The sequence below is a fragment of the Emydura macquarii genome, unplaced genomic scaffold, assembly GCF_026122565.2.
Source record: "Emydura macquarii macquarii isolate MOO-44397 ecotype Brisbane River unplaced genomic scaffold, CSIRO-AGI_Emac_v2 contig_2372, whole genome shotgun sequence".
Classification (NCBI taxonomy): Eukaryota; Metazoa; Chordata; order Testudines; family Chelidae; genus Emydura; species Emydura macquarii.
This window is the reverse complement of record NW_027132509.1, coordinates 1,596,164-1,740,342: the sequence shown is the minus strand read 5'-3', so window position 1 is coordinate 1,740,342 and position 144,179 is coordinate 1,596,164. Positions and strand designations below refer to the sequence as shown.

Here is a 144,179-nt window from a genome sequence, read left to right as displayed (position 1 = left end):
CGACTTTTCCCTCCAGCTATGCAGGAGCTAGTACCTTAGATATTATTAAAAAATTTATCTGGAATAGGAGGCATGAACTGTGGAGAAAAGTGTGTAGTCACATTCATAGGCTGCTTCTCCAAATATCCACTAGTTCAATATCCTTCACTAGGGATAATGGATGATTTGCAAAAGCCTGAGATTTTCTCCTAGAATACTGAGAATTGTCTATGATATCAACCATGGCAGTGTTCCAATCTTCTCCTGTGTACCACTGGCACATCAGCTTGGTTGGAAATAATGTAAAGTATTTCTGTGATAAAGGATGCGTTGCCACCACTAGGATTATATACACTCCCCAAAATTAATTTCTTGGGACCCCTTAATTGATGAGGTTTAGTGGGAGGGTGGTGGGGGAGTCAGGAAGCCATCTTCTCTACATCTTCTCTTAAACCACCGTACACCCCACAAAACAGTTTAAACAGCCAGATCTAGATTGTAATATAAGCTGATGCTTAAATTGGGATAGATATATCTGATTTATTAAACACTGCGGTTTTTCCTTACCAAGAAAGGGCTCGTCATAGTATTTTCAGCCAACTGAGGCCCCCAATCCTGCAACTGTCAGCAGTGCATCTACATGGAGCCTTGTTGGGTTCAGTGGCCTCTTTGTGGATGTAGCAGTTTGCCTGTCAGTTACAGAATGGTGGCCTCAGAGAGAGAATGAATGGTGCATATGTAGGGATAGCTTAATAAGGCAAGTTATATTTAAAAGGAAATGTGGTGGTATAGATGAGTGCTGAAACATTTATGAACAACTGAGTAAAACGTATTTCTAGTGTCCTGTAGAGTGAAATTCACACCTATGTAGAGGTCCAACAGAAGGCCTATGTATCACTTTACACCTGTATGAAGAATTTAAGCCCAGAAACTGCAATCAGCTTTGCATGGATGGAGCCCTACTGAAGTCATGAGACTCTACCTGGGACTTTGGAGAGCTCTTTGCAGGATCAGGGCCTTATATAGGACTGAAGTGGTGCCTTGGCCTTTTGCTGGTCCCCTGCATAAGGGTAATTTGTGTAATATAGTCAAGTTATTATGACTTGCACACTACAATGATCTTTCCAATGCAGTATTGAAATGTTATCCGTGACAAAAGGAAATCAAAATGGCTAAAAAGAAAAGAAGAAATGTATTTGTGGAATAAATACTTGAAAGAAAAAGCAATATGGCAGGTGCCTTTGCTGTAACTGCAGCTGATGTATCCGTGAAAGGTGAGCTCATTTACTTACGGGGGAGCTAAAATGTACCGTTGTACTTAGCCTGAAGATGTATCAAAGGCCCTGATCCTGCACTAAACTCCACACAAGTTCAAGGTTCTGCCTGCGTGGAATTCAGTGGAAGATTGTGGTCCAAGTTAGGGCCTGTTCCAAAACTCATACAATTCAGTGGAAAGACTCCCATTGACTTAATGGATTCTGGATAAGGCTCTTATTGGGTTTTAGAGTAGCGTAGTTTACTTTTGATGTACTTTGAACTGAGTGTAGTAAAACATAGTGAATCACCCTAGACGTGCCATGCTTCTGTGACATTCACTGGAAATCCCAGTAACAAATAACAAGACGGTACTTCATTAGGAGTCTGATCCAGAATAATTTTACATCATCTGGGTCAGGGCAGCAAGCTTTGATCAATAGAGATGAAAGACTGGTAAAAACTCCACTGGGCCACAAAGTCCCCTGCTGTATTTTGCTGTCTACATGCCATCCAACTGCAGTTAAAGAAGAGAAGATCAAAGCCTACAAATCTTCCTGATCTATATCAGTGCAGCAAATTAAAGGTAAAAATCTTGGGATCTTTAACACACACACAAATACAAAGTGAATGGTGAACTCTATGCCATTCACCAGGAAATACACCTTGCTGCTTATGGATTTGTAAAGTCACTAACTTTTGATCAGGGTGTTACATTGTTGTAGTTTCTTTTTTTCTACTGTATTGATTTTTATTTTTGTGTTTTCCTTTGTCTTAAAGCATGCCAGGGACTGAATCATAGCTAATGAATCAAAAGTAAAACAAAGGCATATAGTTGCTCAAATGATAAATAATGAATCACTCACTCCCTCCTCCATATTGCATGGCAATTTTCCCTTCTACCTCCCCAACGTACATGTGTGGTGTAGGGTGTGGACTGTTCTGATGACAATTTTTCAAACCGAACTGGCTGGGAAAAGAAGATAATATAATAACATGGATTCACTGTCTGTTTATGATCTATTTTTATTTGAGGGGTTTCTAATTATGATGGAAAAGCTTATTTCCCTTGTTAGCTACCTTGAGGCCAACCTTGGAAATGTGTCACATCTGGCTGCTTGATTACATCTTAAGACTAATGCTAGATCCAGGCTGCACAAGGAGCAAAAAATAGAAACAGGGCATCTTGCTACCTTGCACAGAAATGGGAAAGCAATGTGGAAAGAATCTGACAGACACGTATAAAGAAATGGAAATGGTACAAGGCCAAATGTAGGGAACCAATATAGAGGTATTAACAGCTATGATGTTATAGGCAAAACTGTGATTTGCAGATTTGCACTGGGCCATCTTAATATTATGTTTTTTTGTTTATTTAAAAAAGCTCTATCATTGCAAATCACAATTTTCCTTGTTTACCCTTGGGGCTTGCCTCAGTGTAGTCAATGGGTGGCTATAGATGGCTGAAATTGAGACAAATCTTCAGTTTAAACGGGACCTTATTTCCTGGGGCCAAAATTAAGGAGGAGATGGCGGGTAAAATGATTTAGAAGGCAAGGGAGGAGGCTGTTTTAATTGTATTTAGAGCTATAAATGAGATGGCTATAAATGACACTAGAGAAAAATGGAAATTGTTCTATTGTAGTGAAATTTGATTGGAGTGGTTAAAGGGCAAGAGAAAGAAGTGCCATTAACAAACCTGTCAAAGTGGAAAGTCATTAGTTAGTTAGCTTCTGGTTTTTGTTGTTTGAGAAGGTAGCAATAAATAACAGCCCTGAGATCAAGAATGCCAGATCTCCAAATCATACTAAACTGGGGAGAATAACATAAACACATAGATACAGAACGTAGAATGTTCAGCAGATTGGGTGGATGAGGATTAGTGAAATTAAATCCAGAATAATAATCCCTGAAACAAAGAATTAAAAAAAGTAAAAATACCTGCTGAACAGAAGGATGCTACAGCACAGAGACAAGAATGGCAACTGGGGTCACAAGGAAATATCCCATTCCTTAATGTTCACTGAAAATGCAAAGCTAGATTGTATTGCTCCAAGAATGAGAGATGTTGTTGTATAAAGCAGTGTCTTGGCTTCCTGTCATGTACTGTTTTTAGTGTTGCTGGATGCTACTCCCTCAAACTATTGGGATAAAAAGGAAATAAAATGCTGCTAAATTCTCTGAGATTTAATATAGCAAAAGGAATTAAAAGGCAAACAGAATTAAGCCCATTTCTAACTAGCAAGAAGAGACTTTGTAGGACAAGGTTGTCACTGGCATTTAAATTGGGCTCCCTTTCAAAATATTGTAACATAATTCACACAACACTATTTCAGGGCTTCTCTGTGAGGTGCTGAGTTTTCACATATCCGAGTAATGTCCCTGGGAGTTGTGGGCACCCACCACCTCTCAGAGGGAGCTGGGCACATGGCAAGACTAGCGTCTCAGTCCTTTCACTGTGTTATAGGGTCTCTCCACTTGAAGATCTTTGTGAGAGACAGGTTCCCATTACCATGTTCAGTTTTGCTGTGCTTAAAATCTGCACTGAAGAGAAAAATCCCATCTAAGATCTGCCCTATGGAATCTCAGCAGGAAGGCTGTGACTTGTAACATACCAGCAGTGTTTTTTAATGAACTTTAATAAAGGAGGTTATTATTTTTCTTTAAGTGGAAAATCGATAGAACACTATGGATGTCTATAAATTCAGTTTGGAAAAGACAGGGGTAGACACCTTTTTATTTTTAAACACCTCTCTGCAAGTTCCCCTCCACTTTCTAATAGGAAAGAGGATTGTATTGATTTATGTTTCATGAAAATGTAAAATTCTTGATTAAAACATGTTATAGATAAAAATCAGCCAGTGCTGCTGGAAATATCCCTGAGTCACACAGCTGGAAATCCACCTCCATGCAGCGGGCCAATGCAAAGCCAATGCACGATGCACCACTTAAACCCCACTTAAATCTTATTTTGAGATCATAAATTGTGCATAGGCTTTTTGGTGGCTATTTCCACAGGGATGAATTTTACCCCAAGAGTTCAGTTTTGGGCTCAGATGTATTAGGATAAACTTTGAGCATGCCGAGGCCTTTGCTACATGCTAGGGTGTTAGAATTTGAGTGCAAGCAGCCTATGGCCCAGGATGCATTCCTGAGTCTCTGGTACCACACCAGACTAGGGCCTACCTGAAACTTGACCCTCTTTCTCCAGTTCCACTCATTATGCTACAGACATCAGCAGTAGTAGAAGGCAAGCTGGGCCCAGAAAGAGATTCAGGCATCTTTTTACCTTTAATGTAAAAAAGCTGAAGTAAATACTTCGGCCCTAACTGTGGGATTTTCAAAAGCACTTGGCACTGGCCCAATTTGAGGAGCAGATGAGGTCAAAGCTAACCTTTTCTGGAAAACCCCACTCTCAGTATTTGAGGGGTGATTGTGAGAATTAATCTACATGTTGCTTTCTTTAATTATTTATAAATATTACCTTAACCACATGAACAAGTTGGGGCAAAACACTCCCGGCTGGTATATACCCATAATAAATGTTAATGTCCCCTCCAAAGTGCTGGCTGTTTGTTCTGACATGGACTACTTGTCATTTTTTAGCGAATAGGTGCCGAAAAAGGAACAATGAACTAATGGCTCCAAATGGCTGTCAGTAAATTTATTTTATAGTTAACAGCCTTTGTAATGCACAGACTAACTTTATCTCATTTCACTGTGGGTGTGCTGGGATAATTGTTCAAGTAAAAAGAAAAGCTCTCTGTATTTCCATTAACTCACTGCATGGTGTCTGTTTCACTTGACTGCACTAGGTACCATTTACAGTTCAATTTCACAATCATGATGGACTGAAACATATAAACCTGCTTTGTCTCCACTCCACTAATCACATGCATTAATAAACAGGGAGATTCATAAGGTCTTTTATTCTCTTTTCCTTTTAGTCTATTTTTATGACTCAAACCATGAGCCTGTTTCTTACGAAATCCAAATTGCCACAGGAATAAATAAAGTATCTTCTTATTCAGCAGACTGTAATAGGTTACTATTTTCTGGATGCAAACCAGGCATATAGAAGTTGTAGAAAATTAAAAATATAATAACAAAGAGTAGCATTATATGATGTCAATCTACAGAATGCATGTGTTTATATAATCACATTGGAATTTACTTTGAACTTTAGCCTGGAAAAGTCACTTTGTGGGGGAGTGAAAAAAATTCAAGTATCTAAACAATGAAGTAGCTAAGGCAAAATAATAAAACGGTGTGGTTGGTTTTATAACAAAAGCCACACAAAAATGCAAAGAATCCCCTTTTGTAATGGATAGGGACTAGCAAGCCACTCAACCGTTACAGTCTGAGATGAGTATACATGCGACAGGAAATGCTAATATTACTTGCATTCCTCTCATTGCTTTTCTTAGGATGGCTATTTTTTTGCCTTTTTAAGGAATTGTTTTTGAACATGACTTTCTCTTGCTCTTTTTTAGATGAACAGCTGAGTTGATTAAAAAGCGAGAACACAACCCCGATTACCATGACGTGAATTAAAGCATGGCTGGAAGATCAGAACACAGGGCTGTCTTCGCTCCATGGTTTCTTTTGTCAAACAAGGAGAAAAAAATGTTTGGCCCACAGGGGCAGGTTCGTACTGAATAGGTCTTTCTTGTGTCGTCCAAAGTCCAATGGTACTTCTCACGTGAGTAAATACTACTCAGTGGAAAGGTTGCAGAGTCTGGCCCTTTGTAAATGGGGATTACTAATATTTTCCCTAACTTGCAGGCATGTCGTGAGGTGTCTGTAAATGCATGTGAGTAAAGCACACTGGTCTCTTTGGGTCAGATTTTCACAAGTGCTCAGCACCCAACATCTCCTAGTGAGACATTTATGGTAAGATATGAAGAGCCTGCTCAGTATACTGGATATTGAGCTTTTCTGAAAACCTGCCTACTTATTTTGGTGCCTAAATGGGAGCTGAGTCCGTCTGAAAATCTGGCCCATAAAGTGCAAAGCATCTCATAGAGTGAAACAGTAGATTTTGTGGCAATGCCATAATTCTGCATAAGGAATGCATGCCACAGCATATTCTGTGACCACCAAATGGCAAGAGGCTCTGCTTATTTAGGGCCCACCCTTCAGCCTTTACTCAAGCAAAAATCCCACTACAGTCAGTGGAAGTTTTGCATGAGTAAGGACTGCAGTATTGGGCCTTCTGATTTTTCATTTCTTTCTATCGAGAAAATAATCCTCTGATTCTTATTATTAAATCACCAATATTTTAACACTAGCCTCTCACAGTCCTCATATTTTTTAAAAATTGCCTTTTCAGCATATTCTTTTGAGAGAAAAATATCAGGGAATTAAGATGGCTGGGATTGTATCTTGTGCATGAACAAACATTAGAAAGTATGCCTCATTCTAAATAAATGCCACCTGTCCTAAAAGCCAATTGGGTTGCTTCTGTGATAAACCACCTGCAGTGTACAACGGCAATGTGATTCATCTTCAGATTTAGCTATTGCTACAATAAGGTTCTTTTCAGACTATAGCTAAGGTAATTTAATGACAATATTGGAACTAGAAGACATAAGCATATTGTAACTTCTTTTCTAAGTGACTCACATAGTGTTTGGAAATTATCCATAGCAGGGAGCCTTGGCATTTAATCCACTCTAACTCCCCCGCTTTTTATCAGCCTAGGAAACAAGTGTTTCAAGCATCAGGCCCTGTATTCCCTAGTGAAAAGGGGCTCCAAGGAAAAGGTAGCAAAACATTGGTGTGGATGGAGTGTGTGTGTGTTGTGGATGGGTGGAGGGGTGATGGAGTCATACTTGGCTTGTCTAATGACTCCTCCCTCCATCTCAAACCTGTAGATTGCACTCTGCAGGAAGGGGATGTTGCTCAGAGGTGGATGCAAAAAAGGAAGCTGGCCTTTAAATAAAGGCCCCATAAGCTCCACAGACTCCAGAAGAGTTGTACTGAATTTTCTTGACTTTCTGCTATTAAAGGAACGGGCCATGTTTGTATTTAAGATGATCAAATGGAAGTTGGGGAGCTATGAAAGAGCATAGACAGACTGCATGGAAGCTGTTTTTTCATGCAATACCATGAATCCAGCTCTTTCAGTTGCTCCCTCATGAGGGCTTCAACTGTGGTGTTAAACAAACGCCTCCCACAGAAGGTGAAAAGTGGATCTTTGGTGCTCTTATCTGTATTCTGTGGTTGTGCATAGATCTGCAGATATAAACGGTGCATGTTCTTGTGCTTGAATATATTACACCCAATTCAGAATAGCCAGCTCAAACTGATGCTCTTCCCATGTATAGCAAATATTTGGCTCCGTGTGTTGAGTGGAGAATTGCATTTTTATGTTGTTGTTGTACACTGTCAGACAGTATTTATTGTAAAGGAACACTGTCAACTTCAAAATATTTTTTAAATCATATGTGTACTTAACGGGCTAAGTGAAATGTACTTTCAAATTTACTCTCTTCTGATTTACAGCCAGTTTTCATACGCTAATTCTATAGGAGACTGAGAGTTTGTTGCCATAACCTGGTATTTGCCCTTTGTGGGGCTGATTCAAAGCCTTTGATATCACTGGGAATCTTTGGATCAAGCTCACAAGTGCCAGTACAAATGTACCATCTTGCTTTACACCACATCCTAGAAGTCACTTCTCTTCTCTTGTCTTCCCTTCACTCTATAAGAACAGGACATAAGGTATAATACATCTAGGGCTGATGAGGGAGGTGGTAAAGAGGGGGGCAATTGTATCAGGGCCCCAAGTTCAGGGGAGCCCTCCCAAAACATCTGTAACTGTGGTGAAATGGGCAGGATAGGAGCGCAGCTCTAGGAAACGCAATGTACCAGGGCCCCAAATTTCTCTTAGTGGGCCTTAATATATTAAGTAAGGGTATTAACATGAACTATTTGTAGGGAGTTTGCCTTTCCCACCTAGACATGCAGTGTAGTGGAAGAGGTTTTTTCAGTCCTGCATGTTTCTTGTCCTCTTTAACTTTTCAATGCCAGTTCTTTTTCTCTTTCTGAGGAACCCTTGTAGGTTGCCGTAGTCCAGGCCAGTGAGATACAGTGGTCATTCCTATGCCATGAGCACAAGAGTTATGCTGATAGGGGTCACCAGAAGATGAGTCTGGGGTGGTGACTTGCCAATAATGCATTTCAGAGAAATTTTTAAAAGTCCATGTTTGTGGGAGAAGGGATTATGAATGCACATGATATAAAAAATAGTACCTTTAAAGTGACAGTGACTTTTTATATATCTTAGGAACATCATTGTTTTATCAGATTACACAGTCTTTCCTGACTTCTGCTTTCATGCTGCTAATGTTGGCTTTAAATGGGAAACAATATGGTATTAAAGTGACACCCTGCGTTTCTGTGCTAGATTCCTTGCCAAAATAACAACACTTAGCACTTGCACAATGCTTTTTCTTCCAAATCCCTTTACAAACAAATTCAGACCTGGTGAAAGCAGCAACAGCTCCATTGATTTTTGGTGGCAAAGAGCTTAATGGGTTTCATAAAAGAATTACACACTTTCAGGGGTAATAAGAATATCATCTGCTGCTATGCTAGGTAAACTAAAAATTTATAATGGATATCCGGTCTCATGCTTCAAGCCATAAAGCAATCAATCATCAGTTTCTGGGGATTAGTGAGAAATTCTCTTATGCACAATTTTGCAACAACATGCCTATTTATTGGGGCATTCTACTTTCCTCTGAAGCCTCTTGTACTGACACCTGTCAAAGATCAGATACTGAACCAGAGGGACCATTGGTCTGATACAGCAATTGCTCTGTTTCTAGGAGTTTTCTGTTTGCTCTGGATCTATATTTGGCCCATAAACTAATTAAAGGCTGGTGTACTCACCATCACCTGTCTTAATAGCACCTGACACCTTGCAGGGTCTGCTCTAAATACTCTAAATACCCATGTGAAATATGTAAGTCTTATATCTGCTTTGCAGTAGAGAAAACTGAGGCAATGAGATTAAATGACTTGCCCAAAGCCACAGAAGAAGTCAGTTGTCAGCTGGAACTACAATGTTGAAGTTCCTGACTCCCCTCCTCCTGTTCTCAGCCTAGTAGATCACAACCCTCTCCAGAAAGAAATCTGTTTAATTTGAGGCAATACAGCCTGTGTCTAGCAAGCAATACATAAACCGTAGAAACGGGCTAACATTCAAAAGTGAAATGTCCCGCTGTTTCTCTTCCTCCATCCGTTCCTGCGATAGCTGAATAATATTTCTCAGAAATCATTTGAAACTGGTAATATTTAGCAGCAATTCAGCATTGTGGTAGGCTCCTGCATGTGCTCCTCGAGCCGTATAAAATGCGCTGAATTATAAATTAAGAGCATTTTTGCACTTCAGGAATGCCTGAACAGGGCTCTGCACTAGCATTGTGGTAGGCTCCTGCATGTGCTCCTCGAGCCATATAAAATGCGCTGAATTATAAATTAAGAGCATTTTTGCACTTCAGGAATGCCTGAACGGGGCTCTGCACTATCATGCCTTTTATGTAACTTAGGTCCTAGCTGATGAAGACACTGATGTTGCACAAAGTGACTGAAACTGAGATAGAATCATAGAAGATGAGGATTGGAAGGGACCTCAGGAGGCCATCTAGTCCAACCTCCTGCTCAAAGCAGGACCAACCCTAACTAAGTCATCCCAGCCAGGGCTTTGTCAAGAACTGCGGCCTAAAGAGAATAAGTAACATGTTCAAGGTCATAGAGGAAGTATGAAACAAGGTCAGGCTTTGAACCCACAACTCCAGTGGCCCAGGCTAGTGCGTTCACCACCAGACTGTTCTCTCTCCGTTTGGAATCAGCTAACATGATTTTTTAAAGTGGTTTGTGAGCTCTAGAGTCTGCAATATGATGTATACAAATCAAATCCTGTTCTTTTTCATACAGTGAATCATCTACTTTCAATAGTAGCAACAAACAAAAAAAAATGTTTTTAATCATTGCCCCTTTAAAGGGAAATGACTCTAAACTGTGGGCAGAGATTAGGAGGCCTGGGGGATGTTACCCCCCCAAACTGTATACGCGATAGTAGGGGGGCACAATTTAAAGATTCAGCCCCCTGAACAGCTTGAGTCATGACTCAGGCTGGCCCCACGAGACAGGGCTCAGGCCAGCAAAGCCATATGGGGCTTAGGGAGGGAGGGCTTAGGCCACCCTGCCTGTCTGGGTTGTGGGGGTGGGGGATGCAGAATCAAAAATTATAACTCGAAGAGGGGGCTCTGGTCAAAAAGCCCCCCAACCCAGACAGGCTGGGTGGCCTGCTGAGGTGAGTCAGGGGGTGGAGGTGGTGCTCCCTGCTGCAGCCTTGCCGTATGGGGCTGGCCTGAGACCTGTCGGGCCCCACAGCCCCCTCCCAAATACGCCTGTGTTCTAAACTACTCCTTCAACTTCTGTACAATGCTGAGACTAGCACTCAGTGAGCTGCACCAGTGGGAGATTTCCTGGAAATTGCGTGTAGTCACAGCCTGCAAGTGCATGTCTTGTGAGCCATACGGTCTCCAGTTGGGATATCCACAACTACTCTAAAAGCTCTGATTTGGTTAAAAATTCAGAACTAATTCCTTTTTGTTCCCTGTTCAGTTACATTCTGAACTGTGCCTAGTTTTTGTGGTTTCATCTTGTTTCTCCCACACTAACTCGGGTATTTCTTTCCACTCGTCATTATCTACTGCTCTGAAATAGTTGGCAGTGGCTTCTTAGCGGCAATCCATCCACGAATCCCTTCTCCCTCGTGCTTTCTTCAACAAAATTACTTTTAAGGAGACCCTTCCATTGCGCTTTCCTTTTCTATTGTCCTGTGCTTCTCAGCCTCTTTATCCCATCACTTCTTAGATCCTTCATTTGCTGACTGTCATCCATTTCCCACGCAGACCTGTAGCTTTTACCTGATTCCTTTGACAGCTCAGGCCGTACGAATAGTTATTCTTTCCCCCACCTCCCTTTCAAATATATTTTGGTTCTAAATCCCACAAATAGTTCAAAACTGCTACAGAAACTATATCTTATTTCTCCATAATTCTGCCAAGAAAGTGTTTTCATATCACTGCTTTCATCATTCCTCGCTTCCTGTTTCACATCCTCTCTCTTATCCTGTTCAGCTAAAAGATAAACAGTGGCTGCAAATAACACCATTCCTTGTCACTGAGGATTTCTTGCCTGAAGTGAAATACCTTCTTTTCCCCCAACCTTCATTTTAACATGCTGTGATTGCTGCTTTGTTCCACTCCAATTTATTGTTAAAACCTTTATTACAGATAGTCAGATATTTTCTCTTAATTCTATACTTGGTTTTGCCCACACCAGTGTCATAGTCATCATTAGTCATGTCTTTAGTAGCGTCTCACCAGCTGCACCCTTAATTTTTTCCCTTCTCAGATGCCCAAGGCTATGCTACGTCTCTGGGGCCAGCAGGTTCAGTGGGTGGCTGTTTCAGGCTGTATATCATGTTGCCAAGCTCAGCATAATCATGCCCATCCTCTGTGATTGCCTTTTGTCTTTCCAGCTGTTAGAGACCTTTCCCTCAGTCGCCAGTGAATCTGTCCTAGCAACAGAGAAAGTAGCTTCAGTGAAAAGGCTAATCAGAGAGACAAGTCATAAAAATATGTTAATGATGATTCATCCTGCAGTACTTTTAGCTAAGACCAACCTGGTTCTACCGATTCTGAAAAAACTCTGCCTTTATACAATGGAAACCTAGTGAGAATCAATCCTGTAATCTGCAGTCAATGCTTATCTTTAAAATACAAATATGATAAAAATAACAGCCCTTCAGATTCTGTACTTGAGTGATCAAGAAATACTCTGTGGTATATTTAGGATTAAATGCTTGACTAGCAGTAATTCTTTAATTACAGCACGAAGCCTTTATTTTATGTTGGAATGTGGCCATAAAGACTGTTCAGCAGAATTGATTAAAGATTTGAATAATGGTTGAAATATTTAGAATATTGTCCAACACCCAGGAGTCAAACTTCTCGGATGATTAATGCAAGTGGCTAACTGTATGAAAATAATGCAATACTCCTTGAAACATTTCAAATGTTTTAAAAGGCCCATTATTTGGATGCAGATGCTCGTGCACAAGACAAGAACAAAATGAGTAATATTTGTGTGCCTTCCAGTAGTAATATCTTGGTATTGGGGGGAGGGGGAAAGAATATTATCTTTGTCTAGAACAGCATTATTTTGCAAATCTGTCACTGATAGTAATATGCTAGGAGAAAGAGTGAGCATAATAATTTCGTTATGAGACATTGAGTAAAACAAATGATCTTTATAAAGCAGGAGGTGTCCTTAATTTTCATTTTCTAAGGCCCATGTTGCCTACAATTTTCAGGTGCCTGGATAAATACCAGCTGCTGGGATCCTAGCAGCTATGCCTTTTCCTGAAGAGACTCTGGTATAATAGAAAAAGACTAGTGATGCTCCTTTAGAGAATAATCTGTTATAACCATGATTATAGAAAGCCATTTGAGGCCTAGGGAGAATGTGTTCATTTGCACACCCCCAGTACTGAAGAAAGGTCAAAGATCTTTGTTCAGTGTCCACTGAAACTGGCAGCCAGGTTCATCTCTTTTTGTGCATAAGGAGAAAAACTGCCCCTATATAGGAGATTTTAAATTATTCCCTCTATTCCCTTCATAATCATATGAATTTGCAATGTAAGGGGCAACCACTGGATGGAGTTTTAGGGGGTCAGGATACTTCATAAAAAGAGAAGGCGACATTTGCCAAAGAACCATTAAAGTACCTAATTATTGGAGCCTGCTGACTCAATGAACAGCAGGTTGTCTATAAGCGTAGCAATCAGCTGTGGTGTGACAGATTCCTATTATGCTGATCACAGAGGTAATTTCACTGGTTATGAAGGGGAAACTTGTCTTGTGTTTAAGCTGTTATACCAGGTTTTTACTAATTATACTGTTAAATTGGCATTGTTAGTCATGTTGAGATCTATGCTATATTGGGAAACCAACATGCTTATTACACTGGTAAATTTATATCTTGGTTACAGTGGGGGAAAGGTTTTACTATAAACTGGAATACTGGATTTACTTGTTATGATGGGGAAGGTGGTTTTGAATGATTTAATCTTGTATGGGACACTGGATATCAGTTTCCCAGAATAAGTAGTATGAAATAACTGAAGGTAATATAGATTCTAAGGCCACAGGGACTATTATGATCATCATTCTAGTCTGACCTCCTGTATAACACAGGCCATGGAACTTCCGCAAAATCATTCCTAGAACATCTCTTTTAGAAAAACATCCCATCTGGATTTAAAAGAATCCATCATGACCCTTGGTAAAGTGTTCCAGTGGTTAATTATTCTCACCAGTGGCGTACCTTGGGTCTCTGGCGCCCAGGGGCCAATACTGGTATTTGCGACCCCCTCCCCCCGTCAGTGGCAGCAGCAGCAGGGATTGGGGGGGGGTCTGTGAGTCCGTTTCCTGCTCTCCCCCACTCCTTCCACTGTGGGTGTGGCGGGTGCGGCGGCAGTGGCGTACCGAGGGGGCTATGCCCCCGTGTGCTGGCTCAGGGGGGCGCCGGCCGGGCCCTCGCAGGAGGAGCCACCCCCTGCCGACATCCCTGGCGGCTTCGCCGACCCAGCCCCTCCAGTGGGAACAGGAGTGACAGGGGCCGGGCAGATGCGCCTGGGCCACCTGGCGGCGGTGGTGGTGGGGCCATACCTGGCCCCACCTGGCCCATGTGTGACCGGGATCCCCACGGCTCCCTCTTTGCACCCAGTGTGGGGGCGGAGGGGCCAGGTCAGCGTGGCCTCCAGGGATGTCAGCAGGGGCAGGTCCTCTGGGGAGTGCCTGGCCGGTGCCCACACCAGGCTGGCGCCTGGGGTCATGACCCCCTCTGCCCCCTTCGTACACTACTGATTCTCACTGTTAAAAATATACGCCTTATTCCCAGTTTGAATTTGTCTAGCTACAATTTCCAGCCCTTGGGTGGTGGTACACCTCTCTCTCTGCTAGACTGCAGAACCTATTATTAAATATTTGTTCCCCATTTAGGTACTTATAGACCCCTTAACTTTCCATTTGTTAAATTCACTGGGGGCATCCTGACACCATTCAGTCATAATTTCAGTGTTAGTCTTCCATATTGGGAGTATCTGTATATCCCAAGAAGAAATGAGCATACAGCGATTCTGGCTGTATTTTCATATGTGGAATTAGAGCTGGGCAAAATTTTGTGGACAAATTATATTTGACAAAAAATTTGTTTTTGGTTGGCTCTGAATTTGACATGAATGATTTTGGCCAGTCATAAAAGGGACAGAGGAGGAAGAGGTGCTGTGACTGCCTCCCCCTCTTTTCCTACCTCTCCATAACCTTTAGCCCAGTGATTAGGGCAGTCATCTCAGGTGTGGGAGACTCAGGTTCAAATCCTTGCTCTGGAACAGACCCAAAACAGATTTCACTGATTCACCAAAATATTCAGATTAATTTTGACCCAAACAGATTTTTTTTTTTTAAGAACTGCCACTGAACCAAAACATCAGTTATTTGTCTAACTCTTTGCTCAAATCCTGTTCCATTCCACAATGTGATCCTCCCTTTCTGCACTGCTTTTGTATGGCTGCACAGATTGCTTCGGAGATTTGTGCCTGGCCGCTTCTCCCTTTCCAAAGTTTACCCGTCTCCAGAGTGTGCAAGAATCGACGGTGAAATGCACAGTGCGGTATGCTTTCCCCAAACGCCTTCCCTCATCCCCTGTGCTCATGATGAAGAACAAGCTATATTTTTGTTGAAGCAATCTTTTTGGGGAAGATTCCATGTAATTTGCTCCCTTTCTGTCAGCCACTCAACATGCACCAGATGTAGCTAGTCTCAGGAGCTCTGACAGTCAGAAGCTCTGCTCAGTTCTCTCTTCCAGTCTGTTTTATAATGAATACAGCATCTAGGAAGGGCTCCTTTTCTATTCTAAATAAAATGCTTTCAACCTCATGTTGACTATCTCTGTAGGGAAAAATACGTTTGCGAGAATATCATAATTCTCACTTCAACACAGCCTGCCCGAATGTCAGGAAAGCCATTTATAGAAACCATACAGTAATTGCATGTTTAATATTTCATCAACTGTATTAAGAGTAATGCCACTAAAATAGATATAGATTTAAAAGGATCATTTTAAAAAATATGGTTCTTGTGTATAATGATAGCTACAGTACATATTATTGTAGATGTGGCTATAGGCTTATTGCCATAGAGAGAAATTATATGAAGTTGAAGAAATGTAAACCATGTTTCTAGATATATTTGGATAGAGAATGACAAAATGGCTCAAAGAATGTCAGATTTCCATTTCTTCTAAAGCCCTCCTACTTTTCCCTCCCCTCTGGTATCCCTCTTTCTCTCCTTTCCCTATTCGTGTATATCTTCTTTTTTTATTTCTGTTACCCCGCCCTATATCTGTGTAGTATTGTCTGGTCTTGCAGCTTTGACAAGTTGTAAAATTGCGTATTTATTTTGGAGATCCCATGAAGCATGTGGTATTTGGAAACATTTTTGTACTTTTCAGTCTGTTTCCTTATGGAAATGAATAAAAAATTAATCACAAAAAGAGATGCTTCAGCCTTGCAGACAGTTGCTGCAAAAGCATGCCATGAGAAAACAGTTCATGCTATCCTTTAACATAAGGCAGAGATGTTTATTTTATAACAGTGCTTCAAACCATTTTAATTGTACTGTATTATGTTACTGACTACAAGCAAAATTCTGCTGAGTCTTAATAGAGCTAAATATATATCTGTAACCTATGAACTTATCTGCATATTGAACAAAAAGAACACTTCTATGGACAGCGCTGAAATGGCAAGCCCCTGTGGTTTATTCTTTGGTTAAAAATATAATATTAGTTATAACTCCCTTTTACTACTTGAACATGTGATAATGTTGAAAATATTTCCATTATTTCTCTGAATAACTGTGAGCACAATAGTTTCTTGACGCACCTGGAGCAGACAGGCAGGCTTGTAGGAAAAAGCTCTTTATTAAAGTATGTGGAGTGGCCAGTGTTACATGCTTTAGAGTTTGAGAGCGAGCAATCTGGCATCTTGCATTTCTAATCCTCCACTGGTGCCACATTGAATTAGGCCTCCCCTGAAACCTAACCCTCTTTTTCCAGTTCCACTCATCATTCAAGCTGTCAAAGTGTGTATTCTCCCAACTAGAGTGTGCACAAATTTTGATGCGTGCAACCCCAGATTTGCACATGCACTTAGAGAACCATACGCATGAGCAAAGCAGAGTGTTCATGAACACTGAAATTTGTGCACATCCAATGCAGACATGCACAAAAGGGTGGACCTGTGTTTAAAAAATATGGATCAGGATGTCAAACCTAAAAGAACACCCTTACCAGAACAATGACATTTTATCTGGCATTATTGTCAGACGTCATCCCCTGCTTGAAAAAATTAAAAAAATATTTGTATGATGGGAAATGGAGGCATTATTACAGGCCTCTGGTTGTGTAACACTTACATATTGCCATGGATGATAACGAAGCATGGTGTCCCTTTGTGGGACCAGCTACCAGCCATCAATTCCTATTATGATGAGACCATTAAATGTAACCTTCTACTGTAAGTCTTTTAGATGTAAAATTCACAGATTAAATACAATTAAACCAGTCTTAAGTGACTACTTATAGCACCAACTATAATTAGTTGCCCACGAGAGGTAGTTTTCACCTAAATGCTGTTTTAGGAATAGAATGCTATGTTTCTTATTCCAATTATATTTTAATAACACCTCAATTTTCTCTTTGTGTGTGTAGGAGGAGAGGAACAGCAAATTCTATGTTTTTAGTTTCCTTCCCCATTATTGTTTTTCCAATGCTGCATGTGATTATATTATGGAATAACTGCTACAATGTAACAATTTATATTGACTTTCCTGTAAATTGGCACTGTTCCTGATGGATATACAGCACTATCTCGTACCATTCTCCCTCTATTTGGAATCAAAAGCTTCCCCTCACTTATCTCTTTCTTGTTTTGTTAATTTAATTCAAACCGTGTAAGCTTTTATTTAATCTACCTGAAATAGCCTTCTATCCAGCTAGGAATAAAAATATCTGTAGCACAGTTATTCCATGAGTTATTTGCCTATTGCCTACTATTTATATTGGATATTATATTATATATTTACATTATTATAATATAACTTCCAGTTTCTTATATTATTCAGTGTAATAAATTCTCTATTATTAAAGCAGTTACTGTAGTAATTATATACCACTTTTTATTAAGCTTCTTTCTCAGTTATTTAAATGTTCTGGAGAAAAATGTTAAATTCAATAATTGGAGTAACTAGAATTACCTAATTTTTTAAAATCCATTTTCCTTTTTATTCAAGTCCATGAGCCTGATTTTCTAGCTTACCCTGATATAATTAGGAGTAACTGCATTGAAGCCAATGGATTCACTCCATTTTTACACTGATGTAATGTGCAAGAGAGTCAGAACCAATATTCTTAGTGGTGCCATAAGTAAGGAATGCTTTTAAAGTACATTTTCCTTATTCTCAGCCCATGGAAGAGCACAGTAAAATTTAGTATTCAGCTCCAGCTCCACTTGAGCATGTGTATCCACCTGTGCCGAACTCATCGCAGGGTCAGGCCCTCAAACTGGACAGTTTCTTCTTCCATCTGCATTCAAAGAGAATCCCATTTTCCATGATTCTAGCTGCAATCCTTCTGAAGGCAGTTGCCCAGTAATAGTGCTTAATGTTTGGAAACCAGCTGCCTCCTTGTTCTGAGGGTAACGGGGGAACTTTCTTCTTAAGCTGAGGGTGTCTAAAGGGCCACAACAATCTAGCAGCAGTTTATTTTCTAAGAAAAACTTGGGTATTTATATAGGGAGCATGCAGAAAAGGTCAAACCTGTGAGATAGCCAGTCTCACCAATTTACACAGGTGGTTTTATTTAGCTGTGGCTTCCTCCTGGAGTTCTTGTGGGAGATGTAGGAAGCTAGACTCACAAAGTGAATCAGTTTTGTCAGTTACATATTCACTGAAGTATTTTATTTTTGTGAGGCCCATGAGAAGTGACACTTGTATTCATCAGTATTGATGTAGTGTCTCGTTGAGTATCAGAGCCTCATTCTGCTAGTTATTAGACACACACATAATGAAAAGAGAACATTTTAGCGTCTCTGTAGTTTCTTGCTTTGTCAGAATAGTCCATAATTCTAGGTTTTGAATGTTCACTTTAAAACCTGAGACCTGGCTAAAGCTTGCTATCTTCTGGAAGATCTGGATGTGTTAAAGATAAGGGTTACATAAAGTGCAATGATGTATCATTTGGCTAGAAAATATTTTGTTTTGTGGTTTCTTCTTCTAGAACCAGTCATTTCATGTATTTAATGCTGTTGCATCTGTTCTACAGGGTTTGCATGTTGCTATGTGCATGCATTGGTGTAGGAATGCTGAAAGGCAGATTTAACAGATCTAGGATCACTGATTGTACCCCTTTCATTTCTTATATGATAAACTGCTTTCTCATGAGCTCTCCTTCTAAGGAGAAAGGCCAATATTTTATCTGCTTTGTTGTTGTTTTTTATAGAAGATTCTTTTAGCTAATTTTATTTGTCACTCTGCCTTTCTACTCAATAATATCTTAACTTCTCCCCTTACATTTATAGGGCCTTTACATTGATTTTGATTTTCCGTGCTCTTAAAATGAGCTTCCTCTCTCTGTACTTCTTTTTGAAAGAAAGTAATTCTTTTCACCTGTTTTTTTCCCTTTATTAGCCATGACAAGCCATCTCCCTTGATTTGCCTCTCTGGCCACTTCCCATTGGATACCATTACTAATATCCCCTGGATTCTCTAGTTTTATATATTTAAGACTATCCAGCCTATTAATTTTTCTGATGATCCTTAGATTCTATAACATCATTAAGGTTTTGATTCAGCAACACACTTAAATACATATTTAAGTCCCATTGGTGTCAACAGGGCCGATGGCCTTTTCTGAGTAGGGTTGGCCTTAATCGTGTGCTTAAAGTCCATCTAGATGTGGTATGAAGATCTGGTTTCCAGATGTTTTGGGAAACCAAGAAGAATCTAAACAACAATCTAAATCTTCCACTGAAAATAATTCTTTGACTGAAGCTCTAAATGAAAGAGAGAGAGTCTGTCTCTGCTTTCCACTCCCCATATCTCATATTTGATTTTCTTTCCCTGTCTCCTGGGCAAACCAATTTTCCCTGGATCCTAATTTATTTATTATTATTGTTATTATTACAGATTTGAATTTGGGCTGTAGCTTTTCTGGTTGAAATGGTCTGCCCCTCAAGGCGAGACAGCACCGAAGGATTAACCCAAGGGACAGATGGGGCAAAGGTGGCTTTAAGACCCTTTGCATCCTCTGCATTTGGAGCTGTTTTGGAGGCTGGTGTGGTCCCAACATAAATTAGAGCAGCCTTTCTTAGTCCAGAACCCCCTCTAGTGCTCTGTGCTCTTCTCTTCACATCCCCAACTCACATTCTGCCACGCTGGCATGCCCCCTTGCACTGAGGTTTGCGAGGGGGCCAGCTTACAACTGCTGTGCCTGAATCAGGGAAATCTTTCCCCAGCTTCTCAGGGTATTTTCTACACTGCAATAAAAACCCTACGGCACAGTGTCTTGGAGCCTGGGTCAATTGACTCAAATTCACAGAGCTTGGGCTAAAATTTGCAGTGTAGAAGTTTGGGCTAGGGCTGGAGCATGGGTTCAAAAAGTCTACTTCCTCGTGGAGTCTCAGAGCCTGGGCTCCAGCTCGACCCAAAGTCAACCATGCAATTTTTAGCCCTGTGAGCCTGAGATAGGTGACCCAGGCCAGCCACAGCCATGCCATGGGTCTTTTTTGCTGTGTAGACAGGTGTGGGGATGGGATCAGTCCCTCTGTCTTCATTGTCTCCAGTCTGGCACTTGCATCATTTTTACGCTATACACACATAAGTGATTTATGCAGAAGGAGACTTTTGCCTCTCTACATTTCTAGAAGAAATGTATGTTTTGTGCCATCAGGATTTTCCATATAGCCTTCTCTGCTCTCTCCCTTGGGCAGATGGGGGATAAGGGCCTTATTTTACTTCTGAGTAGCCTGCTGAATCTTGACACAAATCAATAATTTTAGTTTTGTTGCAAACTTCAAGCCTACTTCCCTGTGTTCTTTGAAATGGCCCTGTTTCTATTTTGGAGGACACAAGAGAGATTAACTCATTCCTGGTGATGAAATTCAGATCCCAATGAGCAATGAGAGCTAGACGTTCTCTGCAGTTGACCATCTAGGTAAATATTTGTATTTACAACAAATGTTAAGCAAACAAACATCTATTTCTAGAAGATATTAAAATGGGGAAGGTTAACAAGAACTGTAAAAGGGTGATGAGACTCAGCTGCACTTGTCCTATTCCAAAGTGATCATTGTAGAGAATATAAAAATGAGCATAGGGGCTTGTTATAGGTTAACATGATGTTCCTTTTTTCTTTTATGCTAATTGGTTTGAGAAGTAGGGCTGGTGGGAGAATGATTGGCTCAGGGTATTGATAATGAGGCCTTTCATTTTCAGCACCCTGGTTGGAAAACAGGCCATTTCAGTCTCGCCGTTAACATCTGGTGATTGCTTGGGAGTAGCTATGAAACGATTTGGTGCTCTCAGATCAGTTTCTTATGAACAGGCATCCTCGTCACAAAAACCTGTATTGCAATTGATACAAAATGGGATGTTGGCTGGTTGGGAGGCTGGTGAATAAATGAGCATCAGAACTGAAAACCCCTCTCCTGGTCAGATGGTGTCTCTCCACACTGGAACAGAACAACCATTGGTGATGTGGGGAAGCTTAAACAACTGCTGCTCAAATTGTACTTATTTCTATGGCTAGAGAGCAAGGTGGTGTGGTCTGTAGGAGAGGGAACTAGGCTGGGAGCCAGGATATCTGTGTGCTATTTTTGGGGTCTCTCCACTGAGTTGCTGTGTGACCTTGGGTGAGTCACTTTTCTCTGCCACTGTTTAGATTGTAAGGTCTGCTTGGCAGGGACTGTCTCTCACTATGGGCATCTTGTTTATGTAGCAACGGGAAGGGTGCTTCCCAGCATGGGTGGACGGATGCACTCAGCTGCAATGGCACGGGCAGTGGCTCAAGCTAGCCGCTCAAGAATATCCTGCTCAGTCCTCTGGGTACACACTTGGGAGGCTAGCCAGAGCCGCTGTGGCCACACTACTTTTTGAGGGTATGTCTTCATTGACGGTGGCAAATTTGCCGCCATCAGATCGATTTATCCGGATCGATTGAGTGGAAGTGAAGACCTGCTCAATCGATCCAGAAGTCGAGTCAATAAAACCACCTCCAAAAAAAGAGTAACAATGCATCGATGGGTATGCACTTCCTGTTGGCGCAGTGTAGTGGAGACAGTGTGCAGAGCAGACTTTAGGAAGTCGATGTAAATTATGTAAGCTACTCTACATAGCTTGCATAACTCACATTGACTGCCGCCAAATTTGCTGGTAAGTATAGACCAGGCCTGAGTGTGCCAGGTTAAGTAGAGCTACCACATCTGTATATCCACTCTGGGAAGCACCCTCCCAGCTGCTGTATAGACATACTCAAATGGTGTGTTTGTACAGTGCCTGGCACAATGGGGCTCCAACCTTGCTTTTAGCCTCTAGGTTCTAGTGTAATACATATAATTTAAGAGGCTTATGCTCAAAAGGGGTACCTTTAAATCACCACTAAATCCATCTGTAGAAGAAAAATGAATCATCATTATACTGCCTGTCAGCAAAATACCTGGGTTCTCTATGTTAGATACTAAACAGAGTTAGGTTCAAATGTTTTATTCATTAAAAAACCTGATACCACTAATGTCTTACTGTTTACTACTGATACCCCACTTTTCTTTAGCTTTTCTCTATCAAAGTGTCATTAATATTTTCAGCTGTCTGTATCCTTAATGATCTACTTGGCTGACCTGCATCATTTAAAATACTTTTTTCATTACAATGATTTTCTTGTTTAGATTCCTGTGAGATTCTGTATGTAATCAGTTTTCTCTAACAAATGACCCCCTTTAACTTCATTAATTCAGAATTAATTTGCTAGCATGTATCCAAGATATTCCAACATCTTTGATTAGTTAAACATAGTAAAAAGGATCTTCCCTCCTTTATGGTCAAGACAAACATTAATTAAACCCCAGATTTGTTTGCTAATTTTATTTCGTTGTTGGCAATCCCTCAATAGAGGAGGATGATCTCTTTCACAGGTGTTTATTTTATATCGTCCTTTGATGACTAAGGAGTCTGATTCTTGAGCCGCTGACTCATTGGCAGATGTTGTAGGTAGTGTTGGAAGGCAGGGTTGAGCCACGATTGCTGCATGACAGTTGTCTGTCCTTTCTTTTCTAGTGTTTTCTGCAGCCAAGATGAGGCAATTTTCCTCGCAAATTTTACTTATGATATGATTCCATGAAGGGGCAGTGAGTGGTGTGTACCATATTTCTAATTGAGATGGGGTGGAATGAATGGGTCGTATATTGAAACAACTCATAACTCGTATGTCGTATATTGAAATGATCGCATTTTGCATAAAATATTACTCTCTTTCTGCAACAGGTAGTGAGTTTTTAAATTAGCAAGCCCAGACATTAACATTCTATGTAATGTGCCACAGGGGAAGAGGGTAGTGAGGGCTTATGGCTGGATGTGCTTTCTGATGGCTGAAGTTTCTCAGTTATAGCCATTCACTTCTCCTCTTTGTGCACATCAGTGTTAGTTGTCTGGCTATTTTCTGTCATATATCAGTATGTCTCATAAGAGGTATGTCCTCATCTCAAGGCATGGAAATTGACAGAATTAGACACTCATCAAGATCATACCTTTAAGTCTTTGCAGCATTCCATTTTGCAAATCTGCTGCAGACAGATCTATCCTAATGGCACATTTTTCTTCCTCTCATTTGACAGTAAGTGTGCTTGCTCTTTGCACTAACATGCAGGATGCTTGATGAGGCTTTATGGAATGTGTGTAATGAATGATAGAGCGTTGATTATGAAATAGCCATTACTCCTGGAGAGATACAACAGTCCTAGGGTAGCCTACCTGAGAGGATTTGTGCCCTCTTATTCTTATGCATTTTGATTTTATAAAGACAAAGATTCTACTGGCTCAAATAATACTTCTAATAAACTTGCTTCCTCCTAATGTGGTTAGCCGATTTATTTTATTATTTAACCTAATCTCCATTGCACACCATAGAAATGTATTGACAGATACTTAGGAGGTGGAGGGCTTGGTTTCTTCTCTATTATCATTTGTAATCTGGTAACGTCTAGGAATCTCAGTCATGGACCAGTACCCTGTTGTGTGAGGCACTGTACAAACACAGAACAAAAAGCCGGTCCCTGACTCAAAGAGTTTACAATTTAAATCATCTCAGATACAATGACAGCTACAGAATCTGCTGTCATTTGCTCGTGATAGGGTTGCATTTTTTTTTTTAGATATAGATTTGGGATATCTTGTTCTCCTTCAAGATGTTGTAGCCAGAATAGACCCCAGGGTAGGTGTGCATGTGCCTCCTGCACCCAAGCTCAGAGTCTTTTGAATAGTAGCTTCCACCAGGGGTGTGCATATGTCCTGTGCCTCAATGAGCTCCCATGTTAGGGCATAAAGTGCAGAGCAACTTCAGCACTCGCACAATTCCCTAATACTGCCCATGACAGTGAGCGAGAACCCAGAAGCGTCAGCTGCTTGTACCAGCCTTACTCTGGGTTGATCATTCACTTGGATAACCTTCCAGCTTTCTGGTAGGAAATTGCAAATCAAAGAGGAGGAAGAGGAGGAGGTAGACGAGGAGGAGGAAGAAGAATTTAGATCCTCCTGTACAGGGGGGGCTGAGCCTTTGGCCCTCCTGCCTCATGGGGGACTCCAAGCCTTTGGGCTTAAGCCCTGCCCATCTCGATCCTGCTAACTGATGGCTACAGAAAACTTTTATTCTGCATGGACCTTTTCTAGCAGGACATGCTGATCACGTGACACTCCAGTCCAAGCTCCGCTTGCTGAAGTAGTCTATGAAGGTCACGTCAGACTCCAAAGAAGCAGATGCTGAAGAAGTCAAGATCTACGAGTGCCCCCTGCAGCAGGCATGACACCAAAATTCAGTATCAAGAAACACTAGACATCAAACAAAGAGCTGGCATTGGAGATACCCTGTTACCCAGAAAAGAGTTGGTGTTCTGAGGCCAGAAGCTGAGACTCCAGAAGTAGCTTGATATCGTTCCACAAGGAGAGACTGGGACATACTCCCAGGGATAAGACCACGAACTCCTAAACAAAAACAAGGGCTAGTGATGCAGAGGTGGCTATACTTGCAATACTGATGAAACATGCCCCTGTGATGAATGCACTGGCATTGGTGAGCATGCAGCCACCGACATCGACTACACCTACAATGGGATGCACACTGACGGCATCTCAAAGAACCACAGTTACTACAAGGAAAGTAACTGTTCTTTCTGAAAGTATGGCTGAAGGAGGTAGCCATGTAGTCAGTCAGTCTAAAACATGGTGCTACTACAACTGCATTGCTTACCATGCCCAGAGCTTACCTTAGGTCCATTAAATCCCGTCTTTACCTAGATGACTAGACATTTGCATGACTTCCGTTCTTCCATCCATCTCCATCATTGCCTTCTCCACAAAGGGGGTTGGCTGCTTTTGCTCAGTCCTGTGCAGCCATCTGGGAGCAGATGAACAGAAGTTGTATGGTGTGACAGTGTCCCTTCAGCGCTCATGACAAATCGCTGCCTGGACTCCTGTAGGGGGCAAGCCAAGAGAGGCTTTTTGAGAACAGTTGTTCTCTGCAGGGGGGCCATTGACTGCAATAGTCCTATGTAGACAAGAAGCAGGTCTCGAGTAGAACAGTGAACACAATACTCCAGGTCAAAAAGAGAACTCCGTTGTCCCGGTAACAAAGTAAACACAAGTCTCATGCCAAGTCTACTTTCCTTCAGGGAGGCTCTAGTAACTATATTTCTCCTTTAAACTGCCCCTCCCCCCCCCGAAGCCTGACAAGTCTTGTGGATGAAAGAAGGCAGAACTAACCGAGCCCACAACAGCTTATGCACCCTTCCCGTGCAAGTGTGGGGTTTATGCACCCCAACACATATGGACAGAAGACAGTGGGGTGAGACTGGCCTGCCAGCAGAACTTATATTTGTGTTGGGGCTCGCTGGGGCTGAACCTCTTTTGTCAGTGGCATGCAAGGCGTGACCTTGCATGTATGGTGCGTGCAAAGTCACGCTGTGCAGAGGATGCCATTTTGTAGAACAAAATGACGTGCAGTGTCACACTGTGTGGAAGATGCCATCATTATTACTTGAGTCTTGGCAACTCTTTCTTTTCAAATTAAGCGCTGCCGGCCAGTGAATGATCAGGATGGTTTCAGTGCTAATGTGGTTCCTTCCCTATCCTGCTCTCTCACATACACACTTAGAGTGGACTCCTAGGCATCCATCTTGGCCTAAGCCTGCACTTCCCCATACCATACAACCCTCGACACCCCTCCGCTCCTCCTCCCCTTCTAATTTAGCAAGCTACCTCTATGTCTATTTTGAAGTTGGTTTTGCCTCTTACCCAGCAGGAGGACTTGAAAAAACAGATCCATGTCGGATTTTAAATGAATATAAAAAATAAGGTTTCTTTTAAAGAGCTTTCTCTAACCCAAGAAGTGTTATTTTACAGACTCTTTCCAAGGGTGTCTCTGAGACTGGTCTTTTTTTATCCCTTTATTCCTCCGAGTGCAGTCTCTCTTATTTCCATGTCACTAGGCTGAGAGGTACAATATGCTGCTCACGTACCTGCCCCATCATCCAATCTACAGAGCAGCATTAACATTAGTTTTTGAAGGCTGCTGCTGTTCTGCTTCTCATTGGATGTGAAGTGTTGCAGTGGTGGCCTCTGAGCAGGGGAAGATGGGGTTGGAGGGAAATAAAATGGGGGGCAAATGGCCTGGTAAATTGATCCTACTGTATTCATAGAAATAAACTTTGCTATGAGATTTAGGCAACCAATTTAGATCTGAAGGAAAAGAGATTGAAAACACTAAAGCAATTTATTACCTTGTAAATCTGAGGGGAAATCATAAGTAGCACTTAAATTTAACTATCTGAAAAGGCAAATAAAGAAAACCATAATATTTTAAAAAGCCATAATCCACTACATTATGAATGCATTTTTCCCATTTTGATGTGATCAAAATAAGTTACTGTTTCACATCTTTCTTTTAACATGTCTGCTATAAAGCAGCATCCAGGAATACCAGGTGGGGGATTCAGTATTGCTTCTGATTTCATTCTTTCTGCTGTCCCATCATATACATAAAATAGTTAGGATTTTTTCCCTCTTTCATGTTGCTTCACTCTAAGTTTTCAGCACAATAAGTATTTTGCCCTCAAGGCCTATATCTAATGTTGGTTCATTTTGAATGTCTTTTTCCATTTACATGTTAGTCCAGAAAAACAAAGTGATTGTAATTGAATGAGCATGCTCAATGTATAGTTTATATGGCTACAGGGTGATTTTCTTGGTCTAATTCAAATACTCGTAGAAAACAGGAGATAGATGATTCAGGAACAGTTTTAAGAAGAGTCTTGCTCATGGCAATATATACTCAGAGGTGGATTAAAAAAATAAGAGGTGGCATCTGAGGAAATACTAAAAACACAATGGGCCAAAATCTGCTCTGTTACACCAGGGCAAATTCACTGAAGCCAGTGGTGTTGCACTGACATAGCTGAGACCTACATTTGGCCCATATGCTTTGAATAGTGTCTCAGAAAAGCTATCTTAAAGTCCAAGCAGTTCACTACATAAACAAAAAATTAGGGGGCAATCAACCCCAATAAGCTGATACCCAGCCAAACCAGTAGTTTGTGCCTCCCCTGTTCACACGTCCTTTCAGGCTTCATGAGCAGGGCAGTCTGTGTAACTTTTCTCTTCCAGATCAGGCAGAAATGCATATTCTTAAGGACACTATCCCTGATTCAAAAGGTGAAAAATGATTAAGGGCTTTTCTACACAGGGAAATTGGCAAGCATAGCTATTCCAGAATAATCATGCCACTATAAAAATTCCAGAACAATTCCCCTTGTGGACACCCTATTCTGACTTTATTCTGGAATAATTATGCTGCTTTGGAAGTGAAGTAATTAGCCTGGAATAAAATCACTTTTATTCTGGAATAGAGTATCCACATGGGGTAGTTATTCTGGAGTAGCCATGCTGGTCAATTTCTGTCACACAGACAAGACCTAACACATGACTAAGGGCTAGATGGGTCTAGATGGGGAAATGTAGTGGTATTAATGTACTGGTATAGTTAAACTGCTACAGTTATATTGGTATAGCAATACCAATGCAATTATATCAGTACACTAATGCTGATAAACTTCTTCTTATAGACAAGTCCTAACTTAAAGGGTCCTGCATTGAGAATGCTCTTGCACCTTCTCTACCATTGTACAAATTTAGAGATGATCAATTAAATTGCTTCAGCTGATCTCTGCCATCAAGTCAGAGTCTGAAGAGGTCCCCAACAGCACCCAAACCATAAGATGTGCCAGGTAAAGCTAAAATAATAATCTGCAGGGAGTACATTTATTCACCAATCTACCCCGCTCTTTTTCTGCTCACAAAATATCCATGAGAAGCTCACCATTTTCTCAGGTTTATTAGGTATTTATAAATATTTGAATAATTTCTGCAAACAATTCTTGGACTGTACATCTCTTAGGCTGCAGATATACTGGCTTTACAGTCACTTTATAGAGCTGGAGCTATTGGCTCTTAAGGCAATAGAAAATCTGGGCCACAACATTTTAATTTAAAAAGAACGGAGCTGCTTTTTATAATTTCAGAGGGGTAGCCATGTTAGTCTGTGTACAGCAAAAACAACGAGAGTTCTGTGGCACTTTAAAGACTAACATTTAATTTTAGCAGGCATAAGCTTTCGTGAGGCAGAGGTAGAAATGAGAAACAGGATCATCATATACATATACAAGTGCATAGAGAACAATGGGGAAGGTGGATGAAAGCCGGGTACTTGAGGTCTAATGACAGTCATTGAGTAGGAGGTGAGAATGGGTGAGCAAAGCAATTTACCTCTTGTAATGAGAGAGCCATTCCAAATCTCTGTTTAAACCCAGTTTGAATGTGTCAAGTTTGTAGATCATTTTTAACTCAGCAGTTTCTCTTTGAAGTCTGTTTTTGGAGTTTTTTTGGAGAAGTACAGCATCTTTCAGGTCAGTGACTTCTCCAAAAAAACTCCAAAAACAGACTTCAAAGAGAAACTGCTGAGTTAGAAATGATCTGCAAACTTGACACATTCAAACTGGGTTTAAACAGAGATTTGGAATGGCTCTCTCGTTACAAGAGGTAAATTGCTTTGCTCACCCATTCTCACCTCCTACTCAATGACTGTCATTAAACCTCAAGTACCCGGCTTTCATCCACCTCCCCCATTGTTCTCTATGCACTTGTATATGTATATGATGATCCTGTTTCTCATTTCTACCTCTGCATCTGACGAAGTGAGCTGAGCCTCACGAAAGCTTATGCCTGCTAAAATTAAATTTGTTAGTCTTTAAAGTGCCACAGAACTCTCGTTGTTTTTGCTGTACACAGACTAACACGGCTACCCCTCTGGAACTCTTCTACATGGAAAGCACTAAATTTAGCCTTTTTATAATTTATTATCCAAAATAGATAGGAAGTATCACACTAAGCATAGCCATGGCTAAAGAATTTCTGAATATGGGTATGAAGCAATTGTAGAAAGAGGGTTTTGTTTTGTTTTTTAGCTGTGGGGTTATGCAGTAATCGGGCTCAGGATAATCCAGAGAGGGTTAAATTCATCTTTGTGTTGAAATTCATTCCAACATACTCTAAAGCTGAAGTGGGCCTTAAATAGCATGTGTGACCTGTGAGAGCCCTCTGTATAGGGAATTTCACCTCACATTGACAGCATATGTATAATCTTGTCCATGTGATAAAGCTTCTGATCCCTCAGAGTTTGAACGTGCAATATGTTGCGAGTCTCTAGTGATGTGCTGAATGACCACAATCCAGCAACAATTAATAGTATTTTTTAGCACCTTGCAGGATCAGGCCTTCACTATTTAAGAGCCACTGTAATGCTACATACGCTAAATCTCAAAGAGCCAGATTTTCAACTGGTGTGATGTGATATAGCCCCATTGATGTCAACATTTCCTCTGGTCTGGATTGAAGCCTTGTAGATTTAGATGGAGCTGTGCTGCTTTACACCAACTGAGAATATGACTCTATATGTTCACAAATCAGCCACTCTCACGCACACATTTTTCTCTTGGAGAAAGCTTCCTAGTTAGGACTCAATTAAAAGTGGAACCAAACCAATGTTTATCCGAACTGCTACCCCGACCTTTAGCCATCACTTTAATTTGAATTTCAGATGCTTTGTTTTGCTATGAGGCACGTAGAGTGGTATGGCCAATAGGCACCATAAAAGCAAATTTATTATTATTAGCTACAAACTTCATGGCACAAGAGAAAAACAAAATAATAATTTGTGCCACTGCATCAAACACATGAACAAATAATTACAAGGAGCATATTTTATTACTTTATGCCATATTTAATAAGAAGATTATTGCACTTCCTGACCTAGCACTATAGACACTTGTACAATGGTTCCAGAGTCAGATGTATAATTTTGTATGACACTATTGCTTAGTATAAAATTATAAAACTTATCCCTTAAGACCCAGTCTATGCTAGCAAATGTTTGCCAGGAGAGCTAGATCAGCAAACCCTGCTAGTGTAGACTCAGTTTATCCCAGCAAAAGGGTATTTTTGCTGGTATAGCTTATACCAGATCCCCAAATGAAATAAGCTATGCCAGCAAAAGGACTCTTTCTGCCCATGTAACTGAGTCTACACTAGGGCTTTTGTTAGTATGTTAAAAAAATCCCATCCCCAGCCAACATTGAAACGCCGGCAAAAGTTTCTAGTGTTAATATGGCCTTAGAAGTTAGCCAGTTTTCTAGCTAGTCATCCGAGGCCGGGCTTCCTAAAGGAATAGGTGTCCTCTAGGCAGGATTTGGATCCAGCCAGCACACTGTGGTATGGCATACTGGCACCTCTCTTGTGTTGCTATCTTGTTCCCCAGAATGTCAGCTTTCTTGCTTGCTTGCATGCTTGCTTTCTTGCTTTCTTTCTAAATCTCTGGCCATTATGGTTGTTGAGGGTATGTCTACACTATGGGGACAAGGGCTATGCCAGCATAGCTATGGCACCGTAGCTATCCTGGCATGGTGCCATACCTATGCCAGCATGTTGCCCTAGTATAGACACAGCCTATGCTGCTGGAAGATGTTTTTCCATCAGTGTAGGAACCCCAGCTCCATGAGCTGTGGTAGCTAGATCAATAGAAACATTCTTCCATCAACCTAGCTGACTCAATATTGGGGGTTAGGTTGGCATAGGTACGTCACTCAGCAGTGTGGATTTTTCACACCCCTAAGTGATGTAGCTATGTCAGCCAGAGACCTGAGATACACTAAGAATTTATTTTGGTATAGCTACGTCTCTGTGGGTTTTTCACACCCTTGAGGGATGCAACTATACGTACCAAACCCCCAGTGTAGACCAGTGCTAGGTTGATGGAAGAATTCTTCTGTTGACTTAGCTACTATCTCTTGGGAAGGTGGCATACCTATGCCGATGGGAGAAACCCTCATTTGGCATAGGCCGTGTCTACACTGATGCGCTACAATGGTACAGCATGTTAAGTGTAGACAAACCCTGAATTTTAAGTGTAAACCAGGCCATAATAAACCTCAGAAAAGTGAATGGGGTTTAGATGTCTATGGAGAACTGGAACAATGATTCTGAGAATTGTGAACTGTCCAGTGGGGTGTTAACTCAGTTGCTAATAATCTAAATGTCAATATTAACTATAGTTTTTCTCATGTAATAAAGGAGAAGGGAGTGTCACAGGTCTGCACAATTTACTGTGAGTGAAGTCTCATTTTGGTGCCACAAGTAGGTGACATTTAGAAAATACCCCCACTTATTTTTCCCCCCAGTCAAGAAGGAACCAAGACCAAAGAATCCAGTATAGCTAATCGGCATATTTAAGCCTTCCTCTCCCCCTCCCCAGCCCCCAGAGGGGAGCCAATCTTAAGGAGCCCAATGAAGTTCATAAAGCTGCACAATTATATTTTAAACACCTGCACAATCTACTCTGAGCAGTATCTCATTTTGATGACTCGTGTGGGTTGAGCTTACTTGTTGGGCGGAATGTGGAAGAGGACCACTGCCTTCTCTCCCCCATCCATTTGAACTCTGCTCCTAGGATGCACTGTAGCAGGGAGAAAGGATGGTCAACATCATTGGAATATAGGGCACGATCAAGACTTGTGTCTCCCCCTGGGTGTATGAGGATTGCAGGCTTGCCACTATTAGGGACCATGCCCTCCCCAAATTGCCCCCTCACTATGCTCTAACTACTGCTGCTACTGTGACCAGCCTCAAACCATGAAGTATTAGGTGATAGCAGTACATACCAGCAGCAGAAGTTGGTGTGGCACCTACAGTAGCTTCACGCAGAGAACCAGAGCTTGAAAAGCTGTGAGACATAGATAAATGGCCAAAAGTATAATTGGGTTAAAAAATAATTAGATGGGTTCATGAAGGGTAGGTCCATCAATGGTATTAGCCAAGATGGCCAAGGATACAACCCCAGGCTCTAAGTGTCTCTAAACCTCTGACTGATAGATGCTGGGACTGGATGGCAGGGGATGGATCACTTGATATTTGCCCTGTTCTGTTCTTTTCCTCTGGAGCACCTGGCATTGGCCACTGCCAGAAACAGGATACTGGGCTAGATGGACCATTGGTCTGACCCAGTATAGCCATTCTTATGAAGTGACCTCTCCCTAGAGAGCCTCATACTGCAACTGCTCCTGGTTACAGCTGGTTGAACTTCTTTGCAAGGATATTTTCCCCCTATCTCTGATACATGCCCTTTGTTTTTCAAAACTGAAATTTTTGTGAAAAATTGTTGGTATTATTGAAATTTCCCATATTTTGGCTAAATTTTCCACAATTTTTACCAAAATTGTTACAGAAATTTTGCTTAAAGTTTCCTTTAAAAATATTATGAAAATTTTTGTGAAAAAGGTGAAATGGGTCCATTTCAAACTTTGTGCAATGGACCCAACTTCCCCTCCCCTCCCAAATTGTTTTCTGATTTTCATCCACTTCTAGTCATGATGGGTTGGTGTGACAGATTGGTCCATTGTAGATGGTGATTTTTGTTTGGCTGGAGTCTAATGATGGCAAAGCTCAGGAACTATAAAGCTTGCCCCAGCTTTGAAGAACAGTCTTTCCTGGGAACTTGGCTTAGGCAGAGGTTTGGTCCAGTTGTGGAAGACTTCATTAGGATGGGGACTGAAAGTGACTTGGAAGCCTGGTGTAGACAGGCCTGCACAACTTGAAAGATTTCCTGTAGCCCTGAAGGACTTTGTCTAGCCTATGGGCTTGGCTTAGATGCAGGCTTACTCCAGACATGAAAGCAGTCTGCCCTAGAAGTTTAATGTAGACAGAGGTTTGCTCTAGCCCAGAATGATTTAGTGTAGTCAGGGGAGCTTGGTTTCAGGCAGAGACCTGTATCAGCCCAAAAATATTGTGGTTAGCACAGACAAAAGCTAGTTCTAATTCTGGGTGGACTTTTAGCTGGAAAATATATTGTCATTAGGGTGTATGGAAACCTTTGGCACCTAAATTATTTCAGTTCCTATCAAACATCAATTTTTAAAAAGGATACGTTCCCTATTTTGTTGTCATGTCTCTTTCTGCCTCTTTCCCTTTCACAGGATCTATATCACACGTATTAGACTGGGGAATGTTTGGGGTTCGGGACAGGGTAAAGATATAGGGGGACAGCTCTTTTGGAGAAGAAAGAGAGGTGGAGGAAAGAGGCACAGGAAAAGGCAGGAGCTGTGTTGGGAGTGGGGAGGGACTTCAGGTTGAGTACATTCACCTTCTGGGCCATAAGGGTTAAAAATGTATTTCTTCTCCCTCTCTTCACCTTCCCTGTACCCATCCCCATTACTGTGATGTCTACATTTGAATGTAAGGATGATTAATAATTCACTAGACTCCAATCCAGAGGGAACACTGATGCACTTTAGAGTCCTAAAGCACAACATCACTAGAGATGATGATGCAGGAAGTTAAAAAATTAACAACATTAACCATCTTTATTACCAAAACATTATGCACCTATAGAGACATTAGGGCTCTCTTGCAATTCTGGGTTTCCAGTAGACGCATGAGAGCTACTGAATTGGTTCCTTATCCAGAGATCATGGCTTAAGTCCTTCAACCACAGATACCATGGTGATGAGTCTGGCACAATTGCCTAGAAAGATAGATCAAATTAGCACTTTGTTCCTGGATATAAATGCCTGCATTCCGTATGGGCAGTGTTGCTCTTGAGATAAGAAAAACTGGTCTATAAAATTCTCATTGACCTAACAAGTCAATTAAAGGTACAAAAGGAGCAGTTTGATGGCTCAGTGCAGCAGTGGAAATTATTTGCTGTTGATCAGCTTGGACCAACAGTTTCATTGCTTTCAGGGCTGAATAACTAAGTGGGCTTTTGGGGACAATGCAGTCATAGAAGAGAGAAACCAAATCAGGAAAATAAAATGGACTAAATTCATCCCTGGTGTAACTGCACAATGAACTCAGTGAAATTACACCAGATATTAAACGTGTCCCCAACATCATTTACATTCCTAAAGAGCTAGCATTACCAACTTTATTCATGAGCTTCTGATGAAATATAAAGGATCTGTTTCATTCAGAAAATACTTTGGAGGTCAGAAAGTGCTTTGTTTTCCTCTGGGGTTTTTAGTGGCAGTGGGGGAGTAGATTTAGTTTCTAAATACAAAGGGAAAATCTAATGACTTCCTGGTCTGGGCAGGGGGATGCTAATAACCAAGTGAAAATTTCCAGATTAAAATCAGACATGGATATGGGCAGATTAGCTGCACTTTCTGCTTGTAGAAGAATTAGTCCTGAGAAGGATAATTTACATCATCTTTATGTGAGAAAAAAGCAGAGAAGTTACTACTTCTTGCTGATCCACATCAGCAATATAATGGGTCTGTGGAAGGGAACTGGCAAAGGTTATCTCTGACCTACTTCTTCCTTTGTAATGTTAAAAACAACCCTGTATACAAGATACGATTGTAAAGCAAAGGGCTGAGTCGGATGAGGTACTGAGAGCTTTCTGCCAGGTGTTGTGTGCCATACTAGGTCAATAGGAGTTAGGGATATTCAGCACCTTGCTGGATAGGTCTCTAATTCACATACAGTCTCAGGCATGCAATCTGCCTACATATTCTTTTCACTGAATAGCTGAGAATAGTCAATGGGCTCATAACACCAATGTGCAGTAACTTAATTTTTACATGGCAACTGCACAGAGCCCTCAGCAATTCTCTCTTCTTTTTTTTTTTTAACTGAATGTGCATTAACATTTAAGTGCAGAAAGGGCATCCTTTCTGGAATGCCTTTGAACTTTTTGAGTTTGCACATTCCTTTCTAAAGAGCACTCCAATAGCTCTGCCCACAAGCACTGATATGGCTTAGAGCTGGACAAAAACCAACCATCAAAACGGGGTTTTTGACTAAATAATTTTTTTGCATGAAAAGTGCCTGTTTTCCATGGAAAACTTCAATTTTTTGTCTGTAGGCTGGGTTCCCCAGCAGGACTACATCTCCCATGATGGACCACAGCCAAGGACTCCCATGATACAACTGCCTCCCCTCATTAGGAGAGACGACCACGGCGCACATGGGAGACATAGTATAACCCTGGCACCCAGTGTACAGAGGAGAAAGGGAGCTTGAGGCACCCGAAGTGCAATTTCCATGAGGCACCATGGCAGCATTTCTAAATTCCAATATTTCAGTTTTCAATTTTTTTTCATGGAAAAGTTGCAAGTTTCCACGTGGTGGTGGTGGTGGGGATTTCCTACCAGCTCTAGCCTTTACTGTCTGCTATCCAGCATGAAGCACAGTAGTAGGAATATATTTGATGTAGAATTGAGATGATAAAAATGTACAAGACATATAAAATTTAAATAAAAACTTAGCTCAAAAAACAAGTGAAGGCATGGTTCTGCCACTCTTACCCACATTCAGAGGGATTTTACTTTGTGAACAGTTCCACTGACGTCAAAGGGGCTACTTGTGGATCAAGGCAGTACTTGCTGTGAGTAAGGGCTTAATTGTGCAATTGGCACTGACCTGCCCCTTACCTTTGCTGTGCCCCCGCAGGGGCAGGGGCAGGGACAGTCGAGGGGTAAGTTAGTGACTCTGGGCCATATTCTATTTTCACACCAGTGTAAATTCATTGTAATCTCTTATTTACATTGTGGCAAATGAAAGTAGAATTTTGCCCCTGAGCTACCAACAGGGAAGATTTCAGGCATCCATTTTATTCTCCCTCCCTTTTTTAAAACTCTTTTACCTTTCCTGCTCCTCTTCATCCTCCTCCATCTCCCCTCAGATCTGACTGCTTTCCTGCTAAGACTGAAGGGCAATGTGGAATAAATACATTCATATTGCACACTTTCATGAACATCAATTAAAACTTGAATCCCAGAAGATTCTTCATTCTTTCAGTAGATCTGAGGCCTAATTCCATAGTCTTTACTCAAATCCTTCCTCTGGGGTGTTTTTCTTTGACTCAAGTCTGCCATCTTTCCCTCTAGAGCATGAGGGTATTGGTGGAATTTTCTTGCTTTTTTCTTTTGTATCTATGAATATGAGGATTGTCAGGAATAGGAATTCCCCCTTCTGTCCTTGAAAGGCAATATTCATACAAGTGCTGAGATAGACTTTGGAACACAGGGAGGAGAATAAGCCTATGTAGTTCAATTACCCAAGAATGTAGCTTTTTCATGTGTTGTGACCAGATGTTGTATTTTTCCAGTAAGACTGAAGTTTAAAAGGAAAGAAAAATTCCTGGTGGTTGGAGGAGGATGGTGCCAACTGGTAGAGTTTACGTACAACTGGGAGACAGGACTTTTTCTGAGGCAATAAATGCTGCTCTGATTTTGTAGTCTCTGTTGTGTTAGTTTCAAATCTCCCTGGCAACAAAAAGGCCAAAACCATAACGCAAACTTGAACTCTGTTCTATTCTGCACATGAAATCCCCTTTTGCTTTCAAAGGACCCAATTTTACGCTTGGCAAAACTCTCATTCACTTCACTGAAAGAAGGAAGAGGCCCAAAGACATCTGGCAACTGGTCCAAGTTATTATTATTTATTTAGTTATTTATCTGTATTGCAGTACTGCTTAAGAGCGCCAGTCATGGACCAGGACCCCATTGTGCCAGGCGCTGCACAAACACAGAATCAAAAAGGAGACCCCGCCCCAAAGAGCTCACAGTCCAGGTAATGCATACAAATAATGAGCACAGCAGTTGCTGTGCTAGTCACAACTCTCTTCAGTTACATTCCTAGCCTTGTTTTTAAATGGAGAGTAGTGAGGATGAAAGCTGTGTGTAAAGTGATTAATTATTAGACCTGATCAGGAAGTTGGGCCTTAAAGATGGCTAAGTTGCTGGGGGAGGGGAGGGTGGAAATTTGTGAATAAAGCCCAAATGTGTATTTATCACTTCTAAGTCAAGATCTTGCAGTCTGGTGAAGTTTTGCAGCCAGAAATTGTAAGAGGAACACTGATCTTCAGTTATAGCACAGATAATGGGCAGTGCTATAATATAAAAATATCTGAAAATAAAGGCTTAAAAATGCCAGTTTAAATATACAAAGTATTTCTAAATGTGATCATATTTTCTGCTAATGGAACAATACTATGTGAGCCTAAGCACTGCTGAAGTATGTCTTACTTTTTCAGATACTAAGGGCATATTTACATGCAGAGTTGGACTGGTTTAAGTCAAGGTGTGATGTAAAACCAGTGCAAAAGGCTTTGTGGACACTCTTATTTAATTTAAACCAGGCATAGTTCGATTTAGCTTAAATTGATTGGGAGCAGATTTGAACTAAACCAAAAACAAACACCCCACCTCCTAAATAAATGTGTCCACATAGGGTGTTCCACGGGATTAGCCAAACTGGTTTAAATAAACCAATGCTAGTTTGTGTGTAGATGAAGTCTGTTTATCAAAGCATAGATTCCCTTATAGTGTTCCCATTTTCAGTTTTTACCGATTTTCACTGATAAATTACCAGTTTTTTTAAATTAAAGGAGTTCAGTTTTTACTGATTTTTCACCATTTATCATTCTACTGAGTAGTTTATTGGGTACTTATTTTTGTTAAACACTAAAGCTTTACGCGATTGTTGTATCCTGCAGCTCTGAGACAGAAGCAGTTCCACAGTGTAAAACACAGAACACACACACTGTGGAGGCTGGAAAATCAAACAAGGAGATGCTGCCTGCCTATTTCTTTGCATCTGTTTAGTGTGACGCTGAATTTAAACAATCAGTCCGCCACAGATAAAGATATGCAATGCCCCCTATCCACCCACTTACCTCCTTTCGTGCCAGTCTCCTGAGAGGATTGGATGGACAAGCCTGGGTTCTTCTGGATCCCTACACAACCAGACCTGCCCTTTCTGTGGCTGGCTCCAGACTACCCCAAAATGGTTTCTTGCCCCAGGGGAGGGCATCTCACTCCCTACTGTGCAGACTAGCTTTTCTTCCTGGACTTCCTCTTGTCAGTCATTTGACGCTGTCCTTTCCTCTGAGCAGGAATGCTTGCAATCCTTCCCCAAACCAACAGGGCCCTGTTGTTCTACATAGTGTCTCTCCTCTCTCCCTCGTGGTTGCCAAGCAGACTTTGAGTCTGTCCTTGGCTCCCTCTTCCGACCAGGGACGGCATGCCTCTCCCTGAGCTACCACCACACAGAGCCCCAGGAACCTAGGTAAGCTCCTTGCGGGTTACATAAATGAGGTAAAAAGGTAAACATGGGGCAAAGATACAAATCTATGCCTGAATACCAACAAGAAAATCAGTACTTAGAAATTTTCAAGAAAAGTGAAGACGGGAGTGAAGAGGATGCATTGCGCTACGAGTACTGCAGCATTGCACACGCTGACAGAATAAAGGAGCATGTTGAAAGCAAGCGACACAAGAAGCTTAAAGAAGAAAGTGAGCTTTGGGATAAACAGTCAATGTCAGGAGAAGACACAGCATGACCGTGGCAATGAATTTGTGCATGCTCTTTGTTTCACCAGACAACTGCTATTAATAGTAGTGGGGCCTATTGGTGACTTCGTGACTTCTTAATGCAGACACCCTTACTCGTAAGTATCTGAAAGAAAATGATGATGCTTTAGTATCTAAACTGATGGAACAAACTGATGAAAATGTGGTGTCTAGTAGATTTTTGACAAGTCTTCTGATGCTTTGGACCATGCAATTCTTGGTCTTTTGTCTTTCATTTTTTGATTTCAAAGAAAACAAATCCAGATTGTTTTGTGCCAATGTGACATTCATCCCCTCCGCTGACAGCTGTTTTGTCGATGCAGCAATAACTGACATATTTGAGATGTACTAACTAACTTGGGAAAATGTGGCCACAACTAATGCAGATTCTGCTTCCTACATGGCTAAGTTTGCACGGGAGATTAAACTCAATCAGAAACCGGAGCTGCTACATTTTACCTGGTCTGCATCTGTTTAACGTTACACTGTCAGCAGTTACTGCTACAGAAGAAATGAAAGACGTGAAATCTTTCATTATTGAATTTGGGGCCATTTTCAAGCATGCCAACAGGTTGAAGGCATTGTTTTACACAGTGCGAGACAAGTACAGAGCCAACTGCTGATTGCCTATCTATCCCTGTTGTGCCACATTGGTGGATGAGCTTGTATTTCACAGCCTGTCCTGTAAATAACATGTGGACTGTGCTAATGTGTCTCCTAGGTCATCCTCAGTTTGCTGGTTCTAAAGCAGAAACTCTGAAGAGACTGGCAAATAACCAGAATTATTGCCAGATTTTGCACACCGAAGTGTAATGTTCATTGCTGAAAACTTAGAATTACTGTGTGACACACAAAAAAAAAAACACTGAAGTTTTCTCTGACCACTGCCAACACGTTTGCCAATACAGACGTTTACCGGATCCTGACAACCAAAATCTCAGTTGAACTGAGCACAAAAGCTGCAAGAGAAACATAGGTTGCCAACAAGAGGAAGATTCGGGAAAGTGTAGGCCCCTTAAAGAAAGAGGGAGGCGACCTAGTGACGGAGGATGTGGAGAAAGCTGAGGTACTCAATGCCTTTTTTGCCTCTGTCTTCACAGACAAGATCAGCTCCCAGACTGCTGTACTGGGTGGCACAGAATGGGAAGGAGGCAAACATCCCGCAGTGCTGAAGGAACAGGTTCAAGACTATTTAGAAGGATTGGACATTCACAAGTCCATGGGGCCGGATGCAATGCACCCGAGGGTGCTGAGGGAGTTGGCTGAGGTGATTTCAGAGCCATTGGCTATTATCTTTGAAAGCTCGTGGCAACAGGGGGAGGTCCCTGAGGACTGGAAAAAGCAAATATAGTGCCCATCTTCAAAAAAGGGAGGAAAGAGGATCCGGGGAACTACAGACCGGTCAGCCTCACCTCAATCCCTGGAAAGATCATGGAGCAGGTCCTTAAGGAATCCATTTTAAGGCACTTGGAAGAGAGGAAGGTGATCAGGAACAGTCAACACGGATTCACCAAGGGAAAGTCATGCCTGACCAACCTGATTGCTTTCTATGATGAGGTGACTGGCTCTGTGGATGTGGGGAAGGCGGTGGATGTGATATACCTTGACTTTAGCAAAGCTTTTGATACGGTTTCTCACAGTATTCTTATCAGCAAGTTAAAGAAGTATGGGTTGGATGAATGGACTATAAAATGGATAGTGAACTGGCTAGAGCATAGGGCTCAACGAGTAGTGATCAATGGCTCCATGTCTAGCTGGCAACCGGTCACAAGCGGAGTTCCCCAGGGGTCGGTCCTGGGGCCGGTTTTGTTCAACATCTTTATTAATGATCTGGAGGATGGGGTAGATTGCACCCTCAGCAAGTTTGCGGACGACACTAAGCTGGGGGGAGTGGTAGATACCCTGCAAGGTAGGGATAGGATACAGAGTGACCTAAACAAACTGGAGGATTGGGCCAAAAGAAATCTAATGAGGTTCAACAAGGACAAGTGCAGAGTCCTCCACTTAGGAAGGAAGAATCCCATGCACAGCTATAGACTGGGGACCGACGAGCTGGGCAGCAGCTCTGCAGAAAAGGACCTGGGGGTAACGGTGGATAAAAAGCTGGATATGAGTCAGCAGTGTGCCCTGGTTGTCAAGAAGGCTAATGGAATATTGGGCTGCATTAGGAGGGGCATTGCCAGCAGGTCACGGGAAGTGATTATTCCCCTCTATTCGGCATTGGTGAGGCCGCATTTAGAATAATGTGTCCAGTTTTGGGCCCCCCACTACAAAAAAGATGTGGACAATTTGGAGAGAGTGCAGCGGAGGGCAACCAAAATGATTAGGGGGCTGGAGCACAGGACTTATGAGGAGAGGCTGAGGGAACTGGGCTTGTTTAGTCTGCAAAAGAGAAGAGTGAGGGGGGATTTGATAGCGGCTTTTAACTACCTGAAAGGGGGTTCTAGGGAGGATGGGGCTAGGCTGTTCTTGGTGGTGGCAGATGACAGAACAAGGAGCAACGGTCTCAAGTTGCAGGGGGAGGTCTAGGTTGGACATTAGGAAAAAGTTTTTTACTAGGAGGGTGGTGAAGCATTGGAATGGGTTACCTAGGGAGGTGGTGGAATCTCCATCCTTACAGGTTTTTAAGCTGAGGCTTGACAAAGCCCTGGTTGGGATGATATAGCTGAGGTTAGTCCTGCTTTGAGCAGGGGGTTGGACTAGATGACCTCCTGAGGTCCCTTCCAACTCTAATATTCTATGATTCTATGATTCTATAAAACCCAGCTGTTTCTGAAAATCCTTCCCCCTCTGGAACATGAGAAAACCAAAAAAGTGTTCAAAACCTTCAATACGACACTCTGAAAATGCGGAACACTGTTTATAGAGTACTCCACTTAGGGCCTGCTCCTATGAAGTGCTGAGTGTCTTAGTTCCCACATCAGCGGGCATTGAGGCCATGGGCATCTCTCAAATGGAGCCATTAAATACCTGGTGTTTTGATTAAACGGAGGCACCAAATGTTCTTTGTCTGTTTTGTGGCTTGAAAATACTTTGTTTTATTTTGAAACATGAAGTTTCCTAAAATTGTATGTGTGGTTTCCGATAATGCCATGAAGCTTAATTTGATCTTAATATAAAAGAAATGAAATTGGCATGTTGGAATGAGATCAGCACACCAAACAAGGGAAAGAGAGAACTGTTTATAGTTCTAAAGGCCTAGTAATAACTTGATGCATAAACTTAAGACCTGATTCTCAGCCTTGAAATTCATTCATCACTTTTAAGGAATTTTGGGAATCTGGGATTTTTTTTATTTTGTGGGGGGGGAGTGGGAAAGCAATTTCTAGGTTTTATTGACAAACTCATGCATATTAATCTCGTGATTTTTAAACTCATGCATTGTTTTAAAATGTACCAACAATTGTAAACTTTCAATAGCAGCTCTATTAATATGCTAGTCAGGGCTAACATTACGATACAAGTTACAGAGAGAGCCTCAAAAGTTTGAGGAACAAATGTCTGGACATTAAAAGCAATCAGACCGTACCCACGTGCATATTCTTACACAATAGAATCTTTTTCCTATTGCTGTTGACAAACTTGGACTAATGTTTTTGCTCACTAAATGTTTTCTGCCAATACAGCAGCATATTGCAAATAAAACCTAATGAGCTGAGTTTAACAAAAAAATGCCATGTGGCTTTCTTACAATGATGCCCATCTGTCGGTTTGGTGAAGCAGCAGTGTACTGCAGCTGTACTCCCTTTCTTTTTATCATATCAAAATAAAGCTGTGCACCCCAGAGTCAGGTATGATAAACAGGCTAGCAAATTGCCTTACATGGGTATCATACAGCTCCTTATCTGTCTCACTTTTCAGAGCAGCATAACCAGCTGGCTTCTAACGGTGGGTGCAAATCTCTCTGTTATGTTTTTGGCATTGAGTGAGAGGGAGGTGGTCCAGAAGTCCACCACCATAACAACAGATATTTAAATTGGACTGGGGCTGAGATTACAGCCTGCAAACAGAACTTTTGAAATTAAAGCAGATTCATTAATAGCAAAGGAAAGGCCTATTGAGAACAGGCTTGGTGTAACAAAAAGGGCACAAAACAAAAAAGAAGGGTTTTGTGCGCAGCCTTCCAGAACAACAGGGGTACTGGCTATGCTCCAACCACCATGCTGGCTAGTGTAGCATGACAGCTCTTTCCCCCGTCTTCTTCATGAGCAGGTTGTTGTTACTAGGCTCAGAGACTCCTCTGACCACTAGGAGGTGCCTGGCTGCCTGCTCCTTATCTGTTCCTCTCTGCTGTTCAGATGTGCAGAGGGGAATAATAATCATGCTGGTCTTTGGAAGAGTGGCCGTTATGGTGGTCTGGGGATATGGAGCAGCTACATGTGATCACAAATACTAGCTGAGAACAGGAATTCACAGAGTTAGGGTCAAGGTTTCTCCTGGATCCCCAGCCAGCCATATGGCAGTTATTTCTCTTGCTAATCTTCTCAATTTGTTAGAGCAGTGGCAAGGTATAAAATTTAATGTGAAATTCACTCTTCTTTCAATGGAGCACCACACAAATACCGTTTTCGGTAATCTATGGTCTTGGCTTCAGCCCCAGCCTGGCTTGGCCTACAGTCAAAAAAAGAATTAGACTCTTATTCAGTGAGAAGACAGTCCTTTAAGCTTGTCAGCATTTGGCATGAGAGTGTTATTAATACATGTTGTGTCCAGGTTGTGTAATTGTGTGAGGTTTGGATGTTGGGTTGGGATTAGGTAGGATTTCAGGCACCACTAGCTAGTTCACCGGTTTGCTGTACTGTACAACAACCCTTTCCTCACAGAAAAATCTGGAACAGATTTAAGCAAGTCAACAGCTCTTGTTCAAAACAAGGGGGGAAGTATTAAATCAAGCTGGTTGAAATTTTCCAAATTTTGAGATTGCCATGAAAATTTTCATCAGATTCAGCTTTTGACTGCTAAAGACCCAGTTGAAAACGTTGTTGAAAATGTCTGATTTTTTTTGACCGTCTGTAGTACCGACTTTGCCAAAAGGCAGTGGGTAATTTAGACCTTACAAAAAAGTTGCAACATCTTCAATTGAAGGCTAAGAACTAGTGTTTCACCGCTGTGATCAACTCTTTTGAAGATACAACAGGAAATGAGATGCAAGTTTGAAGAATTTGTTCAAGGTATTACCTGTCATATGTGGTCAGGATTTTCAAACCTGGGTGCCCAAAGTTAGCCTCCGTGCTCCATGGTTAGACATTGAAATAAAAATAGCCTGATTTTCCAAAGCATTGAAGTCCCACAAGCTTCCACTGATGTTAGTGGAGTTTGAGGGACCTCAATACTTTTGGAATATCAGGCCATTTTTATTTAGGTGCCTAACCACGGAGTTTGGAAACTAACTTTGGGCATCTGGTTTTGAAAATCGTGGCCTCTTTGTCCATAACACAAGTGCTACACTCTTCAGTAACATGTAATTCTGTGACAGTGTCTGCTGAAGAGGGCCAAAGACAGATCTGAAGGGTAGAGATATTGAAGGCCATGCTGAGGTAGCTTTGGTAGCGTCAATGGGTATAGAACCAGCATAGCTGGTTCTTATGCTACCCACCCCTTCAGTCCTTGGTGTACTGGGGCATGTCAAGGATTTGAGCACATTGAGGTTTGGCTATCCATGGATGATGGATGGCCCATTGGGGGCCATAGCCAGATGATATAGAGTAGAGCAGGGCTGTTCTACTCTGTATCAGAGGCAGGACCATCATATAATGAGTGTCAGAATCAGGGAGCCATAACTCATTTCTTTCTCTCTCCCTGCCCCAGTAGATGCATCCAGTGGAAGGGGAGAAAATGAGCATATTGACCTCCTCAAAAGGGTCTCAATTACCTCACCTTGCTTTTCTATAACTCGTATACAGCACTGTGAAATTTGTATGTCGGTCTACTCTATAGTATAGCCTGTGCATGAGCCCAAACCTGTGGCCACTATGGAAGTGATAGCAGATGTGACGTTAAACTGATTTTACATGAAGAAGATCACATCTTGGCATTCTCAGTGATGTAAGGGGAAATATACCATACAAATATATGCACTAAGAAACAAATTTGCTGTTTGTAGGGGTAGTTGCCTGATTTATATGCACAATCATAATAAATACAAACAACAATCAGATGGGAATTTTGTGCATGAAATTGAACTCCCCGTTTAAAAGAGCAGTCTGAGGATGTGCTGTTATAGGCGTGTCTACATGGCAAGTTAGCACGTGGCAAGCCAGGGTGTTTAATCTACAGCGCATCAGCTTGCCGCCCACTAACTCGCCGAGTAGACACTGCTACAATGGTGGCATTCCAGGTTACTGCTGTGCTATAGCAATGTCCACACGGCAGGGAAGTGGGCAGCAAGAGATGCCCTGTAGATTAACACCCTGGTTACCCCTGCTACAACTTGCTGAGTAGACGAACACTGAGTCTACATTGTTGGAACAATGCTATTGTTCAGAATTTTGTCACTTCCGAGTATTTGATGATCTTTCCTTAACATGGCGCTAATGCTGAATATTTTGCATTCAATTTCTAAACAGTAAACTGAATGAAAATTCCTCCTAAGTATTGAAGAACAATTTAGAAATCGGGCCTGTGCTGTGATGGTATAATTTGCCTTAAAGCAGGTTGGACGATTTGACTTTCTTCCTGGTGTTTTATTCATGACTGCAATTCCCTCCTTTTAGCCAAACTTGAGTTAAGAGGAAGGATGAACAAGATGGCTGAGTTAAATATAGCACCCACTGGGGTTGAAGAATAAAAGTCATAAAAGAAATTGCTTTAGTGAGGATTAAGCACTGTCTGTATAGAAGTTTTACATGAGTGTCAAAGAATGTAGCCTAGTGAACCACATACTCAAAAAAACCTAGTCCTTAGATCAGTGGTTCCCAACCTGTGGCTGGCTGCAGAAGGGAGCCATTGCCTAAAGACCTGGCGGAGTGCATTTCCCCAGGGCTAAAAGACCAGTTCTGGCTTCTTGCTGCAGTCAGGGGGACAGGAGATCTGCTCCCCTCCCCTTGGCTGTAGCAGTGAGCACGGCAAAGCGCTCCGCCTAGGTCCCTAGGTGCTGGGGTCTCTGTTGGAGCCAGAGGGAGGCGAGCACTGATCTTCCATCCCCCTGGCTGCAGAAGGGAGCCATTGCCTTGGGACCCAGGTGGAGTGCACAGGGCTACAGGACATGTGCAGTTTCCCCGCTGCAGCCAAGGAGACGGGAGACCAGCGAGGAGGCAGCCTACTTGCTGAACTCCTTCTGTCTGGCTGCAGTGAGGGTGTGGGGGGGGGGGGGGGACGGGCGGCTGTAGCCCTTCACGGTTGTAAAAATTATATCTGTGTTGATGGACACACTATGGAAACCTAGAGAGATGAGGTTTGTTATGGGTACATAATAGGAATACAACAGCTGCACGGAGAGTAGTGTTGGATCAGCAAGGGTTCACTACTCCTACTGCTGTCCTTTTTTCCACACTCCCCAAGTGTAAAATGTCCACCTCCACCCCCAACTGGTTTAGCAAGACAAGGCCTATCAAGTCATGCAAGCCGAGATTAGAATTTTTAAAATTGCACATTGAGAATGGGGACATTTATCTGCTGTCACTTTATTTCTTTATAAACAAAAAGTGGTGATTAGTGAAAAGGTTTCACTGAAATATGTACCATGTCTCTGAATACTCAGAGGCTGCCATAATAAATGGCCATTTGTACAGACTAGCAGAGCAAAATCATCATAAAACTTTCAGAGCAAATTAGCCCACAAAATAGACCAGCTCCCAGACAAATCTTTTCCCTTCAATACAGGAGCCTTTTGGATGTGAGGGAGAAGGATGTTGGATTTCACCTTGTGCCTCTCTCAGATCTATATTAAAGTCATCTGTGCACAGGGCAATCCTGTGGCCCATGTTTCTCTGTAAGTGTTATTTTACTTTAAAAGAATGTGTTTCACATTTTGCGAACCTAGGCGCCACACAAACAGTTCAAACTGCGCATGAAACATTTTTAATTAGGACCATTGGACCTCCAACTTTGCACTGTGAAGTTTTTGAGTTGCCTTGGGTATTAAATTATTAAGCCATCACCATGTACAAGCTTACCATGTTAAAGTCTTGAGGCAGTCCAGGGATTCTCTGTGTGCTTATTCATACTGATGTGAGCATCTAATGGCTCTGAGATCTCATTTTGTCTATGGCTACATCTATACTTGTGATGGCGTGTAAAGGACAGGCTCTGCACTCCCACCTAGCATGGGCATCATCACCATAGTATCCCAGTGCCCTCCCAATTGCATGTCTGACCTTAAAAATAAATACTCCAGCTATTTAGAAAATCCTTTTTATATATGGGACTGGACGGCAAGATATGGGATGGGATTAGAGCTGGGTGCATTTTTGGGGGCAAACGGTTTAACTTGGTGATTAAGGCACTCACCTGGGAGATAGGAGATGTGGATTGAAATCCCTCCTCTGATTCAGGCAGAGAGAACATTTAATCCACATCTCCTACCTCCCAGGTGAGTGCCTTAATCACTAGGCCATAGAGTCATTCTCACTCACTCTGTCTTTAGTACAATGAATAGCTAAGTATTTATACAAAGTGGAAGATTGAGAACAGCTCACCGCAGAATAGTCTATATAGCCTGCTGGCTAGACCATTTACCTAAGGCTACTTCGACACAACAGCATGTACAGCAGCGCCACTGTTAAGTGCTTGTGGTGGAGATGCTCTAAGACAGTAGTTCTCAGATGGGGGTACGTGTTGGGGTTCAAACGTAGGACTCCCACAGCCCAGGCAAGGGCCCTAGACCATAGGTTACAAAGGAGGAAAATGTGCACATGAGCACAGGTTGTGGGCCTGAAATACACTTTTCCAGTTTGCTAACGTATTTCAAACATTGTGGGGACTGAACTGAATATCTCCCCGATTTGCCTGTTTGCTGGCTGAACTGAAAATATAACATCCAGCTTTAGATGGGATATAAAGTCTTCCACCTGTACATCCCGTGTGGAAATCTAACGCAGGTTGGCAGTGATGAAAAGTCATTATTCTGAGACCATTTGGGGGGTCATGAGAAACAAGCTGGTCTTTTCACTGGCCAGTTCTTAGCAAGCAGGTAGCCGCACTTCAAGAACTACCACTATGATGAGGATTATTTAACAATATACTAATGATGTCCTGGAATGCAGACTGGCTTGGCACTTTGAAGAGAGAATAATAAGAATAATAATGCATCTAGGGTTGGATATGACAGGACATGGAGCAGGGAGAGGTAATCTCTACCAAGAGGGAGGGAAGAGAGCTGTACAATGGGCATTTATTGGTAGTGCCTGTGTTGGCTGTCGCGGCTAACAGGCCTAGGATGGACAAATAAGGAGATGGATCTCCTGGTTCATACTGGGTGGGGGTGGTCCCTCCCAGTCTGTTTGAAGCATGGGCGTGGGGCATTGTGTGCTGAGGAATCTTGCGCTGTGGGCAAGATGTCTCCAGCGATGTGCGACTAGAATTTTTGCCATGGAGGACTGAGTTCACTTACTTCAAAAGGGAAATAATTGAAGCAGTAATGAAAAATAGCCTGTGAATGGATCCCCTTTCCACTCCCCCAGAAAACATGCACCGTCAAAATACGCTCACAGAGATTTCAGCTTGGCCTAATTTCATAAAATATCAAATATTCATGTAGCAGTTTTTCTTCCTCCTCCTCCTGTGATGGCCGCTGACACTGATCACTGAAAGCCTTTGACAGAGATGATAATTGTCCTTGTTGAATCTTGTTTCTATTTCAACATCCCTTTTAATGGCAGATCTTCACACCTTTACAGATCTGCACATTGCGCCCATTATTCACGTTCAGCAGCCTTCAGCTTTTGAAGTTCCAACGTCTCACAATAAGCGCACATGTGTGTGTGTTTAAACACAGAGCGTATCCCAGTGGAGCCAGCTTGAAGCTCATATTCTTGACAATTTTGACATAATACGCATTAACATATCCTGGTGCCTTTTGTACTGCTGACAAGTGTGGTAATTTTTGTGTCATAAATAAATAAATAAAAAATCAGATGTCATATTAATGACCCTCTGCTCTCGTTAGTGTTGTTGCTCGTCTTTATACAGAATCATTGTGTGCCTGTAAAATTTGATAAACTCTAGCACTTAACACATCTGCAACTAACTTGATTACTGTAGTATAATTCTGCTTGATATCAATCAGCTCTGTACACAGCAAGATTAATTACTGCCCTCACTTTGTCAGTTATATAATAGGAAATGCACAGATTCTGAATGACAGATGCATATTTGTGGAAGGTGCTAGCCAAAGCATAAGTCTGCTTATGCTTCTCTCCAGGGAAAGAAGTTCTATAAAAGGTAAGCTGATCTGAGACTCAAATCCCATTCAAGATTCTCACCCACATCCATTCTTTGCTAAATTCCAGTGGACAGATTCTACTTGTTGGTATCTGTGATAATTCCCTTATTCTTTCAGCCACCACACAAAGATTAGATTTGTCCAGGCAAGTAAACTCCATGTGATAATAAATTATGCAATGATCAGCACTTGAAATAGCTGCCCTGATATTTTGTTTTCAAGAGACGGTCTGATCTCTAGAGTTGGGGTCTGATTTTCTGCTATCCTGCACTTTGTATTGTAATTTACATCAGTGCCGTAGGTGGTGGATATCAAAGGCCAGGGAAGGCTAAGCCTTACCTGTCGCAGCCGTGGCTGCCACCATGTCGCTGGATGCTCTGGGGTATGTGGCCCGCCCTTTCCCCTCCGTGCTGGGAGGGTGGAAGTTTTTATGTGCCATGCAGATTCCCCAGTGCCTGAGGAGGCGGTATCTGCTTCTCAGCTTCCTAGGTCTCTTGGACTCCCCCGGGAGATTACTGATGAACCCGGGAAGCCAGTAGTAGATACCGCCTCCTCAGCCCCTTGGGAACCTGCATGGTGCATATAAAAGCTCAGCACAGGCAGGCAGGCAGCGTTCTCCTCTGGTCTCTACCTGTGGCTTCCTGCCTAGCTGGGCGGCTGCTCTGCTCTTCTCCAGCACGCCGGAGCAGAATGGCAGTGCTGTACATCCACTTTGCACTAGTGTAAATAGCTACTTGAAATGAGGAACTTCCCACTGGTGACAAGACAATGGAGTTGACTCCTATGCTAGCTGTCCATCCCTCAATTCCGCCCTGGCATAGGAGGTTCCAGAGAAGTGCAGCCAGCTTTCCCATTGACACACTTTCTTCTGCAGGCTTCCCAACAGATTTTGTCTTCCTGGGCCTGATACTCCTTTGCCTTGCACCTTTAGTGTAGTAATTTACACCAGTGCAAAGGGGTGAAAGATGCCAGCAGCAGCAACAGCGTGAGTGGAGATTTCAGATTTGATTGGGGAGCATTTTACACCCACTTTGCCCTGATGTGACACACTGACTGCACAAGGTGCAGGGCAGTGGAGAATTAGGTCTTTGAGGGTGTTTTCTTAAGAGTGTGAACACATGCAGTTTTCTATAAACAAGAAAAGGAATAACTCTGTGCCTTTATCTGTGATTAAAATGCTATGTACATTTACATGGAAATTAGATGCGGATGCACAGTTCCTGCCAGGCTGCCAATGCACCTCCTCATTCTGCATATGTTGTAGACCACTGAGCTAGGTTAATTAGGGTGTTCTCTTGGAACTTGATTCAGATTCACTTTAAAAAAAAATGGCAAGCCTTCCAAGGAACCATGAGCTGAGTTTTTGGATGAATACCTGAAAATAGGCAGGTTTAAAGCTGTTTTATACTACAAGGTTTTCATTAGAGATGAACTTGAATGAGAACCCCGGAGTGATGCTGGAAGATCAGGTGCCACGAGCACTGACATTCATTGCTGGAACCACTCTGCTTCAACTATGTGTTAGTTTGGTTAAGAAAGGTATTGGATTTAAAATGTGTTTAGTGTTTAGACTTTATGAAACGCTTATAAGTTTGCTGCATGCTTTAATTTCACTTGTAATATCTTTATAGCATGTGATAAGGTAATATTTAAAGTTTTGCTTTGTAACAGTAAAAAATGTTTGCTCTGTGTCAGGAGTAAAGCCCTAGATGCCTGACAGACTGCCCTGCCTGATTGGCTGAGGAAGCCAGCAGGCTGGTTCTTAAACCCAGCAGCAGCCATAGCTCTCTGGATACTCAATGCACATGCCCATGGACTCTCTGCCTCCCTGTGCTTTTCTTCCCAAGCCCTGCTACTGCTTTGCTGCTCCACTGCTCCAACCCAGATCCTGCCCTGCACCCAGGCTTGTTCCCATTCTGTGCCAACCTTGATCCTGCCTCAAAACCAGCCCTGCTTCTGCCTTCCCTGACTCCTGGTAATCTGGTTCTGACCCTCGGCGCTGATTCCTGACTCTGTTTCGACCTTTGGCTCTGGCATTTGGACTCCGACCACAAGGCCTGACTGCCTATGACCTGGTCTGCTGACACTCTGAAACAGTGAACCCCATCATGAGGGATCGTCTCCTGCCCTTCACAAAGGCCTATCAAAATTAAATGAGCCATTGTGAGACATCACAATACAAAGATTTTGTTAATTACCCTGTTTACACCCACAAAGAGGTTACATGCAAAAGGGCTTGTCCCATCAGCTGGAATTGTGGCAAAAGGAAATAAAAGTAGCTGTCAAGACGGTTTTTGTATGTGGTGTTGTTGTAGCCATGTCAGTTCTCACTCACCTTGTGTCTTTGAGGCCTGGTCTACACTAAAGAGTTTTGTCGACTAAAGTCACCTTTTGTTGACAAAACAATCCTGGTGTACACACTGCAATGACCCTTTTGTTGACAAAATTGCCCTGTTTTGTTGACAATATAAAACCACCCACACAAACGGCGTAGAGTCTTTTTTGGCAAAGTTTTTGCAAAAAAGCTTGTGTGCAGATGCTACCCTTAGGTTATATCGCTAAAACTAGCTTCCTGATTATTCCGATTATTCGTGAGTGCCGCTCTGGTAAGTAGTTTGAGCTCCGCTGTCCTGTAGCCATCAGCCTCCGCCCCTCCCCTTTCAAAGCCCTTCAAAGTTTTCAAGTTAACTCACCGTGAAACTCACTGCACAGCACAGCAAACACAGTCCTGCCCGTCTGCTCTAAACTACAGGGGAGGGGTGCAACTCCTGATGTGCTGTGCAGAGCCAGGGAGGGAGGTAGGGGCTATGTCTCTTTCCCTGCCCTTGCCCCTATGGTGTACCAGATCCATCTCTGCTGAGGGGGGTAGGGGAATGGGGGATGCCAGCTATGAGCTGTCTGTGTAGCAGGTTCTGCCTTGGGATTGGTTGCTTCCAGCTGTTGTTGTCTGAACTTAAAGAGACAGTGAGTGCAGACACACTCACTGTCCCCCAACACGTGCTGTCTGTCTGTCTCTCTCCGTGTGTGTTTGTGTCTCTCTCTCACACTCACTCACTCACTCTCTCTCCTCCCCCGCTTCTGTGGGCTTCTTGTGTTCGTGTTCAGCAGTGTCAGCTTGACTGACAGGGCAGTTTAAAAGCAGCTGTCAAACTAGTAGGATGCCCATGGAATGATGGGATTCAGAAACTTTCATCATGTGACACTGGGCCTGTCCCATGAGGCATTGCAAACCCTTCCTAAAGCACCCTGCGTGGAGTTGCACAGTGGGATAGCTACCCACAGTGCACTGCTTACTTTGTTAACAAAAGAGCTGATTGTGTGAGTGCACTCCACTGACAGAAGGAGACAGTGAAGACACACAACAGCGATTTAATTACAGCGGTGGCTGTATGCCAGCAAAACTTTTGTTGACAAAACTTTCTAGTGTAGACATGACCTAAGAAAACGTTTAATCTTTTGCTGTGTGGACTCTAACAGAGCTGGAACTACAAAACAGAAGCGGGGATTCCCAGAGTCAACCTGGACTAGCCCTAAAAGACATTCAGACCTGACACATTACTACAACTCTGTCATCTTTTGAAAACATAGACTGTAACTCATTTGTGTGTATCTATGTTTGCCTGCTTTAACCTTGTAATAACTCTCATTTCTTTTCTTAGCTGGTAAATCCAGATAGTTTACTATAGGCGTGGCTACAAGTATTGTCTTTGGTATGAGATCTAAGGTATGAATTGAATTGAGGTAAGTGACTGGTCTCTTGGGAGAGGGAGCAACCTGAATATTTTATAATCTTTGGTATATAGCAACCATCTATCACTAAGTCCAACATGCCTGGGTGGCAAGATAGACTGGAATGCTGTGACGCCCTGGTAAGACTGTTGTAATGATTAGATTTCAGCAACCCAGTAACAAGTGTGAGCTCCTAACTATAGAGCATACAAGCAGTTTGGGGTCTCTGCCCTGCTTCTTGACTGTCTGCCCAGATATTGGCACTCATGCTTGTGAGGCACTTCAGACAGCGTGACACCCGGATTTGACACTTCTGCATGGATTTTGGATAAGTTTTAGATCCAGATCTGAACACTGCGGCTCAGATTCATCTCTAGATTTTGAGTTATAGGATTAATGCTGAGCACAGCTAGAACTTTGAGCTTCAATCATTGGAACAGTCATGTCTTGATGATTGGACAGTACTGTCCATAAACTAGCCCCGAATCCTGAAGTCCTTATTCATTATTAATTATTTAGAATGCAGTGGTGCCCAAAATTGGGTAGTCAAGAATCTACACTCTCAGGCCCCAATCCTGCAAGCCACTCCATTGGGTGAACTCTTCTGCTCACTTGGACATCCATTGAAATCACAGGTGCACAGGTCTTTCTACATGGAGCAGCTTGTAGGATTGTGTCTTTCCTCTTTGCTCAGGCAAAACTCTTATTGAAGTCAATGGGAGTTTTGCCTCAGTAAGGATGTTAGGGGTTGGTCCATTTTTATATAATTTAATGAAACACTTAAAATCCCTGGGCTGGATTCTGATAGTGTGAGTGAAGCTGAGTAACACTTTGCTGCTATTGAAGTCAGCGGGACAAGTTGTAGAGTAGGATGCTATTCAGTGTGTGTAAGGATACCAGAATCTGACCCTCTGGATAATCAATCTACATTCTTTTGGATAATCAGCTGCTGTAGTAGGTGTCTCTGCTGGATTGAGCAAGCCAATGGTTTAACTCAAATGTTACTTTTTTGTTGTTGTTGTTGCTTTGCTTGCCAGAATCTGAGCCTTTGCACCAACATGCCAAAGGAATTGTATGCCTTTCATTGCACCTACTAATGTACTTTGCTATATTGTCTCATTGACCTGAAGACTGTAAATAGGAAAAAAAAATGTCCTGGAAAGAAAGAAGGTTTAAACACTTCTGGATGATGTTGCTCTTTGCTCATATACAAATATAAGAAGTACTTTCTAAAGTTATTCAATAGAGTCCTTTCAGATAAGGAGTTTTTAACATTCATAATTCTAATTATTTGGGTCACTTTTAGTTGCAGAAGAATCCACATACATAAACTGAAATGTGATATAAAATATGTACTGAATCATCATTGGTGCATAGCCTGAACTAGGAGTCAGGGCAGCTGGTTTCTGTTCCTGTCTCTTTTACTGACTCGTATGACATTGGTATTGGATATACATTTTCTGTGCCTCCATTTCCAACCTGTAAAATATGCTTAATAATGTATTAATGCACTAAAATATGCTTAATAATGTCTACACACAATGCTTGGAAATCCACAGATAAAAAGCACTATGTACTATAAAGACTTTATTCATTTGTTCCCATAAAAAACAGGGTGTTGCAAAACCACCAGTAAAATACATGATATATCATGCACAACTCCTGTTCCATTCTCTTAATATTCAGTGCATTCATCATTATCATGGCAGGTGTGCTATTACTGACTAGCAGAGCACTGCCTCCAATATATCACATACACATGAGAGCTTGATATTATGAAGTCATTAATATAACATGATGATCCCTGGCATTGTTTAGCACATTTGTTTTAGAATTGCTTTGATGGCATAGCCTATTGTTGATAGTTCTTATATCTGTGTAGCAGGTTCACGCAGGCCCCCCTGCTGGTCAGGTCTTCTGCACCCACAAATCACGCCCAGACGTCAGCTTTGTGCTCCCACCAGTGCTCTTTATTTATAAACTTAACCCACCACCATCTACTAAGACACACTCCAGCCTAACAGCCCCAGGGGCCTCACTGCTCCAGATGCAGGTCAGGAAAGCTTACCCCTCTGCTGCAGCTTCTCCCTCTGCTGGCTCGTTGTCCCTCTCCCCCTCCCCTGCCCTTCCTTCCTGGGAGCCTTTATGGAGCCTGGCCTAACAAGCCCAGTAGCTGTTCCTCGTTAACCCATCCCATGCAGGGTTTACTCAGCCTCTTCCCATTCTTTCTAATTAGGGTCCCAGGTACTATTTGAGTACCAGGATGTGTAAAAGCCCCTCCCCCAGTCTAAGGGGAGGAGCTACAGAACCTGGACTCAATTAATTATAGGGGACAACGAATGGAAAAACAGGGATGGGTGTGAAGGTCAAAGAGCTAAATGGAGGGAACCCAAAGGGGACACCGATCAGAGAAACCCAGACAGCATCCACTGCTCCTCAAAGGTAGTGAAGGAGTCAGCAGACGCGGCCCAGGGGAATTCTGCTCAGAGACGTGATCGGACAGAGGAACAGAAGGAGGACCCACAGTCACAGAGCATCTCCTTGGCCAACCTCCTCTCCCTGGTGTTGTAGATGGCCACCTTGGCCAAGGCAAGGAGGAGGTTGACGAGGAGGTCCCACGACTTTGTGGGGCCGTGGATGTGGTGCGCGTAGATCAGAAGGTGTGGAGGAAAGTGCAGCCAGAACCTAAGGAGAAGGTTCTGGAGGAGCCGGAATAGAGGCTGCAATCTGGCGCACTCCAGGTAGATGTGTGCCAGGGTCTCCCTCACGCCGCAAAAGGGACAGGCTTTGGGACGGGGGGTGAACCGTGCCAGCTACACGCCCGTGCTCACGGTTCTGTGAAGAAGATGCCAGCTGATATCTCCAGTGGGCCGTGGAACCAAGGTGGAATAGAGGCTGGCCCACCAGGGTCTCTCGCCCTCGATAGGTGGTAAGAGGTCCCGCCACTTGGTGTCAGAGTGGGACATGAGGGTGAGGAAATGGAGAGTGTGGAGCACGAGCGTCTGTAGATGTGCCTGTGGCTTGTTTCGGAAGCACGCCAGCTGCAGATCCTGCAGCTGGCTCGGGGTGTGCGGAGGAGACGATCAGGAGGACTTGCATGGCAGGGGCCGGATGAAGAGGTCTGGAGGGCCCAGGGTGGGGGACAGGTGGGGAGCACCCTCCCTCAGGACCCGCTCGAGGTAGGCCTGAGAAGCGGGAGGCAAGGCTACTCTCACCTCCTGGAATACACACCGAGGGGTGGAGAGCCCCATGCGTCGCCCAGTCCCCCTGGTGATAGTACAGGAGGTCTCTGATCTTCGTGACGCCTGCCAAGACCAGACTCTGGTGCACCGAGTAGGACTCCGACACCTGCACACTGAGATGGGGATTGTGTAGCAGGGACTCTGCGAGAAGATCCGCCCCCTCAGAGGCCACCACAGACCTGGTTTCAGAGACAAGCCTCCAGGTCCGGAGGAGGTCCTGGTAGAAGACTGGCAACTCGGAGAAATCTTGCCGAAGACCCCTCAGGTGGAGAAAAAAGAGCTGCCGGTTGTATCGGAAGCACTAGAGGAAGGCATGCGCCAGTGCACTCCATGCCAGACAACCTGCACTCTAAAGGAGCCTCTGTACAGCCTGGAGGTGGAAGGTGTGGACCTGGCTGTGGAGGCAGCACAGGCCCTGTCCCACTTCCTCCAGGGAGAGACTCAGGACCCCTGCAAAGACCCAGTGCAGTCCTGGCCAAAAGAACTCCAGAATCGTCTTCTGGAGGTTGGCCAGGAAACTTGGGGTAGGGACCAGGGTGTTGAGTCAGTGCCAGAGCATGGACAGGACCAGCTGGTTAAGCACCAGTGCCCTCCCCTGCAGGGGGAGGCACCAGAGCAGTCCTGTCCACCTCCAGAGCCGCCCAGCCACCCCGCCTTCCAAATCCTCCCAGTTCTTTGGCAGAGAAGGGTGAGTGGCAGAAAGGTACACACCCAGATAGAGCAGCGGACCCCCACTTCACTGGATGGCCTGAAGTGTGGGTGGTAGGGAGCTTGCCTGCCACCCAGCCCCGACCATCAGGCCAGAGCTCTTGACCCAGTTGGCCTGGGTGGAGTAGACCACCACGTAGATGGCTTGGTAGGTCTCCACCTGCACCAGCTCGCCTGGGTCCTGGACCATGAGAGCACGTCATTGGCATATGCTGACGGCACCACCCGCAAACCTCTTGCAGAGGAGACAGAGGAAGGGTTCAATGACAAGAGTGTACAGCTGGCCTGACAGCGGACAGCCCTGATGCACCCCATGCCCGAAGTTAACCCGTGCAGTCAGGGTCCAGTTGAGCCTGACCAAGCACTCCATGGAAGCATATAGCATCTGGAGAAAACCCACAAACTGGCGCCCGAAGCCAAATGCCCACAGAGTGCCCAGAAGATAACCCTGGTCCATCCTGTTGAACGTTTTCTCCTGATCCAGGGACAGGAGGGTAAATGACAGACCATCCCTGCGCCCAAGCTCAAGGAGGTCCCGGACCAAATAAAGATTGTCAAAGATGTGCAGCCCAGGACGGTGTAGGTCTGGTCGGGATGGACCACGTCCGCCAGCATGGACCCTAGCCATAGCGAGATGGCCATCTTATAGTCCGTGTTGAGGAGCGATATGGGACGCCAGTTCCTGAGGTTGTGGAGGACCCCCTTCTTGGGCAGCAAGGTGAGCACGGCTCACCTGCACGACAGGGGGAGCTCCCCACTCCCCAAGGACTCGGCCAAGGCAATGGCAAGGTTTGGGTCGAGGACATCCCAGAATCCGTGGTAAAACTCCACAGTCAGCCCATCCTTGCCCAGGGATTTATTGGTGGGCATGAGATGGAGGGCTTCCAAAAGCTCGGCCAGAGTGAGAGGGAGCTCCAGCCAGTCCCAGTCGCCCACACCGACCAACGGCAGTTCATCCCAGAGTACCCTGCAGGCATCAGCGTTGGTCGGATCTGGGGAGAAAAGGCTGGTATAGAAGGCCTGGGCCCTCCTGCGCATCTCCGCCGGGTCCGTGAGGGGGGTGCTGTCCTCTGCCAAAAGGCAGGTGACATGCTTCTTGGTCCCCCTCTTTTTCTTGTCACAATCTGCCATTCTGTGTAATTCAGGATGTGCATCTCCTGAACATTTACTATATTTAGGGGAAATGAATGGTGATAAACTGGAGAAATATATTTAACCTTAACTTTTCACTGTTTCAGCTGTCACTAGCCAAACAGATACTTGCTAATGACTTCTGCTTTTGAAGTACAGTTTGATATTCCTTAAATCCATCCGAGGCAGTGATTCCGGCAGTCACGCTGACATTTCCTATGGCAATAAAGGGGATCATGTAGGAGAATACAAGTATCAGCAGCATTTCACTACTCTGCAAAATCTGCTATTCTGCTGCCCTAAAACTGTGCTTTGGAGGTGGGACTTGTGGGGCACATGGACAATTGCTTAGGGGTAGGATTTTTGTCATTGCTTATCCCTGGGACACAATGGGTCTTCTATGATGATTCTTGGGGTACCCAGGGCTGAGTCACCTTGTTACCATCTGCCTCCACCTAGAGAGCCATTCCTGGCTTGAGCTAAATTTGGACGCGGAAGGACTTCACCAATTCTTTTGGCCATTCAGTTCCACGATATTTATTTTATTCCACGCTGTTCACGTATTGGTAGTTTTCTTATACCATTATCAGTACTATTCTTACCTATCTTTCTTTCACTAAAAAGACTCTTCCTACAAACCAGCCATCACTGCATTAGGGCTCTGTTCAAAGCAATCACAGACTTACTGCTGATACAGGAGGTCAAACTGCCACTCTGTTGCTGCTTTGAACAAAAGACAAAAAGAGTATGTACCCAACAATGGGAAAAGCAGGAAGGGGATGAGGAATTTATCTCAGTGACTTGAGTGGTGGATTGGTGAAGGGGATCTTTTGTAAAGGAGAGAGGGGAGAAAGCTATGAATCGATATTTCTCTGTTCCTTCTGCTACTGTTTATTTAACTCCATTTGTTTTTCTGACATATTTCCCATGTGGGTAGAAATGTGATTTCCTTTGATAATATCAACAATTGATGTGTTACGTTTGTTGAACAGCTAGGCGAAACCTTGGCAATGGACATGTCACTTTGATTCGTCTGCAGTTTGGTGCTTTTTCTTTCTTTCTTTCTTTTTTTTTTTTAAACATGGTTTTCACTTTCATCTTCCAACTGTAGCAATATTGTGTGTTGTATACTGGCTTCCATTGTGCATTGATGCTATCCCTAGGAAGAATGGACTGGCAGATAGTGAATGAATGAGTGTTGACTGAGAGTAAAACACTATTTTCATTGCAACAGAGTTTTGACGTTTCTCTTGATCCACAGCATCTTTTAATGAATGTCTTTGAGGCCCAGCAGATATGTTGCTGGTGTTCAGGGCCAAGCAGTGGTAGGAAAATGGGAGGATCGGTAGTCATGTGTTGCTCTATGCAGCAAAAAGTGCCATCATCACAATCATGTATTATGTGTACACAGCACAATGAAAGTAATATGATGAAGTGTATAATACACAGAGACTAAGATTTGTAAAGCCACCTAGGTGACTTGGATGCCAGAATCTCATAAAGCTAATGGGAACTGGGTGTCAAAATCTCAGTTTTAAAAAAGCAATGGGGAGAAAGTCATCTTTGCCCCAAGGGGTGTAACTCCAGTGCCAACCGTAGAGTTGAACTTGCTGTTGCCAATGCTGAATTTAGCTCTAAGTTTTTTATTTACTGTCACAGGGTTCAATACTCACTGCTGGGGCACTTCCTTGTGGCCACATCTGGGGATTGGCTCTCTCATGACCTAGTGTCCCCTCCTTTGGTTGCTCACTCCGTGGTGTCTCTCTCTCTCTCTCTCTCTTTCCGGACTGGGGTGCTCCCTTTTTGTGGCTTGGTCCTGTGGTCAGGTCAGAATACTTTTACCTGTCTGGAAATCTATCCTGAGGTGGATAATCCATACTGTATTTCCCTTGGCAGTTTGTTCTCCTGGTTAATAATAAATAAATAAATAAATTGTGCCTTATTTCTAACTTGTGCCTTCCCCCCCCATTCATTGACTGCACTGGAATTACACCAGGGACTGATTGAGCCCAATATTGTTAAAAATAAATAAATAATGCAGGAATGAGGGTGGCAGGTTGTAGAGTGAAGTTTTGGAAATATATAGAAATAATGTATGAAATATATTGGTGATAATATAGTATAATAATAATAATAATATAGGATTTTAAAATGTGAGCTTTGAAAATATAGTTTATACTTATGCTGATGATCATCCAATGAGTAGGTCTAGTTAAAGTACCAGCCATCATGACCTCTCTTGCCTTTTCTTGTGGGAATTGTGGTTGGTTGGTTAATTTAGAACTGGATTCTGAAGTGTGTTTGAAGAATAAGAAGGGAGGATAAAGTGTGTTTGAAGAATAAGAAGGGAGGATAAAGTTCCTTTTCAATATGTTTTCTGAAAAGATATATTAATCCTAAAAAGACAACTCATGCAGTAATAATTTTAATGGTTATACGTCTATTTCTCTGACAATTTATCCCAGTCTCTCTCTCTCTCTCTCTCAAATATGTAATTGTGGTTAGAAGAAGCAATTATAATTTTTTCAGGATACAACACAAGAAAAGCTTTCCAAAAATGTAGTGTAGATATCTTTTATTCCTGGTTTTGCAATGTCGAAACAGAACTATTTGTGTGGCATTAATCTTTTTTTGGGGGGAGAGAGAACATTTCTCTTGTGCTTCACTTGTTTTCAGTGACCCAGAAATATGTACTTTTAGCCTCTCCTTTAGTTACTGGAATATCCATTTTTTCTTCTTCATGCTCAAAAGCGATTACCAACAGGAAATCTATTCAATACTCTGTCAAGTCTGAATCAGTAACAGGAGAAGAGGAGTGGGTTCTTTTCTTTGTGAAAATGGTCTCCCATAGTTATTCCTATCCAGCAGCTGCCTCAAAAAAGGACCTTTTAAATTTAATTCTCACTTTTCAGGAGGTGCTTCTGAATAAATCCTATACCTTCCCTAGCTGGATACCAGCCTCTTAAAGGGAATTCTATTCTTTTCAAAATGAAGCCAGTTGGATTGCAACCAGGAGTAACAGGAGTAGCAGCAGCTGCTGTAGATATTAGTTATTTCCTCAATTTGAAGGATGCTAAAATAAGTAGATAAGAATGTAACTTATTGCCATTTACTTTAGGCTTAATGCCCACTGCGCTATTTCACAGTGGAATAGTTAATTTGATACTCAGGTGGGGAAGTCTGGGGTAATAAAATATACCACATTCCATATCAATACTATGCCATGTTCCATATCAGTACTATCCTCTTCCACCCTGTTTGTGTTTTGTCTACCTCTGATATCCTGTCTGATACTATACAATAATTCCAGAGGGCAGGGACTCTATACTTTGTTACCTGACTGTACAGCGTACTGATCCTTGGTACAGGTTCCTACATGCTAATCTAATGCAAATAATAAAGAAGACTGTTAGGCACCTTCCAACTATCTTCATGATGACAATACTAAACTAAATACCAGTTTGGAAATATATAGTCAGTGTCATCATGATGATCAAGATTATTAGGCAAATGGCTGAAAGCCTGTGAACAGGGAGGGGCTTGTTCAGGTCAGTTCGTGAGCAGGGCTAGCAGTTTTGATTGGTTCTACTTGACTGCACTATGTAGAAAAAGATTTCTTGCTTTGGGTGCATTGGTATCATTTAATCTAATGATCTTTTGTTGAGAGCAGTGTACTCTAACAGACTAAAGAGGTATATACTCTGGGAGGCAGTGCTGGTTGAAAAATGGGGGAAATTCACAAAAATGTTGTTTTCTCTTCTCCCCCACCCACCCTTTTGTTTTTGGTCAAAACTGGAAACTTCATGGGGGTGGGGAAGCCAAGTCTTAAATGTAAATAACTTCAATCAGGTTTAGTGGGAGCCCGTGTTCCATCCCTGGCTCCAACATCCAACTCCATTCATGGCTTTGAGTGAGTTACCTATCGTCTGCCTTTGTTTCAGCTACCTCTGAAAAGAGAATAGAAATGCTTAGTTCAGTCGTGTGGTAAGGGGGAGTGCTTTGAGAAGTGCTCACTGTTATGGTAGAAGACCCTTATTCAGCAAAGCATTTAAGAACATGCTTAACTGTAAGCACAGGAGTAGTCTCACTGAAGTCGCCCCATGGATACATTTGACTCATTATACCATATATGGCCAAGGTATCTGGAGGACTTGAGTCTGGCGGATGAAGTCTCAGAGCCATATTGGACAGGTGAATGCAGTAGACACAATGGGCGTGTCTGTGCAGAGAATAGGTGGGGTAGACTGGATTCTCTGAGATACAGTGGCTAGGGCAGTATTGTAACTGTTGATGATAAGTGAGGTGTGATCTCTGGCCCATAACAGAAAGGTGAGCTGTGAAAGATTGGCTTCAAATGCAAATCCTCTCCATTCTTCTGGTTTGTAAAGCTGTAGTTACTCCATACTTACACCAGTTTAAAGAAGATCAGAATCTGACCCCGTTACTTTATTCTTCTCAGGTCTATTCTTTACATATTTTGCTCATAAAAATAATCCAAAAGAAACCTAGAGTCACTTTTGTATTTGAAGCCATTCTAGTTCACTGGGAAAAGGTTGCTTTTATTAAGTAAATACTTTATTAATAGTGTTTGGCTGAATTCTGTGAAGCAAATTAAACTCACAATGGTGATTTTTACATAGCAGTTACTTATTTTATAAAACAGCATGTAGAAGTTCACTTACATAGTATACTTCACATTTCACCTCAGTGAAGAACACTTCAAGAAAGCCACATTAAGGATAATTAGATTTAATTTAGATTTCCTGCCACTACAGTAACCAGCTTGTATGCTTGTTTTGTATTCACTCCGTCAGTTGCAGCAGTTTTCATGCCAGTTGTCCTACATTTTATGCCAAAGGAGGTAACCATATACAAAAAAATATTTTATTTTTACTGCATTTTACCAGATGTTCATAGTAAATAGGACCTTGGTGACAGAACAGGTTTTCTCTTGTTTTTGTTGCACTTACACTGTTTTCCATTTACTCTATTATTCTGCAGCACCTTAATCCCCATCTTGTATTTTCAGTGACACTAACTATAGTCATGTTGTGAGCTGCATCCTCAGCTACTGTAAATCAGTGAAGCATCATTGAAATCAGTGGCTCTCCACTGACTTACACCAGCTAAGAAAGCTTCTTGTATCTTCAGTGCTTTGACTTCTGTAAGGCTAACGTTATTGAAGCTCTGTAATTCAGACAGCAAAGGTTGCTGTAAAAAGAGTGTTGGTTTGAATAGTCCCATTAAAATAAATTTGTTCTCGAACTGCAGAACACAAACTTCCAACATATAAATGCAAAATGGGTTATTTCTGCCCATTTGAATTGTGCTCTGATTTCAGATGAGACTTTCATAAAGCCAAGGTGATAGGATCCTAAATAAGAACCCAAACCTACAGTGGTGAATGATTCTTGGAGAACAGCAGTTGGGAAGGAGTGGCAGTGAGAGAGAGATTCCAGTTCTACAGCAGATTCTGCTAACACTGAATTGATTTATCAAACTATACTCTGGTTGCTAGTTTAGGCCTATAAGTCAAATTACTTGATGTCAGGTTGAATGACATATGGCCTTAAAATATAACTTCCTTTTTATCATTTATGCTTTTTGTTGACATTTTGCATTTGTTAATCTTGGAAAATGAACTAGACTAGTCAATTTCACTCTCTTGCTCTCAGGAACTAGCACAATACTCTAATGTCAGCTCTGTGGCAGAAGTGTTTTAAATGGGGGATGAGGATAACTGTTTTCAATGGGAAAAAGATGAGGGTTTTGTAATCTTCTTTGCCACCCCTCTCCCCCCCACAAACCAAAAGCATCTGAAAAATTTTAGGTTTAAACTTCTTGACATTGTCCCTTTAAATAAATCCTACAAATAAATCCTATTTACTATACTCCAAAAAACTATTGGAGTTAGTTGTATTCTAAATCCTTTCAGCACTTTTTTCTTTGTATAACTTTAATTGTTTTTTCATCCAAAGCCCTTTTTATATTTTAATTGTTATAGTCAGGCAAAAAAAACTCTGAATCTACAAAATAAAGAACTAAAATCATAGTGGTAAAGTGTTGGAAGATTTTCAGAAAGAAAATCTAACCTTATTTATTCCATGATTAAACCTTATTTTACTGGAACCAAAGTTGTTAGTTAAGTGCTCATGCAAATCCTTCAAATAAGTGAGAAAAAATTAAAAACTTAGATACAAGAAACAAACTGTGTTCCTGAGAAGGCTAGGGTTTCCTTTCTGCTTTTAGTCAAGAAGGTCTTGAATGATAAATGCTGTGCTTTTAGAAAGCTTACAATAGACTGGACACAGAAATGAAGGTTTAGTAATGGCAAGGGAGATTACCAAGAGATAATGGAGCAAGTCAAATTAGAAAACATGATGAAACAGCAGAAAATTTACATACTGTTTTGGTTGTCCCTTTTGGCATAAGTAAGACCATGGTCATTATTATGTTTGTAGCGTTATTATACAGAATAAAACTGTCTTACTAATGACCTACACAGCAGTAGCCAACCCAGCAACCAACCTAGTGAAATATGTTTACGTCTAATGTAAGGCCATAAAAATACAGGTCACTTGGAATTTTGAAATATCATCGGTGGTACATTACCACATAAAACCTGCCAAGCTCTCATAAAGAATCTAAATTTGTGATGGGAGCAAAAATGATATATATATATACACACACACACAGGTTGGTTTCAGTGAAAACACATTGGTGCCAATTCAGTTCCTCCGGAACACAGGTGGTGCACATTATACAGTGAAATCAAGCCAACTCATTTTGATCAGGCAGGAGTAGGCCTGAGCCAAGCTTCTGACAGGCAGCTAGCCTTTCAGAATTGGAAATCTGAATGAGAAACCTACAGCAGACTGGGTTTAAAGCCATGGATTTAAATAAAGTGTGCATGCAAGTTGCATAATGAAACAATTTTCATTTGGTATAAAGATGTTTCATTTCAGTTGTGAAACATAAAGGCCCTCTGGTGGCAGTGATTGATAACAAAAAATATGGAGCGCGCATTATAGTAGTCTAGTATTGCTCCACTGTCAATACATTTGAATTGAGTGTTTTCATGGAATATTTAAACATGTTTTTAACTTCCTGCATGTTAACAGCCATATTTGATCATATTTTTTAAAAAGAACTTACTATAAAACACCTTCACTTTGTCTGATTATACAGAAACCAAGATGGACACTCTATCTTCAGCCATGAGCAATAAATGGGCAGTTTCAAAAGCTTGCTCCTCCCCTCTTCATTTCAAAGCACCAGAATATCCCTGACCTATTACATATTCTGATCTTGGGCTCAGGAAGAAGGATCCCCTGAGAATAGGTTTAATTGTTTTTGTATTTTTTTATAATGCATAAGCACTGATGTGTACAAGATCATTTGAACATTAGGCTTTCACATATTTGATAGGCACTCAACTGCTTTTGTAATGCATTGAACACGCCATGACTGTTCAATGAGTCCATTTACTGCTTGTAGTGGTCCAGTGCAGTGGAAAGGCAAAATTAGTCATTCTTAACTATTATTAAGGTTTGTGGCAATGGATCTGTGTGTTGTTAATTAAGTGGCAGTAGTTAAAAATAACCAGTTTGTAAGAAACAGCTAAAGTGAGAATAACAGTGAATTAACAACAAAACACACTAACTAGAGGTTTCATTCAAAGCTCCTATGAAATCAGCCTATGAGACTGAATGGCTCGGGAACAGAGATGTTGAAAATATTTGCAGCAAAACAGCATGTACTCTAAATATTAGGGGTTTTCACATTTCATTATAAATAAGAAAATTCATAGCTTTTTTTTCCTCCAAAAAAAGAGGAAAATATTAAATTGAAATTAAACTATTTTTTTTTTCAGAAGAGCTAATTTTCAAGTGAAAATTGAATTTCTTTTTGAACAAAGGCAGATTTTGCAGTGAAAAGATCCTAACATCTTTAAAGGGGTTTGAAATGAAAAATAACCATTTTGGTGAATTTTTTCTGAATAGGAGAGTTCAGGAGTGCCTACCGAAAATGTGACAATCTAGTGTATAAAAAGGCTACAAAATTAGCCTAAAATGCAATGGCAAAAAATTCACAAATATTTTTAACCTCTTATTCACACTTCGGCTCAGGAATCTGGCAAAAGGAATTTGTACTGACCCTGAATTTTCAGTTATACTAAGGTTTTTTTACATTGCTGTGGTGGTGTAATGGGCACCCGCTTTATACCTGGTAGTGCAAAGGGGTTTTAAAGGAGTCTTAGCATAAATGAGAATCAGGCCCATTATATTCAGCTTAGCTTGGTTATGAACAAAAGTTGTTACCATCTGATGACGTATGTGAAATGAGTTGGTGCAGTCCAGGCATCCACATCATAAAGACTCACCAACACGATCTGCACCCCCTGTTGGCAGTCTCTGCAAAGAACTCAGAGCGCTAGACTAACTAAACTCTGACCCCTAGAATAGCTGAGGCACACTGACCGGATTGGTGTGGGGAAACCCGCACTTCTGCTGCCTGTGCTGTACTTATTCTATGGATAAATTGAGGGTTGCAGTCTTTGAGGCTGTCAGTTTGGCATCATTCAGCAGGGGCTCCGTCCACATCTTGGAAGTTCACCAGTACTAAATTAACCACCCTCCAACAAATCTGTGTCTCACACAGGTTATTGATGGGGCTGGTAGCATCTCTTATTACTAAGATTGCCCAACACTTCTAGTGCTTAATTTGTAATGAAAGAGCTGCCAGGGCTCAAGCAACTTTTTACATTCATAACCGATGCAGCAAAAGCCCAAAGGAGCCGGGGCTATGAACTGCCAAGCCAAATTAAGCACTGAACACTTCCCATTATAAGACTGTTTTCAGTTGATTATTACTTTGCCAAACTTTATTAATATGGGTTGAAATTATCTGTGCTTGGTGTCTGTCCCAGGCTGAATGCTTTTGGAAAATTTCAGCCAAAACAGTCCAGCCATTTATGAGAACAAGGTTAGAGAAAAAAATATTGTTTTGTAATGATTAAAAAAATGTAAATGACCTTTTATTTTGAGAACTGCTAGTGCCCCCATGCTTTGGAACAAGGATTTGAAATTCATCAGGGGAGTGGATGGCCTTTGTGTCAGGGATATGCCTTTTGCTGTCCATGTGAAAATTTGGCCAAGTTATAAACCTTTGAAAAAAATCTCAGTTTGCACATGCTCACGAGAGACCTCTTAGAGTTTAGCAGCTAAGATCTCCAAAGGTTCCATCCTCACTGAGCATGCTCCATCCCCTCACAGCTCCTATGTGTGATCAGAGTGCATGTGCACCATGCCCAGAGTGCTGGGTGAGCAAGCTCTAGACCAAGGCTACTGCTGTGAAGCCAGACTTTCCTAATAATGGTTGCTCCTGGCTGCCCTGGGCTTGGCACTGGACCTAAGAGCAGGGAGCCTCTCTCTCCTGTGTTCTTCTCAGTGACTAGGTTTTTTTTCAGTTTGCTTTTTTAGAAACCTAGATAATTACAAACACACACCAAAAAACACGACAATACCAAAAAAATCCTCTGTGAAAAGGCTATTATTAAAATTGCAAAGGCAACCACTCAAAAGTTAGGAAATGCCAGGATTAAAGCTGCCTCTGTAATTTGTTGGGCAAATTATGCTCTAATTTTCCAAACAACTACAACTGTGGGCTGAGTTACTGTGTGAAAAACCTCAGTCCAAAAGGAATTTAAGAAAGCAGAAAATCAAGTATGGTGTTAAAATGGAAATTGGAAGTAAATCTTAAGCACTGTGGGTGCTATTATATGCAATACAGCTGATAGAGTAATCTCATTATGAAATCCTTGGACGAAAGCATGCCAGTTGCTGTGTGCCTCAGTTTCCCCACCCATCAAACAGGAATAATAATTATCTACTTCATAAAAGGAACATGTAGCTCAATTCTTTAATGTTTATGAAGTGCTAGATTACTGCTAAATCTTATGACTAATTCTTCTGTCACAGGCCTTGTCTACATGAACACATAGTTTGTGGCAAACTGGGGTTTAAAGCTATCTGCAGTAGCGTGCTGCATACTAAATGTCTGCATGGACTCTGCTGCTGTGCACTAAAACTTCCCTATTGTGCTTTAATTTACTCCCATTTCAAATTGGGGTAGCTCAAAGTGCACTAGGGAACTTTTAGTGTGAGTCCACATGGCCACTTAGTGCATGGCAGGCTAGTGTAGGGTAGATTTACACCCCAGCTTGCATCAAACTAAGTGTTTGTGTAGACAAGCCCTCACTAAGTCATAAAACAATTCCAAAATACAAATATCCCTTCATATTAGTGAATGCAAGTAGATATTAGAGGAAATAATCCATATGATTAATTATGACTGAAACAGGGGGTCACAATGGGAGTTGGAACTCAGCCATTACTATAGCCTCTCTCTTTTTGTTTGTGAATCATCCACAAATAGAGCCGGTAATTCCAACATGTCTAGATAGAAGCATAAATCCTATGTCTATGGGACTACCTAAGTACTTAGTTATATGTGTGCTTAAGTGCTTTCTGGAGCAGGGCCGCTGAGAAGAGAATAGATTTCAGCTGTATTAACCAGTCTCACTTTTGGATGAACAGATTCAGTCACTCAGATATGATCTGACTTATGGCCTGATGTCACTTGAAGTATTAAAGTTAGTAACTGGGGACTAAATTCATGTCTGACAGTAGCCCCCCCCAATCTTGGCTATTGCCCAATAGCATTTGGCACAGCTCAAGAGGGGATACCAGTGCTCTTTGTGTTCCTTGATCTCAGAGCTTTCCTGCTGTCCCATCCATTCCAGTTATGGCACTGAAGTACAAGGACTCCCATCCTGGCAAATGATGACCCAGCCTCAGTTGTTACACATCTGTCAATTCTTGGGTGAACTATAGCAATGTGATATACCTAGGCATGCAACCAACTCCATCTAGTACAGAACACTGCAGTGTATCTCTTCAGCAACACAGGCTACCATGAAGACATCAGACCCATCTTCTGCTCTCTATACTGGCTTCCCCTAGAATTCGAATCAAGTTCAAGGTCTCAGTCCTTATCTTGCCTGAGCTGAGGATATCTAAAAGACTGCTTAAAGCTCCAGGAGGAAGACTGTGCTCAACAACTACATTCCTCCTGCACAATGGAATTCTCTACAGTAAAGGTGAAGTTCGTCTGTGTAGGAGACAGAACTTTTTCAGAAGCTGGTCTGAGATTGGAATGAACTCCTCGGGGAGCAAAGGACCAACACAAATCTTATGAACTTCAGTGCAAGGCACATTTCTTTGACCTTGCCTTTTCTACATAAATACATATCAACCTGTATAATGAAACAAAAACACCCCCTTTGCCCAAACCCTACCAAAATAAGAGACCCCACTGCACATGCTTCTCTGCCTGAGGAGATTATGAGAGAACAAACATCACATGACAGATGCGTGGTCATATTGCGTAAAGTACTACTGGAAGGCATTCAGATAGTACGGTGATGAGTGCAATATAAGAACCTATATAGAACAGAATATATTAATATTAGTTCTTAAGGACAAAGACTACATTTTTGTTGTATAGAGCTAAACAAGCAATAATATATATATCCATACAGTCTGTCATATCTATTTTTCAACAATGACAAATATTTATTTTAAAAAACAGATGCACTGTTCAGCTTAAGCGATGTGGTTTCTAACTAGCTGTTGAACTAGCATTTTAGTGTTTTTCTCTTCATAAATTTGTGAAGGGACTTTATTCCTGGAAGTAGCTCTTGTGGCAGGAGAGATCCCTGGGCTCTTTCTATTGTCTTTATTTTGCTAAGTTTAGTTTGCTGAATATTCATCTTTCTACTGGGTAATAAAGCTGACATTATGCTTAAGGAAGAGTGAATGAACAAAAACATACATGAAAAGGAATACCAAATGGAAAGTACTCCCCCGAGTGGATACATGTATAAATTGTAAGAAAATAATCTCCAAATGCAGCCAATGGGACTTGAATTATTTACACTCATTAAATCCTCTTAACTTCAAATCAAGATAATTCACATTGCTTTAAAGTCAAGCTTTCAATTGTGTATTCACAAATAATTTTCTTGTCATTCACTGCATTGAACAAGTTTGTAATCCGCTCATGTTTTCAGCATGGAATCATTTGCCTGTTTATCCTACAGCCTAACACCTCTCCTCTTCATCCCTACTTACTCTTCTCAAAGTCATGTTTTGAAGTTCTCTCTCCAATATTTCTTTACAGTGGAAAAATACATGAATAAAACTGTCAACAGCAAGTAGGAAACTGAATACATTGCTTCTGCTATAACCACACCTAATATGAAATAACTTTCAGGTTCTGACACATTCAGAAAACAGCCAAGGAATTCAAAGTTGGATTTGACAGTCTACATTCAGAAAAGAAGCATTTCAGGGATGGCTATAAATTTGTATTGTTTAATACCTGATAGTCTGGAATAAAATAGACCCAGAACTGTTCTTGTTCACTGGCTAAATATGTTTCGAGAGGGAAAGATTCCTCTCAGTGTTTGGGGATTTGCATGTATAATTTCTCACACATCCAAGATGAGACTAGGTCCTTTTGGCAGTTTTTTACTGATTATTATTTACCAGTGAGACTAGAATCTTTGATTAAATATGTATTTTAACATTTTTTAAACTACATTAATCTTAGAATGATTCTGCATGGTTAAATACATGATTTTGCAAATGCATATGGATTAACTTTTCAATTATGCAAACATAAGTACATAAAACAGGCAGTAGGTGTACTATGATTATACAAAAGAAAGTTGTAGGCTTAAGAGATCAGAAGAAGTTACACAAGAACACAATCTAAATTCTAACAGGATTCAAATCTAGAAATTTCTCACCCTAAGAGATGGTACGAGCAGTCTTGCAGCTCTTCAATTCACAGACTATGTTTGCCTGGCAGCCTGGGTCTCCCACTCTCCCCCATTTAAAAGTTTTTTGTCTTTCAGGTGTTTCTTTAGGTGTTGTGCTGTGGGGGAGTGAAGACAAGTGATGATGTCACTCCCCTTCTTTTATAGTCCATTCCCGCTTGCTGGAACAATCGATGCTTGTGGCCTGGAGGGTCATCCTCATTGGTCAGTCAGTATTCCATTGTGTATGTGCTCCTCTCTGCGACACTCCATTGTAAACCATCCCTGTTAGTGGAATGTATCCTTGAATGGGTGAGAGAGAACCATCAACACTGCCTGGTCACTTCATTGTTGTGCTTGAAAGGCTGCCTGTGGGAGTTTCCCACCTTGCAACATGTTTTAGTAGCATTTTGAGCCATATTTTATAACTTCACATACTATGGTAGCATATACAATCCAATAAGACATTAATGTTCAGGAGATCAAGATTTTTAAAATAATAGCACACAAGGCATAGGTTGTACAGAATATATCCTAATTACATGACGTTGGTGAATATGGAGTTTCTGGAGTTTTGTTCTCAGACACAGAGTGTCACACCTTCCCTAAAAAAAGACATTTAATATAGAATGGTAATTACCAAATTTATTAAAGTCAAAAGATAATTTCCGTAAGTAAGAACCTAACTATCACCTGGTTGAGGGCAGCTGGTATTTATCCTCCACAAGCATGGTGGTAATATTCATCATTAAAGCTCCCAAAGACTCCAGTGGCTATAACTATTGATCAAAGTAATGGGTCCATTCCAGAGATACTTGGGCACAGCTGCATAAACACAAACCAAACCCTAGAAATTGAAACAAGGTGAAAATCAACCAAAAGAGATTGCATTTCTTACATACTGCTCTGATATTGTTCCTTTCTTAGGTAAGTAGCCATAATAATGCTGAGCTGAAAGATCTTGTCCACAAAATATTGACAATTTCTTACAGCAAGAAACAAAAATCAAATACGAAGCTAAGAAAGGCTGGTAATCAGACTGCCCAGAACTTAGAAAAGGTCTGCTGTTCTGCATTTCATAGATGACAAGGCTAAGGAGAAATGTTTTTACTTTGAACAAAACTGCTACAAAAAAAACAAAGAAATTCACTATGGAACAAAGTTTATCTTGCTTGTAGCAACTTTTTCTTCACCAGTATTCTAGTATTATCCTGCTATGAACCATTGTGATCTGAGGGTACAATGTGAGGGGAAAAGGCATCTAGATGAGGTGTCAATGTCCCTGTACAGATGATGTTTATAATGTTCCACTAGAAGGACAGTGTGATCCAATGACTGGCTGAGCAGTAGCATTCCTAGAAAATCTGGAATCTCATTATGTCTATCAGTTTCCATAGGAACAGGCCCACCATCCTTCCAGAGATGAAGATCGGCAGTGATCTTAACCCAGAGCAGGTAATTCAGGGTTGCCAACCATCTGTAAATTTACAGACAGTTAGTAAAAAAATGTACAATTTTAACATTGTCAGTAAATAAATGAAAATGTCCATGAAATTGGGTAGAAATAAAACATACTGTTTTTTGACATGGATTGTCATCGTTCAGAATCACTTCTTATATCATAAAACTACATTGACAAAGACTATCAATTTCCTGTTTTCTATTATTGCATATGCCCAAAGAACCCGATTGATCAATTAACTGCAGCTAAAACAATTGCGTACAGAATATCACGAGTGAGTACACACTTTTGTGACATTAATGTATTGTTTATGGTATTTTTAGTGATGTCGGTAAAAAGTTTACCGTGTCAGAAAAAAATCAACTTCAGATTTTCATGTCAATAAAAACTAAAATGCAAGGTTGGCCATCCTGGATCAGATAATCATGAACGCCTTCTTTTAACACCCAATATTTTCAATTCCTGTCCCCAAAATTAGATGCAGAATGTGAATATGGTCATGAGATGAGATGAATCAGAAACATTTTAAGGTATTCCCACAGTTGCCGCGAGATCTGGATTAAATATACAAAAGGTATCGACGACATGGACAGTGAAGTTCCCCAGAACAAGAAGTCTTGACAGCTTCACTGCTAGACCATAAAAGAATGGTAAGTAGCGGACTGGTCTGTAAACGACCAGAACTCACCCAAATTCATTTTATCCTGGCATTTGCATATTGTACAAGTTGGACTAATTTTTACAAGTCTATCTTTGGTATGAGATGCAAAAATATAGCCATACACTCTGCTAGCCTTCCATAGGGTCATGCTGAACAGAGTAGATGGCTGGAATAGCCTTTACCAGCTGAATCTTCCAGCGAGGGTTCTAAAATTCAAGCATGATCGGCTGCCTCATCCATTACTAAATATTGGATGGTAGCAGTTTAACCTGCATTCAGTCATGTGCTACATTACATGAACCCTAAGTTAGAGGCTCTGCTTGTCATTGCCCTGTAGGAAGTAGAAAGAACATAGTCTGAAGAGAAAAGAAAATTGACTGGTAAACAGAATCAATTTGTTGCACACAGCAGAGAAAGAGAATAAATATGGAACTCTTTGGTGCAATATTTTACAGACACTTTTGGACTCTCACCAGGGATGGAGGAGCAGGGAATGTTATGACATAAGTTAAAAAGGAAACATACAGTCAAAGATAGGGTGATGAATAAAGAGGCCAAAATTAGAAAAAAGTTCTGCAAAGACAGCTCTACCAAGCATGTGCAAAAAAGGGAAAATTATCTAAAGAAAATAAGAAATCCTGGGAATAGATACATTTTGGGCTTGTTTTCTTTCTTCCCTTTCCTCAAACATTAAAAAGACAGTTTATAAATAGAATAAAGAAAGAATTATGCTGAGGACAGATATGTTCCTAGTGCTCCCCTTGGCTCATAATTTTTGAATACTTGGCATCAGATCTGAGAGTGTTTAGCTAGATCAGCAGGAGAAATGGCTTGATTTGCAGGTTAACACCACAAACAGTTCCTAATAGCAATTAAGAGGTGCAAACAACATTTACGTGTCTTTGTGATTGCTAGAAAATAGCCACCCTAATGTATTCTAAAAATGGTTTGCTGATTTAGATTTCACCATAACATTAATTATAAAGGACTCTATTGATATTAAATATTACATACCACATGCTGCACAAAGAAAGCTGTGATACAGAGACATAGTTCAAGTTAACAACGAACAAACAAAGTTAATTATCAGTCCCTTATCTTGTCTTGGTCAAGACATAGTAACAGATCACCAAAATGGAATGGTGGGAGATGGACCATTATCTATCAGTAATCTCAGCTCTGCAAAAGGTATGCCAAAGCCATATTTGTTTTCTGAATCAGGCCAAGACTCTGTGGGAAACAGAGAAATTCAGGAAAGCTGCAAACTACAACTTATTGGATTTTGGTCTGATATTAATGGAGTCGTTTTTATTTCTGCCAAACATTATAATTAAATCAGATGTATAACAAAAAACATAATGTGGCCAAATTGTTTTAATCACTGAATTAATCCAGGCCCTCACAACAGACCTGCTCCACTGTCCACTGGAGTGTAATAGTTTCAGTAAGAATTGGTCAGGGCCAATGTCATTCAGACGAAAAAATGAATGGGCATGAACCCTGAAGTACCCTCACACCTCTCTAGAGACTCTCTCACCAAGTTTGGATTTATATCAGTGACCACATAGCGAGAAGTTTGCACTGCTGTTGTTCATGCTATATTCATTTTGTGGATAAATAGGGGGCTTGTGCTCTTTGTGCTGTCAGCATAGACAAGCATTTAAGCAACTAAAAACTGGTGCAAAATACTGTGCTTCTGAGGACTGAAGATCACTACAGCAGGCAGACATATATTGCATGTAATATTATTTGTTAGAAGACTATTATTGAAGCTATTCTCCATCTGCACACAGTAAGACCATTCCCTCAAATAATACAAAACAAATAAAGACACAATAGGTTTCTAATAGAGATGCTAGAAAAATGCCAATTGTTTTTTTTCAAGGGACATTTTGGAAAAAAAAAGTTTCCTTTTTGGTTTTGTCAAGCTTTCCCACAGTTTTTATTGTTTTTGTTGTTGCTTTTTCAGTGAAAACCTAAAACCCATAACATTTTCAGCTTTTGATAAAATAATTTTGTTTTCCAGATTTCCACTGAAAAATGGAAAAGGTGTTTGAAAATTTGTTTTCAATTAAAAGATATTTTTATGTCAAAATTACTTTAATAATTTTTTGCACCAGTTCTAGATTTAGCTCAATCTTCAAAGAAAATTTGCAGGGTACTCTATTATTCAAATCCAATTACAGGCTGACTTTATGTACCATGTTTCTTTCTCATTTGTCTGATGTTGACTGAAGCTGACAAGGATCTGAATTGCAATTGTGTACGAGCTGGTAGCAGAAGACACTACCTCATACTTAATCACTGGAAACAAGCTTGTCAAGTACATCCTGTGAGATTCTATCAGAGATAAGTCAGTGGCAAGCTCAGCCATGTTGGCAAAGTGAGTTTGGAGTCAGACCCAAGGAACATCATGCCCTCACTCATTCATGAAGGCCCTCCCCGGCTCACACTGTCTCAAGCTGGTGGTACAATTTGAATGACAGAAATTGAAATTTTAAATGGACATGATCAAGATAAAAATTACAATTCTGTCTGAAATATTTTACCTACTATCATTACTTAGACTATATTTTGGGGCAGGGACTGTCTTTCTTTTTGGTGTTTGTACAGCACCCAGTACACTGGAGTCCTGGACCATGACTGGGGCTCCTAAAAGCTAAAGTAATATAAATAAATAATCATAATTGCAAGTAGCTCCCTAACATTACTATAGCTGGAAGAGATTGGAGAAGGTTTTTTGTTTTGCACTGGTCAGCACTCTGACTATATAGAATGTCATTGTATCACTATAATCAGTTCCCCCAGTTATTTGTGTGGATGTTTCTCATAATAATATGCGCGTGGGGGGGGGGAGGGGGGAAGAAAACTTTTAAAAATGGGGGTGTTTTGAAGGAATTTTAAAATAACAAAATATAGGAGGGAGACACACTGGGTGAGGTAATATCTTTTATTGGACCAACTATGTAATATCTTTTGTTGGACTAAGCTGGTCTAATAAAAGTTATTACCTTACCCACCTTGTCTCTAATATCCTGGGATTGACATGGCTAGACCAACACTGCAAACAAAAATGGTAGGGGCAGTCTAAGGTTGGTACACTGCCTGAAACTACTTTAAACTCAGTTTTGAAAACTGACTAGATTTCTATTTGATAATAGTCTTTTAGGGGGTTGGACTAGATGACCTCCTGAGGTCCCTTCCAACCCTGATCTATGATCCTAATGCCTCATTTCAACACTTACATAGAAATCACATGCCAGCAGAGGGCGAGCTTTCCAAATTGCCTGAAAATTAATCCAAAATGCATGCCTTTCTGCTTCTAAATAAATGTGTTTCCGCAGGTCTTGAACTAATAAATGCTGCTGAATCCCAGTACGTGGAGTTGAAAGAGAACTCCTGAAATTTGCTCTTTCCTTACCTTTTAAGTAAAAATATAATTTCTTAGTTGCAGGAGAAATATTTAAAAAAAAAAAAAAAAACCACTAAGAGAAAACTTGTGAAGAATAAATTTCCCTCACCTCTCTGCAGTGCTAAAACAGATCAGTTTTAACTCTGCTGCAGGCTGGAAAAGCTCTGAGCAGCAACAGAGGCATCAAGTCTCTTTAAAACAGTCTGCAAGGTGTAGGCAGATAGTGAGCTGAGACTAATACTCATGCAAAAAAGTGCTTTTTGACTGTTAAAAATCATGAGATATCGTTAAAAAAAACTACCACTTTAGGTTCTTTTTATTTGCCTTTTGAACTTTTCAGGGATACACTCAGCTCAGCTTTTCCAACTTTTCTCCACAATCATGAGGGCTTTTTTTAAATGAAGTCTCAATCACATGAATCCAGGAGCTGGGACTTTAAGAAAACCACCAAATATTGTGAGACTTGTGATGAAATGAAGACTGTGTCTGTTTCATCCACCATTGCCTCTTGTCAAGAAGCTAGGTTTGTATGCTCTCTGAAGCGGATAGTACCTAACACAATAGAGACCTGATCCTTGACTGGGCCCCGTAAGCAGTACTGCAGTACAAATGACTAATAATTGGATTACACGCAGTTCACATTTGGAAGGTTTTCTTTGCGGTGTGGAGGGCTAGAAACCTGTCTAAATGGCAGCTGAAATTCTGCATAGCTTGCCCAGCATTTCCTCCTCTGGGGGTTGGTCCAAGCCCTGTCTCAGTGAAAATGACAAAGCAAAGCCCTTCCCTACCAGAGAGGCCACCAGCAGATGGCAAATGGGGGCGCTCCCCCCAAGAATGACACTCTCCCCACTTGGAAAAAGGGGGCTCCCTCTCTCAGGAGTCCCCCCCTCACAAGAGAAACCATTTCCTTCCCTAACAGGTGGGAACTTCCTTCCCCCCCCCCCGGGGCTCGGTCTCTGTCTCCTCCCGCACTGGGAGAGGGTCTGTCCCTCAGTGTGCGGCAAAGGTAGGTACCACCCCGATAAATGAGACTCAGCAGCAGCTCGCTGAGTCGCTCCGCCCATGGCTGCCTAGCCCGGCCTTTGCCTACAGCGTCAGAGTCATGGCGACGGGAACAATTCACAATGTGGGGGAGGGGAAGGAGGAAGAGGGTCACGTGATGCACCCTCCCACCTCCCTGGCTCCGGTAGACTACGATCCCCATAGTGCCCCGCGGCGGGCACCGGGAGGAGGGTCCGCTTCAACCGCCGCAAAGTGTCGCGCCTCTGAAGCAGCGCTTTACGGCTGAAGCCTGAGCTGGCTTGCGCTGTCCGCCGCTTTGCCCTGCTCTGACACTGAGCCGGAGAGGGCTGAGGGGCCCTGCGATGTAACGTGCGGGATGGGCGGTCAGTGGTGAACCCCTCCCCCCGCCGGACCGAGCGGGGCCCCCCTCCCCCGGGCAGGATGGAGGAGGAGAGCATGGAGGAGGAGGGGGGCAGCGGCAGCAGCAGCTATGAGGCCATGATGGACGATCAGAACCATAACAACTGGGAGGCCGGTGTGGACGGCTACCGGCAGCAGCACGCCCCGGGCCACGCCCAGCCCCCCCTGGGGGGCAGGGACCCGCAGCTGCCCGCGGGTAGGAAGGGCCACAGGGGGCTGCAGCAGCAGCAGCAGCAGGAGGAGGAGGAGGAGGAGGAAGAAGAAGAGGTCCAGATGGTGCCAGAAGCCAATGGCCTGGGGAAGGGCTGTGACTCTGCAGGGGCTGCGGGCAAGGGAGGAGCCGTGGCTGCTGCCACCATCAACACCAACACCTCCACCTCCAAGTTCTGTGAGTGACAGAGCCTGGCCTGACCCTCTCCTGTCCCGCCCCAGCTGACACCACAGCTGCCTGGACCCCACCCCCAGCTTGTCCCAGGCTGTGTCCCACCAGCCTCCCATACGTCTACCCGGGGCCCAGGAGCACCCTGTACCTGTGTCACCATTCACCGCACACCCGCCCCGCCCCGCCCCGGCCCTCACATACTCACACAGACTGCTCTTGTATCACACATGCTGTGCCTGGGGCCTAGGAGTCTACCCGAAAACTGCCACTTCCCCGCCTCCTTCTGTGAAATGGGGCTAAAGCTGGGGCTTCATCTGTGTCTGAGCTACCCTTCACTTTCTTCTTGAGTCCGGGCTGAAACTCTCCTCTCTCGCACCGTCTGTCTGCCCCTTTCAGCCGGCTACTTGGCTAAAATGGTCACTGTGTTTTGCTCCTCCTTCCCTTCAAACATCCTCTTCCTCGTACAGACATGGATAGGCCTTGAGTCTCTCCTCAAACTGGTCCACTTCCCTGACTGTCTCAGTCCCTGTCTGTATCTGAACTAAGAACAAAAATATTGGAAGTAGAAAGCATCCCTTCATGTTCATGCTTCCCACTTGTCTCCGAGATGGAGCTTCCTATGCTGCTTGGCTCCTTGCTTGGTGGGTTTTTGGGGCTCCAGATAGTTTGATAGTTTCAGAAAGGTCGAAATGGAATGTTTTCATCTTCTGAATGAAATTTTGGAATTCTGGTTCCACAAGAAATCTTGAAATTTCATTTTTTCATTCTGTTTTGGAACAATTAAAAAAAATTCAGACTTTTCTGTGTAATGTGAATTCCACATAACAGGAATCCCAGTTTTCAGCTAGCTCTATTTTTTTATGTTTCGGGATGAAGGAGCTAGTGGGTCTGCTTCTGTGTTGGGTGTGGATCTTCTAAAATATAGATTTATCATTAAAATGGCAGATTTCTTTTTTTAAAAACATAATTGAGCATTTGTTCCCAGAGCTCCTATGAAATAGCTATGTATTAGGATGTATGCAGACGTTCACTTAGCTTCAGAATTCCCTTATCCAGCACTGCTAAAAATATGTAAAAACTAGTAAAATGGTTTAATCAGAATATTTATGAAATCGTGGGTAAGTGTGTGTGTGTTAGAACTTTTCAGTGTGGTAGATCACCTTAGCCTGTCGCAGATAAACCTATGTGGTGTGTGTACATGAGCAGCACAGGTCTTATCCTCTGCAGCTGCTGCTGAAATGGCAAAGTCTATAGAGATCTGAATGCAGGGCCAGGAACTCCTGTGTTGTAATCTTGGCTCTGACACTGACTCCATTCTTGGCTTTTATAAACCATGTAATCTCTCTTAGTTTCCACATCAGAAAAATTGGGATAATAATTATTCCACAGGTGTGTTCTGAGGATGTTTTTTAAGAGATAGGCATGTGAGAATAGGGAGTGGAAAGAGGAGGGACAAACCAGTAATATCTCAACTGCCTTCTTCACCTCAGCAGCAGACTGTCTAAACCAGGGGTTCTCACAGCAATTTTTTTGGTGTCCTCAGAAAGTGGTCACGAGCTCTTGCTGGTGGCTAATTTGACAATTTCTCCTAAAATACTTAATTAACTTTAGGAAAAACAAATAAATATGCACATATATACGTCCAAATCATTTTAATTTATTTATTTAGTAGAAAGGTGGTAGGAAGTAGAGATCCCCATTCAGTGTACTGGGACTTTGCTCCTATTCTTGTTTTCCAGAAGCATTCATTCTTATAACTAATTTCTTACGGTTGTGAATGAAGATTGCAAGAGGAAAACTAGAGTAACTTTTCTCTTATTGTTTGTAATTAAAAGATGCCATCAGAAATGATGGATCAAAAATATGAGATGCAAGGTGTGATTGGCTATATTGGTATATTTGAATGACACTATCTAGCAGACTGCAAATTTAGTTGGAATTCTCTCAACTGTCGTTTTGAATTGCCTAGTATGCAATTTTTTCCAGCTGGCTCTTCCTGTATCTGAATTAAGTAAGACCTATTAAATAGGGCTTGCACTGTAGTTAAGAATAAAGATTTGCATTACTCTTGGCATTTCTGGATGATCTTGCAGGAAAATGTGCTAATTGCTTTCTTGCTGAAAAATGAGTCAGAGCTGCCATTGGCAATATGGAGGCCCTGTGCCAACCAGTTTCCGTCAAGTTTTCTTTCGCCTCTCTCATTTAACACTGCTGATGAATCTTTCTGCATTTGCAACTTTTCTTTGTTTTGGAATAATGCACTTCACAAATCCACATGAACTGAGATTGTGGTGAACTTTTGGAATCATCAAATGACACAGAATATATGATTTAGCATTTAGCCATCATGATGGTTTACAGCCACTATTTAGATGTTCTCCCTGAGAAGGAGTGGGCCCCTATGGATACTTTAGAAACTGTAAAAGCTCTGCTGTTGACTGCAAAGTTGTCTGAGCATAGGCAAGGTTGGTTAAGTCTTTGGAAATGCTGAAAAAGCTTCTTTAAATTTCAGTAGGGAGCAGACCTGTAATGGTAGCCACAAGATGATGCGATTGGATTTTGTATCTTGATAGACATAAGATTCTATTTGAGGATAATGGTGTTTCTGGAAAATGTTTTGAGTTTTCACAGTGTGGTTTAGGATTGTGCTAGGTATTACTATTATCTAAATATGGTTTAAATAATGTGCTGTACACCCACACATCCGAAGTTTGGGATTATACTTTCTGAGAAGTTCTTTCGCTGCTTTCATTTTATTTTTGTTGTCTGTTTAAATGGCAAATAACCCCTTGTCAGACCTTTAACTGCATAGGCATCCTTAGCAATTTGGACACAATATTTTTCTGTCTTACTTTCAGGCATATAATTAATAGCAATAAGTAGGCACAGTTCTTTTCCTACATGAATACATTTAGCTATTGTTGGCTCACTTTTCATATTAGACTAACCGTCTTGCATTAATGTCCATGTTAACTCTTTTAGTTTTTCCTTCACTTGGAGGATGTAGTAGTGGATCTGTGAATTTAAATCTGTCTGGAGGAGAGTGTTCAGGGAAAAAGTGCTTCAGTCTTTTTTCAGTTTGTCATTTTGTGCTATGCAGGAAGTGATGCCAGCATAGAAGGAACGTTGCAGCTTTCTTATCAATTTCAAGTTTATTTTATGACATAATTACTGATTGCTCTTTGCCATTTTTTGTAATTTGAATGGCCTCTGAATAAAGTTGGTGTGGAAGAGTTCATAGAAGGCCTGGAATACGAATATATTTTGGCAGTATTTCAGTGATGACTGAGACATTGAAAATGCTGGTTGCAGTATAAAGCTCATCGGCATTCTGCTTTTCCACTTTAATACACAAAGTTTCATTCAGAGGCACATTTGACTTTAAGCTCTGAAGAAACTGAGTTTCTTCACTTTCTGAGATGAGCACAAATTCCTTCTGTCATGCTACTTTTCAAATCCTGGCAATGTTTACAATTTACCTTGGAAGAATTGTTTGCTTTACTTTTGTCCCTTCAATCACCAATTTTCTACCACTTGTTTCACCTGTAGTCTTATTGCGTCAGATAAAGTCATACACTGATAGTTGGTAATCAGTAGTTTGCAGTATTGATCCACAGCTCTCACACTTACTATGGTTTGAATGTGAAATAGCCACTTGATGAATTCACCACTGAAAAATAAATATAAAAGGTTGCCAGCTTTATGTAGAACCATGTAATAAGATGCCCTTTGGAGAAGAGTATAGATCATGCCCAACAGAATTTTCCTCTAATATTTTAGAATATTTTCATTTACAGATTGAAACTGGAACCTAATGGTGTCAGTGTTTTAGAAACAAAACAAAAAAATCCCTACTTTCAAATATTTGCTATGTTCATAAACAAATGGAAAACAAATACAGATAATTTCCCTAAAAACTCACTGGGTTGGTATCCCCATTTTCTGCTTGCTCTCTATAAAACTGTTTATGTACAGTCTTGATGTTACCCACATGGACCTGATCATCAGGCAGCATTGTGCTAATTCCGCCTTTGCTCTGCTTGAGTAGATACGTTGGGAAAGAAAGGGATGTAATGTTTATAAGAGAGAGTTCTTCGAACTCTGGAGTAACATTTTTTTAATTTAAAGAATAAACTAATAGGGATTGAACAGTGTATAGTCCTTGGGCTGTTTGATATATAAACATTTTGGTTGGCTTCAGTTCAAAGCTGTGTGGTGGAAATCAAGTGTACTTACTCCTGAATGGAATAAATAGTATTTGTAATAGCTTCTTAATGAAAATCGACTATATAACACTTCCAGAATCTATAGATTCCAGCCAGTTAGTGCACTGCAGCTGCTACCTCTGTCAGAGGTTTATTCATAAAAATGTCACTTTACCCTTTTCCTCTCCAAGACTGAAACTGAATAGGTCTTCATGTTTCTAGTGGTTGCTTCTTTGTGGTGCCACAAAAAATTTGACAGGGCTTATCAGTCTATTTAAAAATTGATTGCCTGTGGCTCCAAAATTAGTTCTTAGGTCACTCATTCTCTTTGTCAGTATAGCTTAGTTCATTAAACTCAAATCTACACAAGGATTTGAGCTAATATTTAGGGCTGGCTGCATGGAGGTGTTATCTTTTGCATGAGACTTGAAACTGAAGTCTCTTCTCTGGTGACCAAAGGGAATTTAAATATCCAAACATTCTTTTTAATTAAAGCAGATTAGGCTGTCCAAAGCTGCATGTAAGCTGTTGTTGAGAAGAGCTACCCAGACACTGGACTACGAGTCTGAGAGCTAGATCCACAAAGCGATTTAGGTACCTAATTGCCACTTTAAGTGCCTAAATCCAAAAATTAAATCCTCAAAACCCCCACTCAGCTGCCATCTAGCCAAGTAAGAGCCTAAATTACCACCTGTAAAGTTCCCATGGCACCTAAATTTCTGTTGTTGGGCATGTGCATAGCTGTCTTAGTCCTAACTGAGTAGCTTGGTGACTAAGCCCAGGGGATGCTCAGACTAGATATTTCCCTCCCTGTCTCTCCTACAGGGCCTGTAGGCATGCTCCGAGGCTTCTTACTGGATCAGGCCCCCTGCAAAAAATCCAAGGAAGAGGAGGTGGTCTCCCCCTTATGCACAATAATCCAGTGCTTAGGGCACTTACCCAGGACGTGAGAGACCAGGGTTCAAGTCCCCTTTCTGCATGATTTGGAGGCGGGACTTGAACCCAGGTTTCCCACCTCCTCGGTGAGTACTCTGAACAGTGGGTGGGTCTCTCTTCTTCTTTTCAGTTGAAGCTGTTCCACTTTGTGTAAATTACTTAAATGTTCATTGTGCCAGAGAGAGAGTGAGACCAACTTTTTAGCTCAGTGGTTCAGGCATTCACCTAGGAAGTGGGGACTTCAACTTGATTCTTGTGGTCCAGTGACTATTTAATTATTTATACTGCCCTCCTCAGCATTTCTTATTGGCTAACTTAGATGGCTCCCCACTCAGCTTGCTGGCTTTTGTGGATTTCATTTTTAGATGCCTCACTTTCCCCAGGCATTGCATAGTGAGCCTGGGTGCCCAGCTTGGGGCCATGGATTCCACTAGGCCACAGGGCGCCAAAACGTTACGTTTTGTTATGCTGAGCCTAAGTCCCCTTTGTGGATCTAGCCCTTAGTGTCATTGATAACTTTTACTTCACAGATTTGCTGGAGTATAGTGGCATGCTCTCAGAACGAAGGTTTAGGTGTGGGTAAGGCAGGCTACAATACTTGATAGGAGTGCTGCATACACTGCTGAGAGTCGTAAAGCCTATAGTTTCTATCCATTTGTAATGAACAGAATGTATAACAAATATTAAGCAAGAGTGAACAAATTGCTATTTTTGCCAAGATGGGCTGGCAGTATAGAATTGCCGAGTTATCCAATCGGCAAAACTGCTGAATCTGAACTAAATGCTAAAGAAACTACTGAGAAATTGTTAAAATATAGTTCTGCTGCTGATGCTGCTATTCAGGCACTTGCTTGACTCTCACCTCTTTCCAGGCCCTTTCTATCTTTCTTTCCTTGTATTAATACCTTCTTTCGTATTGCCCATTTTGCCTGAAATTCTGTCCCTCTTGTTGCATTAAATCATCCCACTCCATTCAAATCCCAAACTAAAACACACTTAGTTCACTAATCCCACCAATGTTAATCCACCAAAGAGTAGTGATGCTACATTTTAGAAATGTATTTAAAATACCTTTATGGTTTCTGACTATATCCCTTTCCAAAATGTCGTTTGAATTTATATTGTCCATTTAGTATGTGAGCTATTTGGAACTGAAGCCATTTCTTCTTCTGTTCTGTACAGCACCAAGCTCCCTGTTCAGATAATAATAAACTTTTGAACTGATCAGTTCAGATTTGGTAAAAATCTGCTCTGTGTTGTAATTGAATTGGTAAAAAATTGAATCTGCTCTGTATTGTATTGACTATCTTGTGGCTTTGGTTTAGTGGGAACTTGTGTTTAAGCTCCAGGAGAGCGAGAGCTAGCAAGATGGTCCTGTGAATACAGTACACTGTATGTCCTTGAGGAAAAAGGTGCTGTCCATTCTAGAATGGCTGATCCTTGGAATTGTTCTACATGTAGTTAATCAAGCTTTGAGAAGAGAGAGCTTTAATTTCAGATGTTAGGGGCGTGACTCTGCCTGTGTGGATGCGCACAAAGCATGTTGGGAAAAGGACACAAGAAACAAAAGCGGTGTGGTGGTTGAGTTGCAGGTGCTTATGTTTCCCATTACCATAATATCTGAGTGCATTACAATCTTCAATGTATTTCTTCCTGCAACATCCCTGACAGGTAGGGATGTACTATGCTTCTCTTACAGAAGAAGAACAAAGGCACTGAAAGACAAAGGGCTTGTCTACATGATTCCTTAGACTTCGCTAGCCGGGATGAAAAGTCGAATTTGCAACAGTGTGTCATGCACTAACTGGCTGGTATGGCCCCTTGCTGGCATGCACAAAAAGTTCCCTAGTACGTGTTAATGGTCTACCTCAACACACTAGAGAACTTTTAGGGTCTGTCTACACTGGTTTAAAACTGGTGGCAGCGGGTCTAGAGACGTGAGCTCACACTGTGGCACTAAAATCAGCTGTGTGGATGTTCAAGCTTGGGCTGGAGCTCAGGCTCCGAAGCCTGAGGAGGGGAGTGGGTTTCTGATCCCGAGTCTGAGCGCAAATGTCTACACAGCTTATTTTTAATGCCATAGTGCAAGCCAGAGTCTGTAGACAAGGGCTCTGAGACTTGCTGCTGCAGATTTTAAAACACAGCATAGACATACCCTTAATATGCACTTAGAGTCCACGTAGGCCAGTTAATGGACAACATACTGGTGCATTTTAGAATTTATGCCCCAGCTAGTGTGGACTAAGGCACCAGTGTAGAGAAGTCCTAAGTTGTAGCTGCATTGATCCATGAACCCTGTGGTCAAGAGAGTCGATGGTCTCCTTTAAGATGGTGGTTGTTCACATACCAGTATGGAGGGAGTGTTCTGAGAAATGGATGCACCCAGCCTATCCTTGTTCTTCTGATGTTGGAGAGCTTAGTGTTAATCTTTTATTCTGGTCTCCCACACAGTTGCGTAACATGGTATCTGCCAAGTCACTCAGCCACCTTCTGTTTGTTTCATTTTGTCGTTATTGGCATTTCTAGGATGGTTATTTCCCCTTTCACAGCAGAATTGGTGAATATACTTCTTGGGGCCATAAAACACTGACTTGGCAATTTTTCCATTTCTGTAAACATCAGATACGAATTAGGGTATAACTTCTAATGTAACAGATGGGTTTGTATTGTAACAAAAATTAAATGTAATTATTCTGAAGTTCTGTTCCTACCTATCAGTTGTGATCTTCAATTGCTGACAGCTCACTAGCCTCTGAGAACCGTGCTTAAAGTGCAGTAAAACACAGCTTTGTCTTTTTTTTTCTTTATAGTAATGAATGTTATAACAATTGAAGACTATAAGAGCACATATTGGCCAAAGTTGGACAGTGCCATAGATCAACTTTTAACTCAGAGTCCTGGTGACTACATCCCTATCTCCTATGAACAAATATACAGGTAAGAAAACCTTTATGCACTATATAGCTCGCTTTCAGTTGAATGTATGTGTAAAATTCTCCCTTACAAGGTACATATGTCATTGACTTTGTTTATTATATAAAGCACAGTCCATTTGCTACTGACGTGGTTAGACTGGGGAAAAAAATAAGCTGTCCAAATATCTTTGCATCTCCTGCCAGGAAGAATAAATGCTATAGAAATAAATACATTTATGCATCATCTATTTAGACCCAAACCATGATCATATTGAATCAGTGAAAACTATAAAAATAAAATATCATGCCCCCACAGAATTTTGTTATAAAACACCCAGAAATGTGTAACACATCATTAATTATGGCAGTCGAGGGAGACGTTGTGGTAAGAAGTTGAGCGAACCCTAAAAGTTCACTTGAGGCATATGTCTGAACAATATCCCTGTCTCAGTAAGTCTTGGAGCCTGTGTCAACTGACTTGGGCTTGTATTGCTAGGCTAAAAGTGGCGGTGTAGGCATTCAAGTTTAGGCTGTAATCCATGCTCTGGGATCCTCTCCTCTCGCCAGGTTTCAGAGCCCGGACTCCAGCCCGAATCTGAACACCTACACTGCTATTTTTAGCCCTCTAGTACGAGCCTGAGTCAGTTGATCTGGGCGCTGAGTCTCACTGTTGTGGGGTCTTCTTTTGCTGTGTTAGACATACCCTTAGAAGCCTAAGCCTGCAAGGTGCTAAGATTCTCCTCTAGAAAAGGATTAGAAATTTCTATTTCTAAACCTGGGATAAAAGGGAGTTTTTGTCCTGTGAGTGGCAGCTATTTAGGGAGTAGGAGAAGAGCTGGTGAGGGGAAATGCAGCTGCTTTGATTGGGTAAGATGCTGACTCTTGCTAGTGACAGCAGCAGATTAAAGGCACCTCCCATGTTCCTTAGGAGAGGACTGGGTTCTAAGCATGGATGCCTGGAGTTCAGTCCCTCCAGGCTCTATTTCATGGGGCATCCGGCATCTCAGCTTTTATGTCTCTTGCTCCCATTTGGACATAGCTTTCCATTTCTCCCTTCCTGTCTCTGGATCCTTAGAAAAAGGAAGCAGATGAGGAAAATTAAATGACCTGCCACATTGCATCTGGGGCACTGCCTGTTACTTTTATTAAACAAGTAGGGCAGTATTTATAATTTTTCAATAATTACAAAATTAACCCCATCTACCCTGCTCTTCCCTCTTTCCACCCCACTTAGAAAATGCTCTCATCAGTCTCTTACCCTCAACATCTGTATAAAAAATTTAAGAGGGATAAATTCACTTTACTTTATTAGATGATTACTACATCTTCATTCAGAAGTAACAGATGTTCTCCCCATCTAGAAATCTCAAATGAGCACAAAGCCAACAATAATGAATAGTTTAGCACCTACCAGCATTGAACCCTGATAAACAATATAAACACTAAATTAATGAATTAATGCATACACAAAATCCAGACCTACTTATATGTTTCAGATAATTGGACTTCATCTGTAATTCTTTACTCCTTTAGAAATAAAAATAATTGGTCACTATCATAAAATGAATGATAAGAAACTAGAAATAGGGATAAATAATTTTAAACTTCTCCCAAGAGATTTTAATCTCAAAAGACAATTAGTATTCAGATTTGGTAGTGCCTACAGGTCCCACCTGAGACAAAGCTCTGGTGTTCTAGGTACCATACAAACACATAGTAAGATACAATTCTTGTCTCAGAGTTTACAAGCTAAATAGACCAGGTAGACCAAGCATAGGAAGAAGGAAGTAATTTTTATGCTGAGGCAGAGAGAGATGAAGTGATTTGCCCAAGGTGTTGCAGGAATTCAGTAGCAGAGCCAGGACTGGAACTCAACATCTCCTGCCCCAGTTCAGTGCCTTAACTTTTCTCACTCCCTGAGAAAGAGATGGAAAAACAAAGACCTTCTGAGCCGTAAAACCTAAGGTGTACTAAATAAAGGAGTCCATGCTTCTTTCACACACAAATAAAGTACTTTAACTCCTCAGGGCTACAGGAAAATTATTCTGTGTATATGCAGACTTTATTAAAAATAACAGATACAATCTGTAAAGAGCATCTCTCAGACAAACAAAATTTGAGCTAGACAGATAGGTAATACTTCTCGCCCTTTTTGTAAGTTTCCTTTAAATCTAATAAAACAAATTAGAATTTAGATCACTATTATCCAATAGTAGAAAATTTACAAATTTCAGATTATTTTCTATTCAATTATCTTCTAATTGTTCTATTTGGAGATTTGATAATCTCTCATTAAGGTGTGGGCCTGTGCCAAAAGGAATAGCAGTCTGGTAGAATTCTCTTTCAGCTTCCTTAAGGTAATATCAGAGCATTGATGACTCATAAACTCAGCCTGCAATTGGGAAGTGAGAACAGGATCTGAAAATGGGAAGTAAGTTCTAAAATAGAAGTGTTCAAATAAAAACTTAGACACACATGTATATGCATATACAAACATTGCTGTCTAACTACAGCTGTTCACTGTTTAACTACATAATGCATTGCAGAAATTCAGGGCAGTGGATACAGCAATAGTTTAAAGTACATACCTGTAGAAGGTCATGTAGAAAGAACTCTGTTAAATTACACTGATTCATTTGAAAAACTGTCCACTTCACTTATTGCGGAAGTGGCCATATATTGTGCTGTGTCTGAATAAATAAACTCCACAGCAATGTGCTGTCTTTATCTAAATGTGAGTCTGAGATCACAAAATCAATCTCATCTGTTTTATTCTACCTCCATTTCTTCTGATGATCCAAATTACACTGTTTTTTGTGCCATTAATGTATTTGCACCTGGTCATTCCCCGTACAGTTATGGCAGTCAATAAACTTTATGCTAGAAGATTGAAATTGAGGAGTTAACATGAGAAACTGTAGGGAGTTGAGTTGAAAACCCAGTATATGTAAGAGGAGGAGGAGTGGTTTCTAAAAGAGACCTGTTGTGTACGGAGGTAGCAGTGTAGGTGACCATTGTAGGAGACTTAGAAAGGGATGGACAAAATGTGTTTTATAGTAAAAATTTTCATGATAATTCTACCAAAATTCCTCTTCAGTAGCCTTGAGAAGGTGATAGTTACTGAGTGTGCGTCTCTTTTTTTGGTCTGTGAAGCTGTGGAGTTAATTTCTAACTTTTTCATCAGCGTTATTGAGTTCTGGGAGGTCTTATCCTATGATTAATTGTGTGACCCATATTACATGTTACATTTTACATGTTTATTGGAATTGTTAGCCTCTGCTGAGGGAGAAAAAAAACAAAAGAAGGAATTGTAGAGTTGTAATAGAGATGTTGGGCACTTCAGCAGGGGTGTAGAGAAGGTTGTTTATAGTTTGACTTTACCTGTTATATATTTGTACTACAGTAGCATCGAGAGGCCTCAACTACAATCAGAATCCCATTGTGCTAAGCACTGTACAGATACACAGTAAGAAGAGGCAGTCCCTACTGTAAATTGTGTGCATTCTAAATAGATAAGAGAGACAAAATGTGGGGAGGAAAAACAAAGGCACAGAGAGGTGAAGTCACTTGCCCAAGATCATACAGCAGGTCAGTGGCAGACACAGGAATAGAACCCAGATTTCCAATCTGGTGTCCTATCCATTAGTCCATGTTGCCACTCAGTACTAGAAGGATTAGTAATATTAACTTTCAAAAGAGCTAAATTCACATAATTAAAAAAAAAGATACAATTGTATTAATATAACAGCAAAAGTTTTTTGGCAGGGTGGATTGATTTTAAATCATCAATTTAAATTGCTAAGTGGAAAGCCTTGATTAAAATTGATGATTTAAACCAACTTTTCCATTTGTGTGTCAGTTATTGTCTAGAGAGAGGTGCATTCTTATTGTTTAATATAACCATTAAAATGTGTTGGTTTACAACTAAATAGAGCCTTTACGTTAGATTTGGTACATCTTTTTGCTAATGAAGAAGCAAAACTATATACATTTGTATACATTTATACCTATACACATTGATTTAAGCAAATACATAGCTTAATAATTGTACGTTTTTAGTATGTTAGAAAATGGTGAATGACATACTGATTTACTGGATAATTAACTATTTGTTCATGATTTGTATCAAGTTGCATTAAGATGGTAATTGGAATTTAATTTACCACATGAAACAGATTATAAAACCGTTTTGGATACATAAACTTCTCTTATCAAAACATGTTTCATGTTTACAACTATATGATATATTAAACAGAGGGATTAACTGTGGTAAATAAATTAAACTGATTACTTTCAGGTTGGCCTGGGAAAATTTTCAAATATGCCTAAGTGAAAGTGACTGAAGCTTATGTTCCTACTTGCCAAAGTCTTTTGGAAATGGACAGTCTCTTAAATTACTTAGACTTGATCTATTGTGCCATTTTTAAAAAGCTTAACCTCAAAAGTTTTTCCCATGATTGTTTCTTTATATAGAATAACAGCCTTTAACTCAAAAGTTTGATAGAGGCTCACGGATTCAGCATATTTATTTTTATTTAAATGTTTTAGGAGATTATAATAAATTTAGGGCTTGACATATTTTGTATTAAATTCAGATTTCATTTTAAACAGGTTTATTTTTAAAAAGAAAAACATAATTTAAATTAAAAAAAATCCAATTTAAATAAAAAAAATTTAATTAAAAAAATCAATTTTTATGCACCCTATATTTTGGCAAAGGTAAGCTGGGACTAATCTTCAAGAAATTTATGATCAGCTTAGTGCATGGTCTTGCTGCAAGCATTGTAAGTATTTGTTTTATTACTGCTTAAATGTATTTCTAATGTATAGCTTTGTTGCCATGGGGGAAAATAAAATCTTTTAAAAGAAGAACTAAAGGTGAAAATTTCACTTAATCAAACCAAACCATAAAATGTTCAGTTAAGCTACCATTTATGTCCTCCTCACTTCATGTTGCTATGAAGATGTGGATTTATATCAAAAGTCTTAGACCAATGGGTGGCAATTTGTAATATGCTCTAATTCTGAAGCAGTCAGCCAAGTTTTATACTTGCCAGTAAATTTTGTGGCTTTTGATGGTTTAAAACAGATTTTAGTGCTATTTTGATTTTTATGACTGTTTGACAGTGCTGTATATCTTATATGAATCCTAGAGTCAGGAACCGTTTAATTGTATTGGTAATTTTAGTGGAAAGATTTTATTATGAATGTAACTTGAAAAAATAATCAACCGAGTACTTAGTATGGGTAACTTCAGTGCTGTGTATGGAAGGAGAAACCTACAAAGTGTACTATTGACAGAATTACCAATGCACTTTAGAAGTTCAGCATTCCTAGACAGCATTAGGTCCTGATCCTGCAATGAGCGCCATTATGGTGGGCCTTCATTGAAGTCAATGGGGATCCATGCTGGGATTTCAGGATTGGGGCCTTAGTCATTGGCTTAGTGTACACATTGTTAAACCTTCATCTTGTTGCCCTCTAAGTTGAGATTTGAAGAAATATTTTAAATGTCCACTGCCCTCCATTGCAAACTGTTGTAAATTCATCATTGTTCCTATATTTGTTTCTGCAGTTGTGTGTATAAATGTGTATGCCAGCAGCATTCGGAACAGATGTATAGTGACCTAATAAAAAAGATAACTAACCACTTAGCGAGAGTCTCAAAGGAGCTGCAGGTAAGAAGCTGCACTATCTAATTTTGTTGTTTTCCTGGGATCTGCCATTATACTGGAACCAGCTTATGGAGGGGGTTGCTATCAAGACTACTGCTTGCAATTCAATTATGTAAATTGATACATAATTACCAGACAGATTTAGACAATAACACAACTGTAGGAAAGGTCAGATTATACAGCACTGGTTTACATTTGGTTCATGTTTGGAAGGTTGTTATTGCAGTCATAAGAACTGAGATATAATATATTTTAAAATGAAAGCTTTGTTAGCGGGGAATGTGAACATAATTCAGATCATATAAATGCATCAAGCAGGCAGCATCTGGCCTATGTGACGTAGGTGCTTGACGCAGCTTTACTAATCTAAAGCATTTATAATCTCCGTATATCATTAATTGGAGGCAACAGAGCATATTAAAGGAAAAAACTTCAGGTGAGTTATGTATGAAGTGGTAAAAAGGAGGTATAAATTGCGTACCATTAAATATGAATTCTTTGTGTTAAAGACAAAGGTGCATTTTTCTAACTTATCGCTAGATGTCAGTGGTTTACAGCATTCTTACCACAGCTTGTATGCTCCTATCCCATTCTGCATTTCTTACGTTTATACAGTGTCTTTCATGCATTTCTTTTTTGTGTTCAGCGTTGTTTGGAATTTCTAGCATGGAAGTTTTAACGTAGCATTCTTCAAATCATAATCACTTGGTCAACTGTAAGATTAGGGTATCCTGAAAAATTTTAGGCAGCAGGTTGAAAATGGAACACTATAGCTGTACTTTTACTGCTATACTGTAGGTAGTTCTGTTCATGTTTATTTCTATTGAATGTTGCACTGACATTAGTTGCTAACAGTTAAACTAAAATAACACCAAAGTCATGTAATTTACTTTAATCACTTTTAAAAACTGATATTAGAGTCACTTTGCTGACATAAAAGTCAAACATTAACACGAAACATACAGGAGTCTTAAGTACAGCAGTTCTAAAACCTCACTTTTTCCACAATGCTTAAAATCAATGACAATTAGTTTCACTTCTTTTAACTTTGATCTGTTTTTGGTTATTAAACACAAATGCACACATCAAAATATGTAATAATGTGGTCATACTGATGTTACTGTCATCTAAATTTAGATTGTAAGCATTTTGGGGCAAGGGCTCATTCTTTGTTTACTGTCAAGTGCCTAGCGCATCTTTCTGTGCTGTAAAGTAACCAAGAAATAAGAATAATTCCCGTACAATGTCTTACATCCCCACAGAATAGCCAATCTAGTTGTTCTACAAGCATTAATTATAGTAGCTGGTTGCAACGTCTAGAATGAAGTTTTCATCTTAGCTGTGGCCGAATTGGTCAGTACACAAGTTTTTTCCTCCATGTATATGAGAATTGACAGTCATTGCACTGGTTCAACCCGTCCTACTAAGCCCATCCTACAGTGCAATGCTTTGTGTTTAGAAATTACTTCAAATCCCTTGCTCCCTGCTGTTGGGCTGGATTCTGAGATAGTTCTTTCAGGAATTTGAGAATTTACCATGTTTTTAAAGGCTTCTCTGCATGGATGTACTAATATTCTTCTTCTAAAATTAACTGCTATAATCTGTTGCAAGAATAAGTGAGACAACTATTTCATGCAGTCTCTGTTATTGCAAAAACTTCCTTGCTTCCATTGGATGCATCTTATGACAGGTGATGAAATTATTATGGTATAAATCATGATGTGACCTTTGACTTTAGCTACAACATTTTGTTAGTTTTACTGTATATACAACAAATCATATAATTTGAAACTTACATGTGCTGAGAGCCCTCATTTAGCCTACTTTCCTATGAGAAATCTTAGCAGAACATAAGAACAGCCATACTGGATGAGACGAGTGGTTCATCTAGCCTACCATCCTGACTTCTGATAGTGGCCAGTGCCAGGTGCTTCTGATGGAATGAACAGAACAGGGCAATTATTGATTGATTAATTACTGTTCCCTGTCTTCCAGTCTCAGCTTCGGGCAGAAAAACTTATTGGCAATAATCCTAGTGGGCAGTTGTCTGTCTTCCAGACCCATACTTGCACATTGGCATTTTGGAGAATTTTAAATTCTCCTGCTCAAGCATTTCATTCTTTATGTACTCATAATGAAGGAGGTGTGGCATTTAGATATTTTAATTGTGCCTTTTTATTTTCACAGTTAAACTCCACCAGTTTATCCATGCATGTTTTCAAAATGATATCTCTATACTCTGTAACGTAGAGCTGTACGTTCAGTAAGTGATCAAGAACCAGTGGAAAGATGCATTATGAAATAAAACTGAGCATCTTGGTTTCTTGTCACAACAACAGTTGTGTGCTTTCAGCTATTTTTACACTTTCCAAATATTAATTACAAAACTGACTCTTGGGGAATGACCCTTCTGCTGCATACTCTGTTACCCTAGCTTCTCTTATTTAACTGAAAAAATTCTGGCATAACAATCATTTTCAGTGTCTTGTTTTGGTTTAGTTTCATACATTAAGGAACTACTTAAACTAAAACAATGTAATCCTACTTTAAATTGGTTTTAAGGGTGTCCATACAGGAATTTGCATAAGGTTGAACTAAATCCATTTTAAAAAAAGACCTTTAGCTTAAACCACTGCATCTGTGTTTAGAGCAGGCCTTAAGCGTTAGATTCTTTGTCAGGTATCTATCTCTAAACCACTCTGTGAAACCTCTAGCACACCATTAATGTGATACAAATAATTAAAAATGATCACTGTTTAAATCTCAAAATTGTGAAAGGTAGTATTCATAAATATATTTCTAGCTTTAGCTTCAGTGGATAGGACTCCCTGTTGTGGAATGGTCACCTGTAGTTCATCTCGTGCATAAAAGATTTCACTCTGTAAAATGATGGCGGAATGTGTGTGAAATGATTCTAACTCACACAGCTTGAGGTAATGTTAAACAATTTGCACTGTGGGTCTGATTTGGGCAAGTTCTCTGCAGGTGGACTCACACTGAGTTCATGAGAGCTTTGCTCGCTCACAAAAGGCTTCCAGGATTGGACCTTAAAAGTAGTTTTACTAAGCAAAGGATTTTGTGCTATAAGAATGGCTGTCTTGGAGTCCTAATCTTTATACAACACTATTAGCTTATTGTACTAAGATTTTGCCTGCACCAGCCTTTTTCTGCTGCCTTTCCTTCGGTTTTGCTTGTTGTAATCTGCATTGATGCTCCAGTGACCCCAAAGGCCAGTTTCACAAAGCAAGTTAGACTGGGCACAACTCAACTGTAGGTGGGCATCCACGGAGCATTGGGTCCAGACTCATCATAAAAGGTCTATTTGAATGCCTATTGATTTTAATGAGGGCTTGATTGTCCTTTGAAGAAAGGGTCCCCAGAGTGCAGATCAAAGTCTGAAATTATATCTAGTAAGGCATATCCAATGTATGAATGGGACATGAACTGGTGTGGCATTTATAAAGGAAGTGGTGGTTGGGGATATTTGTAGCTGCTGCATAGCATGTAAACATTGTTCTAAAATATTAAATAAGGTGGTTGTGTCTCAAAGTAGTGTCAGAGTATGGCAAATTTTTATTGTTGGCTGCCAACCTGATACCACCCCTCCTCTCTTTCAATTGGGTTAAGAAGAAGCTATAGTAGACTTGAACTCTGGCAAATGAGTAGGAGCAAATGAGACCTGGAGGAATACAAGGGTGTAAAGAAATTGGCCGGGAATGTAGTTGCAAAAGCAAATATATTCAAGGAACTTTACGCAAGGCTTGGAATAAAGGAATGGGGGAAAATATAGACTAGCAGAAGCACGGGACAAAGGAATAAAGATGTAAAGGAAGTGAGTTTCATCACAGATGAAACTGGTGTGGTGTTGACAGATGATAGTTGCATAAAAGATAAATGGAGAAGGTATTCTGAACAGGTTTTAAATGAAGAAAACCCAAGAGAGCAATGTGACTTTGAAATGATGAACTTTGGCATAGTAGAGCCTATCACATCAGATGAAGTGGCAAATGCTGTAAAAGAAATGAAAAATAATAAGGCCCTAGGCCCAGAAGGAATCCTTGTTGAGCCATGCAGAAAGCTTGCAGTAGAAGGAATAAGCTTGAAGTAGAATCTTCTGACATCCCTCTTTGAGTCAATTATGAGATGGGAAAAGATGTCAAATGTGGAGGAAAAGTATCTTGGTGCAGATAAGCAGGGAAAAATGTAACTTTGGCAGCTGTACTAATTATAGAGGTATAAAGCTGATGAGTTGTACAATAAAACTGTGGGAGAGAATCATCAGTAAGAGACTAAGAAATGAAGTAGATATTAGTGCAAATCAGTGCAACTTCATACCAGGAAGGTCGCACTGAGGCAGCTGATGGAAAAATTTAGAGAGAGAGAAAAATATTCACATGATGTTCATGGATCTGGAAAAGGCCTTTGACTGAGTTCCAAGGGAAGTCATCTGATGTATGAGGGAAAAAATTGTACCAGAACTTCCTTGCACGATGTTCAAGCCATATATGTAGGTGTAATGTCAACACTCAGAACTTCTAGTGGTGAAACTCTTCATCAGTAAAGGTGTGGGAGTGCATCAGGTCAGCATTGAATCCTTTCTTGTTTATCCTCATGCTGGATACTATGACAAGGAACATATGGAAGGAGTCACCTTGGTGCATGTTGTTTGCAGGTGATGTCATTCTGTGAGGAGAAAGATGGAACAGAAGAAAATCTTGAAAAATTGAGAGATGTGTTGGGGAGACATGGTCTCAAAATAAGCAGAGGAAAAACAGAGTATGTGATATGTAATTTCAGTAACGAGAACCCTGAAGTATTATCCTTGAAACTAGATAGGTAGACAATACTGTAAACACAAAATTTCAAATATTTGGGTTCCAGAATCTAGAAAAATGATGGAAATGAAGGATGAAATTGGAGCTAGGGTAATAAATGCCTGGCTCAAATGAGAGAGAGAGAGAGAGAGAGAGAGAGAGAGAGAGAGAAATGGTGTGGTATCTGACAGGAAGAGACCACCAAGATTAAACAGGAAAGTCAACAAAAGGTGTTCTGTTCAGTTTTAATGTGTGGTGCTAAGTGTAGGGCAATGAAGAAGATACATGAGTGAATGATCTGTTCTGCAGAAATGTGAATGTTGAGATGACTGAGTGGTGTAAGCAAGAAGGACCAAGTGAGGAATGTGTAGATTAGAGACATTCTCAAATTAACACTCAGAAACAGAAAAATTAGGGAGTGCAATCTCAAATGATTTGGTCTAGTGGTGCTGAAATTAAGGTTTCTGGGGTGCTACCGCAGTCCCTGGCTTGAAGTAGGAATAACAAACACCAAATACATGGTTTCCATGATTTCCATCATCAACACCCCCAGTATAAAAATTGTTCCAGCACCCCTGTTTTGGTCATGTAAAAGGCAGTCCTGACAATTATGTGGGTAAGACAGTCCAATAGATAGAGACTGAAGGAAAAAGACAGAGGCCAATCCAAGAAGTGGGTGGGATTTCATAAAGGAAGACATGTTAGCATATGGGGTGATAGAGGATATGGCATTGAACAGAGCACTTTGGAGGGAGAGGACTCATAGAGCGGACCCCACTTGATGGGATTAATGCAAGGAAGAAGAAAAACTCGTAGTGTTTTAGGCAATTGACCTCGTTCTATCTAACGAGAGGACTCCATATCAGGAATTTATCTTCCTTTTTACAACTGATAAATTTTTTAAGTTGTCCTGTGGTTCCCATGTCTCTTTTCTATTCCACTATGATTGGAAAAATTCTTCCATGCCAGACTGAAGAGAATACATTTACATTTTCTGTAAAAGGTGGCTATTTAAAGCTTTTAAAGATCTATGTGTCATTTAAGTTGGGGCAGGACAAATTGTAGCCTGGAAACTCTCTATTTCCTCTCTAGTACTTAAAAATTCTTAAAACACTTGAGTATTTCAGTGGATACTTCACATAGGTGCCTCACAGCACAGCAGCCATTCTATAGTGCTGTGGCCGAGCAGACGAACAGTTGCCTAATTGGTGTGATTTAATAGGAATAGACACAGAAGATGGGGCCTAGCCTAAAGACGGGAATATTACAATGTTGTGCCAAAAGAGAGTGGGTGATGAAAATTACAGTAGCAGACAGGCAGGCAAAATTTCTGCTTGACGAAATGACAAGTTAGAGAGTAACAGTTGTGTAACAGTTGTGTTACAGAGCATTCATGTGTAACCAGCATGCCAGGACAATCTGATCTCCGTCATGCTGAAATTTCCTAGTGGGAACACTGAACAAAATAAGATGTAAAGTTGTCAAATATCTGAAGATAATGCTTGAACATTTGATATCTTTGGACAGGCTTTCTAGTCTTGCTGGTTTCTAATTCTTATCAAAACCTGTCCTCTGTCTGTAGTGGGTTATCACAGCGTTACTTTGACTTGACACAATTCTTTCTAGACTAGTGAATATTCATCCCATATACATATTCTTTTGAATATTGCATTAAGAGACCAGTCCATCTTACATTGAAGTCAATGGGAACACTTAATGACTTCTGCGTGGTTGAATTGAGCCCTAAAATAGCAAGAGCAAATGGTGTTTATAAACTGAGAATCTTTCATATTTAAAGCTTTCATAAAGTCCAATATTACTCATGGTTATCTATTAGAGATTTATAACTTGTACTGTAGGTGGCAGTAGAATGCAAATCAAAGTTTACTTTAATTGCAAAGTAGCTTAGACTTTACAGAGGGCTATATTTTAATTTCGACACAAGCAGCAGTTCTGTCTAGAATGAATACTGCTATACTAATTGCAAACTAAAAAAGGCCATTTAGCTTTTCTTAAAGTTAATGGATCACAGCCTCTTCTGCACCCCCGTTATGTTTTGTAGCTTTACAAAATACAGTTTATTGCTTCTGTATTCATTGTCTCTTCTGTTCCAAATTGATTCAGCCCCCCCATTTCACACATTGTTTGCTGGAGAAACTACAGTGTAAAGGGTGGATGTGAAATGAATCTGCAAGGCTGAGTATTGCTTCGTTCGGTGGCACTGAAAAGTTTACAGAAACAGCATAGGAAAATATTGCTTAGCTTAACAGAGTGTATACCTCGATATCAGTATTAGGGTATGCTGGTGAGTAATCCAAACCACAGACAGAAACCAATGTATATTTAATTAGAAATATGTAATGTATGTGTCACTTGTCATCATAGCTCATAAACTTTATGAGGCAGGGACTGTGTTCCTGTGTGTGGAAAGTGCTTGCCACCTTTGGGTGCTACTAGAATTCAAATATTTCTTGATATTGATGTATTGGAGGAAGAGAGTTGAGCAGGAGATGGCTTCCCTGCTTATTATATTGCCATAGGGGTTCCTACCTCTTTGATCACCATTTATTGGAGTGAGTGGGTCTGTTGAATGGCCCTTTTCTTTCAGCTCCTCTTCATTCCATCTGTGGAGAGACCCTGGGCAAGGATTCCTTTCAGTCCCCTCCCTTTCAGCTGATAGGCAGAGGAGGTGGCTGTGTGTCTCAGGAAAATTCTTTTCCTAAGAGCCAGATTGCCATAGGTGTGATGAGTGGGCTGAGCAGAATTTCAGACTTTATGCCAAGAACTGGCGTATGGCTAATTTGGCATTCTTTAGGCATTAATAGAGACTTCACTCTGGGCTGTGGAGTCCAGAGAGCTTGTAGAGCTTGCAGCTCTGGGATCAATTTTCTGAAGGACTTCATCCCAATAAGTTGAAAGAACTAAATGTAATCTCATAATTTTGAGTGGATATTTTATCGGAAAAAAATTAATCTTTAATGGTGGTGGCCATGCTTTACAAAAAAAAAAAAAAAAAAAAAAAAAATCAAGACATCTGTTGCTGTTGTGGAGGTTTGACAAATTAATTTTTCCAGTGTGAAAAAACAGCAAAAATTATTAATTGCACTTGTGGATGTGCCTAATTAGATTATGACAGCGAGAGGAGTGATAATTTCTGATATTGCACTTGTATAAATTGCTGTAGTTGGGGTGTTATTTGTTACACTTTCCTGTTTAAACTGGTAGTGAAAATTGTACTAAAGATGACCCTCTTGCTTTGAAATCACTAACTTGCAGTTATAATATTGGTCACTTACTTTTCATCCTGTCTCTTTGTATAACACAGAACGACTCCAACTTCTTATCAAAATGGCTTTATGTAGTAATTTTTTGCTAATGTTTTATCTGTTGCATCACATTGCTCTAATGACTTGCAGCAGGTTTTTAAAACAGCATGGAAATAGAGTATAGTGTTCTACCAGTTAACTGTTTCCTTGTGGGTAAGTGTGCAAACATCTTGAGCTGTGACATGTCTGTTAAGCAGCTAGCTGTCAGACTTGGAAATACTATGCACCCATCTTAATTTGAATTTCCATTTAGTATCTCAGTTTAATGGAAAATGTAAACAAGAAGCTAAATTCTTAAAACTATCAAAGAATGCATTGTTAGTGTTTGTGTGGACACTAATTTTTAAATTATAAAATTTATTTATGAATTAACTTACTTTTTCCAAATATGACCTTAAAATTCTAAAGTGCAACAAAACCATCTCAAAATAGTATGACTGGGTGTAATGTTCTTATGAAAAGGTCATTGCTTCTGTCACTTCAGTTACAGCAGTACACATTTCTAAAAATGTTCATAATTACTTCTAGTGCTAGGAAACCAAACCTGGACTATTTTAGAATTATGCTAATGAAATTTTAGCTGTTGTATTTTTTCTACTTTGAGTGTCTATGCTCCATCTCTACCCCAACCTCAGAACAAGTCTCCATATGCTACCCTAAATAGTCTTTTCAATCCATGAAAACAAGCCTTTAATCATTAAGGCCATTTAAAATCAATTTAAATCAATGGGCGGTAGGTGTCTAAATACCTTTTGAGGATCTCGACCTAAGTGTCTTGGGTGAGACCCACTCTTTTTTGTATTCATCTTTTATGTCAGTGGCTCTCAGTGTTTCCAGACAACTGTATCCCTTTCAGGAGTCTGATTTGTCTTGTGCACTCCCCAAGTTTCACTTAACTTAAAAACAACTTGCTTACAAAATCAGACATCAAAATACAAAAGTGTCACAGCACACTATTCTTGAAAAATTGCTTACTTTCTCATTTTCACCGTATAATTATAAAATACATTCATTGGGATATAAGCATACTTACATTTCAGTGTATAGTATATAAAGTAGTATAAACAAGGCATTGTCTGTATGAAATTTTAGTTTGTACTGACTTCACTAGTGCTTTTTATGTAGCCTGTTGTAAAACTAGGCAAATATCTAGAAAAGTTGATGTACCCCAGGAAGATCTCTGTGTACCCACACATACCACTGACTGAGAACCACTGTTTTATGTAATGTTCCCTCTCTTGACACCTTCTGTGTGTCTTTATTACTGTAGTCAGGGTGGGGGGACACTGTTAATCATAAAATCCTAGAAATAAGTGCCACAATGTATTTGCTGTTTTAAAGAACACTTTTTCTTTGTTGTGACATTTCAGTTGACAATGTTTATGCTCTATCTACTCCAGCTTTAAAAGGATCTTGTCAGGTACTGGGTACACAGTTGCATAGATGTACACGGACCTGTTCTCAATCTTTTGTCTGTCTTGAGTGGTCTGGAGGCTTCAAATATTTTTTCCCCCATGGTTATTGATATTTCTCAACTTTCTCATAATGAATTTACCCAAACAGTTGAAATAATCTCTCTAAATATTTTGCATGATTTTTAGCTTTCCTTGCATTCAGATGTGTGAAACCTTTAATTTTTTTTTCTCAGTATCTCACACTTTTCTGTTTAGCATGTTACTTCTATTACAGTTCTTTAGTTAAAGGACAACCAGAGTTTAAAGTCTTTGATAATTGCCACATCTAGCTATGGAAAGGTAGTTGTCATACTTCACTATTTATTCCACAATTCAAATGGCTGAATGGATTTTTGTTAATCTTTTCAATAATAATTTTGTTTCTGGACTGAGACCAAGAATGAGAAATTTCAGCCGGAGCAGACAATATTGTTTGATAGTTATAACTGACTAAAATAGAGATTTGAAACGGAAGTGTCATTTCCACCCGAGCCCCTATACAGGATCATTTTAATGAAGTGTGATTACCACCCTTGACAGTGTCTGGTTAAGTCCGAGATCCATTTCTTCTTCTTAGTTCCTTTAGCTTAGTCTATGCAGTTATTTAGACAAATAGTCCCACTGGAGTCACTGGGGTTATTCATGTGAATAAGGATTTACTGGGTAGAGTCCTTACTTTGAAACAGTTCATTTTAGTCCAACAGTTATGAACACCTTACAGTAAAATATAATTGAACATAAAATTTAAGGAAAGATGGAAAAAAGCTTAGTGAGGCTATGAACTTGCTTTTAGGCATCTAAAGAATTGTTGTGAACCACAATGGGAAGGAAGTAGTTTTAAAATGATGACATACTCTTCATAGTGATTTGTTTGTTTTGTTGTTTGTTTGTTAGTTTACAGGGGAAGGGGACATGGTTTGATGGGGGAGTGGCACTATCGTCATTTTAAAGATTGTTCTTGAAGGTGAATGGAATTTAGCAGCTCAGTGCTTTACTGTCAGACTCTGGCTACCATAAACTATACAAAGGCCAATGTGAAATATCAGGAAAATAAAAATGAAGAAAGGCAGCTTGGCTCCATTAATTTACTCAGCATTAATTATTTGACACTGGGAGGTACTATGCAAGTTAGGGAAACCTAAGGCCCCTATCCAACAATACTCTTAAACGCATGCGTATTCAAGCAAATGAATATTCCCCCTGAAGTCTTAATGCTTAAAGTTAGACGTGCTTTAGGGCTTTGAATCAGGACATAATGCACTGGTGTCCTGCTTTGTTATAAGAAGGTGATAGTCACCAACTTGTATTTATTCTTTACTCTGCTGACTTTTGTGAATTTATGATATCTCAGCATCTCCAGAGATACCACAATCAGAAAGTAGAGTTTTATGACACTTGGGTTTGTAGTTAGTATTCCTCATGGGAATTCTTAGAGCTGTATCTGATTAGTATTTCATTAGGTGAAATTAAGGTATATTTTCACCTTTTGGGGGAAAATAAACATTAAATAAAACTCCAGGAAACAAATTAATGGGAGATTAGATACAATATATCTAATCCCTGTCAGGGATGGTCTAGATAATGCTTGGTCCTTGTATAAATGCAGGGGACTGGACTAGATGACTAGAGCCCTGTTTGGATACACAAATGTGGATCTGCATCCACCCCAATCATCTTACCGCCAACCACCATCCGCAGTGTACTTATCCACACCCACAGCTCTGGGGCCCCCAGACCCCTCCAGGCAACTGCCCAACAGCTGATGGGTGTGTAGGGGAGCCCTGTGGAACAGCTGATCGGCGGCCAGCCCCCACCCCTGGATTTCAAGGGCGGGGAAGTAGCCTCAAAGGCTATGAGCTGCAGAGAGCTGCTTCCCCACCCTTGAGATCCACATCCGATCCATCATCTGCCAAAAAATGATCTGCAGATATCCACGGATATAAAGAGGATAGGTTGACCTCTATCGATGACCTTGTGTGGTCCCTTCCAGTCCTACAATTTTATGATTCTATTGGGCAGAATGTTCAAATGTGGTAAAACAGTTTTTACTTTGACTTTTTTCTCCTTTTTTGATGAAAATCTTATGTGAAATTTGCATGGCCAGATGAAGACGGATGTCCAATGTGAAATTGTCTCCTATTTGTTTGACACATCCTTTGAATTCGAAGTTTCCTTTTTAAAACTTTACTTAGGTTACAACAAATCTTAAAAACCGGAAATCATCTGAGTAATAAAATAGCACAGCCAGACATAAAAATACACCTTGGAGACTGTAGTTTGAGGTTGAGAAGTGGGAGTAAGCAGAAATACTATCTGCTTGGAAAATGAGATTTGATGGCACACCACTTTCAGCAAATACGTTTGTTTGTGCATAAATGTCTCCTGAATGCTGTGTGTGAAAAAGGAGTTCTTAGAGCTCATAGCCACCTGTACGTACCCACGTCTCGTTTGCATTTTGTTCCAAGAGTAGTTGGCTGGGCCTGAGAATTGGTCCCATAGTCTATTTTAATTTTACACTTATTCATTTAGATCCTATATAATTCTCTGCCACTTTTATTACGGTGTACCAAAAAATCCCCTTTATTCCTTTGTGGCTTTTGTTTTGCCTTTTTTAACCTCTTTACTTCTGTTCCATGTAACTGGGTGCCTGCTGTGAAAATTAGCACTTTCTACAAATTAACGTTAGGAAAAACTTCCTAACTGTCAGTGTAGTTAAGCACTGGAATAAATTGCTTAGGGAGCTTGTGACGTCTGTCACTGGAGATTTTTAAGAGCAGGTTACACAAACACCTGTCAGGGATGGTCTAGATAATACTTAGTCCTGCCTTGAGTTCAGGGGACTGAACTAGAAGACCTCTCGAGATCCTGTCCAGTCCTACACTTTGATTCTATGATTTTTGGGGGAAAACTGGGTGTCTTGGTGGAGGTTGTTCTATTTCTAACTGGAAATAGAAATTCTGGGTTAATATGTGATTTGCTCCTCTTGGACTAAGTATTGCATCCTTTTTAGCCTTGGGAATTTTGAGTTGCAAGTGTAGTCCATGGTGTCCTACATCTGTCTTCCTTTGTGTTAAAATTCTTCTTCTTTTTACTATTTCTTGCAGGCCAGCCCTCCAGATCTCTATATTGAAAGATTTAACATAGCTCTTGGACAATATATGGGAGCATTGCAGAGCATTGTGCCTCTTTTCATATATATGGTAAGTTTAGACCATTTTTTTTTAATAGAATATGTCCATGCACGTTGAGATGTTAACTGAAAGTGGACAGAGCTAAGTGCAACTTTAATGACTTATTTTCATACAGAATGTAGTATTCATTGTTGCTTTTGCTGCTGGTATCACACTTATGATCAGTCGAGGAAGATAAAAAAGCAATGAACTTAAATTGAGTTGCTTTCCATTTTTCTGCCTTGCCATTGTCTTCATAGCAGAAAGATTGATTTTTGTTTTGTATTGACAGCAAAAAATGAACTTTTGTGTAATTTTTAAAATATATTGAGAGTTTAGCCAGCTTATAGGCTTGTTATATGTTGGGCTGGTAGTTCAGGTGTATTACAGAAAAGGAGATTTCTCTCCTTAGGTTGCATGAATTCTCTAAACCTATAATGCTTTCTTGCAGTCTTATAAACAGGGGAAAAACCACACAAACAAACAAAAAACCCCAAACATCACTATATGATCTCTTGGAAGTATAAATAGCCATATTGATCATGGAATTCAAAGCATCAGTTGGACCAAACAAATTTGCTTACAAAGTTTACAGTTTCATCAAGTATGTTTGCAGAAATTCTAAATGCGGTGGCTGCAACTATTTAGCTTATAGATATTATACATTCCTGCCTGTGCAGTTTATAAGCTCCTTGATATCTATGCAGAAGCTTATAATAATTCTACAGGGACCTGTCAGAGCTTCAAGATTAATTTTTTGTAATAAATAACTAAAAAAAGTGCATTTGACCTTATCAAAAATAGTCTATGCATTGGATCTCACGAAGGAATAATGATTAGAAGGAATATTTCATTTCTAGATCAAGAAAAAACTCATTTTGAAAATCTGATCTAAAAGTCTGATACTTTTAATCTCAATATCTGTTTAAAAATAAAATCCCTTTGCTAGATGCAAAAAGCTTTTTTACAAGAAGGTGTGTATGTGTTTGGGCCGGTGTTGGTTTAATTCACTTGCCACAATTTTAGCTAAGGATTCACTCCTGTATCTTTACATAATTTGCAGATTATAATAATGTTATTATGTAAAGACGTAAATTTGTCAGCCCCTTTCACATGGACCAGTGGAGCCAGGAAGTACAATGAGGAGGTGAGGATTCTCCAGTCCTCTCCTTGGAAGTAGGGCACTGTGTGTTCTGCCCAGCTTAATCTCTTGTACCAAACACCCCCCCCCCCCCCCCAACCCTACCCCAGATTCCTCAGAGATTCACTTGCTGGTGGAGAGAAGAGTCCATTTTCTTTCCAATTCAGTCCCTTGAGATGGAATATGAAGAATTAGGGAGAGATGGCTATCCCTCTTGATTTACCACATCTTTGCTGTGGTTAGTTGGCTCTCCTCAGGAATATGCAGTGCTTGCTTTCTGCATAATGCATGAGAATCAGTTGCATTATTTTTACGTGCTTTGAGCTGTCATTTACTCATGACTTAGAGTCCATATAGAAAATAACATAACAAGTACTTAATGTTCAAGTATATTTTTTTATCACCAGGAGGTAGATTTATTGTGTAAAATCCTGGTCAAAAGATGTCTTTAGCAGATTCCATTTGGACATTGCAGTAACTATATTCTGTTATTCAGTATAATGGTAACTTTTATTTAATCACAAGTTGTGATTGCTGCATAGGTTTCCCCATCCTGTCTTTGTCTTTATACATAGTGGTGACAACAATGTTATTTCAGCAGGTGTTCATTTCTACTTGATGTGAGGGGAACTCTTTAAATTCAATTAGTTTATTGATAGAGAGTTTTTGAGAGTACAGTTAACGGTATCTGAAAATAGAGAAAACAAATAAGAAACTTTAATTGTAAAACAAATTGTCAGAACTTCCTGACTAGACACTATAGATGAGCCTATGTAAGTAGTAAACAGGAAGATGGTAACCGAACCTGCTTTTAACTCTGCATAAGAAGAAAAAAAATAGATTTTGTGTTGACGAAATCACCAATTTATTGTAAAATGACACAGCTTCCCTGCCTAGTTGTGGTTTTCTTCAAATATTTGCATCATGATTCCTGATCCTGCAATCTGATCTGTATGGGATGTCCAGTGCCCAGGCATAATTCTGGTGACTTCAGTGGGACTCTGCATAGATGCAAGGGTCCACTTGCATGGATCAGATTGCAGGACTGGGGCCATACCCAGTGGCCAGTGTTTAAAAGAAGATACTTGCAATTTAAAACAGGAACAAACTAATGTATACAAAGCTGCATCTGTATAATATTAACCTCATCTGCTGTTTAGTAGTTTCTTCCCCGCTTTGGATTTTCACTGTCCTGCATCTTTTTGGGTATAAAGCTTCCTTGTTCAACTACAGTGTTACATTTTGCCACTCTTGAGCTGTTCTATATTGAAATTTTGTTTTGTAAAAATTTTTTCTTATATCTGATATGTATTCCTTTCTCCCCATCCTAAGAAAAGAAAACATACTTATGTATCAGCAGCCCTTTTAAAATAAGGCAGGCTGATTCAGATGCAGGTAACAAACACTTATACTTAACTGTGTGTTATCTTACAGTCTTTAAATAGATGTAGCAAAAAAATTGAAAAATCTGTTGTTCCAGAACTAACTGTTCAGCTAAGTGGTTAGTGCATTGAAAAATTTAATTATGACCATGAATTGCCTTTTCTGTATTGCTAAGTTGCATTCAAGTAGTATATTTTGAAAAGATAATTGTACTTATATTTAAAAAAAAAACAACAAAAAGTCAAGAAACATTTTTTCACTAGAAATCTCTGGTACGTCTTCAATGTGCTTTTGTTCCTGAGCACCTTGGTTTGTCTCAGCCTGTTTCCCCAGTACTGCCAAACAGTGTATTTTGCTGTGGGCTTGAACCCATGGAAGTCAGTGGCAAAACTCCTGTTGACTTTGGTGGTGTAGGATCAGGTCCCCTGACATGCATGGGAGGAATGAAAATGTAGGAAATACATGTTTGATCAGCACAGTGTGTTGACCAGGATATGCGCTAAGGCTCATCTTTATGAGAAGGTGGTGGTGGTGGATTCTGGGGAAGGGATTGTTGCAAGAGAACGAATTCTCATTTCTTACTCTTGCTGAAAGCTCTAATTTATAGAGGAAGGTTGCTGTTGGCTTAATCTTTTTTGTTTATTTGTGCTTTTAGGCTGGGCTTTTCCAAAGGGTTTAAAGGAGCTAGGCACCTAACTTCCACTGAAATTCAGTGCACTTACAATCCTCTGAAATCCTAGCCTTGCTGCACAACTAAACAAAGATCTAACCAGCAGCAAGCTACATCTGAACTCTTTTTTGGCTCCTTTGAAAATCCCAGCCTTAAATAGCTATCTAGAGCACCTAAAATTTAAGTACATCTTTTTTTAAATCTAAATAAAAACATGATTCACTTTTGGATGCTTACTAAAGTGTTTAATCCACAACTTACAGTGGGACATAAACTGTGGAATTCCAGTTAAGCAAACAAAACATTTTCCTACTATTCACTTTAATTTATCATTTTTAGAAAATTCACCTATTTTTGTCTAGAATTTGATTATTCCTTTCTTGTATAGGTTTTCCCAAATTATGTCAAAGCTGAGTCCCAGCAGTTGAAACTCCATTACCTCTCATGTCATGAAGTCAGATGAAACAAAAGTGTGGGCATTTCTGATTTTGACTGCTGAATTCCATCACCATTGTAATTCTTCTCAAATGTTTGCATTATTATTTTAGCACCTCCATACCTTGATGCTCACTGGTTGGAGAATATATTTCACGGATGATAGTAAAAGTGCTTTTCTTTCACATTTCCTGGTTCACCTTAATAGCACTAACACAGGTTCACATTTGACATCTGTCAGATAGTTTTGGAATTTGGTGGTGTGTAGAGGAGACAGAGTTAGAGTATGTCAGAGTTTGATGGGCATCATATCCATTAGTCCCATTCTTAAACAAATTTGTCATATGTGCAATTTCCAAAAATAGCAATAATGTATTTTAGTTAGAGACATCTTTTATGAAAAATCTGCCAGCCTTTCCACTTCTGAGGGCTGGGGGAGAATACTCTCCTCCTTGTCCTTTCTGCACTAAAATATTTATCATTAACATGATACCTACGTCTGTGAGAAACAAAGTAGGTATAGCATGTAAACAGCATTTCCAAGCAAACAAATAGGTCATTTATAGTCTATAATATGCAAACAGCAAAACGAGAAAACAGCATTATAGAAATTAGAGATACAAAAGTCCTGTTAGCCATCTAATCCTTTCCCCTTGTTAGTGCAGCACTATTCCCTAAACCACACTATATTTTCTATTGCTTTTCCAGTTTTAAAACTTAAGTAATGGGGTTTCCACCATTTCCCAAAGAGAGAGAGCATATTTGTCTGACTAATTTACATTTAATTTTGGCAGACGCCGACATGTTAGAATCCTTTGTCTCTATCCCTCCTGCACTGTCCCAGTCTAATCTGTTGTCTTCTCAGCTAGGTGTCTCCCCCACCCAGACAAAAACAGTTACTGCTCTGCTGCTTTGTGGCTTAGTCAGACATCAGCTTCCTAAGTTGGTATGGATATATAGCTATATAGATAAATCACTGTAACTGACTCTGATCAGCTGGCCAAAAAGACAGGTAAATCTGACATTAAAGATACCATTTATGTAGTACTTTGGGTCTAATCAGTAGAGCTTTCAGTGGCCTAGCTAGCTGATGGCTCCTGCCCAGGAAAAGCGCTGTACGTTGCATCATTGATTACGTGGGACTGTTTATCGGCTAAATTCAGGGAACAAGGAAATAAGGCCTGATAAAGGGCAAACTTATTAGAATATCAGTGCACCAGTCTCTCTTACAGTTCAGCAAAGGGTACATTTGAATCTGACTGATGCATAATTTCTGCACAGTAATGCCATAATTATTATTAATCGCATCAGTTTGCACTATTAATGCATATAGGAATGTTTTATGGATTTTTGTATGGGAATGTGCCAAATCACCTCTCTGAATTGTTTAACACAGCATCACTTTTCAAAACTAATTGTGATGTCTGCTAATGTTTTAAAAACAGTGGGATCAGATTAAAGTCAGAACACCTTTTTATGAAGTATAAAAGAAGTGTCCTCTCTTATTATTGCTAACCTAATGAAGAATGAAAACGCCAGTTACTATTGAGAAAAGTTGAGTATTTTCCTTAGGAAAACTGTAGAATATAATTCACAGTCCAAATCAGATGCTGTCTTCATGCAGTAAGAGGACCAAACAAATGCTACCAGGGCTAAACAGCAGAGTAAAAAAGACATTTAGAGGCAAAAAGTCATCCTTTACAAACTGGAAGTCAAATCCTACTGAGGAGAATAGAAAGGAGCATAATCTCTGGCAAGTCAAGTGTAAAAGTATCAGAAGGCAGACTGAGAAGGAATTTGAAGAACAACTAGCCAAGGACACAAACACTAACAACACATGGTTTTTTAAATACATCAGAAGCAGGGTGCCTACCAAACAGTCAGTGGAGCGACTGGATGATAGAAGTACTAAAGGAGCATTCAAGGGAGACCAGGCCATTGCGGAGAAGCTAAATTAATTCTTTGCATAGGTCTTCACTGCAGAGGATGTGAGGAAGATTCCCACACCCAAGTCATTTTTAGGTGACAAATCTGAGGAGCTGTTGCAGATTGAAGTGTCATTTGAGGTGGTTTTGGAACAAATTGATAAATTAAACAGTAATAAATCATCAGGACCAGATGTTTACCCAAGAGTTTTGAAGGAACTCAGATATGTAATTGCAGAACTACTGACTGTGGTATGAAACCTCTCACTTAAATCAGCTTCTGTACCAGATGATTGGAGGTAGGTAATGTAATGCAAATTTTTAAAAAAGGTTCCAGGGGAAATCCTGGCAATTACAAGCCAATAACCCTAACTTCAGTACCAGTCAAACTGGTTGAAACTATGGTGAAGAACAGAATTATCAGACACACTGATCAGTGGTTTTGAATCCTTTTTCATTTGTGGACCCTTAAAAAATTTCAAATCAGGGTGGGGACCCCTTTAGAAATTCAACTTGTGGTCCACGGACCCCTACCATAGAAGTCTGAGACTGAAACTGACTGAACAGAATTCAGCCATAAACATTGCATGTGCTCGGCACAGTATTTGATCCAGTATGAAAATGTGTGCTAAACTGTGGGCTTCTATGGTAACGACAATACTTCTGGGTTTTGAACTGTAGGTGTGGGTATTTACATAGTTTTGATTAATCAGAAAAACAGAATGCCTTTTCTGGGATCTGAAACTTTATTTTCATATTCACCTCTCATGGACCTCTTAGACATAGTCTGTGAACTCCGAGAAGTCTTCGGACCACAAGTTGAAAAGGTGAACACTATGACATAGATGAACACAGTATGTTGGAAGAGTCAATATGGCTTTTGTAAAGGGGAAACCAAGCCTTGCCAATCTATTAGTATTCTCTGAGGCAGTCAATAACCATGTGGACTAGGGTGATCCAGTAAATAAAGTGCACTAGGACTTCCAGAAAACTTGTGACAAATTTCCCTACCAAAGTCTCTTCAGCAAACTATGCAGTCATGGGAAAAGAAGGAAGGTCCCCTGGATGAGTAACTGGTTAAAAGATAGGAAACAAAGGGTAGGAATAAATGGTCAGTTTTCACAATGGAGAGGGGTAAATATCAGGGTCCCCCAAGGACCTTGGAGTCATTGTGAATCATTCTCTGAAAACATCTGCTCAGTGTGCAGCAGTGGTCAAAAAAAAAAAGCTAACAGTGTTAGGAACAATTTGGAAAGAGATAGATATGATATTTTATGACTTATTGCAAATATATAAATCTATGGTATGCCCACATGTGGAAGACTGTAGGCAGTTCTGGTTGACCATCTCAAAATAGATATTAGAATTTGGAAAAGGGGTGCAGAGAAGGGCAATGAAAATGATTAGGGGGGTGGAACAGCTTCCATACAAGGAGAGAGAAAAAAAGATTGGGACTGTTCATCTTAGAAAAGAGACGACTGCAGTAGTATATGAAAGAGGTCCATAAAATTATGAATGGTATGGAGAAAATGAATAGGGAAGTGGTGTGTGTCTCTTCACATAACACGAGAACCAGGTGTCACTCAATGAAATTAATAGGTAGCAGGTTTAAAACAAACAAAGAAATACTACTTCCCACAATGCACCCTCAACCTGTGGAACTCATTGCCATGAGGCCAAAAATATAAGTGAGTTTTAAAAAAAACATTTAGATAAGTTTGTGGAGGATATGTCCATCATTGGTTGTTAACCAAGATAATCGGGGTGCAGCTCCATATGTCCCTAAACTTCCAATTGCTGGAAGAATCTAGCCACTCTCAGAGAGGAATACTGGGCTAGAGGGAACATTGGCTTTACCCAGTATGGCCATTCTGATATTTATGCAACTCTTCTGAACTAAACGGTTCTAAAATTTAACATAATTAACTATTTCATTTCACCTGAGTTGTTGTTTTTAAGAAAATTTTTGGACTCTTGTTATCCGTTGAACAATTTCATCTGTCATTGCTGCATAGAAGAGCATCAAGAAAAGGCTTAAATGTTAAAGACCTAAGTAATGCAAAAACATCAGCTTTCCAGTGAGGAACATCTCCTCATTCCAGCTAAAAGCCAACTATGGGATAACAGGAAACCTTTCTTGTTTGAAGGAGGAAGCCATTATGAAGCACAACTTCCCATTCAAATATTTAATCAGTTATTCCTACTGAGTGATCAAACTCTTGTGATTTTATGATGAGTCTTGCAGTTCTTGGTGTTTTTCTTAAAGTCGCAGCTCCTAGAGGCATTTGATTTGAAAACTGCTTGCTCAGGTTTATTTGACTTATTTTTTTTCCTCTTTGGGTCTGTTTTATTTGAGGTTTAGAACAGAGGTAATTTCAAGTATGTTGACAGAGGAAGAGAATTGAGAGCAAATTTATTTCTATCAATTTTTTTATATTCTCTAGCTAAGTCTGGCAATGGTTGCAGTAGATGTCGAATTCTTAATTCCATGGGAGCAGGATTAGGCATATGTTCAAATAATGCTAGCTTTATGAGTAAAAAAGCTATCGCTTGATTTAAACATAATGAAATTGTTTCAAAGGGACAGGTTTATTACCATCTATTTCAACAGTTCGAATGATCTAGAATACAGGTTTCTGAAACAATTTAAAGACTGCTCCAGTATTGTTTTTAAAAGTCTTTGAAAGTCTTTAATTAAATTTATTAGAAGCTTCAGTGATTAGAAGATGTAAAGAAAAAAATTAGCTTTTTGTTCCCAGTAGGATTATACTGAAGATTTAGGGTCTCATTCTGTCAGTCTGCCTTGCCTTGGTAGCACCATGCTGCACAAATAGCCCCACTGAAGTCAGTAGACCTACTTTCACACTAAAGTATTATTCATATGAGTAAGGGTGGCAGAATTGGACTCTCAGAATTCTCAAGGTGACTCTTCTTTTGATATTTAAAATCTAATATTTTCTGTCCTTTTTTACAACAGAGTCACTATTCATTGCAGCTTTGACTTGCTGAAAATGCTACCAAATATCATATTGGAGGGAGGAAAAAAACCAAACAATCCCACAGATAGGACTTCCTCAGACCTGGGAATGGTGAAGAGTAGAAATTAGTGTTAGCATCATGGAGATGGTACCATTTATTCACCATTTATTATGGTGATGAGTCTTGCCTTACATATATTATGGCTATGTATGTACTACTTATCTGCCTGTCTTCCGTGTATTTCAAATATGTATCCGTGCTGATTAGGAATCAATCAGATCTCTCTACCTACGAGAATGCTGAGCACCAATTATTCTCTGCAATGAGATGCTCACGGTGAGGTGGCTCTAGTCCCAAAGTGCAAGTCAGACTGAGCTAACAGGCTTCTCACTACATCACTTACTGAAAAATAGGCAAATCATCATTCTGTCCTCTTTTTTGTTTTGTTTTGTTATGATATATAGATTCAAGTTACGTGATATGTTCCCTTTCATGGGGAATGTGTCCTTCCTTTGCATTGGCATGGATTCTGGAGAACCACAAAATCAAGGATGCCTTTCAAAAATGCTATCGATGAAGAAGTATTTCCTATGTACTTTTATCAGCAGCATTTTTTTTTTTTCAACCAAGAAAACAGGTCCCAGGCATATTTTATATTAAAAACAAATAAAGCCTGTGCAAACTAAGGGGAAGGCTCTGAACGGAAGCATCTCCGTGTAAGTGTTGGAGTTACTTTGGGAAAATGTTGAACCAGACCACAGGAGAGGTGTCATTATGTGAGACTTTATTAAACCAGAATGATTTTGTCTTGGGCTCTTGTAATCTTATATGTAATTAAACACAAACCACTACCTGAGGGAGGAAACTGAGGCACAACTGCACTGGATTCCAGAAGAGCTAAGCTAAACATATCACAAGGCCCTAATTCTGAAAAGCTTATTCTTGATCTTATTACTGGTGTGCTAAATAATACACCAAAACCCAAAACCCCCTACGAAGTGAAAGTACAAAGAATTCTCTTCAGATTTATGTACTAATGCTTTGGGGCCAAATTCTCAGCCCCAGTTTATTTTGCCTGACAGGCAGAAAGGGGATATCAGGCCATAACTGTCCAGTTGATAGTTCCACAGTAGTGGGGAATTCTCAACTGCCACAAAGGTTGCCAAGTCAACTCCTATGCAAATTGTTGCCTTCTCCCAGTGTAACTGGCATATCAGGATAGAGAAGATGATGTATTGGAGCTGAGCTTTGCTAAAGTATTTCCCACCTGGTGGGTCCCGGGAAGTTCTGGATGGATCACAAGGCCTTGGGCAAACAACACTTTGTCCAGTCTGGGATGAAGTGTATGGGGGGAGATGTGTTTGGAGAGTGAGCCAGTCCTGCACTAACTTTGTGGCAGTGGCTCATATTCTGTGGGTCTGGGCCTGGCTCTCCACTCCCTTTTTACAGTGGGGCAGCTGGGCTAAACCCAAATGGTTCTGTGACCCCACCCCGTGCCAGGTCCCAAAGCCATGGAGAGGCACCTGGGCCAAACATGAAAGGCGCTGTGACTCTGAACACTGGGCTGCAATACCATGGAGGGGCAGCTTGGTCAAACTTATGTCAAGCTCCATGTGCCAGGTAGCAATGCCATGGAGGGTCGGCAATGACAAACTTGAGTGGTGCTGTGATCCTGTGTACCAGATAGCAACACCTGAATCAGGAAGCTGGGCCTAGCTCTGCAGGATAGGAGCCACTACTGCAGGCTGAGTGAAGGGTGAGGCTTGCTCTCCAAACTCCTCCTCCTCACCCCCTCTGCACTGGGCTGGAATTAGAGTTATGATACTAGGTTGGAGGATGCATATATGTAATGGAGGGTCCCAAAAAAAGACACTATGCAGCCGATGGGTCTCCTTAGTAAAAAGTTTGGGAACTACTGCTTTATCATGCCAATTCTCAGCTGGTTATGGTCCTCTCTATTGGACTTGCATCAGGGCCTGGCTCACAACTGGAATAGTTTTGGGAACCGGGGCAACCAGCTTTCTAATACTTTTGCCTACCCTTCAGTCCTACCTCTGAGCGCATAGTGGTGAGAGAGAGAATCTGGCCCTTAGTTTCCATGAACATAGATGTGTCCAGTTCAACATAAATACTAAGTGCATTCATACTTAATTGAATTCTATTAACTAATTAAGTTCTGTTAGACATCTTCTCTGTTCGTAAACTTTAGATTCAAAACTTAGAGCTGGTCTACCCTGGAGAATTTTGTCAACTTTTGTCGTCAGAACAGTGGAGGTGTACAGACTAAAATGCTACTCCCATTGATGTAACTCCCTTGCTATGTTGACATAATAAAACTACCTCAGTGAGAGGGTTGTAAGGCTTATGTCGGCTTAGACAGGGCATCCTTTACTTAGGCTGTGGGGCTGTCATTCCTGAGTGCTGAAATTGACAAGAAAGCCCCCTGCGAGCTGAGCAGCTGGTCGCTGCTCCCAGAGCGGGGGGAGAAGCCCTGGTGGCTGGTCTCCATTCCCAGCAGAGAGCAGGGAACAGAGAAGCTCCAGGTGGCTTTCCCCAGCTCCTGGCAGAGAGTGGGGAGGGGACAAGCCCTAGGCTGCTTCTCCATGTAGCCTTGTCAGTTTCAAGCCATGAAATTAACAAGGCTGCTGCCGCTGGGGTCCAGGGTCCGGAGGGCAAGAAGCCGGGGCTGCTGGACCCCACTCCCCAGGGGTGAGGAGGAGAGGGAGGAAGCCCCGGGAGGCTTCCCCCGGCTCTCGGCGGGGAATGGAGAGCGCGGAGGAGCCCACTGAGAGCCCAGGGGCCGCGTGGGGAGGCCCATGGCAGGGAGCTGAAAGACCGGGTTTTCCGCTCCTCACTCTGCCTCTCTTAAGTCGGTGGAAGTGGTGAGGACACACTCAGCCAACACAAAGAGCATAGTATGGACATCAGCCACCGCAGTAATTACTGCAGTGACTTTAAGTTGTCCTCTATTAGGTTGACTTATTTTTCTAGTGTAGACAAGAGCTTAGTTTTTAGAAAAACAGACATAAATAGCTTTCCATTCATTTGTGTTCCATATAGAGGAGGCAAAACCTTGTGACTCATCAGTTGACACAACTCGAGTGCATCTTCACTTGTTTCTTTCCTCCAATTTTTTTTTTTTTTTTTTTTTTAATCTTTCAAGGTAAGAATTACGCCTCTTTATCTAATGGCAAAAAGGAAGAGAGAGGCTTTTCTTCTTCATCTTGTAGTGAGTCAAGGGCAGCAGGGCGCCTCTGCCCTTGCTGCTGTGGGAGAAGGAGAGCAAGACACCTCATCCCTTGCCTCAATTCCTACCTCACCTCTCCTGATTCCCTGACTCTGGGTTCTGTGTAAATACAACTCCTATCCTGTCCCTTCCTGTCTCTTGCTCTGTGGCCTGGCCTTCATTAGGAGGAAAGGTGTGTTCTTATCACATTGCCTAACACATAGTAAAATCCTAATGAAGTAAAGGGACCTTGTAGTTTTAATGTTTTAACAGGTCAAAGCCCTAGTCTCCAAGTGTTGACCTTGACCTGTCAACATGTGAAAACTACAAACTGCCTTGTTGTCACTCTAACCTTGTACTGGTTACACGTTAACACCAATTTTTTTCTATAAATTGGGGGCAGAGGATGTGACGAGGGGGTGTGGTCAGAGTTGAAGGGGAGGAGGGTGTGAAAAGCTAATACATTCAAAAATATTGCTCCCGGTAGAATTCAACCCCCCCATTGCATCAGTGACTAGACTTGTTGGTACTTACTACGTTTGTAAAGGCTGCTGTGGATGTTCCTCTTGTGTTTGTTCTTGGCTATAAATGTTTGTTGTCTTTATCAAAATCAATTGGATTTAGGCATTTTTGCAAACTTTACCAGCATCTTTGAGCAAGGAATCAAGGTGCTTTAAAACACTTATTATATGGTAAATTGAATCAAAACAAACACTTTAACATTTCAAATTTTTTCCCTAAATTCCTTTCAAACTTAGGACTACTGTTTTATTAACATAAGTTACTAAACAAAGTTGGTTTTTCTGAAATATGATAGTGCAAAAGAAATCTGTTTCTGGTCTAGTTAATGTATTGCAGATTCTGGTTAGAGAATAGCAAATGAATTCTATTCTAGTATTTCACATTTCCTTTCCTCCATAGATCTACTGGGAAGAAAGTGGCTTCTGTTTTGGCATGTATTGTGCTCAATGCACTTACACTGTCTTCTATAATTGGTTTACGCTCCTAGTTATCTGCAGAGAGATTTATTCCCAGGGAATAGGGTGTGTTGATTGGTGCTTATTTTTGCTTGCTGACTGACTCTGTGGCAACAAAGCAAAAATATTGTTGGGTTAAGTGTAAATAGTGACTGTCCAATGGTGGTCTTCTGTTGGAATCGTGGATTAAAAACAGTTTACAAAAAAGCCTAAACCAAAAAACTTAAATCTGCAGGACCTCTCCAACCAGACCATAATTTCAAATCAGTCAATTTTGTCCATAAATTATTTGACCGTCATTAATGAAGACATGTAAAATTCTCATGAAATGACTAGCTCTGGCACAAAATCTGCTAACTTTCTCCCTTGCCATGAAGCTGATGAAAAATTATTCAAATATGTCTTTCATAAACACATTTTTGTTATAAACATGATATCCACACCTATTTTGGTATTACAGCCTGTTCAAACCTCTCATTAAAATAAAATGTATTATGCAGGCACAAATCCCAATCCTGCAAACATGCATGTGCTTACCTTAAAGATGTCTCGTTGGCTTCAGTCGTACTACTCATGTACTTGCCTTTAAGCATGTTGCATGTTTGTAGAATCAGGGCTGTTTTGTGTAATATGAATAAGATTAGCAAGTAATCACTTTAGAACTCAAACAATAGAATTATTATAATTTTTAAATTTGGAATCCATTCAGTGGTAAAGTATATTTGCTTAGTGTGCTATTGTAACGTCAAATATAAAAACCTCTGTCTGTATTTTTTCCAGAATAAATTTTACATAGAAACCAAGCTTAACAGAGACTTAAAAGATGACCTTATAAAGCTGTTTACGGAACATGTTGCAGAAAAGCACATTTACAGCCTAATGCGTAAGTAAATTTACTGGACTTTTCTTAAAATGGGGGCAATCCGATTCTGTCGTAATTCTGGGAAACTATAGTATTTTCAAGTGTAGGTTTTAGGAGATAAAGCAGAACAAGTAGTAACAAAATGGCAAAGGACTAGAGGATTTAAATATAGATTCCAAGAACTGTACTTAAAACAAGATTTAAAGATAGTGGAATGGGTGCCATACTGTTGGGTTTTTTTTGGATCTACCAGTAAAAATGCAGCAGTGTAATAAGGTTGGTTATTTATAAAGCTATAAATATAGGAATGTTCTAGGAGGAAGAATGAGGCATATTAGTGCCAAAAACAACAATTACTCTTTCACAAACATCATTTTGTGTAGATGTCACTGTTGTCCAAGTACTTGACGACAGAGATGTCCACCTTACAATTATGCTGGCACAATATTTTATTGTCCGGCTGCTTGTGCCGTTTTCTAGTTTCAGTATCAAAATGTCAGGTAAAATGTAACTGGTGTGATGTGGTTGTAAGAGTCAGGTGCAAAACTCAGATGTCGTCTTGCTGTATACCCTCTCTCCCTTCCTACCCCAACAATTAAGAAAATGGTGGGGGATGGACAAAGTAGTGGTAGCCAAATAACTGTGTAATACTGACGGCCCTTTCTCTCTCTAATGCTACTATGTTAATGTAGGTGCAGTATACTATAACTATCAGATGATTTCCTAGAACTTTGGGCTGATTTAAACCCTGATCCTGCCTTTAACTCCAAGTGTGTGGGCCCTTTTACCTTCATGGAACCCTACTGAAATCAGCAGGCATCCACACAGCAAAGTCAATTGTAGGATTAGGGCCTGATAAAAGTCACTGTTGGCTCTTTGAGTAATCACAAGAGCACTGCTTCAGCCATTGTTCCTACTTGTCTCTGACTGCAATGGAAGATAGATTTGCACTATATATGCATGTTCAAAGCATTGAAAATAGTATTTATGTCATAAGATTCCAGGATTGTCTCACTGAAGCCTGTTGAGTCAATGAAGTGATGAAAGCTACTACAAGCATAGGTGAGGGCTCTTTTTGTTCAGAACATCCCTATGTTGAATCATCACTGGGTTTCATGGTCTGTCACAATTCAGTTTTTTTAAGTTCTCAGCCATTTTGACTTTACAGAGTAGACCCGTGCACTGTACAGCTATAGTAAGACATACATCTATGCCATGCAAAGAGTCCTAGACAATTGTGATATCAGAGGTAGCTCAACCAATCACCTTGCTATAATTTCCTTGGTTATCTAAAGAAGACTGCACAGATGGTAGATTAAGTGGGTCATCTGCCACCTGCATAAATCACCAAGCACAATCCCTCTCCCTACCAGATGCAAATAAACACATACAGCACAACCAGTGTACTGAATCACCTCAAACACACACAGTCTCTTGTGGCAATTCATACTACTCATTTGTCACATGCACAAATCCACACAGCTGTCTGGGCACAACACAACCAGTGGACACAGTAAACCCAAACATCACTCTGAAGCATAAAAAGTCTGAGTCAGTGTGAAGCAATGGAAACAGCTACAAGCGTGGTTGAGAGCTCATTTTGTTCAGAATATCATTGGGTTCAATCATCAATAGGATTTATGGTCTGTTACTGTCCGGTTTTTAAGTTCTCTGCAATTTTTGGCTCTTTTACCACACATGACTTTACAAATTACCATGCGGCAGCACAGGCTTTCGGCTACTAGTGTGATTTTAATGTAGTGTGATCTTCTGTAAGGAGATAAGGTCTGAAGCACATTTGGTAAAATCTTTAGAAAATAAGAAATTCCTGATCTTTTCATAATTTTTCTATGAATTATAATTGCAATATCAAAAGCAATGCACAAATTAGAGGAAAAAAGAATTTCTTACCAGGTACCACATGGGACCTTTTCCTTTGATTACCACAGGTTCTCTCTCTCTTTTCTTTACTGCTTTGTGGTGAGCTGCAGAAATCAAATTAAAAGAAAATATTGGAAAAAGATGAAAAATAAAAAACTGCAGAAAGCAGAGAAACCTACTGTGTGGCTTTGTTCTAGGGTTGCCAACCCTGCAGGATTGTCCTGGAGTCTCTAGGAATTAAAGGTTAATCTTTAATTAAAGATTGTCATGTGATGAAACCTCCAGGAATACATCCAACCAAAATTGGCAACCCTCGTGTGATATGCACTGTTAATGGACACCCTGGTATAATTCATTTATTTATTCTCACCATTCATCTTATTAGAAGTAAACCATTTAACATCTTGTGTTGTATTTTAAAACCTTTTACATACTTTTTACTGTGATCTGACTTTCTTATATCCTAACTAGAATAGCGTTTTTAAAAAAGAAAGATTAAAAAGTGGTGTCTTAACAAAATTTTAAACTTGCTAAAATATCCCTGGAAGTAACTGAGTGCATACAGCACATATTATATACTATAATAGAGAAATTGAGAAACATCTTGCAGTAACCTTCTCAAATATTTTCCTGTCATTCTAAAATTTAATGCCAGAATAAATGAATTTCCCATTCATATTTTTAAAGACTGTGAAACAAAAACAATATTATATCATACCTCAGTGACTACCCATGTTTTCACTCAATAGCTTTGATATAATATTGCATTTTTTAATTTAAAAAAAGATAATTTCAATGTTGGGTTATCTGCTACTACAGTTCAAGAAGACAATATCACGTGAATAAATATTCCGAATAGGCATCTACTTAGGCAAATAAGATAACTTTAATTTGAGGTCCTCTTGAAAGATTGGATTTTCCAATATGTTTGAAAAAGTTTTGATAAGATGTTGAAGCTGTCATTTTTTAACGTTTATATTCTCCTCTTCCCCCACGCCCCAACTGTCAGTATGAAAAATGTTTGGAGATTATAGGCTCAACACAAAGGAAAGGAATAACTTTTTTTACTTTTAAAATTCGTTCATCTTTTTAATGCATTTTTTGTTGATGGTATCTTGTCATCCTATTGAAGGCTAAAAGTTGAAATTTCTATTTCAGATCCCATTCAAGAGGGAAAACGAGTATAGTTTAAGTTTAATTGATTTGTAAAGTGCTCCTCCATGAAGGCATTGTCAGAAAAAGGAGAAATGGTATGGAGCTCTCTGCCTTTAATATGCTGTTCCTGTTCCCAGTAAAGGCAAAGGCAAAAGTCCTATTGACTAAAATAGGGCTTGCTTCTGCTTCCACGTAGTTAGGGTGAGAAGAGAATGATTAGAACTCTAATCTTTCTTGGAATCCTCTAACATACCCAGGGAGCTGTGGGTTGCAGTGGGTTGTGAGTTAAAGCCTATAGTTGAGCCAGGCCTTGAACTCAGGCTAACTAGTTTTAAAAGCTGAACTGCTGTCTTCACTGCTGTTTTAATCAGAGTTAAGAACACACCTTTTCTGTAGCATAGGCATACCCTGAGTTTTGTGGTGGTTCTGAATTAGTCACTGAAGGAAAAAGGAAACACTGCATATGGGACACAGTCTCTTGTGACCAGTGCAGGATGGAGCTACAATCATCCTTGATTTGCAGAAAAAGCATAAAATAAGTGAGCTGTATGCAGATTTCTGGCCACGTTTTGCCTGTGCTCCTGCCCATTCAACTTGATTGCCTTTGCAAAATTACACGAGTGTAACTGGTTGCAGAATTTGGCTATTAGTGTGCAACTTCTAGACAGTTATCATATTTTTAAAAATACTATATAGATGTGTGCACTCGTAACTGTGTGTACATATGTATAGAAATTTTATATATATAAATTACACATACAGAAATAATTGTCAGGTCAGAGCTCTTTTAAACTAAAGTAGAGCCACATAAATTAAGTGAATATAACCATATTTTTTTATGTAGGCTAAAGCTGATAAGGCAGTTGTAAATGTTCCACCAATCATTTAATACTAAATGCAAAACTACTTAACTGGGTATAACAGGTAGCCTTCGTAATATTGAGTGGTGCAGGTAATTCCTCCTCTTTATTTCAGGAAAAAGATCTTGTTTGTTGATTTTTTCTGGTGATAGAATGCCCATTATCCCTTCCCAATTTGGCTATTGACACACAAAGTAGACTCTCTAGTCCGGGAAGCCAGGCTTTTCTGCAGGTCTAGTTGGAGTCCTTTTTGGAAAATCGTGGCTTCCAGATCTGTCTTGTATCCAGAAGAATCTTTTTTAAAAAGATAACTTTGTTCAGTGACATCATTGTTCACTGATGGCATAATAGGTACCTGAAATTCTGTGGTCCATTTGCAACTTCTTATATTTGAAAACATATCCAGCTGCCTTCCTTAGTGGCAGAAAAGGTTTTAAATAACAAAAATGAGAGCATAATTGAGATAAACAACTTCTTGGCACCTCCACAGGGGGGCTTACCACAACTCTAAAGCTGAAAACTCAGTTGAGGGTCTGATGTCCAAAGAGCATATTATTTTTCTACTTATCTATGGATAGACCAGTGATTTACTATTACAAAGATGTGGGATGACCCCTGTTCCCACTCCAGAAACTAAAGAAAGACAGGTGAGTCTCGCCAAGAAGATGATGTGGTCCATGCAGCATCCTAGATACTGAGCGAAATAGCAGTACTAATATCGATCGGTCTACTAATGAACAAGCTAATAAGGAACAAAGTAGATTTGGAAGAGAATCTAAGGCAAAATAATTCTGATTATTTTCAGTCTAGACCAGTGGCGCTTACTAACTTGTTTGGCTGGGGTCTGTTAGATTATATTCTTAGGGCACCACCAAGGGCCTCCATAAGTGTTGGCATCATATATTGAAACTTCCACCATTCCTGTTTTCACGTGCCCATTTTCCCCTTCCCTCCATATCAGTATTTGAATTGAGGAATTTTCAGAGTTAGTTGTACTGGAGGGAACCCATCTTTGTAAAACAGTGTGATAATGCCAGCCATTTCGTGCAGTCTGGTGATTTCCAAAGATAAAAAGATTGCCTTCAAAAGCATCTTTTTGATCCAGAGATAAAGCATTCTTGTCTTGAGCAGGAATCATTTAGCTGTAACTAGAGAAGAAGATTAACTCCACCAGAGGAAAAGAAATTAATTTCTTCCACATAGCTTCCCATTTGCCACTTCCCTTTTCTATGGCTGCAGAGGAAGAAGGGGGCTGAATCTTCATGCTTTCCTTTCTCTCAGTTGTCCCCTTATATGAATGGATGAGAAAGGAAAACCCCCAGATGCCTGTTACACTCTACCACACTTCAATACTACCACTCATGCAGAGGAAGGGACTATAAGGAAAGCGGAACTCTGGCTGCAATAACTTTTTTACTGATATAAAACTCTTTAGTCAGGATTCAAACCAGAAGTGAGAGATCTGAATAAAGATGTACCCCAGAAACAGAGTCCCATTCAGAACCAGAGTCTAAGCATGGAAATAAGGGCACAAAATTATACTAATAATTTATAATATAGTTCAGCATTCTGATTTTGTCTAGCTCACTTTTTTATTCTATCCTTTTCCAAGTCATTACATGCACCTGGACAGTCATACAATTAACTAATCAAAAGCTACTCATTTATTTGACAGGTTTGTTATCTACAGGTTGACCCACTATAATAGCAAGCAGACATTTGTTTTATGTAACACTCAGGTTCAAGATTTAATTTCCTTAAGTGAATTGAAAGTAAATATTTACCTGAAAATCTTGATATTGATCAAAAGTTGAAGCCAATATTTCTGTCATTCTTTGTCACAAAAATAACTGTAGCCTGGATTTGTGTGATTTACATTTTGAAGTCTGAGAGTTGATAGTTCACTCTGTCAGGGGTCTATGGTTCTTTGCCCTTGTACTAGAGTCACCTCCCAGGACTCTTACTTTGGAAACATTTAATTGATCCTATGATATATTTTAGTCAGAGTCTTCTTTTATATAAGATGGTGGTGTTTCTTTTTCCTATTCATGTTCCCCTAGACTCAGCGAGGGATAGGTTTAAAGCTGCTCACCTTTTCATGTTTAAAAAGTGCAGGTCTTTCATAATCTCATATGAGAACAGGGTTTGTTTTAAAAGGTCTCCTCTGACAAAGATGGGAGGGAAAGTGCTTCAACTATAAAAATTTCAAGGAGGAAGCAGAAAAATTGACCTGAAAGTTGAATAAGTTCAGTGATTGCTCTTTGAAAAGGAAATCCACTCAGATCATCTGTTCTTACTTCTTATATGGACTTAAAAAGCATAAATGCCATATGAAAACACAGAAAACTAAGGTAGCTGGAGGCTGGTACATGTTGCAGGGTAAGGGGTTTCCTTTGCAAGGGTTTGGTTTTTGCTTTTTCACACCACAGTTAATGGACAGGCAGGAGAGTGTGTGTCACTTGATTTGCACTAAAGCATATTACTAACAGATGTGTGACTGTCATCACAACTGTTATCAGTCAGCTTATTAGTGTCATTGGAACAAAATGTATTGATTCGTTCTTTGGCCATTTACTAAGAAATAAGGCAGTAGTGTGATGTACTGTCTTACAGAGATACAGTCTGTCTGGCTTTTATATATGGGAAGAGGGACTATGCAAAATATCCAGAGAAAACTGGACAGTACTTAATGACAGGATCAATGCCTTACTGTCCTGCTACATCAGAGAAGCTGGTGTCTTCCCCCACCTCACCCTTTAGAACAGCAGACAGAACTAAAGATTAATCAGATTGAAGGATTTTGCTATCCTCGAAAGATTGGCCCCATCTTTATTTCTCCAGTTTGACTCCTCCCTTTCAAGGAGTCAGATATAGGAAAGCAACCTGCAGCTGCATTAAAGCAAACGAGAAAAGGGATCTGAAAAGAATACCTAAATTTTTAGTTTCTTGTCTGCCAAGAAGGATGGGGAATGCACAACACTCATGTGTACCTCCATGCTTGCTTTACCTTTAAGATAGGCATGGTACAAAGGCCAAGCCTACCTTCCTTTCCTTTTCAGTCTTTCTATCTCAATGAGGAAATTAACCCATGTTATAGGAAAGGAACTATTTTTATTCATCATTTAGGTGATTTGAGCCCAGCAGCTGTACTGTCTAAAAATCAGTACATCTTGGAGTAATAATCCAAAAAGCTTTCTTAGTAAACTATTGTAGCTTTAAAGGCTGGTATAATTTGGCTACCAAAAACAAATAGTAAAAAATGTCGACGAGCCAAGCTGTAATAAGGGTTGGGGAGGAAAGTACACATTCACTTCTGTTAATGAGAGTATTGATCTCCAGGTGAACTTGCTAATGAAATTTATTTATAAAAAGGCAGGTGTAGTAATCAATAAACCAGCATAGAGATTGCTGCTCACTTTACTTGCCACATATTGTGAATGCATCTAGTTAAATCTTCAAATATTGTGGAATAGGATAATAGCTCAATTTGAAAAAGTAAGTGATTTTAGGAGAAGAATCTAAAGTATTACAGAAATCAATTCAAAATATGGAAATATCTAGCAACTATAATCATGTTTAAGTCTAAACATCTCTAAGCTATGGCTCAGTCATGCAAACAGTCCTATCTTCCACGACTAGTTCCATTGACTGCAATGCTCTATTTATGCAAGTTTGCAGGTTGGTTCATGTACCTGGTTGCATGAGGTTGGTTCATGAGCTATCATCTCCTATGGCAATGGTGTCCCACTTGTCTAGCCTCCCATTGTTTCTTCAGCAACCCCAGGATTAGCCCTTATGTGAGCTGGGAGCACTTTGAGCAGTTACTGTCCCTTTGTTAGTTTCTCTGCTGGCTTCTTGCTGCATTGTAGGGGTTGAGGAATGAGTTGCCTTGCTTACCAAATTGTGAGAACCGCAGGGAGAACACAACAGTTTGACTCTGTCTAAGGGAAAGAATGCCTGTTGACGGATGGCTCCCCTTTCTCATCCTCATATGGCCATGCAGGGTAGCCCAGGAAAGGGAGGAAAAATAGGCTGAGAACCAGCAACCAATTATATCTCCCTGATTCTCTGCCCCAGCCCTATCACAGATCCTGGGGAGCTGCTCTAACTTGTACCTGGAGTGTGGTGTGGTCCAGCCATGCTTCCTCCCTGTCCCCAATGTGTCTCCTGTATCAGGGCTGTGGGGACAAAGCTGTAATAGCCAACATTGTTGGCTCTACATCTGTTAGAGACCCCCCTCCTACAATACTGGTTTTGCTTGGATCACATGTGCCTTTAAAAAAAAAAAAAAAAAAAAAAAAAAAAGGCCCCCCCCCCCCCCCCCCCCCCAAAAAAAAAAAAAAAAAAGCTGTGTTTTATGTCTCTAGGCTCTTAAGAAGGCGGGGTTTTGTTTTTCCATAACATGAAAGAAAATATATAAAAAGCTATGATTGGTTTATAAATTTGTTTCAAATTGCATCGCAAGATTTAGCATCTGGCTCTGAGTTAATTTTATGTGGTTAGAGGCATCTAAGTAATTTGTAGCTTGAAGCATGTTGTATGCACTTGTTTAGGGAGCTTGTTTTCATGACTTCTCTCTGTCTGGAACGGTAGGAACCTAACATTTGGCGATACCATTCTTCTCTAATAATATTCTGTCTGTCCTTCCATGTTGTGTAAAATGGCCTCTGATGAGTGTTAGTCCTGCTCAGGTATGTTTAAATGTTTCTTGGCTGTTGCCTATATGGGATATAAGATCAACTACTATTACAAAGCAAGATTGGCTATTGGGTTACCTTTAGTGAAGTCAGTGAATTATGTTCAAATGGTTTGAAGATACTGTCAAATGCCATGTATTCAACTGTTCTTAGCTGTGAACTTTCTGGCTTTTGTTGCGTTTAAGTCCATTTAAATGTTTAAATGTGATGTGATGATTATTTTAAAATAAAGTAATCTTCTCAAAAGTTTTAAAGAGGAACTGAAGAAGCCATTTCAAGCTAAATCCAGTACGTATATTTGTTTCATTTTAGGTAAAGAAAACAATTTTACAATTGCACCCAAAAATCTATTGGCTAGGCTTGTGTTTTAGATGCATGACATATCTATAGCTTAGCTTAATCTCTAGACCATATTTTAGATATCTGTACACATCATAATAACGTCTTGTTCCCTATGTAACATCACTGTATGCAGAGTAGGGCCTACTGCAGGGAAAGTCTGTAGGAAGAAGGTTGCAAATGCCTCACTGAAAGCAAATCACAGTCCTTCCAAAGCTTGATAAAAGGGACACTGTTCTTTTTAAAATTACACTTTTTACTTATAATAGTTCCAAATAACACCTTGGATTATTGTAATTGAAAGATTAAAGAGAGATTTCTTTTGTCAGTTTCCACCGTTTTGTACAGATCTCTTACACAACAGAAGAGGGAAGACCTTTTTAAAAAAAAAAAAAAAAAGCTAAGTGTGGTGTGCGCCATCTTGATCAATATTGGGGATTGAAGTGGGGAAGCTCTAGATCTAAAAGCATATGTTTCTACAGTATGAGCTAACGAGGCCAGCCCATGCTCTGTGGATGGGGCAGAGAGAGGAGTGCGTAACACATGCTGACTAGCAGGTTATAGAAACACACCAACATTGGCAAGGGGGGCTTGAGGTAGGTGTAACTCTTTAACAAAATGAATTACAAATAGTTCATATTATAGTTAATATACATGTACAACATTAATCAAATCCACTTCACATTAAAGACTTGTGTTGCACAATATGCTTAATAACACTATAAAATCAACTGCCATTACGCACATCCAAAGAAAAAATGCAGTTCTTGATATCGTCTCTCATCAAGCCAATAAGTACATCAAGAATGAAAGATAAATATTCTCTTATTTAAAAAAAAAAAAAAAAGCACTCTTGCTTATAATTGATGTTTTTTTTTTTTAAAAAGTGTTGTTTCAGGATGAGTGTTCATGTTTGGTCTTCAAATCCAGAGCAGATATTATTGCCAGGATGGTAAATGCCTTAAAACAGTTATTAGTGGAAATTCTGATGTTTACCACAGCTCTATGAATGTTACTGCTAAAAATAAGTTACATTTACTTCAGTTCAGTTTCAGAATCATTGAAACACAGTCCCTTGCCTGTTTTTCCTTACGTCCTGTATGCTTAGCTGCAAGAGGAGAAAGAAAAAGTATTATTTCACATTTTCATCACACATAATATTGTATTTTGCACTTTAACTGAAAGGTTATATTTATACCTGTACGAATGCAGTTGTCACTCATTTGCCTGTCCCTTGGTTTCCTCATCAGGAACATCAGGTGACAGAGCAGAAAAAATAACTTTCTTTAATTAACTGCCAAAAATACATGCCAAGAACCTAAAGTATTTGATCAAGAAAATGGCTAATCAGCCTCTCTTTTCATTTCAGCTTTACTTTTAGAAGCTCAGTCAACACCGTTTCAAATAACCCCTTCAACCATGGCAAATATTGTGAAAGGCCTGTATACACTTAGACCAGGTAAATATTCATTGCTTCCTTTTGGAATCTCTCATTATATTGTAGTGCCAAAACATTCCACAAACTTGTATGCAGTCAGCTAATTAGAATATTATGTACATTTTAAAAAGTAAAGTTTCATGACCTTATCTGTCAGTGTTTGGCTGCATTATGTAATAGTGCAACAGAACCTTTGTTATGAATGCAGCAGAGTTGTGACCTGCAGGAGGACTGATTTTTGAATTGTGGTTCCACCTTCACTTAAATAGTTTAATATAGGCATGGGGAAACTGAAGCATGAGCACTGTGCTTCTCTGTATTGCTATAGGGGGATGAAGCTGCTCAAAAGGACAATCACGGCAGATATTCAACAGCAAGATAGATAAAAGTGGGAAGGATAGTTTGACTTGTCCTGCAATGCGCCTATGGTCAGAATGGATGATCTAAATGGTCTTTCCATCTATGATGCTGTAATGTTTTACAGAAGGAATTTTGCTATAACCAAGAAATAAGAAATCATTTATTTCATGGTAAAGTTTTATTTTGCCCTTGGGTAAAATTTACATAATATGGGCATCATGTCCAACATTAATGAACTCAACAGGCCAAGAAAATTGTGGATTGTGAGGGTATGTCTACACTGTGATAAAAGACCTGTGGCACTGTTGTGGCTGGCCTGGGTCAGCTGTCTCAGGCTCTCAAGGCTTGGACTATGGGGCTATAAAATAGCAGTATAGATGTTCCCATGAGTGGAAAGGGTCTCAGAGCCCAGGCTCCATCTCCAGTGTCTACATTGCAATTTTCAGCCGCGCAACCTGGGCTCTGCGAGTCCAAGTCAGCTAACATAAGCTCCGAGATTCAGTGCTGTGGGTTTTTTATGGCAGTGTAAATGTACTCTGCGGTGTTTCACGCATTAGAAGCTTAATATGAAATTGAGATGGTACTCTAAGGTATAGTTTAGCCACTGAAAAGAGCTCTGGTCTAGGGACAATATTCACAAGGAGTTTAACAGTGGAGCAGTAGCTAATTAAAATAACCATTACCAGCTGGTATGTGCAATTTGTCATGTGTGAGCTCTGCAGTTGCTATAAGACTGAATAGGTATATAATAAGACATGTAATTTTAATAAAATTGTAATGAAGTTGTATTTGTTATGCTTTAGTTAGTGAGTAGGTGCAGTTTCTGCTGTAAATCTCTACTATCAACAGCATTTACTTTGGCAGTGAGGGGAGGGAATGTTTTGGGCACCTTGAGAAGTTCATGGAAGGAACATGTGTTACGCTCCTTTATTGTTCTGCATCAAAAACACAAATACCAAAATGAGCCTGGTTTCCATCTTCCGTATAATGCTAGTTTTAGCTCAGTGGAGTTATTCTTGCTTTGTATTGGTGTAACTTCAAAAAGGACCATATCTAGGTACCATCTCGTCGTCTTTTCCGTAGAATTGCCACTAAAAAAATGACTAAGAGGAAGCTTTACAAAAACTTCAGAGTCTGACGTGTTGTGTATGAAGGCCAGTAATATGGTGGTCAGACAATCTACAGAATTCACAGATTAATCACTCTTAGCAGGCGTCTCTTATCTTTATTAAACAGTAAAAAATAAAAGTGATAGGAGGTGTAAGGGCAGGAAACGGGTGATGACTTTCATCCTTACCTTCTTTTACTTTTCAGTATTGGAGAAGAAAAATGTACTTAAAAAGAACACAAAAGCATAATTTCATTCTAACTTGAGCTGATCTGTAAGATTTTAATATTTCTATCCCATTTTATATCCCAAACGATAAGAGTATTGAAACCTTACAAAGCCTGTCAAGGTTGAATGGAACTTGCCTTGCCTTTTCCTTCAGAGACACAGTTTAGTTTGGTTCAGTACTGTCATTTCCCTCTCAGATTTTCAGTGTTCTTATTGTATTCTAAAGGATAGTTAAATAAGATTGTTGGCAGGGCATGAAAAATCCACTAGTGTTGAGTAAGAAGACCTAAGCCAATGAGTTCTGCGGAATTTAAGCTTTCACTTAAAACTGGTCCACTCATGATAGCTGCTGTCAGTTACCAGCTGCTCCAAGTCCTCTGGCAGTGCTCTCGCAAGCACCTTCCTCAGTCCTTATGTTACAGATTGCTCAAGCCATTCTATTATTTGACCAGAAAAACTGACAACTAGACGGAGCTGTACAAACCATTCTGGCTCTGCACCGTCCTAACATGAAGTGGCTGGATTTCGTATGGCCAATGCCAGACATTTAAAATGATGAGTCATGCCCACAAAAATGAGATTTTAAGAAATGATAAACTTGGGATCCTTTTTATTTGCCTTCTGGTGTTGACCTTTTAGGGATAACATTTTCAATCCCATTGCCATAATCGTGAGAGCTAGAAAATGAAAGCTGAGATTCTCCTGTAATTCATGACTCCAGAAATTTAAACTTTACATTAAACACCAAACAGCACAAGACTTGCAATAAAATCATGAGCATTGGCAACACTATAATTATAACTTTGAATATCTTCTATTCTAAATTCTCAAGTCATATTCCTGATGAGCTGCACACCTGTTGACTTTGACTTGAAGTAAATGGTTGTCTGAATAATCCTGTTGGACACTTCATCAGTAAGCATTTAGATACATTTGTAATTTTTAGAGTGAGATAGAGTTCACAATGCTCACTCAGCCAATCTGTGAACAATACGTATACTATGGAAGAGAACAGAATGCCTTTGGTTGGCACTTAAGGAAAGAATATTGAGTTCATGGTATACGGTGCATCAAATTCTTAAGCTCCCTCTTTCAAATATTCACCTTGGTATGGCTTTTGTCATAGCAATATAGTAAAACTAATTGTTTGGGTTGAAAAGATGAAGGTAAGGATTCTATATGAATGCCGTTCTATCCAGATTGGAAGTGCTCTGAGTTTGTATCAAGAACAATTCCTCTGTATTAAAAGATGTTCCTTGGCAGAGTCAATCCTTGATGTCTTAGATTCTAATGTATTTAGAGGAGCAGGCCCCTGGGAGGCTGTGAGACTGCCACAAAGGTGGGAAGCTGTTCCAGTTGTATATGACTGCTGATGCCATTCAGTCTCCAGTGCTGGCACTGGAAATACAAACCTAGGGATTATGAGGTCCAAGAAATACCCCCCCCCCCCCCCCACTCCCCTCCCATCCAAATGGTTCTATGGGACTAGTCGGTTGGTAGGATAATAGAAGAGGCTTGCAAAGGGAGGAGAAGAAAAGTCGTGTGAGTGGAGAAATGTGCTGTGTACTTAAGTACTTTGATCTGGGCTGAAGTCAGGGAGCACAATGTGTCCAACAGTTCTCCTTAAGCAGTCCAATCTGCTTCTTTTCGTGCTCTCTTCACTGCCTGCTCTAGTGTGCCTCTTTTGAAGGAACACAGAGGCACTACTAGATTTCTTTCCAGATTGCCGGCAGCAAAATGTACTCTGATTAATGTAGGAGATGGGGGGAGGGCAGAGGATAGAGAAAGGAAGCAGCTGCATAGTGGGAGGAAGGAGACAGAAGGAGGAAAGAGAATAGGGACTGGGGGAGAGAGGAAGAAAGAGAACTGAAGGGGAAGGAAGTGAAAATATGAATGAGCACATCCACAGACACAAAAGATGAGGGATGAAAAAAGAACAAAATGAAAATGGTGGGGTTGGGAGGTGAGGAAGAGAGAATAGAGAAAAACAGGTCAGGTGCAGTGACCACACCCAGGCTCAGCGCCCTTGCGGATGTGAGGGTAAGTGTGGGTCTCTAACCCTATTTTCTTAGAAAGTATGTAGATGTTTGCACAGCACATTTGGCCACTGTCCATAACTTTCCTTCACTGGTAAAGAATTCATAAGATACTAATCTCTCTGACTCGCATCACTTTTTATGTCACATGTTTGGTGTCAATGTTGCAATGGCACAAAAGAACTTGTCAGCAGTATTTCATGTTAAGAAATCAGCTTGGGCTAACCTGTTCAATCCTAATAGGTTTTGATGGGATGGGATGGGAGTGTGTGTGTGTGTGTGCGCGTGTGTGTTCATTAAATAGTAAAGAACCTTTAACGTACTGTGCAAGGTGAAAGGTGGTATTGCTTTCTGTATAAGTTGTTAGTGAACCCTACTATAGTGATGAAAGGTATTGGTTCGTGCACTGCCATTCATGTGTAAGGCCACGTCTACATTAGGGACAAGGTGTATTTTTAACACATTAGCTATTGGTTCTCAAACTTTTTTCGCTGGGGCCCCCTGTGAAAATATTTCAGGCTCTGATGACCCACTCCCCTCCCCCCCCATGCCATGCTATCTTTACAGGCATATATCGGGGCTGACTGCTCTTGACCTCCCCCCTGATAATCTCATGACCCCCGGTTTGAGAACCCCTGAGCTAAGGCATGTTCAGTGGTCAAGATAAACCCTAGGAGGGAGTCTAGGTTTACCTTAACCAGTGAACACATGCTAAGAGTACAACTTGTCTTGGCTACATTAGGATTACAATAGTTGTTAGCAAACATTCCCCTCCTCTCCCAGCAATCTGAGCTACAGATACTTGCACTGTTTCTCTGTTGTACTTCTGTGTCTCTGTTTCTAAGGCATTTGCTATATGCTACATTTTCTTTGCTTTGTCTCTTTGGAGAGTCTGTGGGAATCAGCCTGGAGGCATAGCTGCTTCAGTTCAGAGACCCTGTCTGTGACGCTGCCTCCTGGAGGATGTATACCATTCTGACTTAATATGCAGTGGAGTTGTTTAACAGCTTTGAAAGCTCGTCTCTTTCATCACCAGAAGTTGGTCCAATAAAAGATATTATCTCACCTGCCTTGTCATTCTGACTTAGTAGCATTTTACACCCGTTTGCTCTGGTGTAAAAGACTACACAAGGTTCAGGGCAATGAAGAATATGGCTCAGACTATTTACACGGCTTTAGAGGTCTGTGGTGCCATTGATGGAGAAACACAGACCCTTGAGCCAAAAATGTGTGTGACTTTAAGAATGTCTAGTCTCTGAATTCAAGATATTAAGCAAGTTATATAATCTTTTAAAAAACATTCAGTCCTTTAAAATAATCATTGCTAGTTCTTAAAGAAAAAAGTTACTGCTCTTAAGATTTTTTTTCTATTCTGTATGTTTCATTATTATTTTTTCCTTTTGACACAGAGTGGGTTCAGATGGCACCAGCTTTATTTTCTAAATTCATCCCAAACATTCTCCCCCCTGCTGTGGAATCTGAGCTTCAGGAATATGCTGCTCAAGACCAGAAACTTCAAAGAGAGCTTATGCAGAATGGATTTACCAGGTAATAATTATTAGCCTTCAACAGCAGCTGCACTAGACAGCACTGAAACTACTAAAATGCATATGCTTTTTAAAAAAAAAGTATACAAATTTAAATATCCTATTATATTCAATAGAATATTAAATATTCTTATGATTTGAACTAAATTTTCAAATCTGGGTATATAGGCACCTAAATCCGTATTTAAACACCTAACAATATGGCCTGATTTTTGAGATGTTCTGAGCACCCACAAATCCCATTGAAGGTACCAGGAAGTAACAGGTGATCAGCATCTTGCAAATACTTTCAGATAAAACTAAGATGCTTCTGATTTTTTTATACCCTCATACCTTTGATTTACTTATTAATGGGTGATCATCTTCACTGTTGATTCTCATTCAGCATTGTCCTTTGAACATCACTTTTCCCTAAAGTAATAAAAGGACACTATCAGTTTGAATTTTTGTCAGTTTTTAAAAATGTGCTGGGGCCTTCTTTGCTCGCTGTCTCCGCTCCTTCCCGTCCATGCTCACACGCCTTACTGGCCTGTTGTCTTTGGGTGAACTTGGCAGGCTGCAGCACAAGACTGCCACTGCTGCCTCTTGTGACCTAGTGCCCCTGGCTCCCTCTCCAGAAGCACCAAGGTTAGGCTGAGGACGTTAGCAAACCCAGATCCTTTCACAGGAGCATCACAGCTGAGGAAAGCAGCAAGTGCATGAGGCAGGAAGTGAAAGCGACCATCAAAAAGCATTGAAACTAATTATACACAGAGTACTATCAAACGCACAAAATAAACTGAGTAAAAGAATTTTATTTTTCTCTGAACTTCAATTATATTAATTCTAGGGTTGCTTATAACAACAGTAGGTGTAAAATATTCTCACAGAAATGGGAATTTATAGATGATAGTCCTTCCTAAGGCCTTTAGTTATCATTTAGAATAATAAAATTTTGACTGATGATCAGTGTTTCTGAGAGGTTCATTCTTTTATCTCCGAACTAAAATAACAGGATGTCTTGTATGTTGGCTGTCAGGATAGTATGCAAGGAGACATAGAACTTTGCGCTCTCTCTGGTCATACAGAGTACACACAAAACAAAAGATCAGTCTTAAGATGTTGGTGTTGACCATCAGATCACTTTGTGATCTGTAGCTGAGCACATCTGATTAAATTTCAGTGTATAGCTTTCTAAGCTACTTTTAAATATCCCCTAAGTATAAATTCCAGTTACTGAAGTACAAATTCTACTAGTAAATGTTCTATTATTCAAACCACTAATGCTAAATCATCTGCCTGTCTTTTGACACACAACCAGCACTCTGTATTTAATATTAGCTTCTATCTATGGGCTGCATCCTGGTGTTAAGATTAATGGAAGTAGGATCGGTTACTATTTCAAGTATTTCTTATGTGCCTGTTGCCTTGATATTTAAGTGGCAATTTGAAGACTCACATGTTTTCTACTGTGCTTCATTAAATATTGTATATATCAAATAGCCTAAGAAAATGAGGATGTTTATACTAACTTGGAAATTTAGTCAAGCCATTTTTTTAAGTTTTGACACACTCCACTTCAAAGACCTTTAGATAGAGCAGAATTTACTTGAGTAGTTTTTGAGAAACATCTAAGTCATTAAAAGAAACCCCCTATCAGTCAGTTGAATTATGGTTTTATTCTCAGTTATGGGATTGTTCTTTGGGGTGGAGGGGCGGAGGTGAGATTGACATTGACCTTAGTATTGGCCATATAAAATGAGCATCGAGAGTGAATTGTTACCAGTTGTGCTTATAGATTTAGCTTTTGCCAAGAAAAGTAGAAATAGTTCTCACTGCAAGACTCTCATTAAGAATATGTGCTTTAAAAAACAAACAAACCCCAAGATGAGAAAGAACTTTAAGGGTATTTATCTGCAAGATGACTTGAGATTTCTAAAGCTTCATTTTTGCCAGTAAAAATATTTGAAATGATACAATTATCTAAACACTTAAACCTGGAAATCTGACTATGAAATATGTCTATTTTTAATTGAGAAGTTAAACTGTCTTTCCCCAGAGACAATTCATAAGCAAGCCTTGGGCTCAGCTTCTTAAACGCTGGCAATATTCCAAGTGCTAATAAATTCAATTTGAAACCTCTTTTTCTATGATGCCAAAGGTCAATAATTAATGATTCATAGTTTTATCGTAAGGGGATTTAACTCTTTCCCCATCAACCTATGCTGACAGCACTTTGGGTGGAAGGAAAAACTGTGAAAGCTTGTGTCCTGGTATATAGCTATTTCAGCATCATTTCTGACATCACCACTGTAACACAGAACTTTATTTAAAAAAACTTACATAAACATTATATAGATAAGTCAACCTTTCTTATTATCTTATTGGTTATTCATGTAAATCTGTGTTCCCAGAAAACTCTGTATTGATGTTGTCAGAGCAATTTGATAAAAATTCTACTGGTTTAGTGTATTGAGCATGGGACCTGGATCTGGAATTTCTGAGTTCTAATCAGATGTTAGGAACCCTTTTCTCAGAGCATATTCAGTCTTGACTGCAGCAGTCTCTCTCTTTGAAAAAATAAAGGCCCCCCCGTTTTACCATCTACATATAATCATCACCTTCCTAAATGCTTAAGAGAGAAGATAGGCTTTGCAATATATGACTGAGAAGTTCTCCAAGCAGACCAGTGGGGGGAAGTATATACCAGAGTCAAGGGGCCCTTGTGGAGAACAACCTGTTAACCATCTTTTATGGACCTTCCAGCAAGTGCTTTGAATCACCAGGGTCCTTGAAATATAGTTTGGCAATCTCTGTTTCGTACAAAAATAAATACAATTAATTGTTCCTAATGTTACTGACCACGTTAGGAACAAGTAATTGGTAACCCAATTCCAATTCTCTACTTTTCATAATGGTGGTTCTTTAGATGGGAATACCCAGTGTCGTCTTCTGCCGAGTTTTGGTGTTCTACAATGCTTAAATAGAACCGAGCATTGATTGGCTGGTTTCTTCAAAGAGCAGTATTGGTGGCAGCCTACAAACAGGCTAACTTGTCCTTTCTCTCACAGTTCTGTCTGTGACCACATAAGAGCGTAGAGGCAGGAAGTTGTACAGAAAGGGGGATGATAGAACCTAGAACAAAAGAAGTGGATGATCCCCAAGACCTCTTTTGAGCCATCTTTGGTAAAATGCACTATTACGAGAAACCGCACACACTCAGAACTTTATAAGAAATAATAAGTCAAGTTGTATTAGGTTTTGCGATTGAGAATTATAGACTTACATTTGATTAGCTATTGGAGCTGCAAAGTTCCATATTAGTTCCTCTTTAATTCAATTGTACACATGACTTGTTTATGTAATTTACATTCATGCTGATGAAACAGTTGTTCTGCTAAATTAATTCTAAAGTTGCTGAGTTTCTAAATGTGCATTGAGATGGAGATAATTTCCTGCAGTTAGACTAAGCTTCAAATATGATGTTTAGTACTTAGAATTACAGATTCGCTCAGATTATAAAGCCATCAATTTTAGCAGCCTGATATATAAACTCTGAAATCAAAACAAGATTCCTGTTTCCCAAACGAGACTCTCTAAATGCACCAGATTGTTGATATCTCCACTGCTCCACATCTCACACCAATATTAACCACAAAGAGACTGCATTTTGAAGAGTTATTAGGTAACTCCCCTACCATCTTCAACTGCAGTAGTTGCATGACAGGCACCCCTCTGGAAAGTGTTCAACAGTAATAATCAAATGACTAGTGCAGTTGAAGATGGTAGGGGAGTTACCTAATCACTCAATGCTGATTCTTGCATGAATTGCCTTAATCAAAGTGCACACCACAGGCTTACCTTCAAAGAGGATGGATTTTATTGAAGTGTTTCACCACTTCCTGTTGTCATGTGAATGCCTATTTTGAATTGTCTGCTAGCAGATAAGTGTGAGATTCTGTCTAGTATGAAGAAAATAAATAACATAATAGCTGACCATTAGATGTCTCTTTGCCATCTAACTTCAAGTAAAACTACAAAGCAGCAGAGTTTTCTGGACATACCAGTCAATAAAGTCAGTGAGGTGGAGAAATCCTGATCCTTTTGAAGTGAATGAGAGTTTTACTATTGACTTCAATGGAGCCAGGATTTCACATACAGTGTTTAAAAAAATACTCGATTTAGAGGACTTGTGTTATTAATTTGGACTTAGTAGATCAGAAAAATAATAAAATTTCTGCAACTACTGAATCTGAAAATCTTTCAGATCTTCTAAAATAGCTTTCTAAAACTGATAAAGGAATTTGGATTTAAATAAAGCTATTTAACACATGATTTTTTGAGATGAGATGGTAGTTGAGCAATTTGTCTTAAAAGAAGATGAGCTTTTTATTTATTATAAGAATTCAACTTTAAAGAAAAAGAGAGAGTAACTAAACTATATAATTGTTGGATCACACTTTATTGTACAGGTGTATTGATTCTGGTATGGTTTTTTTCCCTTAGTCGTATACTTTGACTCTTGTTGTCTTTAGCATATTGTTTAGTTTCTATTAAATGTCAAAGCTTTTTTTTATTAAATTAAATGTGATGACTTTGCTGTCATTGCTCTCCCCACTGTTTTTGTATCTGAATCAGTGACTTCTTTTCTCCCCATTCTTCCCCAGAGGTGACCAGTCACGCAAGAGAGCTGGAGAAGAGTTAACTTACAGTAAGTAAGAATCTGCATTTAAAAAAAAAAACCCAAAACATAACTCTTTGATCTTCTGTGCTTGTCCAGCTTGGGTTACGGGTCTGTCAACCAACAGGTGGAAACAGAATATACCCTGTACCTGAGTTTCCCCCTTATCCCCCCCTCCCCTTATATATAAGGGATATATGAAGTGGGGGAGGGAGGAAAGTGTGGAGCTCTACTACAATTCTTGGCAGGCTACCCTACCCCAGAGGCACAAATTAGAGCTGCCCAGCAACTTGTTCTAATTTGGGTCAGGGCTGGAGCTGGTCCTCGGAATCAGGAATTGCTAACTAGTTCTTTGGTGCCCCCACTTCTTTTGCGCCTGTAGAGCTTTGGTACAGGAGAGAATCTATCCCCATCTCTTTTAGGTGAGACTTAAAAGCAAGGTCTAGATCACTTGCCACTAAATATCCTTTGGATCTTGGAAACTGTTAGTAGCATCAGCCCTGGTTAAATTTAGACTGCATTCTGTCTACCCAATTTCTTCCAGTAATATCAGTGGAATATGCCCTTCTTAATTTCCTTCTCTAAACTGATATGCTGTGTGCTGCTGATCTTCTAGTCCGAAAGAGTAGTGGATGAAATGACTGTATAGCTGGCATATCAGCTTCAGTGTACATGGTTAGTGTCATGCAGATAACGCAGTTCTTTAGGATCTGTCAGGATGAAAGGCGCTACAGAAGTGTAAGTTATAATAAGGATTTCTGATAAACCATTTCTCTTTTATGTGTGTTTCAGATGGCTCATCAGCATGTGCAAGCTCCAGAGGGTACAGATAATGAACATACTGGATGTGCTTTTATTCCTAGCCAGCACAGACTCTGGAGGAGCACAGATGATATCCAGAGCCTCAGCTGGGGTCTGCTGATATTCAGGAGCTCTGTCACAAACTACACCTAGAGGAGGAGTTTGGACTTTCTTCGTTACGTAATAAAATATCAGTTGCTGCTACACTTGGGATAACTTTGAAAGACGTGACTCTTTGGTTTGGTCTCTCAACAAGTTCTTATTCTGCAATTCTGTGAGGAATGCACCTTGAAAAACAGATTATTTCTAAGTGAAAATTGGCAGCCAAAATCAGCAGCTTCCTCCAAAAATGTTAGAATGGAAGAATCTTTTTTGCACTCTTGTTTTTTATTATGGACATTCTTTAAACTAATTAACACATCAGTGTATTAGTTTTAAAACTTCAAGGTATTTTCTGAAGCTTTTACTTAATTATAAGAATAAAGATTTGTTACTTTGCAGTATTTATTATTCAGTACAAAGTGACAGCAGCTTTAAGAGTTGGTCCCATATAAATATAATTCTGACAGTGAGTTTTTGATTTTGGATTTGTTTCTTCCATTTGGTTTTTCCTAATTTATTTCCCTTTTTTTGTATGGTTTTTGACTCTGTGCCTTCAGCTTGTGCACTTGGCAACTTTACAGACCATATTTTGTGCCTGCAAAATATGTTCGTAAGGAAAAGCTTGTGGTATTGTGAACAAGTATGCTGCAAAGTCACAAGTTTCTCCTGCATTACTAGGATACGAATTTAGAAAGGAAGAAAAAGTTTAACCTGACAATGTCACTGATAGTGACTTGGGCCCCTTCCCATGTTTTATTTTTGATGTGTACATTAGTATTAATGTTGGGACCAACTCTTGTAGAAACATCCCTCTTCTCTCCCCCATTTTTCTGGTGACTTTGTTGGCCTCTGTAGTAATTGCAATAGATTAATGTGAACTCCAAAATGAATGCAATGCCGACCTATGTTTTGGGTTGGGTTGGAACATCAGCTGCCACAGCTGAGATTTTTGGAATGGATTATGGGCAAGATTCGCCAATCGGTTAAATTATGCTGTGTGCCACTCAGGCAGCACTGACTAAACCTGGCTTAGTTGGTCAATGGATGATTGCATTCACATAGGGCTGCCATAGTGGCTGTGACCACACTCCTGCTTCTGGCTACCAGGATAGAGGGTATGACTGGTGAAAAGGGATATGGCCCTGTAGCAAAGTGCCAGAGTAAGGTACGCAGCACTGTTCAGGATCAGAGAGTTACCAAGTTGATGTAATGCATATACGCATGCACACACCATGTTCTAGACTTGCGCCAAGTTCAGTTGAGCTGGTCTAGTAAATCTGGACTTGTAGTTTTAATCCTAATGGTTAGGAGATGAGTTTCAATCAGCAGTATGGGTAATCAAATCCATTTAATTTAAATGGGGAGAGAAATGTACTTGAAAAAGTAGTTTTGACTACAGATTCCTTTTATCTTTAGTTAAGAAGAAAAAAATACCTTTCTGAACTGAGGCACAAGTGTATCCACAGTTCTGCCACGCACAGCTGTCTTACCTTTAGAGAAATTATCTAAGCTTGCATGAGTTCTATGTAGATTGCAGGAAAAAACAAAATATACATGTGGCCTGGACAAAGAGTTCTCTTCCTTCCAACTTTGCTCTGTAAACAGACTATTCCCTTCATGTTTAAATTCACAGATTCATTTATTCCAAGGGGCCCATTATGATTATGTAGTCTGATCTCCTGTATAACACAGGCCATAGAACTTCCCCACAATCATTCCTAGAGCATCTCTTAGAAAAGCATCCAATCTTGATTTAAAAATTCAGTGATGGAGAATCCACCGTAACCCTTGGTAAATTGTTCCAATGCTTAATTGGTTACACTGTTAAAAATATACACCTTATTTCCAGTCTGAATTTGTCTAGTTTCAACTTTCAGCTTTTGGATAGTGTTATATCTTTCTCTGCTAGATGAAAAGCCCATTATTAAATATTTGTTCCCCATGTAGATACTTAGACTGTAATCAAGTCACCCCTTAATCTTCTCTTTGTTAAGCTAAATTAGTTATATCATTATAAGGCATGTTTTCTAATTCTTAAATCATTTTCATGGCTCTTCTTCAAATCCCCTCTGTTTTATCAATATCCTTGAATTGTGGGCATCAGAACTGTATTCCAGCAGCCGCCACAGTAGTGCCAAATACAGAAATCACCTGTCTACTCCTACTTGAGATTTATGTATTCCAGGGCTGCATTAGCTTTTTTGGCCACATCATCACACTGGGAGCTCACGTTCAACTGATTATCCACCATGACCCCCAAATCTTTTTCAGAGTCACTGCTTCCCCGGATAGAGTCTCCCATCACGTAAGTATGGCCTACATGTTCACATTTAGCCGTATTAAAACACACTGTGTGCTTGTGCCCAGTTTACCAAGCGATCCAGATTGCTCTGAATCAGTGAGTGGTGGGGTTTTCAAAAGTTCTCAGTGTTTGGTGCATCTCTGCTTCCATTGAAACCAATAGGAATTTTATTGTTGGGAGCAAAGTTAGGCCAATGTTGAATGTTTTTGTAAATCCTACCTGGAGTGAACAGAGTGGAGAAATAACAAATGCTGATAGAGAATGGGTACGATTTTAATTTTACCAAGTTCCAAAATGTTATCGTTTTTAAAAAAAAAAAATCAAATTTCAAAATAGAAACGTTTTGACAGTTGTACAATTATTACTCTGTATACTGTGACAGCAAATATTCTTGAATTAAGAATATATGCATTAACTAGTTGGTTTACTACATCAATATCATTCTAGTTCATATAATACAGTGTACAAGCTCTCAGCTTTATCATGCCGTTACGATTTTGTTCTGTTTTTTAACAAAGTTTTATTGATCTAGGGTTTGTAAATAACTTGTAGGACTTAGGTCTCATATTTGAGGCAGTGGTTTTAATTTACTCATTTATTGTTGCATTACACTTAGGACACAAACTTTTGAAACAATAATTCTGTAAGAAGGTAAAATAAAACATTCCTCTTAATGTGGACAATATCATATGCACTATAACAGTACTTGAATGCTTTTCACCATGTGATGTTCTCACTTGGCCAGCAGATATGAGAACTCTCCTTGTAAAGCATTGTATTATGTTGTAAATTGGCATTAAAATTTCTGTATGTTTTGGCATTATTAACTTAATGCTGAAATATTGTTTAACTTGTCTTTTAGGGTTTTATCATTGTGAGCTGAGCATGAAATGGAATATAGCATAATATGCTAAATTATTTTGTTTCTTTGTAAACTTGAATTTTACTTACAGTAAAACTAACTCAGCCAATTTGAGAATTAATGCTGTAAAACATGACTACAAGGCAGCATGGTCCTAGCTAAAGTAGTTACTCTAACCAAATCATAACTTTGTGGTAAATTTGCATCTGTTGCTTACCATGAGACTAAACAGTAAAATTGGTTATGCATTGGGTGTCCTCTTCTATGTTGCATTGATTCTCTAGGCACACTCGCTATATTAAAATATTTTTAGATAAATTTCATTTTTTGCTTTGGAAAGTCTAAATGTTTAATTTATTATTGTTAAGAGTTGTGTTTGTAGGAAGTTCTTGACTAAACAATGTTTAAGGCAGTTTTCAACACAGAAATAGTCTGTGATTCTGTATATGGCCCAGATTGTGCAGGTGCTGAGCACTCAACTCCTTGTACTGGGGCCTGACTCAGCTCCCGAGGGTATGCCTTCATAGATGGGGGCAAATTTGCTGTCGTCAGATCAATTTTTCAGGATCAATTGAGCGGAAGTGGAGACCTGCTCAATCGATCCAGAAATCAACGTAATAAATCCACCCCTGGAAAAAGAGTAATGCTGCGTCGAGAGGAAGGCATTTCCTGTCGGTGCAGCGTAGTAGGAATGCCACGCTATTTAGAATTTAGGAAGTCGATGGGAGATACACGAGGTATGGCTGCCGCTGAATTTTGCAGTAAGTGTAGAGCAGGCCTTAGGTAGTAATTTTGGAAATGTAATGCAGATAAATGGAAAAGTGTAGAGAAGGGTAATGGAAACTATAAGGGCGGTGGAATAGCTTCCATACCAAGAGAGATTAAAAAGACTTGGACTGTACAGCTTAGAAAAGAGATGACTATGGAGTGGGGTGTGGGGATATGATAGAAGTTTTTAAAATAGTGCGGAGAAAGTGAATAGGGAAGTGTTCTTTACCCCTTCATACAACAAAAGGACTCGGGGTCACCTGATGAAATTAATAATCAGCAGGTTTGCAACAAACAAAAGGAAGTACTTCTTCACACAATACTCAATCAGCCTGTGATACTTGTTTCCAGAGATGTGAAGGCAAAAAGTATAACTGGGTTCAAAAAATAGTTTAAGTTGCTTGGGGGATAGGTTCATCAATGGCTATTAGCCAAGATGGTTGGGGATGCAACTCCATTCTCTGGGTGTCCCTAAACCTCCAACTGCCAGAAGCTGGGAATGACAACAGGATGGATCACTCAAAACGGCCCTGATACGTTTATTCCTTCTGAAGCATCTAGCACTAGCCACTATCAGAGACTGAATACAGAACTAGATGGATCATTAGTCTGACTCAGTATGACCCAATTACTTGAGTCTTTCTCTTTGACAGAAATACAGTCTGCCAGATTCATCCTTCAGTGGAGTCACCCAGAGGTGAATTTAGAGGAAGGTAGTGAGTCTGAGTCAGGCGGATCGCTTCGTGGACACATTGAAAAGATCTCCAGGCACAGATGGAAGGACTGGCCATCTGGAAATTTGTGACTGATTCACCTGAAGACTGCTTCAGACTTTTGGGATTACTATCAAGTTTTGGGGTACTCTAACCAACTATTGTATTTGTATGTACTTAAGACTAAGAAGTGGAGACTTCCAGTAAAAGCATTCTGATG

General features: G+C 40.3%; 1 protein-coding gene across 2 annotated transcripts; it reads left to right on the top strand.

Annotated features, from left to right (window-relative positions):
- The first annotated feature begins 77,482 nt into the window (after positions 1-77,482).
- Positions 77,483-139,715, top strand: CACUL1 (CDK2 associated cullin domain 1). Of its 2 annotated transcripts, XM_067561307.1 has the most exons (9): positions 77,484-78,015; positions 85,961-86,087; positions 91,641-91,743; positions 104,439-104,534; positions 118,021-118,123; positions 128,404-128,493; positions 133,614-133,752; positions 138,398-138,441; positions 139,204-139,715. In XM_067561307.1, exons 1-9 carry the CDS (start codon positions 77,649-77,651, stop codon positions 139,242-139,244), a joined length of 1,110 nt encoding a protein of 369 aa, XP_067417408.1. In that variant the 5' UTR covers positions 77,484-77,648; the 3' UTR covers positions 139,245-139,715. The 2 variants fall into 2 exon arrangements, with proteins under 2 accessions (XP_067417409.1, XP_067417408.1); XM_067561308.1 differs by lacking the exon at positions 128,404-128,493 and having other exon boundaries at positions 77,483-78,015.
- Positions 139,716-144,179: the final 4,464 nt, after the last annotated feature.

Excerpts from the sequence above, each read along its gene's own strand:
- CACUL1 (XM_067561307.1), top strand. The coding sequence starts at position 77,649 with ATGGAGGAGGAGAGCATGGAGGAGGAGGGGGGCAGCGGCAGCAGCAGC. Across the intron at positions 104,535-118,020 it reads TGCCTCTTTTCATATATATG|AATAAATTTTACATAGAAAC; the intron begins GTAAGTTTAGAC and ends TATTTTTTCCAG. Across the intron at positions 128,494-133,613 it reads CCTGTATACACTTAGACCAG|AGTGGGTTCAGATGGCACCA; the intron begins GTAAATATTCAT and ends CTTTTGACACAG.